General features: G+C 46.0%; 5 protein-coding genes, 1 non-coding gene and 1 pseudogene across 8 annotated transcripts; 5 read left to right on the top strand and 2 right to left on the bottom strand.

Moving 5' to 3' along the window:
- Positions 1–6,899: 6,899 nt before the first annotated feature.
- TRNAT-CGU (transfer RNA threonine (anticodon CGU)) lies at positions 6,900–6,971 on the bottom strand. The gene has a single exon. It is a non-coding gene; the product is annotated as a tRNA-Thr (tRNA).
- Positions 6,972–8,883: 1,912 nt separating this feature from the next.
- LOC149363014 (techylectin-5A-like) lies at positions 8,884–25,616 on the top strand. 2 transcript variants are annotated; one of them, XM_089573332.1, is made up of 6 exons: positions 8,884–9,075; positions 11,028–11,170; positions 13,206–13,348; positions 14,653–14,758; positions 16,671–16,838; positions 25,169–25,616. In XM_089573332.1, exons 2-6 carry the CDS (start codon positions 11,029–11,031, stop codon positions 25,477–25,479), a joined length of 870 nt encoding a protein of 289 aa, XP_089429458.1. In that variant the 5' UTR covers positions 8,884–9,075; position 11,028; the 3' UTR covers positions 25,480–25,616. The 2 variants fall into 2 exon arrangements, with proteins under 2 accessions (XP_089429458.1, XP_089429457.1); XM_089573331.1 differs by having other exon boundaries at positions 10,997–11,170.
- Positions 25,617–28,950: 3,334 nt separating this feature from the next.
- On the top strand, positions 28,951–39,810 carry LOC149363013 (techylectin-5A-like). The gene is made up of 6 exons (XM_089573334.1): positions 28,951–29,195; positions 31,699–31,869; positions 32,456–32,598; positions 34,264–34,369; positions 36,347–36,514; positions 39,477–39,810. The coding sequence occupies exons 2-6, from the start codon at positions 31,716–31,718 to the stop codon at positions 39,755–39,757; spliced, it is 852 nt and encodes a 283-aa protein (XP_089429460.1). The 5' UTR covers positions 28,951–29,195; positions 31,699–31,715; the 3' UTR covers positions 39,758–39,810.
- A 7,350-nt stretch (positions 39,811–47,160) lies between these two features.
- LOC149363012 (techylectin-5A-like) lies at positions 47,161–59,672 on the top strand. The gene is made up of 6 exons (XM_089573329.1): positions 47,161–47,280; positions 49,780–49,960; positions 51,871–52,013; positions 52,361–52,466; positions 54,797–54,964; positions 57,801–59,672. Exons 2-6 carry the CDS (start codon positions 49,819–49,821, stop codon positions 58,112–58,114), a joined length of 873 nt encoding a protein of 290 aa, XP_089429455.1. The 5' UTR covers positions 47,161–47,280; positions 49,780–49,818; the 3' UTR covers positions 58,115–59,672.
- Positions 59,673–61,556: 1,884 nt separating this feature from the next.
- Positions 61,557–74,003, top strand: LOC149363011 (techylectin-5A-like). Of its 2 annotated transcripts, none has more exons than XM_089569855.1 (6): positions 61,557–61,744; positions 67,384–67,563; positions 69,699–69,841; positions 70,196–70,301; positions 71,325–71,492; positions 72,579–74,003. In XM_089569855.1, the coding sequence occupies exons 2-6, from the start codon at positions 67,422–67,424 to the stop codon at positions 72,848–72,850; spliced, it is 831 nt and encodes a 276-aa protein (XP_089425981.1). In that variant the 5' UTR covers positions 61,557–61,744; positions 67,384–67,421; the 3' UTR covers positions 72,851–74,003. The 2 variants fall into 2 exon arrangements, with proteins under 2 accessions (XP_089425981.1, XP_089425980.1); XM_089569854.1 differs by lacking the exon at positions 61,557–61,744 and adding an exon at positions 65,157–65,306.
- Positions 74,004–81,097: 7,094 nt separating this feature from the next.
- Positions 81,098–94,332, top strand: LOC149363010 (techylectin-5A-like). The gene is made up of 6 exons (XM_089569853.1): positions 81,098–81,472; positions 81,706–81,856; positions 86,312–86,454; positions 88,032–88,137; positions 92,054–92,221; positions 93,246–94,332. The coding sequence occupies exons 2-6, from the start codon at positions 81,715–81,717 to the stop codon at positions 93,557–93,559; spliced, it is 873 nt and encodes a 290-aa protein (XP_089425979.1). The 5' UTR covers positions 81,098–81,472; positions 81,706–81,714; the 3' UTR covers positions 93,560–94,332.
- A 12,329-nt stretch (positions 94,333–106,661) lies between these two features.
- LOC149363009 (ubiquitin-conjugating enzyme E2 Z pseudogene) lies at positions 106,662–107,471 on the bottom strand (annotated as a pseudogene).
- Between the last annotated feature and the right edge of the window lie 10,443 nt (positions 107,472–117,914).

Below are 117,914 nucleotides of genomic sequence, written 5' to 3'. Positions count from 1 at the left end.
TACCGCCTTTGTGATGAACCAGAAACAATTGAGCATTGTTTCATCAGTTGCAAAGATGCAGTACTCTTCTGGGATATCCTGCAACGCACATTTAAAAAAAAGAATTCATCTGACTCCACATTCTGTTCGCTATCTCACTGCGCTGCCATTTGTTGATGAACCCCTGGACATGTTCTTTCTGATTGGACTGCACAGCCTCTGGAAAACCCGCATGATGGACAGACACTGTGAACCTGCTGTGTCTACAAAGGATCACTTCAGTCGAATGGTTGTTCATCTAAGAGACGTGTATGCCCAGACTGAGTACGAACCGGAGTGGAACTCACTATTAGTGATGTGCTCTGCATTGCCCCTTTGCTAGTGCATGGTCTTTTGAATATGTATTGTTTACCACTGTTTTCATAATGGCTTGTATATAGTTCATGTACATAGAACATTACATCACTGTAATAAATACCATGTTGAAGAAAAAAATAGCCTTCGTGGCGAAGTGGTAGCGTCTCCACTTCAGCTGCCAAATGCCCTGGTTCGATTCCCAGCCTCGACACATTTTTTTAACGTAGCGACGCCGAAACGCGGACACACTTGCTAACATTCCTTGGTCACGACAATATCAGGCATTAAAGGCTTTGGCCTTAATAGCCATCTGTGAACTGGTATGCGCAAGTGCGAGCGTCGAGGGAGGGTGCGAGCATGAGAATGTGACCGGAAAGGCCTTGCCAACTTTCGCCCGTGATTGTGGGTTCTCTGCTGCGTGTACAAGTGTATTACTTGGTTCAGCTGTTCACTACAACATAATGTTTATGGAAACACATAGGAGGGTGTTTCGGAGCCCCTTTGACTGCTACAGGACGAGAAAACATGTTACTGCACCTGGTCACAGCGTTTACTAGCTGTGTGTGTGCCGTTTCCGCTTCTAGAAGACAGTTTATGCCTGCCTTGAGGCGAGAATAAAATACGGGCGTAATCACTGCACAGTCAGAATACTGTGCCTGCTGAAATCCAAGTCGACGAAGGTTTTAGTGAAGTTGGCAGCTGCGTTTGATTGGTTCTGAGAATTAAGTTCCCCGATACGACGCCAAAGACGGATGGCTTGTGCTTCATTGCGTCTATGCTGAAGTTGCCAGTAAAGACATTTTGCAAAGTGCAAAGAAATCGGGGCGGCGGGCATAGCGGATCGGCTGTTCGAGACATCTGGAGGTTTCTTTTCTGTCTGCGTTCCCCACACGATGACACCGAAAGCAGATAAAAGCGTGTGGCACAGCTTTTTTCTGGGCCACGCGCAGATTAGAGAACACCTTACTAATCTCTGATTTCTTATTGCATTGCTGTGGTAGCCAAAAGAAAGAACTGCACCGCAACATTACCTATCTGAGCCGGCAGAAAGGAATGGTGGGGTTAATAATTAACAGAAATAAAAGAAATGTTGTGTTCAGAAGTTCATCAGGTTTCTGTTCGCAGGCCCCCTGGCCAAATAATAGAACCATTGGAAGCCTGCTTCAGTGTAGATACCTTGTAATAATAATACAGCTATCGATTACCGTACAGCGTTCCCTGCCAATTCATATAAAATGTCATATATGCCCATATCACGGGATCCTTGATTCGAACGAAGCCTTCATTCCGGAGAGCACGGATTTCGTATGGGCTTTTCGTGCAAAACCTAACTAGTTACACTCTTACATGATGTGCGCAGATACTTTCATCATAGTTCACAGAATAGCGTCCTATGTTTAGGTACTGACGAAGCCACGGATAGTATACCCAAGAAAGCTTACTGATTAATTCTTGATTAAGTCTGCACCTGGATATTTGAATGTGGATTGAATATTCTTTAAGTTATCGGTGCAAGCACCCAGTTTGCTTCTGTTACCAACGAGAACTCTAAACCTCTTCTAGTCCCGTCAGGCGTCCCTAGGGATGCAGATCTGTATCTGGTTAGTATTGCCCCCGCGGGCCAATAGACGATATGTGAAAAGCGCAGCGCCATCTCTCGGCGCTCCGAGAACTAAGTCCTCCATGTTGGTACGGTACAGAAAACTAAACCGCTGCACAGCGTTGGGTTAAAACGGCTGCGCTTCGTTTGAAAAGTAAAATGCGGATGCAGTGTTGCGCTACCCTCTCCACTGCGAAAAGACACTACGACGCGTGCCAGAACTACGTGCGTTCCAGCTTTTCGCTTTTCTATTTTTTTACCCCGTCCCAACGTTTTAGTAACACAAAACGCCATGCGAGGTATCATGTGCCAGCACGCGGATCAGTGCGTAGCTTTCGCTTTCTGCGCTGATTTTTGACAAATCTCTCGAGGTGATTTGCGTTTAAATTAAGATAAGGACCACAGCCTTTGTTGTCTCTGATCAAAATTAGAAGCCGATTTCGTGCATTAATCAACTCTCCGGTCGGGCGTGAATATATATAGACGCATACTTGAACAACCTAATAGAGAAGGTAATTTTTTTGAACGGGCCAATCGCTCGTGCCGTGGCGAAATAAGTTCACTCGAAGAACCATATGCCGATTACTGCTTAGTTTGCTACGTGTTCAGTTAAGTTTTTCTCGTGTTCAATTAGTTTTAGAAGGGCGAGCAAACTCTCTGAACCATACGCATATGTTATGCGCGTTAAGGAGTCTTTGTGAAGCAGTACACCCTACGTATAAAAACTGAGGTGCGAATGCTTTATTTCTTGAATATTCCTATACCTTCGATATCTGAGGCGACGAAAATCTAAAAAAAAAGAAGCGAATAATATAGCTACTTTATTATGAAGGAGGGACGCATTTCTAAGCTAGAAAGTACGTGCAACAGTGTTCTGAAAATGCTTCAGGCCATCAGATTTTATTATCGTTGTGGCAAGCCCCAACAGCTTGCTTCGCAACAAAGCCATTTGTCCAAGTTTGGGAGTAAGCTAATTAAGTTTCAGAAGCAACCGAACATGCTAATTTCGCCCCTGCACACACAGCTTGACCACCGTATCGAGTCCGTGCATGCACCTACAGCCGTAGCATCTTTCTCTAATCAAGCCGCCGCGGTGGCTCAGTGCTTATCTGAAAAAAAAAGCTGCGTCTTTGCTTACAATATTTTGAATTATATGTGCATGCTACTTTCCTCTTGTTAATGTCGACTGACTGCGTCTTAAGCAGGACTCGGTTTCAACGAATTGTGGCGAAAATCAACCGACGCCGGGCTCTGAAACGGTGACGTTGAAAACCGCGGATGTGCATAGCACATTACAGTAAAGGAATCGAATTACGCAGCTGGTCGAGGGTCTTGTGTGATTATACTGCAGTGCACGAAGCTCCTGGCGCCGGCGCGAACGAAACTTCGCACTGTCACAGAAGTTTGTCAACACACGTGCTCACTCACCGCAAAATAACCGCTCGCTACCCTACCAGATGAATTCGCTTCCACATGGGAATAAAATAGCCATGATAATGCGTGATGCTTGAACTGGTGCTTTAATGCGAGCATTAAAACGACAACAGCACACGGTCACGGTTCGACTTTCCAACCCACTTTCGAGTGCCGATTATTGCAATCATCAGCGCCAGACTTCAAGCGAAGCTAAGAACGCGGTAGGAGTAAGCTGGCGCTTATTGAAAGCACCTACATTTGGTCAAAGATCAGCTGTGAAAACAACGCAGCAGCTGAAGCTTGCCTGTTGAAATTCCACTCGCAAGAAGAAAGTACGCATAGCAAACGATGCACCAGCTCGACGAGCTCGACCGCGCCAAGATGGAAACCGGAAGTTGTGGGCGCGGTGTTGCCAGACCGCCAAGCAATTTCGTATATCGTCTATTGTCTCCTCAAAAGATCTTAATGAATGCCGCAACCGGAAGATACTAAAGCATCATTTCACCTTTGCCGCAATCCTCTGACCTTAATCTTCGTAATAACTGTAGTTTTCGTAAAAATAGTTCAGTGATTAGTATTTCGGCGCAATACGTTTTAGAAATATTTCTATACGTTTTAGAATTTGCATGCTATTGCGAGCACATTATCAGTGAACAGAACGCAATGATTCACAAAACGTCGTCTACATCATGCTTCAGAATATGTCAGATTATTAACCTACAAGTCATTCGACGGGCCCAAACAAGAACTGTAGAATACTCATCAATTTCACCTTGGGAATGCTCAAATCTGTTCAAAATCGCGCCGCTCGGCTCATCCATGTGTGTGATTCCTATGAAATTAGCACTCCCTCCTCAAAAATAGCATTCCATTTGCCTCCCTTACCACTCCGTCGTCCCATTGACAGGCTTTGCTTATTTCATGAAGCCCGGGGGGGGGGGGGGGGGGGGCTAAAGGGGGTTTCTTCTCTCTTCCTTCTTTAATCCCCTCATTTCCTTTCCCAGTGCAGGGTAGCCAACTGGAAACCTTTTTGGTTAACATCCCTGCCTTTCCCCTTCTCTGTATCCATCTATCTATCCTTATTAGTGCACTGCACGGGCTCGGGCTGGCCCGAAAGCCCGGGCCGGGACATGATCTGTTTTGACGGGCCTGCGCCGGGCCTGAAGTTGCGGGCCCGGGCCAGGCTCGGGCTTAAAGCTGCGGAACCGAGTCGGGCTTGGGTCTTTACAGAAACTGCTGGTGTCCGACTATTCATTCACTATTGCACAGTGAAGTACGCAACTGCGGCATTGGAGCAGCGACACAGGTGAGCTATGGGTTATAGTACGCCTTGAGAAAAACAGCGCTTGCAGACAAAGGACCAGAACGAAAAGGACACACACTTTATTCATTGACTTCTTTATTTCCTTATTTCCATGCCGCGGTGGCTTAGTGGTCTAGGCGCTTGATTATTGAGCCGGGCAACCAGGATTTGCTGCTACCCTCAGCGACCGCATTTCTATCTAGGTGGCAAGCATGACAGCCATGTACTTTGTAGTATTACTGCTCGTTGAAGAAACCCAGGTGGTCGAAATGATCCGGAGCCCTCTGCTTCGGTGTCTCTCGCAGCCTGACTCCCCATGGGCCCTTAAGCCCCAAAAACATAGCTTTTATTTTACAGCTATATTTTTTCGCATGAGTGAAAATTCACAAACTACAGCGCGTTTGGTTTTCTTTTTGATCAGCTGACCGGAACGTCTCGTGCATGAAATAGCCACAAACGCTCGCGAGAGTTTGTAAATCTCATCTTATAACCACATCTATCCCTCCTCGCTTCTTCAGCCTGGTTGTCATGACAAGTGTTTTGCCCTGTAAGTTGTCACGTGGTTCGCGCGTTATCTTTTGCTCCACCATTAAGAGTAAAATTCAACCGGTCTTAATTGGCCATTGATCGTTCCTCATTCTAAAAGATATCTATACACTATCAGAAATGCATTCGGGAAGAACATATTAGTTTAGCGCACTTATAGTCTTCAAAACACACACCGTGAAATACTCAAGGCTTTTAGCTTTCCGTTTCTGCTGAAAGGCGACCAGTTCAGCTATGAGTTCAACCTGTGATATCGTATTCACTGAAAAAATGTCATCCCACTGCTTGCTAGGCAGCTTTAATGTTTATACTTCCGGGTGGCAAATATAACTGATAAAAATCATGGGGGAATGCAAAGTAGTCTATTACGCGCGTATGCAGCCCTTTTTATTCGGCTCTCTGAACGTCCGAGTTTGTCTTTGCGCACCTACACACGATCACTGTCCAAAAGACGGGCCTGGCGAACACTACTCTTAATCACTTCCTTCTGGATTAAAAAGAACCAACTTTCCGGAAGCCAAACTGTGGTTTCAGAACCTTTGTCGGCCAGTTTTTTATCGGTGAAGTAGCAGTCTACTTGCTCAGAGTGAGCAGTATACCTCAAGCATTACTGTGAAACGAGCCGGGCCGGGTCCGGGCTGGGCTTCACTCCGGGATTCACGGGCCGGGCTCGCTAGGGCGATAATTTAGCGGGCCTGGGCCGGGCCCGGGCTTGAAGCCGCGGGCCTAGAACGGGCTCGGGCTTCAGGTCTCGGGCCCGGGCCGGGCTTGGGCCTCAGATTGAGGCCCGTGCAGTGCTCTAATCCTTGTCCATAGCTCTCTGCGCTCTGTACGTTTGTTTTCGCCCCGCCCCCCTCCCCCGATCACTTATTAAGCAGCTCACATACTATCCAACGCTGTACTTTCTTTTGTCATCGTAGAGCCGCAAACTAGAACGGCTTTCACAGTGACATTACTCAGATCACCTGCTTATCCTAGGTCCGTTCAAAGTTTAAAAGATTATCTACTATTGTAATCACGTTCCACATTGTCTCCCCCGTCTACCTAGCGCTCATTTTTGGTGCATTTAAAAGGGTACAGCCAAGAAATTTGAAACTCAAACAGACGAGATAGTTTGTTCCATAGGCGTAAGGAGATCCCTTACATAACATTTAAGTCGCAGGCGTTGTGTGGAATTTAATTTAATGGGATTCTGAATGTTGTCCATGGATACTGAAAAAATTGCGCAGAAAAAACTCCAAAAACATGTAATGTTGTCCATGGAGCAGCCCAGCTTCTCCACTCTCATAATGTGGCGTCAATGTGAACCTGCCTTAATTACTTTGACGTCACAGAACCCAGTGTTTCTTTAGAGAAAGACCCAGCACTTGCCGGTGGTGCCGACGTAATCAGGATTGTGGCATTTTAGGTTGGCCTGTCGATCGTGAGGTGACGGCGCACTTCAGCGCTTGCACCGACCGCGACCACAACTTTCAGTACTAAATATTTTGTAATAAATCATTAACGATGCGCACAGGTGCTTTGAGCCCACTTTCCTGATTTGTATGACAGAAGCCAACAGCCACCGAAATCAAGGGGCACAGGGGATTTTTTTCTTTCAATTTATTTATTTTGAGGTGTTGATCAACTTATAGTATTACTGAATATGTTATCGCTTCAAGCTAATTGATTAGAAAAGCAGAAGAAAAAACAACCACATGCCGCCGGTGGGATTCGAACCCACGACCTCCGAATTACGCGTCCGGTGCTCTACCTCTGAGCTACGGCGACGGCTGTCAAATCTTCTGCTTTCAGGGGTATTTATGTTTACAAAATAACCTAACCTTGAGAGTGTTCATCAGCGCCACCCACGTTCATAAGCGGCGGATGTACAACGTCCTGAGTTACCGCAAGTGTGACGTAGAACGTCATCGAACGGAGAGGGTGGAAGCTGCGTGAGAACCCTCTTATGCTTCCTATGGCGTCATGGCTGCCAGAACCGAGGCCCTCGCTAAGCAATTAAGCAAAGAAGGGAAAGGGATGAGGGGCTCGTTATAAATATGACAGAAGCCAACAGCCACAGAAACCAAGGGGCACAGGGGATTTTTTTCTTGAAATTTATTTATTTATTTTGTGCTGTTGATCAATTTAGAATATTACTGAATATGTTATCGCTTAAAGCTAATTGATTAGAAAAGCAGAAGAAAAAATAACCACATGCCGCCGGTGGGAGCCGGTTCTGGCCTCGGTTCTGGCAGCCTTGACGCCATAGGAAGCAAAAGAGGGTTCTCACGCAGCTTCCACCCTCTCCGTTCGATGACGTTCCACGTCACACTTGCGGTAACTCAGGACGTTCTACGTCCACCGGTTATGAACGTGGGTGGCGCTGATGAACACTGTCAAGGTTAGGTTATTTTGCAAACATAAATACCCCCGAAAGCAGAAGATTTGACAGCCGTCGCCGTAGCTCAGAGGTAGAGCACCGGACGCGTAATTCGGAGGTCGTGGGTTGGGATCCCACCGGCGGCATGTGGTTGGTTTTTCTTCTGCTTTTCTAATCAATTAGCTCTAAGCGATAACATATTCAGTAATACTCTAAATTGATCAACACCACAAAATAAATAAATTTAAAGAAAAAAATCTCCTGTGCCCCTTGGTTTCTGTGGCTGTTGGCTTCTGTCATATTTATAACGAGCCCCTCATCCCCTTCCCTTATTTGCTTAATTTCCTGATTTGTAGGCTCGTAGGCGTCTTTCACGGCAAGAAACTGGTAAGTACATTTAAGATTCTCCTTAAAACGAAATTTGACCGCAGCGCGGTCGATGTCTCACTATTTTAGGCTGATAGTTTTGCTTTGCTCGGTCGTCGGCATGTCTGGCGACGATGTTAGTTCGATATTGGTATTAGCTGATGTAGACGACGACGTGAATGCACAGCGCGGGAGTGTGTTGCAGCTGAACACGAGGCGTGATCGGCTGCGGCGATAGCCTTGGGCTCTCAGACTCTCTAGGTTTTTTTTTTTTTTTTGCTGGGGCGTCGACACGTCTGGCGACGATATTAGTTCGATAGCAGTACTAGGTATTGAAGACGACGATACAAAATGCGCAGCGCGCGATAATGTGTATATTAGTCAGATAGCAGTATTACTTGCAGAAGACAGCGATGTGCAATGCACAGAGCGAGATTGTGTTGCGGCTAAACACAAAGCGTGATCGGCTTCGGTGATAGCCTAGTGTTCTCTTGCAGTGGCCTGTGCAGCTGACCTTACCGCGGCGCCGTGGCTTTGAAGAGCAGTAGTGGCAATATTTATTTTTATTTATTTATTTATACTTTGGCTCGGTTACACCGACGGTGGTGACACTGCTCAATCCACGTACGGCCGCTTAAGAGCTGCACTCTAAATAAACGAACACCCCCCCCCCCCCCCCCAAAAAAAAGGAAAAAAATTGTGTCCGTGCACCTTAAGGCGATAAAAATAAATGAAGGAGAAATGCCACAACAACAAAAGAATGAAGAAAGAAAGGAAGAGAGTGAAAAGACAGGAATGAAAGGCACGCGAATTCGACGCCACCTTGCGAAGGAAACAATGCGCATTTTATTGTTGCTCAATGTAGGGGGACCTTGTCGCATGACAGTGCAACCTCTACCTCCTTCTCCCGTTTCACCGGTCGGGCGCATCATTGAATCACGAGTAACTGATATAGCGGCAGACGGACACTCAGCGTTTAACGTGCTTGCAGCACGGACACTAAAAACTTGGGCTCCTGCTCGGAGAGTTGGGCTAACAGATAGCGAGCGTAGATAACTCTCGAGTGTGCATTTCATCTTCCACTCGGATCACCGCTTCACAGGTGCGACCAACTCTCCTCGTGGGACGCTCACCGAGGGAGACGAAGTAAGTTGACCGTCTACCCATGCAGTTCATCTTTGAATCAGGAGGGTTCTTTTAGCGAAGCAATGAAGGCTTTTACTTACAAATGCGTGCCTGTGTATATTTGTTCCTTCAAGGTTCGACCGCGTACAGTGCATAGGATAAAAGTTCCTGATTTGACGTCGCGCAGGTGGGGCCGCAAAGGGCGAGAGTGCGAGTCCGACGTGTCTGTAAAGAATTTCATGCTACGATGGGCTCTAATAAGACTTGAACATAAATAACAGAGTAGAGGGATGTTTGAATGCGAATTTCATAGAAAAGAGCTACACGAACAGGATAATAATAAAAAAAAACTGATTGCATGCTCAGGCATCAATGCCTGACAAGGCGACAAAAGAGTCCAGTTGACAATGGAGTGCTCTGTAGATTGAATGTGTTGAGCGGTGGCAACATACGAAGAAATGCCGGATTAGTGTATATTTAAACAGAAAATTGTTTATCCGCGCATTTTCTTCATTTATCGTAAGATTACACTTTAACCATCAATATACCCGCTGTTCTACCTTCGGCAGGCTTGAATTTTTTTTTGCTAATAATTGCTTTCTTGCCGTCAAAAATTTCCCCTTTAGTTTTCCATGGCAGTCTTAATTACTCGATGCAAGCGATAGACAAGATTTAAAGGAAGTTTTTGCGATGCATTGGAAGAATGGACCGATAACTTTAATATTCACTTGAGTACCTTACAAAATTCCGCAGTTGATTCACCATTGAAGCTGATGTCCAAAAATCCTGGACTTAGGACTAGACGAAACAGTGACACGGGGCTAGGCGCAGTCGTTGTCTCTTTTTGCCTTTGCCGCTGCTCAGCGCATCGAAATTATGCAACAGTTGTCTGTTCGTTCACTTCTAATACATTGTGTACATTGCCGCGTTATCTTTAATAGGGATCTAGCAGTTTGCCCAAACACCTATTCTTTTGCTTAAGGGGATAAGAAACGTACTTTAGGTGTAGTTAAAAGGTCTCAAATGGAGAATTTTTCATTGGTCAGTTACAAGAAAGGCCACGCCAAACTGAAAGACTCGCTTCTTGTGCCTAGACTTTCCTTTCTACCTGCCTTCTCTCTTCGTCTCACTCTGGCGTGGTTTTGGTTAAAAATGGTTTGGTTAAATTTTTTCTGAAGTAAGCAGACTATTTAATTCAATGAAACGCATACATGAATTCACAAATAAAACAGATCATAACCAATATCCCAATGTATACTTCTCACTATCAAAATAAATATAAGGTAGCCAAAATCTGGAGCTGCTTTTATTCGTACTATTTTTGAAAAGTTCAAGTCAGCTAACGCTGGAAAGCCTTATGTTTGAATTAATGCCACCATAGTCGCTTTATCTGGACGGCTGTTCTTTAGTGGGTTCTAGTTTTGTAAATTCTTGCGTCGAACGACGATGGGAAGATACTGACACGCGGAGACTTACACGTGTATTTCATAGACCAGCTTAAGCAGTCTGGTGCATGACATGGTGTGGATTTTCCTTAGGACTAAATATGATAGCCAGCGGTAGGATATTTTAAAATAAATGTATATAAATTGGTTTTTAACGCAGTCGCCCCCACAATAGCAGCTACGATGCCCGTCACGCCGTGGTGCTGCAAGGGCCGAAGGGCTCGTACTCCGTGCTTTCGCACTCTTTGCAGCGATGTCGGTCGCACTATATCCTACTGATCGGCTTGAGGGCTGTAGTTTCAGGCAGCTATGGTATATTGGTTCTGTGTAACGAACAGGCTGCTAACATATCGCTCATAGCATAAAAATTGGGATGGCACAATAACTAAGCTTTATGACCGGAAGCTGAACTTCCGAGACCTTTGTTAACGAACTAACCATCAGGGGAATGATTCGGAGAGGCGCACTGGGGCAACTTGTGGTGGTGATATTTCCAGCCATGAAACCCGAACACCCATCGTCTCACAGCATGACACGCTGGATCGTATTCCTCTACGCACTGGTCTCCACTGCAACCACAGCCCTGCAGTCTTCTGCGTTGAAACGACCTTCAATCGAGGAGGCCGTGGTGCGTCTGCGAGAGTTCTCCCAGTTGCTGGAAGATATCAAGGGTGAGCTTTCTTTTCTTTGGTTAAGAGTCGGAATTAAAGCCGTCGTATTATACAGACGACATGTCATAAATCCTTCGTTTGTGTAACGAAGCCATGGCGCGACTAAAGGCGGTTATTTGCGCCCAAAACATCAATTCGTTTAAAACACCTGTTTCGCATGGATAACGTTGGAAAGAAAATCTACAAGCATGCTGTGAGGACGACAAAACTGACAGAAATCATGGAGAAAATATCAACGGAGACTACTCGTTAATGTTGACTATTTACGCTCGCGATATTTCAATGAAAATATCAAATCGAGAATTATTTGCTTTTGGGAAGTGTGCCGAGTTTTTTACAAGTGCCCACAAATTTTTTCAACCCAACATTGCCTTGTTCTGGTGAATTTCTCATCTGCAGGACGACATCGAGTATTTTTTACTCGTGAAGCTTGCGAAATTCATTCCAGCAATTCGTGAAGACGTTGTCAGCAAAAAATAAATATTGACATATATTACTTGTTTCTGAATAAGTCCACGCCGCGTTTCGTTCAGTTCCAACTGAAGTAACATAATTTATACAGCGCACTTAAACTTTCAGTCAGTGAAAAAAAGTACCCTTTCGTGTTCAGTTCATTGAAATAATTTGTGCTTTTTTTCTTCAGCGCCAGTAGGACATCACGTCTGGCGTAACTAGCGTGAGGAACTAACTGACATTGGTTAGTAGATATTTGGTAACTTTCCACATTACTCTCAATGAATAACTATAATACCCGTGTCTTCACAACGTTAATCCAATCAGTTTAAGTAAATTATGTTAAATAATAGTTTGTTAACCACTTAAAAATCGACGTAGGCTCGAATCTATGTGAATGAAAAGGGTTGTCATTGCTAATATAATAATTCTTTAATTTTGATTAATGAGGCCTTCCAGGCGTAAGATAAACATGAAAGTCACGGATGAGTAGAAAAGCATGCAAGTTGCAGGGCCATGCCTGCAGGTATATAAGCGAAAGCTGCAAGATGGCTAAATCAATCAAGGTATTTCGAGTACTGCTAAAGTTTTACTCAATCCTTTATTTGCGGCAAGCATTTTAAAAGATTCAGACCAGTGAAACAAGTTATAGACGATGCACTGAAGCGGTAAGGTGAGATGAAAAGTAGAGTAGATAAATCATAAAGACAATTTTTTTCATTTAGTGACGACACGGTGGAAGTAAAACCTGTCGTTTGTCCAATACGAACACCGGCCCATTGAATGGTGTCTACTACTTCAGTGCAGTGTCGCCTTGGCAGTTTTCGAGAAATAGGCTTTGTTCAGGTTCTTGCGTGTTGTTTATAACATTGCCACTTTTGCTTCTCATCCGAGTTAACTTGCGTTTTCACCAAAGAAAGGCTCCTCTGCACTGATACAGGCTTTCACCGAACATAAGGCTTGAGAATGTTTATTAAACACCTGTTAACTATTTCAGACAGCGATTAGAAAGCGCAAAACTGGTAATATGGTTTGGCGGATAAGCAAGCCCAGGGAACGTGGGCAAACGTTTCTATGTCATACGGCGCTACCCCATGCCAAGAGGCGCTGAGAACTCAAAATCGCCGCCTCGGCAAATTGGAATGCGCGGTATACCCCACTCAATTTCTTTGCTCGACCCGAATAATTGGTGTGAGCACTAGAAGCATTTCATAAAGCACATTTTCCTGCTAGTGGGAAGAGTCGCCAATGATAATCACCACGCTAGAGCATAAAGTTTTGGAACTGTCTAGTTGTCGAAAAATTACTAGTTTAAAATATCTCCACCGCTCTCCGCACTGTTCGCTACTGGCGGAAAGCAGATGGCGCTAGTTTGTCACTTGCAGGAAAGCTGCGCATGGAAGACGATTTTTTTTGCAGCTCAGCAACTTTGGCCAGGGATTAACAGAGGATTATGGGACGACGAGTTGTCTTTAATGTCTTTCCCACACCGCAGAAAAAGGCCTGTGAGCTGTGAGAAACCAAGTTGAAAACGAATGGAACAGATTTCAGGCTACTTCTTATTAATTTATACTTCTTTCAGACAGCATTCAGCCTCAGCACTGCGCGGATCTTCTGCATGCTGGTCAGCACAGGAGTGGCGTCTACAGCGTGTTCCACAAGGCTGCAGAACCATGGGGACAGAGCGTATATTGCGATATGGAGACCGACGGCGGGGGCTGGACGGTAGGGTCCACCTATTAACGGTGCTTTTACCTCTATTACTTTGTCGATGTGGGCCTCCCAGACCTGAATTTGCATGACCCGACCGTATCCACGCAGCGCTCGACATTGTATCTACGAATGAGAGCTGGGTGACCGAAATGAATTGAGCGAGGTGCATGCGCAGACAGCACAGCAGTCTCGTGATCCAGCACAATGCAGCAACGCAAAGTTAGGAGGGAGCGATCCGCGATGCAGCCTGCCAACGGAAACCTTCACGTTCTTGTTTTCTTGTTGCCTCTGAACGAATGGTAGATAACGGTGAAGGATTTTTACCGATTCCTTTCCTCTTTCTCTCATCGGACACGCCAAAATATGTATTTTTTATTGCTTTGTCTCATCGTCAGTGATATTGTGTAGTAGCACGCAGTAAACCAAGGGTCAGAGGCTCGCCTATCTTTTAGCCTTTCTCTCAAGTGAGAGCGGACACCAGACGCCCGGTAATAAAGGGCGCCACCAGCATCAGGTGGTTGCCCCCGCTTTCTCGATTTTGCTTTGGTGCAGTAGTGCTACTAGGCACACTTTACGGATTTCCGGCGTACGTATATATGCCCTTGAAGCCTGCTTTGTGGCAGACAGCTCACCTTCCCACCTGGTAGTGGTCAACCTTCCAGCTGTGCACACCTGTCAAGCCTACACCTGGGTGAAGACCTCAAGAGAAATGCCTTTAGGTCATGGGCTCTTGGGGTAAAGACCTTTAGGTCAAGGGCCTTTGGCCAAAGGACTTCATGGTAAATGCCTTCTGGTTAAAAAGGATGCTTTCGCATTCAGAGCACGTAAGAATCTTAAACGCCCACCGTAACTAGCGCAACTGCACAACATTCTGCGCTTAGCCATATCGTCTGCTAATTTCTTTGTCTAGGCTTCAGAAGCGTCACGTGATGCTCCCTTTTGGATTTTTCTTTACCTCCATGACAAGCAGGAGCAAGGATGACATTCGAGGTATAACTAGGTCAATGTGGCTGCGCGGGGGACGCCATTAATCCGTGTGATCCCTGGTGCACAGATAGCGTGGCCTCCCTTTAAGCGGTATTCACTGCAGAGCGCATTGAGAAATCATGTTTGTGACGTCCATGACAGCTGGAATTCCTTTCCCTGCTCTGCTGTGAGAATGTGGCCTAAAAAAGCGCGCTGTCGGCGGTACATGTTCGTGATTGCAGCGCCGCACCCCAAGAGGCCGGCCTGTAGGCCCTTCGGAATTCTTATGAACTAAGTGGTGAACTATGCGTTGGTACGCTTCAGCCTGGTTAATTTTTGTTCGCCCACAGGTCATCCAGAGGCGAGGCCAGTTTGGGAATAGCGTGTTCCACTTTTATCGAAACTGGACTGAGTACGCTAATGGGTTCGGCGATCCGTCAAAGGAGTACTGGATTGGTAAGCTCTTCTCCAATTAGTTAAATGGACAAAACCAGTGAATGCGTTTTTCAGTTTCTTGTAAGACCGAAGTTGAGAAGCGTTTCAACTTTTTAAATTCAGACAAAAGGGTCAAATTGGTTGGCGCAAAACCCTCGTTCACAAGCTGGCTTTTCGCTACTTGTTTGAAAAGGAAGGGGGGGGATGTCTCTTTATCTTTATAAGAGAGAAGTTGTTGAAAGCATAGAGTAGAGTAGCCAAGACAGCTTTCCAATGAATGCAAAAATTCGCACTGACTCTAGGTCACCATGGTCGCATCCCTCAGCAGCACTAATCAAAAGCTTATCGAAAATGAATACTCGCTCTTTCCCCTTTTGTGTTCACAGTAGGAGTGCGAATGCAAGGAGCAGGTCGAAGCAGGTATAATGGTGCAAGAGAATGCACCATTGTACTGTTTCGACAAATACACTCGATTTAAAAAGCTCGCGGTAATCGGTGGGGGTTTCAGGTTCACGCAAGTTAAGGGGCATCACCCTGTCACCTTTTCTGAAAAGAATAGGGCGACCGACTCTTCTTCTCTCGTGCTAACCCCTTCTGTTGGCAAAGCAAGAAGTGCAAACGCGGTGTGTGAACTAGGGTTCTTGGTTTCTGAAAATTTCCTACAATTTAGCTTCCTGCAATTCTGCAGGATTGGCGCATGCGCAGGACTCGACTTGAAAATGTTCCTTTGAGCAGTGTGAGAAGCTATCATTTGGCGATATTGAAAGGAAAGACCCGTGTGCTGTGCGATGTCAGTGCACGTTAAAGAACCCTAGGTGGTCGAAATTTCCGGAGCCCTTCACTACGGCGTCTCTCATAGCCTGAGTTGCTTTGGGACGTTAAACCCCAATAAACCAAACCAAACCATATTGAAAGGAAAGATACAAAAGTGTTAACGATATAACTGATGACAATATACGACAGGCTTACCAGTCACTCTCGTAAGCATCAATTTCAGGGATGGGCTATAGGAGATCGGGTGTTCAGCTTAGTGCTAAAGTTATTACGGAAGCAGGTGATCACTGTGCTCATTTAAGTCGCGAAACCAGTTAGTGTTCTGACTGTATAAATGTAAACCTAGTGTAACCGGTTCTCTTCCCCTTATAGCGCTACAATAATGCGAAGGCTACCCTAAAGACGCTCATACACTTCACGACTGCATATCCGAAACACCTTCACCCAGTCCCAGTCCGAAATACCAGCATGAAACCGCTTTGTCTACTGGCTGAACTTTCTGGTTCCTGTCAAAGCTTAATAACGTGCCATCTCATGGGGCGAGCTGAACCGATCCACCAAACCCACTTTTACTTGCATAACAGGAATATCTGATTAACCACGTAAGGGTACCCTATGCCCATAATTTTAACTTTAATATCTCAAGGAACTAGCCATGTGGAGTGAACTGCACACGCTTTGATTCTTCATAGCTGTCATGTAGTAGCTTAAGCAGCATAAGTGGATGTGGAGCTCGCCTGCAACACAGTGTCATTGGGCCAAGAAAGCGTCACGCGCGCCACCCTCTAAATTAATTCGATTCGGAGACTTATTTTTGCTGCGTGGACCCCCATTCTGACCGCTGAGCAACAGTACCGGCTCTCAGTGATGCGCGTCATTTCTGGAACAGTCGCCCATGTACTGAAAGTAGCTTGGACGTAACCGTAGTTGCCTTGCAGCAGCGCTCTAAAAGGGACGGGCAAAAATTTCCTTCCTTGTGCTAATCAGCCAGATTGTGCTTGATAGCGAACTCTAAATAACCATCTTGATTTTGATAATAGATAATTCTATAGAGTGGTGCTTTTTAATTTGAGGATTTGGTGTACAAAACTGTTTGACAACCACTAAAATGCGATATTTGCGAGTGGTAACGCGTGTAAAACCTTTGTGTGTCTCGCAGGGAACCGCGCTCTGCACGCGCTGACGTCGGGCGATGAACAGATGACTCTTCGAGTGGTGTTGAGCAACTCCACTGGAGACAGCGTGTCGGTCGACTACGAGAGTGTACGCGTGGGAAACGAAGACACACTCTTCAAGATTCAAGTGGGAAAACATTTGAGACCGGAAGGTGCGGTCGTCTCAAAATACTATACGATACAAAATACCGCGGGGTACCATGTGTTCCACAAGTAATGAATTACCGTCGGGTACTTAGAACTTACTTCGCTACGCCTGCAAGCTCGTATTTTACTCCTCAATGGTGATTGGCGTATTCAAATGTTTTTAGCAAAACGCCAGGCCGCAAAGTCAGCGGCATATCTAAGGCGTAGAAGAAATAAAAAGCCTGGTCTCCAACAGAAAAGTAACAAGTGTTCGGTGCCTTCAGGTGCGAACACTAAATTCTTTAATCTTCACAGAGTTGCAGGCAATCCTTTTCGTTGACATCACTGATGTAAGCAAACTCTTATTACGGCGAGCGATTATTACAAGGAAATAAATATTTTTCATGTAAAGCCCAATATAGCAGAGATTAGCGTAAAAGAAAAAAAGTTTAGAACATTTGCCATGGCCTAGATAAATTAATTGTACTGAGGTAAAACAAAACCTAAGAAGAGTTGAGAACGAAGTACACCAATACAACAGAGCAGCAAAATGTGTTGATAGAAAAAAATGGCTCTGCTCAGCCTCTGTTACGCATAATAGTGATAAGCAGTATAAAAATCTGTTTGTCAATAACTAATCTGTGCATAATAAAATTCTGAGGTTACAAAAATGGCCTCAAAATGAACTTCTAGCTCGAAACGCACGACAGGAATTCTCTTCTGAAAATTTTAGCAGTAATAGTAAAAAAATGATAGGCACTCTGTTTTTGTGCTGAGTAGTTATCCTGGTGCATTTCCCCTCTTCTATGTCTTAAAGGCAAAAGGTCATTTAGTCGATGCATTTGATCGGTGAAGAACTCAGTATCCCGCACACAGCTGCCGTATTGATCACCCTCTAGAGATGCACATTAAGTTTCAAAGAATGAGAAGAATTCCGTAGGAGGTGCTTTTTTCAAAAGTGATAATTGTATGTGTTCATAAAATGATAATAAGTATTACAGGATTTGCTTTGGCGCTAAATATATCACAAAGATTGCACTTTGAGCTGTGGAACCACAGGTACGTGTGTTTTGCGTAATACTTTGGGCACACACTGCCTGTTTCCTCCTTTACTGACGCCTTCGCACCGCCATACACTATAGGGAAATATCGGAAATTGAAGAATATAGTTTATCAGCACTGCATCAATTTAACGGCTGCGTTTTTGGTGCAGAAAAAGTCGTGCGGTACACTGAGCCTTCCTTACCGTGGCAGCTAAATTTACAATGAGGCAAAATGCAAAAGCTACCCATGGCAGCTAAATTTATAGTGAGGCAAAATGCGAAAGGGCGTCTCTCATAGCCTTAGTCGCTTTGGGACGTTAAACCCCATAAACCAACCAACCAGAATGCAAAAGCTACCTTGTTCTGGGTGTCTTGCGCACGGAAAAGTAGAAGAGCGCTCGAAAGAGCCCACAGTGAGCTGAACTTTGTGTCAAAAACGCAAAACAACAGCTCCGGTGGCTACCATGAATTTTACAATTTTATCCCAGTTTTAACGTCTTAGCTTTTGATTGAAGAGAGAGAGAGATAACTTTTATTTTTCAGCTCAAGTCCGAGCCTTCTTAGTTGCCCGTTTGGTGGGCGCTATTTATCGGCGGTGGCAGAGTAGGGCCACGTGTCCCTTGGATGCGTCGGATGTGGGCGGCGAGGAGCGGCCAGAGGGTGGGCTGCAGAGAGGTTGGTGGAGCGGTCCATCGGGCCCACGTGAGGTGAAAGGGGGGAGGCAAGGTATGCGAGGAAGGTATGGTGGGAGAGTTAGTTGCGCGGGGGCATAACCAATATGTATGAATGTTGGAGGGATGCTCTCCGCACACGAGACAGGCGGGTTTGCCAGGTTTATGAAGGATATAGTGGGAATACAGTTCGCAGGGAAGGGAGTTAGTCTGTGCCTGTCGAATTAGAGAGGCGTCAGCACGGCAAAGGAAATGGGAGGGTGACGGAAGGGTTCGTCGCATGTGCCGCAAATTACGAAGGTGTTTGCGGCGGTCCTGTCGGTGTGTAGCGCGGTCTGCCTTGGGATTATAATGGGCTGGCCAGACAGTCGGAGGGCCCGGTGGTATTTTTTCACGGGCCAGAGCATGAGCAAGCTCATTCTCCGGTATACCTTGATGACCAGGAATCCATTCAAGGCGGACATGGAGCGTAGGGTGGGCTGTTAGGTATTGCAGCAAAGTGTCTAGGATATGGGGAGGTAGTTTTTGAGATTCGAATGAGCGTATGGCAGCCTGAGAGTCTGCACGTATGGTGATGGTGGAGGACAGGTGGTCGTGAAGCGTAATCGCCTCTGCTATGGCCAGAGTTTCTGCGTCGGTTGAGGAGGGCACTCCTGTGTGGAGATGTGTGGAGGTGCTTCGAGGGCCGACTACTGCAGTAACTACTTGGTGCTCGAGGATATGGGCATCGGTATAGTAAGTGTCGTGGCCCAGTACGGGTAAATGGTTCGCCAGTGCTTCACGCCGCCCGGGATTTATCGTTGGCGACATGTGGCGTGGAATGGGTTTTACAGTAAGACGCGGGAGGCTTTTCCACGGGGGAGCAGATGGTTGAAGCGGGGGTAGTTGGGAAATGGTGTGTCCGAAAAGGCTGAGGAGGTCTCTGCCTTGCTCGGAGGTAGAGAGACGGTGTATCTGGGCTCGGTGGTGTGCTGCTGCGCGTTCTTCGAGGGAGTTGAAAATGGCGGCGTCTGCGATCAGAGCATTTGCGGCGTAGATGGGAACTCCCATGGCTAGTCGAGTGAAGCGACGCAGAGAGGCTTCCAGTTTGCTTACTTGAGAGGATGTGAGGCGTTGATAGGGGTAGGCGTACATGACCCTCGAATAAACGAGTGCTTCTATAACTCGACGGAGTTCGTGTTCTCTGAGTCCATGCTTTTGACGAGATATGCGGGACAGCATGTGGCGAATTTGGTTCAGTTGTTGCAGGAGTTGGCTAAGCCACACGTTGCACTTGCCATCTTGTTGAAAAGTGAAGCCAAGGATCTTGATGTGTCTCCGTCGGGGAATAGGGGTTTGCGCGAGAGAGAGTTGAATGAGTTCGCGGTAGGAAGAAGCGGTTTTTTGAGGAGCGTTAGAAACCACGATGTATTCCGACTTTTCGGCGGAACAACTCATACCTATGCGGCGTGCATGCTCCTGAACGACGTCGAGGCCTTGCTGCAAAGTGGATTCTAGTTCCCCGGCGTTTCCTGTGGTAGACCAGAGAGAGATATCATCCGCATATATAGCGTGGCGTAGGCCAGGAATTTCAGCGAGTTTTCGGGGCAGTTCTTTCATTGCCAAGTTGAAAAGCATAGGTGAAAGAATGGATCCCTGTGGTGTACCTGCGGTGAGGGGAAAGGGGGCGGAAGGTGTGCCGTCGGGGCCAATGATTCGGAGGGTCCTGTCTGTAAGAAAGTCTTTGATGTAGTTGAACATGCGGACCCCAGGGCGAGTGTCTGCCAGGTTGGTGAGAATTGCGGAGTGGGCGACATTATCAAAAGCCTTTTTGATATCCACGCCGGTCAAAACTGGAAGCTGTGCGCTGCTTGGGAAGGCGTACAAATCCTCATAGATTTGCCGTCCAATGTCTTGTGTGCATACGTGGGCGCGGAATCCGACCATAGTGGGAGCAAGACAGCGATTGGTATGCAGGTGCCATTCGAGGCGGGTAAGGGCCATCTTCTCCATCAGCTTCCCTAGGCAAGAAGTCATGGATATAGGTCGGAGGTTAGTGATGAGCGCAGAGGATTTTCCTGGTTTCGGAATCATAATTACGTGTGCCTCTTTCCATGCAGCGGGAATTTTCCCGGAGCGCCAAACAGTATTAATAATCTGAATAAGTTCGTCTAGTTTTGAATCGGGGAGATTACGGAGTATACCATAGGTAACTTTATCTGGGCCGGGTGCTGTGTTTCGCTTAAGGGAGCGTAGAGCAGCCTGAAGTTCGGCGAATGTAAAGTCGGAATTCATTCCTTGTTCGTCTGCTTCTTCTTCGGTGTAAGGGTATGACGGGGAGCTGGCAGGAGAAGTAGAGGATGGGTAAAGTTGATTTCGGATTTGCTCAACCAGCTCTTCTTGTGAGACGGAGAGGGCCAACTGTAGCTTTTGAAGTGTGTTACGAGGTTTACCCTGTCCAAGTAGGGTGCGCATAATGTGCCAGACTTTTGGAGTGTGGAGTCTCTCGACCATGTCATCACAGAGCTGAAGCCAGTTGTTCGTGGCTAGTTGGTCAGCGTATTCTTGGGCTGCTTGCGTTAGTTCAGCAACTTTTCTTTTCAATGCGTGGCTAGATCTACAGTTGCGCCAAGCTTTTATGGCCCGGCGACGTTGTTTCCATAGCCCAAGTAGGTGTGTGTCAATGTATGGATAGTCGGGAGATCGGTGGATATGTTTGGTGTGTTGGGAGACGGTCTCCATAATGGCGCTACACCATTTTTCGGGGTCCTCGAGTGAGACTGATAAGGAGTCGAGGGCCGGCCGAGCCTTTGGCCAGTCTACGAGCATAGTGGGAGTTAGATGTGTTTTGGGTGGTCTGGAGGGTCGCTGGGACGTGAGCGTTATCTGAAGAATACAGTGATCACTCCCCATCGTGTCACCCGTATTACTCCAAGAAGCGCGGAGATCGCTGCGAATCCATGCGAGGTCGGGGTTTGTGTCGGATTGTGCTCCACATCCTAGACGTGTAGGCATGAACGTGTCATTCAGGAGGGTGAGGTGATGAATACTGGCGAAGCGGTCGAGTTTTCGTCCGGAGGCTGAAGTACGGTCGTATCCCCATGCAGGGTGTGGGCAGTTGAAGTCACCAAGAAGGACGAAAGTAGTAGGGACATTAGAGGCAGGAAGGGCCGTATGCAAAGGTGGGATGCTGGTTTTGGAGTCGGAGGGAGTCCAGTAGCAGTTTAAAATCGTGATACGGTGACCCTGATAGGTGGAGTGTGTCAGGACATGCTCTTTCGTCCCGGAGTTGAGGTGGGATGTATCTTCCTGAATGGTGGGTATCGTGCGCCGTATGTATGTAACCGTCAAAGTCGGCGGAGGAGGGGGCGTTTGATGTCCTTTTCTCTTCATGACTATACTTGGCTGAGTAAAATGGTCGTAACCTGGCAGAGAAAAGGCACCGTGCGTTTCCTGCAGTGCGATGACGTCTGGGTTAACGCCAGTAATCTGCATGTGTTGCAAGAGGGCATTTTTCTTGCGACGAAAACCGCGGCAGTTCCACTGCCAAATAATTAGAGGGTTTTGGGGTGGGGATGTGTGTCGCATGATATCACTCATCATGCCGGTCTTCCTCCATTGTGTCGAGGTTAGGCACTAGAGGGGCGCTTGCGCACTTTCGAGGGGGAGCATTGGAGTCTGCGTCGAGAGAGGGTGGGGCAGAGGACGCGAGGGAGAGGAGATGGTGCTCTAGTTGCTCGACGCGAGCCGTCAGTTGTTGTAAGGCCAATAGGACGGGAGCAAGGGATTGCTGTATGAGAGCAATAGCGTTGTCGGTAGGGAGGGGTGAAAGTGGAGTAGGTGTGGAGGGGCGTGAGTAAAACCGGTTTTGGAAGGACGGGGGAGGGGGTGCGATGGATGTGGGAGATGGACCGCTCACCTGGTGACTTGGTGGAGTCTGTGACTGCATCACGGAAGCTTGCGGTTTAGTAGAGGAGGTGGAGGTGCTGGTTGCCGTACCAGAAGTGGTGGACGGTGGCCGCTTGGCAGAGGGCTTGGTTCGAGATTGACTTCTTTGCGCGGTCTCGTGCCCCGGGCTGTTGCTGCTGCTGCTGCAGGAGAGCTGAAGGGCCTCGTAGCGGTTCGAGGTAGGCAGGGGCGGCCAGATGGTCGCGTCGGCTTTAGGGGGTGGAGGGGCGGCGCGGGCGCGATGGCGTCGTTGGGCGCGGTGCCACTTTAGGACTGCAGCGTCGGCGTCTTTCCTTGCGGGGCATTCAGGATGAGACGGTGTGTGGTCGCCCTTGCAGTTCCACCAGTGTGGTTCACATTCGTGTGGGATAGTCGTTGGGTCTTGGTCAGGAGGAAACGGTTGGCTGCAAATCGAGCACCGAACAAGGCTAGGCTTGTTAGGACAGACGTCGGCACGGTGTCCTATGGCGTGACAATGCGTGCATTGTTTGCTGTGCGGCTTTTGCGGGTAGACGCGGTACACTCCGCTGTAGAAGACGGCATAGCGTGGTAGACGGGGCCCTTCGACGGTGAGCAGAAGTGTGTTCGTACGTCCGAGACGGCGGGCGCTTAGGAGTCGGGTGCCGTCAACACGAAGGTTAGCGGCAAAGTCGTCTTCGGTAAAGTCCATGGTGATGCCGTGTATAACACCACGGGCGTTAAGGGGGTCGTTAGCTACGTACGAGGTGACTTCGTACTGTATGTTGTTCAGTGAAACTCGCTTGAGTTGGAGCAGCTTGTCTGCAGCGGCTGGGCGGTGGGTATCGATGGCCAGGATGTTTTGCGAGGTGCGGAGTTTGATGTAGGTATTGGCACGTTCAGTCTTGGTTAGGCGGGCGGAATCCATGACGGACCGACAGAGCACAGGGAATAAAGTGTTGCCGAGGTTGAGGTGGTTCGCAAATTTCATGACGATCGTGGCTGCGGTGGCTTGCCGGGGCGCCGCGGGAGCACAGTGCTTGTGATTCAGCGCCTGGGCTGCTGACTGGCTAGGCGAGCTCCCCGCCGTTCCGGCTGCGAGCATGCTGGCGAGCGCGGGGGGCGTTGCCCCGGCGGTGCAGATGTAGGCTTGGCTTAGCGCGCCCGGCGTGGGCGGCCAGCCAGATGCTGATGTGCCAAAAAACGGCGCAGAACGCTTGGAATTTTGGTTACCAGGCGTACAGGCGATGAAGTAGCGCTCCTGTAGAACGGTTGGTGGCGATCCGAGGTCAGGAACCTGGACGTAGACGTGATTTTGCTGGAGCTCGGTGTGCGCACAGCCGATCACGGTGGCGCTGGTGGCGCCCTCCTTTTGATTGAAAGCGCGAATGGTTGGGCGAGTGGACTTTGCATGATGACTACGTTGTGACAGCGCTGTGTTCTGTCCGTTTCTTCTCTTCCCTCGGCTCCTTTCCTAGGTCGTGCGCAGTTGCGCTGGCTCACTTCCATCATAGCTATTGACTCCGCCAACTGCTATATTAAAGCTTTCGAACTCAGCTTTGCAGCTAGACATCCTTGAATGCACATGGCGGCCATATATACTGATTTTCTTCAAAATAGAAGTTTCCTAATGGTGAATATTTTCAGCGCTACAATAAAAAAAAATTACACCAGCATAACCCCTACACTAGTCACGTGAGAGCAAACTGTCGTATAGACGAGACCACAATTCACTGCTCAGAATAGAAGCGCAGAATGCATTATTGAAAACTGTGTGTATAAATGATGAAATGCGGCAGTATATTCTACGCATCGCCGGACGAATTCTCGTCTGCTCGCAGTCCAGACTGGCGAACTGCTCCTGGAGACAGCAACATGCTCTTGACAGTCGCGTCGTAACTGAACTGTAACGTTGGAGGTTCATCTTGAAATGCTAGAAGCGCTACGAGGAACACCGTAACAGACATCTAGGGACATCGTACAGCCTCGTGGCATTTTTTTTTTATTTTGCCCGCATTGAAATACGGCCGTTGCGGCCGAGATCCAACCCGTGGCTTTGAAATCAGGCGGCGTTCGCCAAAGCCGCTAAGCCACCGCTGCAGGTTCGTGTCGTGGCTGCGGTCGTGGTTTCGTGCTGTCACAAGAACTCTACGGTTGTCAACTTAACAATACACGTTACGTTTATCGAATCATGTCATGAGAAGAGGAGAAGGAAAGAACTTTTACTGTCCAACAGAAATAGCACCCCCCTCCCTCCCCCATTGGCACTAGGCCAGGAAGGAAGGAGGCACCGCTGTAGGTGCTGGTCGGGATGTATTGTGTCCAGGAGACCTTGTAACTGCTTGTATCTGCTTTGTAATAAGGGAGTAATTACTTATTGACGTCCACCTGAGCACAGCCATACGGCTACAAATGAAAGCTGCTTTATCAGACACATTTTTTGTGCCTCGGCTAAAAAATTTGGACGTCTCTTGGCAGCGTTTGTATCAAGGAAACTTGATGAACGTGTGACACGTTGACAAGCTAAAGTACAAGCATGGTTTAAGTCGACAACAAATTCATTTTTTTTCTTTGTTTGTTTCTTTTTCTTTTTTGTATGATGTCTGAGATGCATTTGCACTATTTGTTCTTGTGATGCCAAGTGTGCGTAACTATGGGCCCAAACTAGCCATGGCTGTGGGCCTAAGAACTTTGATGTATTATTTATGTGTTTTGTTGAATAAATGACTGAATGACTTACTGACTGACATTTTGCAGGCTGGGACGCCATGGGAAACGCAAACGGGCAGAAATTTTCGACCTTCGACCGCGATAACGACGCAGCATACGACCACTGCGCGGTATTGTACCGCGGCGCCTGGTGGTACGCCCAGTGCCACGATGCCAACCTGAATGGCCTGAACCTGAACGGCCCCCACGACAGCTACGCCGACGGCATCGAGTGGAGCATGCGAAATAACACGGCCTCCCTGTACCACTACTCCTACCCTGCGGTTCACATGATGATCCGGCCCGCAGGGTTCCACGTCTACCGTCAAAGTGGACTGCCCACTCCACCGGTTCCGTAATAGATGGTACCTTGCCTACATAGAACCTCCGTAAACAGGCCCTGCGGTACGGCAATGTCCGGAGATTCTGGCTATAATTTGCTAGATGTATTTTTCCAGCCTGCCCATTATGGAAATAAAGGTAACCATTACAAAGCTTTTATAGAAAACAGTCATTGAAAAATGTAAAACAATTAGTTAGCGGCTGATGCACCGATTTTGATGCAATATGGCTCCAATACAACATGTTGCGACCATTGGGAAAGTGTGTTTTTCTCTCTCAGAAGGGCAGACAGCGTGGCAGTCTTTAATGCTCGGCGGCTGTTCAGTCCGACGAGATGACAAGAGGAGACCAGTTACCACCGTAAAAAGAAATGTTACGCAGTACCCAACGGAGACGGAAAAGTAACAATGATTATATTTGGTCTAATGTGTGTAATTAATACGTTAGCAAATCCACGCGCCCTTTGCGTACTATTCAAACTTCTCTAACGATGGAGAATTTCGCGCAAGACGGCCCTCGTCGCCGAAGACATCGACCTGCCTCCACGCTCTTCTGTTCTTGCGCACCTGTCTTCTGACTCTCTCTGTAATGAACTGCCCTCTTCACGCTAGCCCATGCTTTTCTCGAATGCAAGTGTCTTTCCCTGTCTTACGCCGTATTAACTATTACTGCTGGCCTCCCCGTACTGTGGGTCTGTAACCCGTTTTCCTGCCCTCGGCCTTGTGCCGTGACGGATTTGTCGGCAGTTTCCAACCTATCGCGTCTATTCTAACCCGTGAGGAGACTGCCGAAGCATCGCACATCTTTCTGGGTGCACTCAGCCCACCATCTTCTACACCCACTCCTTCCTCCACAGAAATGTTTCCCCGTACCATCTGCGCAGGTATTCCTCCGCCGCAGCTCATGCAGCTTCTCCACTTGCTCCACCAGTTCCGCGCCTCCTTCCACTGTCATCAAAGCTCATTGGGACAAACATCTACTGTCACACGTCGCATCGACACAGGTGCCCACGCTCCACTGCAGCGCCTCTATCGTGTGTTGGCGACCAAGCGCCAAGTTATTTAAGACCAAGTGGACAAAATGCTCAAGAAATGCCTCCACCAGCCTTCAAGCAGTCCTTGGGCTTTACCAGTTGTGCTCGTCAGAAAGAAAGACGGCTCCATCCGTTTCTGTGTAGACTACCACCCCCTTAACATGATTACGTTGTTTTGCTTGAGCATGCATTCCGCTGGCCTCTGAAAACCAACGCCGTGCGCCCGCCAATACGCAAAGCAAGCCCGGACTCGCCGACATGTCGCGGTTTGCAACATCCTGGCTCGCCAGCGCAGACCCTTCCTCCTCCTCCTCCTCTCTAGCGTCGGCTCGAGACTCATACGACACTTCGCCGGCAGCCTGTAAAGGGCTGCCGGCGAAGGCACTTGCATTGTAGAAAAGCATGGGCTAGCGTGAAGAGGGCAGTTAATTACAGAGAGAGTCAGAAGAGAGGTGCGCAAGAACAGAAGAGCATGGAGGCAGGTCGATGTCTTCGGCGACGAGGGCTTTAACACATGTCGATGAAGGAGAAGCGTATGGCAGGGACTAGGGCAGAGCAGAGAACTCGACTTAGCGCGAGCGCATTCGGTTACAGCGGCATAGCGGAACATGAAATCTCAGCCTAAAATAACAGCATGGGAACAAAACGGCAGGACGACGAAATCGATCGTATAAAGGACGCCATGAATCACGACTCGAGCGGTGCAAGTAGCTGACGGCTTCATGTTGTGAGCACCGGTCGTGCGCAACGAGAGACGAGCAATTGCTATCTTTCTTCGAGCGGCGACAAAGTTTTTCGTCTCTTACTGAAATTGTGGCACCAGTGCAGACGAAAGCCATGACAGAAACTTTTTTTTTATATAGCCGAGCTCCTGTCGACCATTCGTCCAATACGAACGGTGGCCTGTGATGTGCCCTGATTGGAGGGTTAACGGCTGGCTACCGCAACGATCACCGGCGGCTATAAAAACAGAGCCGCGCTGAGTCGGAGCAGCAGACGGGTAGCAGACGAGCCATCACGCCAGAGAGACGCTCTCTGCAGTGCATCGCTCTACTCCTGTTTGCTAGCCTGTTGTGGTCTCGGACATTGTGCCTATTATGTAAAAGCCCTTGCACGTACTCTACATAAGCGCCCGTTGATTCACCGTCGCCTCGACCGTTTCTTCAATGAGCTCAGCGCAACAGAAGCAGCAGGCTTAGATGCTCCAGTCCCAACAGTGGCGACCAGGTTCGGTGGGCCCCAATCCTAACAACGTGGAAGTACGTCCATCCCCTGAGACGCATCAATGACGCTCTAGACTCCTTGTAAGGGGCACAAATATTTTCTTCTTTAGATTTACGTTCCGGGTACTGGCAGGTACCCATGGAAGAGGCCGATCACCCCACAACCATCTTTGTAACTCCTGCTGCCCTATATTGATTTATTGTGATGCCTTTCGGCTTTGTAATGCTCCTGGCACCTTTGCGAAGGTGATGGATGCCATTCTGCGTTGACTAAAGTGGAAACCCTGCCTCTGTTATCTCGACAACATCGTAATATTTTCGCTTGACTTTGACACTCAACTCTACCACCTGAAGCAAGTTTTGACCTGGCTCTCTCGCGCCGGTCTGCAGCTCAACTTAAATAAAATCGCCTTTATTACCATCTCCGCCTGACTGCGATCAATTGAGATATATCTGGTCGAGTATTGCATCACAAATAAAGAGATAAAGCAGCGCGCCGACCGCTTTGAAGAATGAACGAACAAACACTACAAAAATTCGCGGCAATATTGCGGTGTGTGTTTCTCCTGTATGTCAGACTTCTTTGTGCTGCTTTTCCCCTGTTGAACACAATGTTTTTACACCAATTATTTCAATCAGTCATTCTTGGTAGGTTGCTTTTGCTTGGTATGAGAAAAGCAAAAATAAAATAATTGTGAGCACGCCACCGATGGGCAGCAATTGTTCAAACAACTATCATTCAGTATGTTGGGCGAACCACTAAACAAGACTACATGCTCGGTCACTTCAGCGAAGCCTACAGCGGGAGCACTAAGGGAGCCCCTTTCAAGTTGTTTGACAAACAACCGGCGGAAAAATGGCGGCGGCGGGGAAGGGTCAAAGTGAAAGGTCAGTAAACTTCCGTCTTCTCCATATCCCCTCCTGTCCACTTTGCGTCGTAGGTTGTTCTCAACAGTTTACCCGAGAAGGCGAACAGCTCGTTGAGATATCCGTCAAACCTTGGCGTGTCCATGCTGCCAGATAAAAGGTGGGAGACAGCGTTCAAAAAGAAAACGGCGAAAAAGAGAGCCAGTAAGCAGGAGAGTATATTGAGAGCTCTCCAGCTCCCTGCCGACATGAGCAGCCCTGCTCATGAGTGGACCTGGCCATCTTAGGCTGCCGCTCGCGAATATAGAAACCTCACGCGACGGCACGTTGCCGCATTTGTTTGCAACGTTGTCGTTCCTGTCTAGCTCCACTGGCGGAGGGACACTCAAAGTGTCACGCGTCGCAACAGAGATAGTATGAGCTTTGGGTCTTGTCCAGGTAACTGTCGAGTAGGAGTATTTCTGCTGCCACCACAAAGGCTTCACTGACTACAGTCCAGCTTACATAGGCTAAAGGGTGCATCACACCTTTCACTGGGTCCGCTACTTAGCTGGGGACACGGGCCTTCTCGCGGGAAGTAACGAAGTACAACTGATACAAGTGAGTTCAAGTAAGTTTGCTTGTCTCCCCTTGCCTTAATTATTTCTATCAGGTAGGACATTCCTCTCAAAGCAACGTGACCGTTTTAGCTTAAAAACAGCAGTATATGATTTTTACTGCAATGTTCAGCCGGCAAATGAGTGGTGGTGGTGAAAACTTTTATTTTATGAAAAAGAGTTTGGGAGCCACAGAGTGGCCCCGCTACATGGTCGGCGTCCCTAGTCCGGGACACCACACGACGAGGCCCCGTCTCTCGCCCGTTTCACCAGAGCCCTTTGGGACTCAAGCGAGGAGCAGTTTGAAATGGTGTGCCTGTGAGGCTGGTCTGGGACGCTGCGCCAGTAGCGCTGTAGTGCCCTACAGTACGGAAGAAACGCGGTGTTCAGTTATTTCAAGTTATCAGTGGCTCGAAAAAGGCCTAAATTATATGTTATGGACGAGCAGCTTGCAGCTTGCTGTTGTGGCATAATCCGCTCGCTTCCACAGGTGACAACAACAAGTAGGCAAAGAAAAAAATTCTTCTTCACGCTTTGATGCGCTCGCAAAACGTGTAGCCTATTTGGTGAAGAAGTTTTTGAACTTAACCGAAACCTTTTGGGTATGGAGAGTAGCTAAGAATACCTACATTATTAAATACGAATGCCCGAATGCGAGTCAGTAAAATTTCACTGATTAAACTTAAGCTATATGCGGCATGAAAACGTTTGAATGCGCTTGTTGCAATTTCAAAACAAGGCTCTGATTAGCATGTATTTTTGAGCCGCATTCAAGACTATTTTGTACTGGCTTCTTTAAAAATTCGGTACTCTCTTTTTGTCTTTCATGACCTTTCCTACGCTGCTAAACCCGCGAATGACATTACTGGGAATATTGAAACATCATCAGGTCAATACTGTTGGACTGTTATGACTATCAAGAAGTCGGGATTGTATAGAAGCAGAATGAGTGTAATCATTAAAGCCATTGGTGCGATTACGTCCAGTGCAGAAGAAAGGTCTCTCCTTGCGGACTTCAGTTAGACGTGCCCCGCTCCAGCTTCAAACAACCTACTCCCTCGAGATTAGTGGCCTCTCACCAGAAACTGAAAACATTGCCTTCCAAAACAAAAAAAATGATTCCCAGGCTTAGCTTGGTTAAGCCAAGAATGCGTTGCATATTGCGCGGTCTTTTTGCGCGAGGGATTGCTTGGCGGCACTCGATTTTCTCAGCAGCTTTTCCTCCGTGACGTATGGATGGATGGATGGATGGATAGGAGCGCCCCCTTTGAAACGGGGCGGTGGCAACCACCACCATGCTCAGCCGTTTTCTTTTTAAAAAGTGGTTTGGTGACGTCACGTCACCACGTGATGTGACGTCACCAAACCACGTGAGGTGACGTCACGTGGTTTGGTGGCTGCCCGGCCGCACCCAAGGGCTGAACTGAGTGATTGCAATATGCTACGCATAAAAATCAGCCGGCTTCGTTTTTAAGCAGGTAACACCGGACCGTCTCTTGTCAGTTTTGAAGATGGCCTGCTCAGCAATGTTGGCTTTTTCAATTAGAAAAGCTTCGTTTGGTGCAGGGACTCCAGAACCGGGGGGCCAGGGGAGGGCGGCCGCCCCCCCACTTCTTTCCAGGGGGGGGGGGGGGGCAATGCGCCCCCCTGGATCTTTCCCGATAGCTGATGCGGTTCGCCCGATCGGCGGTGTTCGCCGCTTAGGTCTAAGCACATAGAGGTACCAAACGGAGACTTATACCGTTTGTTACATGGGGTTCGCCGGCTACCGTTCCTGCGGCATATCATTATGGCGGAGGGCAAAAACAAAATAATACGCCGGAATCACGACTCACAAAGAATATTAATAAATCCACTCTACTGCCGGAATAATGTCTCCGTGCACCAAATTTAATTTATCAATAAAAATCTTCAGTTTTATTCTTTCATTCGCACAAGTTGTTCCACGAGACTGCCCAATATAAAATAATTTGAGAATATTTAATTTGGCAGTGTTGCTAGATCGAATACATACTCAAATTCATAAACCTTGTACAGCCTGAAATTCAATGATTAGGCGCCATTAAGGGCAAACCTACACGACTGCATTTTTGCACCTTCTGAATTTTAAATGCGTTCCTCGAACGATATCGGGTAGAAATTGTTCAGCGGAGGCGGAAACTTCTGAATGGCGGGCCTACCAAGTTCTAAGTGGCGTTATAAGTTTACATTCGGTTTTACATTGGGCACGGAGAGATTGCTTCGTGTAACTTTTGAATGCAAAGGCTGTGAGGGCTTATCGTGGGCGCAGTGCGCAATAAAATGTAAGCCACATGCCAGCTAAGGCCTGATGCCGCCGGAAATTCTGGACGCGAGGCTCCTTCTCGATAAGAGAGAGAGAGAAGGATTCTTAATGAACAAAACGGAAAGTTAACCAATCGAACAAAATTACTGACATCCTACTCTGCATTGGGAATGTGACACAAGGTGGAGAAGCCAGTACGAGAAGCCCCGAACTTGGAGCACTTTTACTTGCAGCCCTGTCGCACCAACCAATGTCGGTTACCATGGAAAGCTGTCTTCTCTTCATATTCGTGGTGGCTGCTGCCTCAACCTTCTCCGTGCAGTCGGCGGCTGTTAAAATGCCGCCAACTGAAGACGCGGTGGAACGTGTTTGGAAGTTGGCGCAGTTACTTAGCGACATTAAAAGTGAGTGCTTTTGCTATTACAAAGAGTTCTAATTACAGAGTAGAGGGTGCAAAAGTATTAAGAATCTTAAAATTCAAAGCGTCAGCATGACACTTGGCGACCAGAAACTGTTATATAGTAGGAATCCGCTTAATATTTCTTTTACAGACTAATACCGTTGGGCAAACATCTAGAACAATATGAAGACGACAACCAAGCGAGCAGAAGTGGTGGAAAACCCTAGATGCCAATTCATCTGAGGTCGTGCCAACGACACCTAACCGACATTAACAAATGCGCGGTGGTTATTTGTTTGAATAATTGGCATGACTTGTTACAACGAGCTAAGGAACAGAATTTCTTCATGATTGCATTGATGACGGACTTTGACATCTTGTCGCCTTGGGCGAATACTTCGTCGCCAACAAATGAAGTGATAACGCCTTATAAATTCAATATTAAAACGTTTGGTTAGATTACAGTTTCAATATTACGGCACGGAACCTAAAATTTATACGCGTCAAAAGGAAGCTTGCGAACTATTAGGAAAACTAAGTTAAAAGTGGTTTGACTGCAGTTCAGGGGATTTCTTTGTAATCATTTTCAGACAGCATTCAGCCTCGGCACTGCACTGATCTGCTGCATGCTGGTCAGCATAGCAGTGGCGTCTACACCGTCTTCCACAAGGCTGCGGGCGTGTCAGGACAAAGTGTATACTGCGATATGGACACTGACGGCGGAGGGTGGACGGTGAGGTCCTTCTATTAACGATGGTTTAAGCAGCGTTAGTTCGCAAATTCCGCCTTCCTAAGGTGAAACTTGCATGGTGTGAGCGTAACCAAGGGCGCTTCGCACAGTTGCTGCGAAGGAGTTTATGACGCGGAGAGGGTGAAGAGAAGAAATGGGGAAGGTAAAAGGAATTATTGACTGGTTCCAATTACTCGGCAACTTCAATGAAAAGAGGCGTGGGGTTTCGTTCCCCGAGAACAACAACCACCCGCGACTACTAAAGCTCCACTTCCGGGCTTTGAAAAGAGCTGCCGGAGAGAATTACTGCAACTGCTCTTCTGTGCCTGAAGGAAGGACAGCTTCCGAGCAACTTCTCTTTCTTTGTCGCGCCATTTCTCGTTTACCCCTCTCCGGTTAAACAGTCGTGAGGCACTCTAGACGCTCTATCCGTCGTTATTACACAGCTGTTTTTGGCCGGTTCGGCGATCGAGTGTTTTTCTCCTGAGCTACACTGTTGGTAGAACCTCTTCTCTCCTTTGCCTTCGTCAATGCACAGCGGCTATTGGAGCCGCACAGCGGTACTTGTTCGCAGCTCCTGTGCAGGAATGCGAGGGAACGAGAGGGCGAAGAGAGAAAAGCTGCGCATGATGATGTTCATGTGAGCAGCAGCAGCGGTCACAAGCAGCAGTTAAGTGTGAGGAGTGTCAAGGCAAAATGATGGAGTGAAAGTTTTGTATCACTGGTCTAATACCTTGCCAAGGCAGCGCTGTTTCACATAGCGGCTGCGAAGACGGTAAGAAAGGAGAAGAGAACAAACACAACGCCGTGCGCAAGGTCATGAATTGAGCAAGCAGCAACAGAGGCGGCAATAGGGGCGAAAGGTGACTTGCGCGATTGATGGCTGCGTTAAGGCGCAGGTGGGGCGGGGAGAGTGGGAGGTAGGCGAATGTCTCGAGGGGAGTAAAGAAATACGTGCGTCCAACTGTACCGCCAGTAGTACACCCCCGCTCCCCCCTCTGCATTTTATGTGCGTGCTGTAATCAGTACAGAATGGTAGTCAAATACGTACTGCTGTGCAAGTGAAAGCATGTGTGCAGTAAAGGCAAAGCATGTACTGAATGAAGATGATAAAAACCATCGAGACAGGCGACGCTGTCAAAAAGAAGCTTTCACGGCTGCCGAATGTTGTCAAGGTGAATTGTTCACTTATTCTGGCCGGTTATTTCAACTCGCGCGCATACTGGCGCGAGAAAGAATCTTTGAAAGAACATTTCGCTCGTGTATGACGCATATTACGTAAACGTATGGACCGTCGTCGACATGGCATTGGGTAAGGACCTTGATAAGTTAGCATACGTGGGGGTGGTCCCGTACCTCATTTCGCGGAAGAGAAGTTGAGTTTAGCTATTCACATGTCTGCACGTACGCCCGCAGCAATAAGTTCACAGAAATTTACTTCGCCAAATGATTATTATCCAGGGCACCTAGTGTGATTTAAAGGTTTCCTGCGTGATTCACGTACTGAGATTTATGATGTGTTTATTCTTACTGTCCTTCCACGTTATCTCCGAAGTGAGCATTGCCAACCACGCAATTTAAATTGTCACTTGTAATAACGACATTGCCAAAGCGGATACACGAAGAACTAATCTGTGTAGTGTTCAGAACGCTTTTTTCCCCTCTTAGGTCATCCAAAGGCGAGGGCAGTTCGGGAACAGCGTTTTTCATTTCTACCGGAACTGGACCGAGTACGCCAGTGGATTCGGCGATCCCTCACAGGAGTACTGGATTGGTAAGCTTTTTAGCTATCGTCTTAAGGGGAAGCTGAAGCGTTTTTCTTTAAGAGTCAGACGAGATTCAATGATTGTAATGAATGAAGGTTGCAGGTAATGAATGCGAAAGTTTTCGCACGAGCTTAAAGAACGGTGACGTAATCACCGATTAAGCAGCGATGATCTGCAGGTTTCTCGTCGAAGCTGTTTTTTCTGCTTGGAAGGTCTGAGATGACGTCATATTAAGGTAGACTTCACGTGCACTCAGCCACAATTTTCCGTGCCTCGCCGAATGCAGCCAGGCAACGTCCCGCCGCCTTTGCCTTCTGTAATCTCTGATTATCTCTTCTGAGCAAGCGTCTTTGCCTTAGACATGGAGCGCACATTCGGCAAGACGTCATCACGCCGCCTGCGGCTCTGAACTTTGTGGAAAAGGCTCACTGTCATAGCGGCTTAACTGGCGGTAAAGTCACGATTTCAATGCAAGCACAAAGAAATGACTTCACGCGCTTTCCCTGCAACTTCGACACATTTTTTCTCCCTAAACTCCCTGAATTTCGAAACCTCTTCATTTGCATTGTAGCAAATTATAGAAAAGCTGGACTGCATTTTTAATCACTTCCAAGGTAGGAATCGGGGACCGTTTCTAGTGTTGTACAAGGTGGTCAACGTGGCTAGTACGTGACTGTTGCTGTTTTAGCAGACACAATGAATTTTACAGGGAAGCTAGAGCGGCGCCATGGAATACGTAGCTTTCCTTCAGAAATAATGTACAGCATTTATTACAAAAAATCCGCTCGACAGACGGCTACAGCACGTGTTTTGCTGCATAGCTGCTTAGCTTTCATTGTAGCCGTATGGCTGCGCTTGATTGGATGACAGTGTGTAATTACTCTCTTATTATATCGCACAAATGCAGGCATAAGGGACATCGCTCTGCCAAAGCCATAGTGATCGTGCGTCTGCGTTGGGATTAGAAGTAGCAACTTATTAATAAAGGGAAGGTGGTGTCCTTTATTTTCAGAATTTACACAGGAAACATAAATGTTGTAAATCTTCTTCGCCCAATATGTGTGTCCTTTTACCCAAAAACCAAACAATAAAATGCCAGCGCACCCTTCATATTTCTTTTCATTCACAACTTACAGTTGTCATCCCATAGTCTTGACAATAACAATTAGCTCGGGCTTGCAGAACCGCCCTTATCGATGCGATAACCTTCAACCAGCACCATTACGGCCTAATACATGTGTCTATGTGTGACTGACGTGTGGTTAAAAAACGGGGCGCATTTTTATACACCCTCAAGGCTGTGGCAGGGAAGTTTCTAACAGTGTTTGAAATAGAGTCAAAACAACTTGCCAAATTTCTCATCCATCTTTTGTTAAGAATATTAGAGCTATTCTGGGTCGCTGATTAACACAGGTCGCGAAGACTCGAAGCGTTTTCTCTGCCAGCTTTTCAAGCTGTTCGGACAGTGAATCCGCCGTAGACATGGCCTTCGCATCTATAGTGGCTACTCTTGTAGGTTAGGAAGCTTCATATCTCATGCAGAGAGCGTTTTCAAGTAACTTAGTAGCGTTTTATACATACACGAGTAGATTACGCTAATGAAATAGCGTTGGACACCTCATGTGCGCCGAAAGCTCCTTTACTTAACATGTCATGAAACGCGCCTGTTATGGGTGGAATTATGAACCATTAATAGCTTCGCAACGATGTGCCCTACATACTCCCCAGACACGTGTATGCGATTCAATTAGTGGTGCTTAGGCCGGTAGGAAACTACCAAATAAGTAGGGTAAATTAGGTTTCAGCGTGGATGAAGGTTGGCGCAGACTCTTCCTCATACCCCCTTCCCCCTTTCCTTTACCTCTTTCTAGCAAAGAACCACATTTTCAGCCGAATGATGCGACGATCATGCACTTGATAACCTTCAGAAGGCAGTCACTGCGGGTTCTGACATGTATATGTAACACTCTTACCTTACTGCCCAGGTAATCGCGCTCTGCACGCATTGACCGCGGGTGACGAACAGATGACACTCCGAGTGGTGCTCAGCAACAGCACGGAAGACAGCGTGTCGGTCGACTACGAGACTCTCTGGGTGGGAGACGAAGAGACCCTCTTCAAGCTTCATGTGGGAAAACACCTGGGACCCGAAGGTGCAGTCCGCTTACTACAGAATTTCTCTTCCCTTTGTTGAACACACATTTTGTAAAGTTCTATATGTAGATAAAAAAGCGCACGTTTACAAGCATTTGAGCAGGACGCAGCAGTCAAATACGTTGCAGATGTAATTGCACCAGTTCTAGCGAATATTTTTAATATGTGTTTAACTACGTCTATATTCCCAGTAAAGTTGCAGGTTGCCAAAGTAGTAGTGCTCTTTAAAAAGGGGAATCGAAACGAATTGGGCAATTATCGGCCTGTATCTATATTGCCGATTTTTTCGAAGGCTTTCGAGAAAATAATTCATTGCAGGGTTTTGAATTTCATCGAAACCTCCAGTGTATTAACACCTTACCAATTTGGTTTCCGGAAGAATATGTCAACTGAATTAGCCTTGCTTCACCAAAAAGAATATATTTTTACACAATTTGAGAACAAGAAAATCGTGGTTGGCTTATTTGTTGACTTCTCCAAGGCTTTTGACTTGGTCAATCATGAAGTTTTATTGAATAAATTGGATATTTATGGTGTACGTGGATGTGCGTTACATTTACTACGGTCATATTTGTCCCACCGGCAACAAGTAGTCCAAATTAATAACTCTCGATCACAAGTCCTACCACTGGCTTGTGGTGTCCCACAAGGCAGCATATTGGGGCCTTTGCTCTTTAACCTTTATATAAATGACATTGTTAATATTAACCAGGATGCCAAATTTATCATATACGCAGACAATATCAGCATATTTTTCTCTGGTAATAATATTGATCAACTTATCTCTAGTTGCAATGACACAATAGTTCAACTACAACAATGGTCATCCTATAATTCTATGACAATTAACGCAAATAAAACAAAAGCTGTTATCTTTCGGGCAAAGAATAAGCCACTCTTTCCTCATGCCGACATTATTTTTAACTCTCGTCCTGTTGACATTGTTGACCATTTCAAAAGCCTTGGTGTGACATTTACTGCTCACATGTCCTGGGAAACTCATGTGAACTTACTAGTGACGAATTTAGCTCGGATAACTGGAGTAATTGGTCGTCTCAGATACATTCTTTCTACAAAACTTAAACTATTGGTTTATAATTCACTCTTTTATTCACATGTTAACTATTTCCAACTTGTTTGGGGTACAACTACATTCTCTAATCTACAAAAAATTTATGTCATGCAGAAGCGATACCTACGTCATGTGTACAACGCTGGTTATCATGCAACAACTGCAGGTTTTTTTCATAGAGCGCATGTCATTACGGCTCATAAACTATATCTCTACCGTCTGAGTACTAGATTTAAATATGAAGTAAGATATAACATACATAACCTTGGTACTCTGGCATATTTAGAAAAGAATGAACAATATTATGCTACAAGACATGGAGAATGTTGGAAAATCGTTGCACCCCGTTTGAACTCTGGCATGGAACGCCTATGTTATTCTTTACCATCACTGTTAAACCATTATCTGTCTACTAACTTTGATTTATTTATTTGCTCCACTGCTAAGCTTCGCTCTATGTTTACTGAGGATGAATAACTGATTTTACTTATCCTGGGATTTCATTTTTCGGACCACTCTGTTTTGCTTCTGTTCTGCACTGATCAAGTGTTTTCATTTTCTTTTGTTTGACTGTGTGAATTTATTGCTGTTGACCAAACGCTGCTCATTAAGTGGGGCGACGGACTCGTCAAGCCGCCTATTGACGGCTTTTTTCCGTCGTCCGCCATCTGTGTACTGCACATGGTGGAAATAGTCTTCTTCTTCTTCTTCTTCTTCTTCTTCTTCAGTTTTGAATCGTTTGGCTCATGGTAAAGTGAAAATAAACGTTTTTAACAGGATGCTAGACAGAAAAGGGAATGATTTGTATTTTCACCAGACGCCATGCTATATTACTGTTCTGCATCTCAATGATAGGCTTCAGGGCTCTCTGGGCAATGTACTGAACTGTAAGCGTATTTTAATGCGCTACACTGAGGTTACGACGCTTTTCTGTGAAGTCCCAACTGCTCCATGGCTGTGAAGGCAAGACTCACCCCCCTATTATGCTAACCGATTCTTTTAGATCTGTTCTTTAAGCTTGTGGCTATCTGGTAACAAACTTGTCTTGTGTTCCGGCGCATAAATGCGTATTTCTGTTGACAACGCTACCTGCGGACCGAAGGAGGCTTGAAATGAGGCATATCTTTTTTTTTTTTTATTCGTGAAATCTGCCTTGAGGCATAAGTTGAGAAAAGGGGGAGTGGAATGTAGGTTACAGAAAGTTAAAAGAAGGAGTGTAGACCAGTTTCGGCGAGGTACTCGCATAGGCTGCTGGTGAAGTGATTGTCCATAGTCCACTTCACATAGTCCCCGTCGCGGTTCCACCACAGGCCGACCTCCCTGAGGAGCCGTTTTCTAATAGGGGCCGTCGCTGGGCAAGTCCACAACAGGTGCCGCACATCACAAATGTCCGGTGCAGCGCCGCAGTGAGGGCACCTGTCAGTTGCTGGCAGATATTTATCACCCCACCGATAACGGACAGATGGGGTCAGGGCCGCCCCTGCCCGAATCCGGCGCACTGATACCTCCTCCTGCCGAGTTAGACTACGGGGGAGAGGGTGCGAACACGGAGGAATTAGAGCGCGTGTTCGCTGGCGCAGAGCTTGTGAATCGGAGACATGGGACAGGAACGGATCTGGGGGAAGAGGGGAAGGTGGCGGGTCGTCTGATGTGTCAATGCGAGTCATATCATCTGCTTGAATGTTATGTGGATCGTGAGCATGACCGCGAATCCAGTGTATGCGTACAGGACATGGGTATTTTGCGCAGAGTAGGTGAATTGATTGTGTAATCTGGAATGTGCGTCGAACAGCCTTAAGCTGTTTAAGGGCGGCGAGGGAGTCTGTATAAATATGAACTGCATTGAATTAGCCGGCTGATTAACTGAAGACCAACACTTTCCTCTTCAGGCTGGGATGGAATGAGGAGCACCAACGGTCAGAAGTTTTCCACTTTCGACCGCGACAACGACGCGGTGTCGGATGACTGTGCCGAAAGATTTCGCGGCGGCTGGTGGTACGCCCAGTGCCACACAGCCAACCTGAATGGTCTGAACTTGAACGGCCCGCACGACAGCTACGCCGACGGCATCGAGTGGAGTGTGCGAGACGGCGCGACCAACTATTATCACTACTCCTACCCTGCGGTGCGCATGATGATTCGACCCGCAGGTTCACCGAAGGACCTGTGAAGTAGCATGCTGGTTACACGGGATTTGTAATTAATAAACACATTTGGTGCGTAGATTACGTGTGAATTATTAGTGCACCGCAGTAATGTTAGAAACATGGGCCGATAGTTTAGTACAGAGGGCAAAGCACTTGCCTTGAACGAGCAAGCGGCTTGACATGGACAGCGAAACCACCTTCCAAGTAAATGGTTAAGAGTAAGGCTCTGACAAAACTATCTAATTCCATGAGTGGAGCTGCGCATGCTGACTTCCAGGCAGTTTCGAACAAGGTGTCATTTTGTTGCAAGGTGGCAAGCCTAGCAAAAGGACGACATGATGACAGATGATAATATGTTTTAATGGCTTTGGGCCTAGCGCGAGCGCTCCGTCCCGCGTCACTGCCCTCTTCTTCGTCTTCGTAACATGACCCGGGTCCTCCGAGCGATCGCCCCGTTCGATTGCTTAAATTCTCAGGGATGAGGTGGTGATAAGCAAGATCACAAAGGCTAGAAGAAGGTGAAAGGCTTGCTACCAAGATGAACGAGATGATCTGGTGAACGGTTGTCCCTGGAGCTTCAGGTCCGGCGGTCGGTCACCCACAGCCGAAGGTCAGGGTTTAAGGACTCGCCGGACAGCTTGGGCGGGGGGGGGGGGACGTCTTGATTCGGGTCGTCGTAGGGTCATACTGCGCCTGGTCCTGGTCGTCGTGTCTTGTGGTCGGGGCTGGGGACGGGGCGGGGGGAAAGCGGCCGGTCGGTTCTGGTCAGGTCGGGCTCGGGATGAGCCGGCGGCGAAGTCTAGGTCCCCTCGGCCAACGAAGAAGGCGAGCAGAAGCTGGCGATGCTCCAGGGACCAGGATGACGATGAGGAACCCGCACCTCACACCGAATGTTACGAGGTGGGAAGCCTAGGAAAAGGACGACATGATGACAGATGATATGATTTAATGGCTGTGGGCCTAGCGCGAGCGTCCGTCCGCGCCACTGCCCTCTTCTTCGTCTTCGTAACAATATTTGTCCTATATGAAGCAACTAGTTACAGTGGACTTGAACCGTGATTATTGTGCGAATTTTTTAGTTTTGCATTGAGTGCGTCCTAAAAATCAGCTTTCTGAACTTCAAAACTGACAACCGTATTGTGCACAAGTAGGAGGCAAAGGCGTGTGTCTATAGAGTGTCAAACCAACCAGCCTGAGAATCAACGGGTACGGGTTGGGTAGTGACGACGTACAGCAGAGAAGATTACACTCAACCGATAGCTGAGTCTTTCGTGCGACATTAAAAACTCATTCCGGGCACGCACACAGTGATTCTTTTGGCCATCTGCTGCCATGGAAGCAACGCTGAATCACTTTTGAGGAAATCGACCCGTAATTCTGGGAACGTGCAACCCACATCTACTCAGGCAGGGTCACCGCCAAATTCATCCGCCAGACACAGGGATGTGCACACACGTGCCCCAGCATCAAAGATTAATAGCTTTCAGTAATGAAACCAGCCTGTGCCTTTTCTTTCATTTTCTGGAAAAAAGGGAGAATTTGATCAGTTAAGAGGAATCCTTTTAACACAAATTCTGTTTTCGTGGTTCTCGAAGGATTGTCTGCGTGCCCCAGAAATTGTGAACGAAGGGAAACTCATTGACAAAGAAGCTTGCGGTCATTAGGAACGGAACCCACTCCTGACGAACCAATCGGCGTAGGAAACTGGCGTGTTAAGAACTAAGCCACCAGAGTTTCTTTTTTGCTCATGAAATTTTCGGCTCCAAATGATGTATGCGAAAAAACTGTTTACCAGGAAAGCAGGAAGGAAAACGAAACCAGCGTAGCTATAAAAAAAAAAAAAAACGTTAAACCAAACATTTACTCATGGACCAAAACGGAGTCAAGGCTGAGCGGGCGATCAAAAGGGGGTCTTGAAGTAGAAATGCTATAGCGCAAATAAAGACACGGACAAGAGAGACGAAACACACACACAAGCGCTAACTGTCAACTGGATTTATTCGTCGAAAGCCACACCTTTTATAGGCCAAAAGATCGTGACGGAAAAGATGACAAAAAACAAAAAACAAGGGTTGTGTCATAGCCATCAAATCGCGAGCGCATGCACGGGTAGGCAAGGGCATCACACTTCCGTTTATCTTCCCATCGAATCAACAGGTAGCTGCATTAAAAAAGTCAGTCTCAGCCTGGAACAGAGATAAAGAAGGTTCGCTGATGCACTGGCTGCCAATTTTCCGTATGTAGTAGGCTTCTAGGCTTATCCGTGCTGTCCTGTCTTTACTTTTACCAAGAACCTTTGTCTCCTCAAACTGGGCCACACATGCTCCACAATTACTTACATGTGCAACAAGTTGCTTGTATTTATCATTTTTCTTTTCTAAATTTAGGGCGAGTTCCCCTAGACGGTCGTTGACCCAACGTCCAGTTTGGCCTACATAAAACTTTCCACAAGACAAGGGAATGGAATAAACCACTCCAGGCCAAACTTGACGTTGTATCAACGACCGTCTAGGGGTACACGCCCTAAATATACAAAACAAAAACGATAAATACAAGCATCTTGTTGCACATGTAAGTAATTGTGGAGCATGTGTGGCCTGGTTTGAGGTGACAAAGGTTCTTGGTAAAAGTAAAGACAAGACAGCACGGATAAGCCTAGAAGCCTACCACATACAGAAACTTGGCAGCGAGTGCATCAGCGAACCTTCTTTATCTCTGTTCCAGGCTGAGATTGACTTTTTTAATGCCGCTACCGGTTGATGGAAGATAAACGCAAGTGTGTTGCCCTTGCCCACCCGCGCATGCGCTCACGATTTAATGACTCTGACACAACCCTTGTTTTTGTTTTTTGTCATCTTTTCTGTCACGATCCTTCGGCCTATAAAAGGTGTGGCTTTCGACGAATAAATCGAGTTCACAGTAAGCGCTTGTGTGCGTGTTTCGTCGTGTCTTTGTTTGCGCTATAACATTTCTACTTCAAGATGAACTACCAACTCTCCCAACAGGCAGTTTTAACAAAAGGGGGTCTTGTCCTGAGTCCAGTCAACTGGGTTATAGACACCTCTGAGTTGTGCAATCACCTAAAGTTTCATATGACGTTCCATATTACAGGATTTCCGCAGACATGAGAGATAAAAAAAGATCATTTTTAGCGCTACGTCCATGCAGTGCACTACATTAACGCCCAGTATTCGAATTCGCATTGACGCTCTTTTTTAAACGTCTCTAGTGAACACCCATAAAAGCACCGTAGATGTGAACGTTCTTTTTGATAGTGTCTTTTCAATAGTGTTCTTTTCGATAGCTACGTTCTTTTTGATAGTGGCAGGTTCCTCGTAAAGACAATTTACAAACTAGTGAAGAACGTCCTGTCTTCTAAAGTCCAGTTTTAACAGAGAAAATCGCAGCGTGCAGCTTATTGAAGACTTCGTGAATGACTAGAGGGGAATTATGCCCCCACTTCAAACCACATTATGTCCAGGCAGTCTAAAGTATTTCAACCGGCACATGGGCTCACCGAAGAGCATGAAAATCAATTCTTCACAGAATCTCTTCCATGACGCCACGAACGTGAAGTGAACATTCAGCGACAAGTGTAGACACATTGTTGCCCAACCACTAAAAAAAAAACAACAAAGAAATAACAACATGCAACCTGTCGGGCGAAAAGAGCAAAGGTGCGAGGAGAGCACCAGCCTCACTCGTAGTTTCACTCGTAGAGCAGTCAGCGAGTTGTGCATGTTTTTTTTCCGACGGAGGCTTCCCGCACAATGATGTGTCATTATAAGTCGAGGGGCCTCCATCAAGAATGTGAGGCTTCCATAGCATTCGGAATGTTCCCATTTGTCCAAAAATCAAGACGGCAACAGGGTTCTTAAGTATGGCTGTAACGGGTTCAGATACTCCGAATACACAGTGAAACGTCCTCCGCCAACTGTTCTGGTGTCGTCCAGGTTTCCTTAAGTGATGTTAAGACAATTAGAAGATTTCATTGGTAACTTCGGCAATGTGGAATAGGTTACGCACACATCACCTCTGTAGAAATTGGGATTCTGCGTTCTTTCCCATTCCTTGAAACGTAGGGTACTGTTCGAGATTTTAAGGTGTGAAGGCGTTCTATGTTCACGACGTCCATGGCCGTTAGTTGCATAGTACTCTTGATAAAAATGGAACTAGTCAGTACTCCAAGCTCACCCTGAAATTAGAGAAAACACACATTTGAAAGATTGATCACACTCTCGAGGATTGGAAGTACGAGGTAAAGTAAGGAACTCCAAGTATTTTGACCGGAGGTATTTAAAAGTCTGGTGACTTACCGGAATTATAAAACAGCTGAACAGGGCGACTTCGCATGATAGCGTTAGGCTGCTATTTGACACCAATAGACAACCGACGTTTCTCGCCCCCCAGGATATAAGAAAATCTCGAGTTTCTACTTGCTGCTCTAAGAGGCCTAAAATTGGCGCCCTATGTCCTTTGGCAGTGCCACCGCTCTTAGAAAATCTCCACATCAGAAGAGACAGATTGCCCCTTTTGGTTCGTAGATATGGCATAGTATAGTTACCGTCGAGCAGATGACTATAATAAAGGAAGGAAGGCGAAAAATCATAAAACAATCCACCCTGCGCAGGAAAGCTTGCCTGAGATCCCTGACAATTTCTTTAGTAAAGAAATTATGGTCTCGTCTTTACTCGTACACTCCATAAAGAGCAAAGGCATTTTCAGGGCTGCTCCAGGACTTATTGAAAGATCGGTGACGACAAGGTGGAGGTAGTTTTTAGGCGTATAGCTTCGACTGTGAAACAGACGCCCACGGGTAAGAAAAAAGCAGAATTCACGCCGTCACCTGTCTCGTTTTACTAAGGCCTGCGTTGCAGTTTAACAACATCAGCTCTTCGAACAACTCACCGAACAGTCTCAAAAGCTCTAAGCACATATTCGGCAAAACGTGCTGCTGCCAAAGGCAAAGAAAAACCGGTATAAGAGCCATAACAAGCAAAATGAAAAAAAAAAAAACTGACAACAAAGAGCGAAGAAATAATGGATATGCGCGCTATCCAGATAAGCCTATATTTTCTCGGTGTCTTCAGCTCGCAGTGCACAACGCAAGTGAAGGAAACAAAACACAGGCAACAAATGATATTAGAAAGAAGGGAGAGGATTGGAGAAGGAGCGAGAGAGAGAAGGACGCATGAGGAAAGTATACAGCAACATATAAGCCGACGACCATATTTCTACAATACTCGAGTCTGCAAAGTTCTCTGATCTCGATGGTTGGTTTGCAGCAATCGCTTGGAACCGCATTGTGTATCACCAGTTTTAGATCAATAGCCCATACGCGCTATGCATATGCACATTACAGACAGTGTCTTGATCGTCAGAATACATGGGAAAAAGAAGGCGAATCTTGCTTTTACTTCTCGCATTAGGGTCTACAGTGTGTACATTTTTTTTCCAACGTGGATTTTTTTGGATGGCAGCATTTGTTACTGTGCAAACGCATGCAGCTCTCCAAGTGACTCCGGTGTGCTGAACGCCTTTCAATCTCTCATTCACAGGCATGAAGGACGCTAAAGTCAGCGAAGCCAATTAAAGCATTGGAGAATGTTTTTTTTTATTTGTGTTCTTCATGAATGGGGACTTAGTATTGTAAACATTTTTACCTGAAAGATACTTCCTTAAGCAGTACATAGAAGAAAAGACAACCATATGCCGCCAGTGGGATCCGAACCCATGGCTAACGTATGTCGTGCACGGTGCTCCACGAATTGAGGGGTGCTGGCGGCTGTCCAGCCTTCTATTTTCGAATATATTCGTGTTTCGTGTAACCTAACCTTGATAATATTCACTAGAACCATCCTCGCTCATAGCAGCGCACGTAGAACTTCCTGGAACAACGCTAGTGCTACTTGAAACGTGGCTGAACGGAGACAGAAGAGTTGGGTTGTCACTATTTCCGTAACAGCCGCGCAAGCACGACTACATTTAAAAAAAAAGCACTAAACAGAAGCCTGTCCCTCTTGTTTCTTTTCTGTTTCCCTGGTCATCCTTCCCCTCTCGCGCGGGGTTAAGCGTTGAATTACGAGGATGTTAGTACAAAGGGTTGAATCGACAGTGAATTCAGAGCTTGCACGCTTTGTATCACCCACCGGTGACACAATGGGTAAATGTTTTCCCGTGCTTAGTGCTCGGCTTCTTTGCGGTAAAATACTTGGGAAATTGTCCTTTAACACCATGTTTAGTAAAAGAATAAACATTGTGTCATGTAGTGCGCCAAGACATGGACGAGAAAGGGACACAGGACGAGAGCATAATTTGTATTCGTCCACTATATGCCGGCATCCAGAAATACTTTGTGTTATAATTTATAAACTTTGTCATTCTCTGGATGAACTTTCTCTCTGCTGCATGCAAAATGCAGTGTAGACGAAGCGCGCAGTACTGAAGCGAGAAGCAGGAAAAGTGGCATCTCGATCCTATAAATTAATATTTTGCATAAAGTACTCCATGAGGTCATGGATAAACACATTAGAAGGAGGAAAACGTCCCACAAAATACAGGCACCGCAAAACGCTGCCCTTTTCTGCTGCTAGAGGACTGTCGTGATTCCTTCTGGAAAGCAGAGTTTCAAGAGGCGTTAAACGCTTAGGAAGAACGATAGCCGTCACGTGGGGACAGCCATTAGGCTGACGACCCCGAAGAAGGTCGCCGTGGCACGCAACGGCCAAGGTGACGGCTTAGCAAGTCCCCTCCTCTCTCTCCCCTCCCCCTCTCGCTTTGCGTTCGTCCTCGTGTATCATATCCGTCGCGCTTTAACGACCCGGATTTTCCGGACAGTTCGCTCGCGAAAAGAAGTGCCCATCGAGATATGCGCGAAAACACGGCTTGTCCATGTAGTCGGGGAGAACCAACGAGATAGTCCGGTTTAAGGTTGCAGAGGGTGAGAAAACCGAGGAAGCAAGAGAGCGCATTCAGCGTCTGCCGTATCCGCCTATCTACAGCGGTTTCTTCACAGTGGGGTGTCAAGTCTGAAAGGCGTCACACAGCTTTGACAAACGGGAAACACAGAAAGATAAAAGGCGGTGAAGCTAGAACGGAACAGAAAACGATCATGAAAGAAAAGAGAAAAGAAGAATAGAGAAAGGTGCTTGCGCTTAGGGGACAGTGTCGCCCGACGAACACGTGCGCGATTTATTGTTGCCTAATGCCTCGTAACCTTGTCGTATTAAAATGCAACGTCCACCTCCAAGTCTAGTTTCACCGGCTTCGCACGAAACTGAGTCCTGGGTAAGGTAAGTGTTCAACAGGAAGGAAGACAGACGAGATTTCACATGCCTCATGCAGAGATAGTGAAAGAGAGTGTTTTCCTTCAGAGAATGGCGAAATGTGAGTGCTTCCCCTGATACCTCAGCGCTTTCTCTGACAGGAAGCGAACGTATAAACGCTCGGAGGATGCTCCCGGCTTCCATTTCGGACCCTGCTACGCGGTTGAGAGCACGTCCCGTCGTGTTAAAGAGCAAAGTCCACCGTTCCCAAGTCAGTTGAGGTAAGTTGACTGTCGTATGATCCCAGTCGACTTTCTAGTGCATAAGTTTGCAATTATCTAAGCAATCTGCCAGCTTCCACCGAGAACTGCTCGGCGTACAAGCATTTCGTTCAGCAAACTACGGTTGAAGAGTGTGCTCTAGAGACGCCCTCTCCACTGCGCTGAACTGGTGACTGTGTAGTGCCTGGAAATGCGAGTACAACGCGATCATCAATTATTCTCTGCTGCCTGCGGCATTGATAATGCACAAGCCTAGAGCTGTTTGTTGTGCAGATATCAACTTTTTATTGTTACCATCATATAACTAGGCGATGTGGATGCCTTACTCGGTCAGCTTTTGAATTGCTGCGCATATTTTTGAATGGAATAAAATGTTTTAGAGCCAGTAAGATGGGATAAAGGTATTTCACAGAATAAATTTCGTCAAGAGCCCTAGTCAGAATTCCTTGGCGATGTTACAGTGTTCATGAAAGAGAATCCAAAGCAGCATACTTGTTTGCACGTGACCGAGACCAAGGATTGAAATTTGTTATCAGTCTTTTCTTCGGAACTCTGGATATTTGCAGTTAGCGTTGTAATTACAGAAATGATACTGCGACAGAGTTTTCTGAACTGAAAGTCAGCCATTCCAGTTCTGAATAGCGAAAACTGTGAGCAGGATAAAACGAAAATCTGGCTCAAATAGAATGGACTGTTGTTGAATTTCTCCTGTCTGATTTTTTCCGAACCTCAAAGAGTACAGGTGGGCCAACTCTCGTACATTGAATGCAAGCGGCGCTGCCGGCGGACACAGAAAATACTAAGGACACAGCCATTGTGTTGTCTTTTACGATGTGAATTGAAATAAGGCTATTAATACTTGAGAAATGGGCTCGAGAAATTAGTCAAGCCACGTTATAACCAGTATAAGCGCGTACTTCCCTGCTTCAATAGTTTTCATTCCTGGGAAACCAATATGGACATGCCGTTCCGGCGGTTGATGGCGAGGCAGAGTTTATTCGCTTGTCCTAAGCACACTGTTCTTTCACTTTAGCCGAGGTGATGGTTTTGGTGTGAACTCCGTCAGCTTTGTATTGATAAACTGACATACCTCTGTCAAAACATGCGAACATCATTTTTTTTTAAATAATCGATTTGGTAAAGCTCTTTGCTTCGGCTGAAATTTTTGAGCAAGTATAGTATTCTCAAAACGTATTACAACTGAAGGCATGATTTTTTATCGTTGCTCATGGAGGCCAGTATTCTTGCGTTTTACTACCTTTGAGTTTTCGAGTTACGCGCTGTGAACGGCAGTATATTAATATTGCCTTCTTGACACCTATATCCTACCCTGTTATCTTAACTCAAGGTTTCAAATTCTGACAAAAAATGGGATAAAATTATTTTTTTTTATAATTGCTCTGTTCGCTTGTATGCCTCCCTTTTCACGCTGTCCTGAAGATCCATTGCTGAAACAGACCAGCAAGAACTCTAAAAAAATTGTTTGGTGACCCGCGACGGTTGTGCAATGCGGGGAAAGGCACGATAAATGGCGCTTTTTTTCATTAAGGTTTTCTGCCTAGATGTTCACTCTCCAGATGTTCACTTTGTTCACTTTGTTGACTTTCCAGATGTTCCAGATGTTCACTTTGTGCAGTACATTTCTTCACGACTTGTTTATCAATTCTAACCCCGTTTGGTTGTGGCGTTTGTTGCATCTTTAGGACTGTAGAGCAGGTCAAGACATTCGGTTTTTTTCAAGTTTTTGAATTTTTATTTTCTTGTATTAACTTTTCTTATCACTTTAGATAGTTCAACGGACACTGCATATTAAAAATTAGAAACAAAAGGGCACGTTCCGCAAAAAAAAAAAGAATTTTCAGAATGCCTCGCCCTGTAGCACGCCAGTGGGTAGTCAATAAATGTTGAACCAACCCTCTGCCCCATTCCCCAAGTCTTCAGTCTTTTGACAAGGTTCAGGCGAAAAGAAGATATATTAAAAACAGTTTTCTAGAGATATAACAGCGCCATTTTGTAAGAATGATAATTTTTTTTTAATGTGCTAAAAAATTTTGTGATGCATCAATATACAAAAAAACGGTATCTGAAAACCGTGTCTCCCCTTGAGCAGTGCGATATATTCGATGTATGCGATGCAAGTAGCAAATTTTCTTACTTGCCTGGTCTTATGTCATGCGTGGTTCTTTCATTTTCTTTTTCCTTTTTTGCAATCTGTATCTGACTATAGCTGCTTTTACAGCTGAAGAGGTGATAAAACCTTTCATATCTGTTAGTACAAGATAGCTGGCATCCCAAAATGTGACATATGACGTGATTGTCTGATTATGTAAATATGACTTGATGACAAATAAATCAGTTGATAGTAGCATTTTTTTGTGTCTTGTCCTCCCCTGAGGTTGTCGTTTTTTTCGCTGTCTTCCTACCAAATACAGTCCCAAATAATTGAGGAAATAGCTTTGAAAGGCTGTTCACTACAACGTGAACCGTTATTTCTTACAGTCTTCAAAAGACACCCACCGGGGTCGTACAACGCTCACCATGGAACACTGGCTGGTCATCCTGTACTCCGTGGTTGCCGCCACAGCCATTGCTGTACAGTCAGCTGCTGTGACAAGACCGTCCATCGAACAAGCGCAAGAGCGTGTGCGGGAGCTGGCACAGTTACTCGGGGATATTAAGAGTGAGCATTGTTTGCCCTTACTGATCATGCGATTTAAAACATCATTATACTGATACCTGCGTTACATCTTTTCTGGGACTTTTCTGAAATTCATAATGCAAGACACCAGTCGCACGGCAAGAAATACTTTCCACAAAACATTCACGTTGTCCGAATGCGCTTTCTTCGTAGCAGTACAAAAATGGATGTAAATGAGTAATTACTCCCTTATTACAAATCTACTCCACCTTGGGGGATTCCCCTAAACATTTGACCAACACAGTTCCCACTTTGAGGAGTTGTTGATCAATTCGCTCTCGCGCTACCATAAGCTTGCCGTCCCGGTTAGCTCAATCGGTAGAGCAACTGCTCCGGTGTAGCGGTGGTCCCGGGTTCGAAGCCCGGACCAGGATGAATTTTTCTTTAACTACGACGGCTGTATAGCTTTCCTTTGTAGCCGTATGCAGCGCTCGGGTGGATATCAATGAGTAATTACTCCCTTATTACAAACCTACTCCACCTTGGGGGATCCCCCTAAATATTTGACCTACAAGAGAACATCAAGTCCCCATTTCACCAGTAATGAGAACTTGCATGCATGTCATAACGACAGAGGAGAGGAAAGACCCGTCAGCAAGAAATGGTGGTAATCGCATGAAGACAACTGCGTGATTCTATGTGATCATGCTTTCGCTTTCTGAACGCCGCTGTCAAACTGGGAGTTATTGCTTACGTACGAAGCGTACGAAACAGGTAAAAAGCTTCCAAGGAGACAGATTTTCATCATCATCACCTTTATGTGCAGAATGTAGCACTTTCTTGGGTATAACAAGTAGGTGGAAGCTGATAAATATTATTGCAACATCTTCGGATGCATTTGATCGAACCAATGTGCTTATATGTCGCCGGTTTAAAAAACATGCGAGTGAAATTAGAATAACTTGAAAAGGAACAGAGCAAAAAAAAAAAGAGACACAGAGAAAGGAACGTACACAACGTTACGTATTTTACTCGTAAAAAATATGTAAGCTTAAGTTCATTTCTAGAAACATTTCCCGCCTTGCATATGTCAGCCCTTATGTACCCATATTTATCCCAGAAATAAGCGATAAACGAACGTACACAGCGTTACGCATTTTACTCGTAAAAAATATGTGAGCTTAAGTTCATTTCTAGAAACATATCCCGCCTTGCATATGTCAGCCCTTATCTAACAATATTTATCCCAGAAATAAGCGATAAACACAAAATGCATTCTTGCCAATTTTTTCTTTCATTGGTAATGGAAAAAGTATTTAATATTAGAAACATGCCTATTTTAAACGAATTTATGTTGATTACGTTGAGCAGAATAAGATCAGAATGATAATATTTATGACGTACACATAAATCTGAGGGACAAAAAAAGGTGATAAATAGCAATTATTCCGAGTTGATTTTACTCATGAGGCAGGATTCGAACCCACAATTTTGAGTATCTATAGCAATGCGCTAAAGCCACTCGGCCTCAGAAAGTGTTCCAAAGGTTTCAGAAAATGAAAGCCAGGAGAAAGCGATGCGAATAAGAAAGCCAACTACAGATGAAGTTATGACACCCTCTTTTACAATAAAGTAGTAAGGTAGTAAAAAGGAAATTGCAGGCATCGCATCCCACTATCCGCTTTCGCCGAAGCAGTCCCTACAAATGAAATGAAGACCGAATGATTTACACCAATAACAATTTCACTCCACAGAAAGTGACGGGAAAGTGGGTGAAAAGTAGTAGCCGCATTTACAGGAGAGAAGATTTGCCGCTCAGTGACCCCTGAATGGACGGGGAGGGGTTATTGTTAACATTAATTCCATCCAAGTGTTTTAACGTTTTTACAAAACGTTAAGTGTAATTTTCAAGATATCACTTTAACTGCTTCTTTTCTTGCAATCTCTTTCAGACAGCATTCAGCCTCGGCACTGTACTGACCTGCTACATGCCGGCCAACACAAGAGTGGCGTGTACACCGTGTTTCATAAAGCTGCGGGTCCGTCGGGACAGAGCGTGTACTGCGATATGGACACAGACGGCGGCGGTTGGACGGTGAGGCTTCTTTCTTAAACTCTGGTTTTTAGCCCGTATTTCCACCCGTCAAACCTATATCCACTTCTGTACACCCCACTAAACGTAATACAATGCAGCCTACTGGCGGTTTTTCTAAGTGAAATTTCTGGGCGCTTGACAAGATGTAAGAAAGTCGTTTTATAGGTGGCCTGGGCTTCATTATTTACAAAAATTTGTCAGAATGTTCCCAAAAAGTACCATAGTGCCCCGATGCTTGAGTAGGGAAGCTTTGCCTTCATGGCCGCCGAGCTGCTTCAGGAGCTCTGTGGAATGCGTTGTGCATGTTGTACTTCTCAACCAGGCTGATTTGTTTTATTTGCTTCCAGGTCTTCCAAAAGCGAGGGCAGTTCGGAAACAGCGTGTACCACTTCTACCGGAACTGGACCGAATACGCAAATGGTTTTGGTGACCCATCTGGGGAGTACTGGATTGGTAAGCTTGTGAAGAATTCACTAATCGAACTGCGATACAAGGAGGCAGTAACACATGGGCGAATCGATCAAAGGAGTAAAAAGAACAAATTTTTCAATCGAAAGAAACTCCCAAGCCTTACTTGCACCATTATCCCGGCTTCTTTTGCGCAGACAGTGAATTTGGCTAGGGCGCTGGCGGCATGCTGAAAATTGACTCCAAAAATATTATATATAATTGAGCAGAAGAACCCTGCAGGACATAAAAACCGTGGAAATATCTGCATTCACAGAAGTAAGCGTCCCGCCATTAGGATGAACCGGAATTTACTGTTAGGTCGCAAGCTCTTGAAGCCCATCTATAGGAGTTCACTTTTCTATATTAAAGGAAGCAGATGTGTCACTTTGAACAAGTGAAGGTAGCGCTATCACATCTTTCGATGGCTCCGCCGTTGTATTGAAATACAGAGCTTCATTTCGAATTGCTGTATATGTCAACAGATAAAGTTACGAGCTGTGCACGAGGTAAGCATACCTAATAGTGCGTCAAAAAAAAGGAATAAAAAATTGGTGCAAGCCTATGATGTCTTATATCTGTAGTGTAGGCCCTTATATCGCTTTGTAAATGTTAGTGCACATTATAATAAAAGAAAAAGAAAAGCACACCTCCAATTGGTACATGTAAAATCAGTGTCAGTACAGCTACCATGAATGTGCTGAGTTGCGATCTTTGCACTCGGTTTGAGTTCGAGGTAAACTGTTAATTTGATACTTAGTAGAGCAGAACGTTCGGCCCGTTGGTGTAGCGACATATTCATGAAAACTTTGCGCAGAATAACACAAGACGGGAGGGAGAGACACGCACACCCACACGCGCTCGTGTGTGTATGCGTGTCCCTCCCTCCCGTCTTGTGTTATTCTGTGCAAAGTTTTCATGAATATGTTAATTTGAAAGTTAAATATCCTGCGCATTCGACCTTGAGCTTTATTTTTTTGTCTGTTAGGTCAGCTGGATTTGTGGTGCCTTTGTTCACCATAGCGATAATAAGTTGTATTTGCACTAAAATAAGAGGGGATGAAACCTCTAAGCCGGCTTCATAGGCGCAATCGCGTAAAAAAGATAAAGTACGCGAGGTTTAATGGCCCAAAGCATATACGGGCTATGAGAGAATTATTTGAAGTAGGCTCTTGTTAAATTATGACACGTATGTGTTTCCCTTACATGCTCACAAAAAGAAATGTTTTTCTTCCATTGACTTCCACGAGCAGGCTAATTATACGCTAAGGACTGGGCACGCTGAGCACAATGTTTCAAAATACAAAGCGCGAAAATTAAACTGACCTTTTGTTTTCGATAATGAACATTTTTATTTCCCTTTTGGACAAATAGAGAAGAACAAACAAAACAAGACGGCAGAATTCTAGATAGCTCTGCAAGAGAGAACACCTTGATGCATTCGCAATCCAGCACATCCGACTTTTTGTGCGTAGCAGTCAACCACTTAGGGAAACATTTTCCCTTGCAAAAATCAAAACTGACGGTCCCCAACTTCCAATGCTCTCTTGTCAGCTTGCCGGTAAAAAAAAAAGAAAGGAAGGTAAAGCGCTCATACCAATCGGCCCAGCCCATTCGAAGCTGACAAAGCGTAGCATTCCTGCAGTGTGCTTTGTGCTTATTCTTAAGAGGTCATGTCATCACATATGCAAGAGGGGTGATGGGTACTCGACTTAAAGCAGGGGGTTACCGAGGCAGGTTGTTCGAATTGAGAATTGGTTTTTGAGGAAAGGAAGGTGGGTGTGATAGAAGGGAGGAAGAGCTGCTGTTGTGGGCTAGAGAATAATTTCGAGCACCTGGGATCTTTAACATGCACGGACATCGCACATCACACGGAAGCCTTAGCGTTACGCCTTCATCAAAACGCGACTGCCGGAGCCGGGTTCTAGCCCGCGGAACTCCGGCTCAGTAGCCGAGCAGTTTGCTGGTGTCAGTTCATAAACTGCGTACAAATGTTCATTGAAGAAAATAAATGCCAGTTCAAAGTTTTCTGTCTCTTTTTCTGTGCTGTTATATTCACAGCGTCCAGTCCCTTGATCTGGAGTAGCGCACTCTACGAACAAAAAAAGTGGCTAACTTTTTTTCACAATCGCTTTCGAAGTTCGGCTCTGCATAGAGGAGAGTTGAACCCTAACCGTCAGATGTTTGCTGCGCCGAGCCCTAGCACGACGGAATCCATTGAAGGTCGGAAGTTTCGACCAGACGAACTGACTGCTGTATAAACCACTGTTCACTGCTCTCCGTTCGCAATCCGTAATTACCGTATTCGGTCTGACTAGTGTGTGTACCCTTCTCAGGCAACCATGCTCTCCACGCGCTGACATCGGGCGACGAAGAGATGAATTTTCGAGTGGTGCTCAGCAACAGCACCGCGGACAGCGTGTCGGTCGACTACGAGAGCATCCGGGTGGACAACGAGGATGCTTTTTTCAAGCTCCATGTTGGAAAGCTTTTGGGACCGGAAGGTACAGTTATGCTACCATACGACTTCTGTGAGAGTGGTTAAGAGAACTAGCGGTAAGAGAAGGCGCCAGCTTGAACCACTTTCCCTGTGGCAATGCTAACTTGGTTTTTGCCCCATTTCATTTACTTATTTAAGATATTTATTTTATTTATTTATTTTATTTATTACATACTGTTGGCCTCTCTTTGAGGCCGTAACAGGATTGGGTGCACATATGCATGAAAAAGTACACAATAAAAGACTGCAGAGAAGGAACTTTTCACTCTCATAGAAAGAAACATGGTAAATGACACATGGTGACAATGTTAACCGTTTTGAAAGTGGTTTGCTACCTTCGACACGAATGCTTCAGGAGTGAGCTGGCTTACAATTTCAGAAGGCAACATATTCCATTCACGGATTACATGCGGGAAGTATGAAAATTTGAATGCATCACTGTGGTATCTATATTCAGATAGATGCTTTTCATGTTTTGTTCTTGTGACACGTGTATTGGGCGTAAGCAGGTATCTAGTTTTATCAAGTTTTGTGTCGTTATTCAAGAGGAGGAACAAGAACTTAAGCCGCGACAGTCTAGCTCGTGTGTGAATTGTAGATAGGCCGGCTTTTTGTAAAAGCAGTGAGGGAGAGTCATGGCGACTGTATTTGTTATAAATGAAGCGGACAGCTTTTCGCTGAACACTTTCTAATCTATCAATATATTGTTTAGTGTAGGGCAACCAGGCAATAATACTGTATTCTATAACTGAGCGGACAAGTGAAATGTAGGCTAACAGTTTTGTTTCAGGTGAAGCAAGTCGAAGGGAACGTCTTACGGTATAAAGCGCGGAATGTGCCTTTGTGGCAATGTGTGTCACGTGCTTGTTCCAACGTAGATCGGAGCTAATAATCACACCAAGATACTTGAATTGCTCTACTTTTGTAAGGGACTTCTGTTCAATTCCATAAGTGAAGTTTAATGGTTGTTTCTTTCTTGTGACGGTCATGCAGACGGTTTTCTCCAGGTTGAGGGCCATCTGCCAGTTGTCGCACCATTCCGATATGTACAGCAGGGATTTGTTAAGCAGTATTTGGTCGGCAGAGCTATTGATTTCTTTGTACATCACACAATCATCCGCAAACATACGTACTGTTGCATCAATATTCTTGCACAGATCATTAATAAAGAGAAGGAAAAGAATTGGGGCGAGCACTGACCCTTGTGGTACGCCAGATAATACTGCTGCTAAATCCGACTGGCTGTTTTCAAAACAGACAAACTGATGTCGATCAGTTAAGTAGGCTTTTATCCAATTAGTTATTGAGCCGTTTCAAAGAAAGTGAACTAGCTTGTGGTGAAGTTTAGAATGAGATACCCGGTCGAATGCTTTTGAGAAATCAAGGAATACCATATCTATTTGCCCCCCTTTGTCTATTGTCATAGCTAGGTCGTGGACAGTTTCTACTAATTGCGTTGTCGTGGACAAACCTTTTCGGAAGCCATGTTGATAGGGAATAAGTAAATTGTGGTTTTCTACAAACGTTGTAATGTGCTTCAAAATTAAATGTTCTAAGATTTTACAAGCCGTACATGTAAGGGAAATAGGGCGATAGTTGGAAGCATTTGCTGGGTCTCCTGATTTATGTACCGGAATTACCTTAGCTATTTTCCACATTTCTGGGAGTTCTGCATTTTCTATTGATTTCTTGTATAAAATAAGCAAATACTTGGAACTCTATTCAGCGTAACGTTTCAGAAATGCGTTCGGTATATTGTCTGGGCCTGCCGATTTTTTCGTGTCAAGACTGAGAAGTAGGGCAAATATTCCTTCTTCAGTTAGTGTTATTTCCTCTAGTGTATTGCTGCTGTCGTTAATATGGGATTCTATCGTATGGGTGGTGCCATCATCCAGCGTAAACACAGATTTAAAGTAATTGTTAAAGGAAGTGGCTGTGATTGGTGCAACATTCGGATCAGGTATACTCTTTCTAGTCCTTGAGTTCAAGTACCGCCAGAATTTATGAGGAGCCGTCTTAATAAAGTTAGAAAGAGTGACGTTCATATACTTCTGCTTGGCCGCTTTCACAGCTTGTTTGAGTGCTCGTGAACGGATGCCGATTTTCGTAGCGTAACTTGACAAGTACAGTCTGCGTTTCAGCTTTCTTAGGCGTGCAATTTTGCGCTTCAGATGTATGATCCCTCTGGTTATCCATGGATATCTGGATATCCGCAGGGTCTTGAAAGATTGGTTATGAGAAAACAAAAGGGATCGAAGAATAAGTACAGTAATAACGCAGCAAAAAGATAGAACTACAAAAAAGAACACAACAGCAGCAGCACCTTAATACAAAAATAATTTTTTTATTGTACAACGTCACCTGAGCACGTTTGCATTCGTTGTGATGTCTGAAAGCGGCGGTTTAAAGAGGAAGGCTATTCCACTTTAGTGATTTCCTAGCCACGCATGTCTGTGAAAACAATGAGTTTTGCGCAAATGGACGCCAACTTTTTCCCCATTATGTAGTGAGGACGAGGCGAACTGAGGCACCAAAATGAGTTCACAGAAAAGGTGACCACGGTAGAATACATATAGTGAATAATAGGCAAGGAAAGTAGTTTGAAGCGATATGCGAGGTTTGGCAGGTCTAGGCTGGCTTTCATGTTACATATACACACTGTTCAGCCATAATTACGAAGTACGAAGCCAGCAATCCGCGTATACAAAACTCTCTTAGAATGAAACAATAAACAGAAAATAAATAGTTTTTCATTATCGTTAATGAAATGAGCGTGACAATAAGAACTTGCAGAAGCCTAACACATCTTTTTATCTTATGTTCAATTGTGTCTGTTGCAGGATGGGACTCCATGGTCCACGCTAACGGCTTCAATTTTTCAACTTTCGATCGTGACAACGATTCAGGGAGTGCTAACTGCGCGGTCATGTACCGGGGCGGATGGTGGTATAGCCAGTGCCACGCAGCTAACCTGAACGGCCTGAACCTGAATGGACCACACGACAGCTACGCAGATGGCATTGATTGGAGTGTGCGGGGTAGCAACACGGTCCGCCTGTACCATTACTCTTACCCGGAGGTTCGCATGATGATCCGGCCCGCAGGGTCACTACTGGACCGCCGAAGCAAAATACAGGCTCCATCACCTGTGTAACTACCAAGAAACTTTGCGGTGTTGAAAGCGTGTAAATATTTTTGTTTCGCGTAATTGATTGGTAATATCTTAATAATTTACTGAATGCATTAACGTGAATCATCCTTCGTTCATATCTGTAGATTTCTGGGCAGTGGTGTTTTTTTTTTGCTTTTTCAATGAACCCATAATTGAGAAGGGAATGCAGTGATCACGTGAAACATGGCCTTAAGCCAGTATGACAGCTGTACGACATGCCGCTTTTCTGATGTGAGTGCTTTTCTTTTTCATAGTATAGGACAGAAAGTAGGTATTATGGTAACCGCACTGACTCGATATGTGTCTTTCAAGCATGTAAGTTAGTACACGCTAATAATGCGGTGTCAACGCAATGAAAACAAACTTCACACAGCCCACGACTTGCACGCTCAGGAAACTGTCCAGAGCTTAATAGCTTCGCAGACATTAATTCGTTGACAAACGCACACATGCCTCGTGTGTCATCTGGTGATTCAGTGTGGTGATCAAACATAAAATACTTAAACTGTCTTCCACTAATTCAGAGAGATACACTTGCCCATAGTAGAAGCTAGTGGTTGAGCCATCCTTTTGCGTACAATTTAAAAGGCCGCTTTGAGGCGTGATTACGTAAAGCTTCTGGACATTGAGTGACAGCTTTGCTTGATTCTTCTGTGCGCCGTGGTTGACACCACTCCTTGTAGGCTTGGAGCCTACTGCCTACACACTGCGCTAGCAATCTGCATGCATTAAAAAATAAGAGCACACTATACACTGAAAACAGTGAATGGTGGATATTGCAATAAACTCTGTAGCTTGCCTTTCCTCCAGTGTCCACGAACACGATCTGATGCGTAAGGATGCCGTTTGTTTATTATCCGATGCTTGCCGATAATCAGGACGTTTGCTGTTAATTGTTGATTCTGGAAATGATCAAAGAGATACTTTAAACCATGAGCAAGAGCAGGGTGTGTCGGGAAGCAGCTTTAATGCCCGCGCATTTTACTCTAGTCGCATAACTCCGATTTTCTGCGCACATCACACAAATATGGTACTTTCACACATAGGGAGGCGCTAGGCTTGCAGAGGGAGCCCAGCTCGAAAGCCCAACTGTATTAAAAAGTGCATAGCCTTACTGCAGCCTTTTCATGTATGGTTCTGGTAACACGCAGAAACACTGTTGCAGCCTTTTTCGACGAGATCGATTCCTAATACCGTTTGCTTGAACTTCTGGCAAATTTGTGCTGTATGCCACCAACAATGGCGGAGTCCTTCACCCATCTCATAATGTAAATGCAAGCAAAAATTGCGATGCAAAATGGTGCTATCTTTAACTTGCAGGCGCGAAGTGAAATTAATAGCTTTGTGTCTTTAATGAGGGGCCATAATTTGCTCTAATACATTGCACCTGAATCATTGACGCACGTTTACATCGTTTGTAAGGTTCGGTTGCGTGCGTCTAGTTGTAATCGCAATGTTTTTTCTTTGTCTTTCGGATGTGTGTGTATGAGTGTATTTATACTGTGGATGAAGAAAATAAAAGCAGATGTGCACCCTCGTATGCTTTCTTTTTCCTTCTAAGTTATTTTTCCTTCTACCTTGTCTGTTGTAATCGAATAAAGAGCACAGTGACGTTACGTTTTCATTACAACGTAGCCAGGCAGTGCGGTTTGTGTATGGCAGCGATAATTATAATGCTGTCTCAGTAGCATTAGCCGCTCCCTTATTTTTTGTCAACTTAACTTCAATACGTCTAGAAAGCACATAACTGCATTTCGACATTCTTGACACACATTTCGAAATTGCACTCTGGCAACTTCTCCGAAATGTCTTGTTGCCTATCAGAAAGTTCAAGACTGAACTTCACTTGAAGCACATATAACGTATTGACCTTACTACCTCAAAAACACTCACCAGTACAAGCCTTGCCGTTTACGCACGTTTATTTTACACGTGCCTATCAGAGTTCGCTACTTAACGCAAGGTGCAGTAGTATTCGTTTTTTCGTTGCGGTTATGAGACATCATAAATGAACGATGTGAGACTGATTAGATGTCATAACTGATAAAAGTGCTCTGAACTTCTTTAGACTTTAACTCTTGCCTTGTAGTTGCTGAAATAAACTTAGTTGGTTTCACTATTTTTTTGCATCTTGGAATATAAATCTTTCATTATACGAATAACAAGCGAACTGCCGCATGCACTAAGTTCTTCTGCGCCCTTTGTTGTTTTCTCCTCATGTAAACAGCGAACGTTCACCAACTTGTCATTAAATCTTTTTAATGGGGCTAGCGAAGATTTTGCCAGAATCGATGACCCTTCTGAAAACCACGTGTCTAAGAAAAAGGATTGCGCGACTAAAAAGACACCCAAGTTAATAGAAGCTAGAAAAGCTAGAATGTTGCCAGCGACGTAGGTGAGACCGATGCGTTGTTCACATTTCCCACCACATAGCATTTCGGTAGACCATTAGTTTTCGCAACAGTTGTTAACTCTCGCGTGCTTTTCTTCCTTCACAAATATTTGCTCACGAAGGTGTTTCACATTGTGTCATACCGCTGTGGCAAACTGTTGTCCTACTAGAAGCAACGGAACGGCTATTCTGGCTGGTAGCTGCAGTAATGAATAGAAGGAAAAAGAAAAACCGCGTGAACTGAAGAAATGATCGCTTTTTTATATCCGCGGGGAAAGCCCCCTGGGGGCAGCAATCGCTGCTTTCGTCATGCTATCACTCTTTCTTTCTTCCTGGTTGCGCATCACGCCCAGAAAAATTTACGCCGCATTCACGAAATAGCTGCGCCCTTAAGACAAAGTGAGTCATTAAACCTACGCCGCCGAGAGGCCTAGATAGAAAGACTCAGTGTTGCAAAGGTCGAATTCACACGTTTATTCCTCTAATCTTCGTGCGCGACCCGAGTGATCTTTTGCTGATGAGGATTTTTCCAGGAACCTCGACTCAGAGCGCGAAGGAGGCCATAAAAAGCATCTGAGGAAGACTGCGTGGTACATGCGCGCCAAGAAGACACCGAGAGGCAGCCTATCCTGCACAAAGAAAATAAATAAAAAATAAGAAAAAATGCTAAGAAATAACGGGTGCGTTGCGCCGCCCTCAGGGGTTTTGTATTGTCGGTCTCCCTGTGGCGGGGAATAAAAAAAGACGGATAACGAAACAGAACAAGGCAGGAAAAGGAAAGAAAGGAGGAAAAAAGGAAGGAGGAAAGAAATGAAACGAGAAAGAAAGGAATACAAGAGGAACACATTAGGCAGGGTCGGTCAACGAGTGCGCGGAGTAATTACCCGTACTCCATGGTAGACTTGCGGCATCAGGATGCAACCTCTGAGTGTGTATCCAGTTTCATCCAATGTCCAAAACAAGATAAGCGGCTCCAGGCGGCGATAGGTCACTGCATTCTTCGGGAAGCAATCAAAAATGGCTGAGGCCTGTTTTCTTTCACAGCAGTATTCTTCACGGCCGACGAAAGGTCTTAGCTGACAGCTCGCTTTTTTCGGCCACGTGAGCGTGCGAATGTGGGTTCAAGGGCGCGTTGTCTTCTGCTGAAGGCTTTGCTACGAAGCGGCAAATACATGCGAGCGTTGGGAGGCTGCCGGCTGTACGTCTTCCACGAGACTCAAGTAAGTTGACTTATCCTTGCTAGGTCTTGCAATCTGTGTTTAAGACGAACAGAAATGACATGGTTATTGCTATCGTTTTCTCTTGCAATAATTGAAAAATCAGTCAGTGAACCTACCCACAACGCCTCTACGCTATCGGAGCCGTGCTAAAATATGGGATGCGGTCGCTTTGCTTTAGACAGCAAAGTGGCATCCTCATGGAGTGCCATGTTTAACACTTCCATGCCACACATGAGAACTTGTTATTCGCACCCCTTCGTTTTCAAAAATACCAATTTATAACACATATGTATGAACGACATTAAATGAAATGAACGAAGGAAGAAACTATATTTTGACTTTGGATGTATTCCGTTCGTATCTGTCAATTTGCGCTTTGTGGTTGTTACACTTACTCGACTAATAGTAGTAGTTTGCCTATAAGCAGTTATCATTCTTAGAACCCCAGGTGGTCGAAATTTCCGCAGCCCTTCACTACGGCGTCTCTCGTAGCCTTAGTCGCTTTGGGACGTTAAACCCCACAAACCAAACCAAACCAAACCATTCTTACAGTCAGAATCTAAAACTTTTTATATTTTGAAGCTTCACTTGAGTACAGAACAGACGACATGCTTAATAAAAGAATAGATGCAGTTTGTCGAGAAGAATGGCGACTAAAAGGAGTACAATAGAATGGGCGTGACGCGCTCCTCCAATAGACTAAATGCGGCCGCTATGAAACCACAATTCTAAAATTGTGCAATACGAGCGTTGCCTTGAGATGTCGTCTAAGAAACAAATTTCGAACGCCTAAAGGCGCACACAGGCACACAGGATGAGCTCGTAACGTCAACCTCATATCCTCCATGTGTTTATCTGCGCGCATTTTATTGCTAACTGAAGCGATGAAGCAACTGGACTCGCAACAAATACTCCTAAGCAACAACTTTTTAGGAAAGTCACTGTGAAAACAGCGGCGGCGCGCCAGTGAGCAGAGCGGGCCCACTCGATTGCCGCTTTTGCGGTGGCGCTGCAGTCGCTTTGAGAAAGAACGTTGACTCACAGTGGCGGAAAAGAACTAGAAAACTAACCAGTAAGTATTCCGGTCATGAGGACGGAGAAAGAAAGAGCATTAAACGACAGGTTAAAAACGCGGAAGTTAAAAATTGGATGAATTCAATGGAAAAGAAACATAGTGTAGAACTATATCGATTCTGGAAAAGGCAGATCAGGAAAGAATTTTTCTATGATAACTCAAGAGGCAGTGCCCTACTTTTTGAAGCTAGATCAGGGTGTCTTAGAACGCGCAGCTACAAAAAGAAATTTAACGAAGAAGATGACACATGTGCAGTGTGTGGTAGATCTGTGGAAACAATTGAACACCTCATAATCAAATGTGATGGTATCCATCCGGATGTCGATGCAGGCACAGTCACTCTTTCTGAGGCCCTAGGGTTTAAAGATAACAATGGTCATGTAAATAAATCTGCAGTGGAAGTCAGCAAAAAGCGATTGGAGGATTGGTGGTTGAAAAGCAGAGATGTGGCATAAGGTTAGAATAGTAGGAAACCGTAGGCAAAGTTGATGGAGAATCTTAATGAGAATTGCCAACACAGTAAACAAAAAAAATAATAAATAAAGAAAAGCTGAGCATGGTGGCAATTGCCACCACCCCGTTTCAAAGGGGGCGCTCCTATCCATCCATCCATCCATCGGGGCGTAACGAATGACGGCTCCTGTGCGTACAAAAACGTATTTAAGAAAGAAAAGCGTAGTTTTCGCCTTCATATTCTTTTTATCACTGAAACACGACAGTTTACTAGCATTTATAGCCACAATCTCACTCTAGCATGTTAAAGAACCCAGGTGGTCGAAATTATCCGTAACTCTCCACTACGACGCACCTCATAGCCTGTGTCGCCAGGGAAGGAAGGGAAAACTTTATTTACACTAATGGTTTTTCCTGCGGTTTGGGGGAATCTTCAGAGACGTCTTGGTTCTACCCCCAGGAGCCTTCTCTGTCGAAGTCGTCCGCCTGTAATCAGTGGTCGGTTGCCCTCAGCCCAGGGCTCCGCTGGCCACTGCCGCCCGTTGAGCTCGCTGTACCAGACCTTGTTGGTCTTCGCAGCGGTCGTTGGACAGCAGAGTCTCCCACTGCTCCGCACTCGGGTTTTGTATTTTGGGGACCACGCGTATGTTTTGGCAGGCCGATGTGATGTGGTATAGAGTAGGTTTTTCGTCGCACCAGGGACATTTGTCCGTGTATATCGTAGGGTGCATTTTGTTTAGTATATGTAGGTTTGGGAAAGAGCCTGTTTGTAATTGTCTCCAAGTGACAGCTTCCTCTCGGCTGAGAGATTTGTGCGGTGGGGGATATCGCATTCTTCTGCCTCTATTGTATTGTAGTATGGCCGAGTATTCCCTGGGTGCTGGCGCGAGTTCCGCGGTCTCGTCGGATGCTCGGAAAGTAATGTATCCTCGAGCTATCCTGTCGGCCTCTTGGTTCCCTGCCACCCCCGTGTGCCCCGGTACCCACACAATTTTGTGTGGGATCTTGTCGTTTTGTTCTTTCTGGCTTTTAATTCTGTCGCTCGCTGCGAGGAGTATACGGAGCGCGTGACGACCTATCCTGCCATTCATGTAATTTCGGCAGGCTGTTTGAGAGTCCGTGAGTATTGTTAGTTACCGCCCGGTTCTATAGCCCTCCGCCACCGCTAGAGCAACGGCTACTTCTTCGGACTCTGCAGCTGTGCAGCCTCGGAGAGACGCGCTGGTCATTTCGCGTAAAGACGAATCGACCACCGCCGCTACTGCGATTTTGGTATCTCCTCCTCTCCAAGACGCGTCTGTTACACGGTCGTGGCTTGAGGAGCGTATGGGAAAACCCGTGATGCCAAGATAAAACCAAACCAATTTTATGAACCCAAACAACAAAGGGCCAAGGGGAACGTCGTGTTTCTGCGACTTTGCAGTGTGAAACTACTTAAAAAAGGGCTTTAAGTTTTGGCCAAGATCTGTATCGAAAATCTCAGCCCCGAGCATCCTGCGCTAGCGTACGCAAACTTTACAACACGTTAAAGAACCCCAGGTGGTCGAAATTCCCGGAGCCCTCCACTACGGCGTCTCTCATAGCCTTAGTCGGTTTGGGACGTTAAACCCCATAAACCAAACCAAACCAAACACTACAGCACGTCGTCGAAATCCAACGCGCGGCTCGAAGAAGCCGTGCGCACAGCGCAGAGAATGCGAAGAGCCGGTACAGTGCACTAGAATAGGGAGTATACTGTAGCGCCGGCGAGCGTCGACAATTTCAAACTCGCCATGAGCAGCCAATGGGCGTTATGGCAGCGAAAAGAAAACCATGAAAACTAACGCAGTACTGTCGCCGCCTGAGAGGTGGCGCTCGCGTCTCTTTGCGATCAAAGCGGCGACGGGATGGGCCCGCGTCCCCGGCGCCAGCTTCGACACTGACTGTATTCAAAAACATTTCAAGCTACTTGTGACGGCAGCTGCGCATGGCAATGTGAGGGATACGGGCCTCTGTGTTAACACCGAAGATTTCAGAGAGAAGGTGGACGAAGCTGTAAGTGTTCACGTTTCCAATACAAGGATTTCACCCAATGTTTTGCTATGTTGCCGCTGCTGTGGGGAATGGGAGTAAATATCGTGAGTAAATATTGCTGCGTAACAACTGCGTTTTAGATTACAGGCGTGGTGCCGCAGGAAATCATGACTTAAAACCAAGAACTGCAAATTGCTGCTTGTTGATTGACCAAACCCCCTTTGATGTATTAATGCCGCTTCACACGTTGAGTCGAAATTTTTGCAATTGTACTCAAAACTATTAAATTCCCAGTAAAAGGCGTCAGGTGCAGCAATGTGGACGTAATGAAGAATAGTGAAATGCGAATAATATTTCGATGTCCCTTGTAACCTAGTTTTAGTAGAGCAGAAGTTTTAACCTTTTGACAATGTAAGCACAGAATTGTGCACAAAACAAACTCGCAGCTTTTCCTGGGAGTAGGCTGCATTTAACATCGAACTTCTTAATTTCAGGTGCATTTCTTACTCTTGTTCTTACAATTAGGCTGTTTTTAAAAGCGTATAGCGATCCGGTAAATAATATTTCGCGAAAATGTGAGCGGGGTAGCACGTCGCCCGCTATTTTTGTGCACACATATTTCGGCACTAGAAGTGACTTCATTTTTTAGCAATTTCAAGGGTTATCTGCACCTTCGTAACATAAATTATTGCCACAATCCTTCGGGTGTTTACTTAATAAGTTAACTTATACTTGTACAACTATTTGCAGATGTCTTAGAATGTGAGCCGCTAGTATTTTGAGCTCAAAAACTAACAACATTTTTTGTAAGGCCTGAATTTACTATTAAGGAAGAAAATTTTTCATTTCGATGGAAACAGAAAACGGCGTGTCAAAGGGACAATATTCCTGTACAGAGTGTTTATATTGGCCTCAAGGCAGAACATTCGTAAAGAAAATTGAAATTTTATGAAATGTTTTAACTGCATTTATTTATGCATTCACAGTGCCGAAATTTACTATACCTAGGACTTATAGGGCTGATATGTAAGCTTGCTATTTTTAAACGATGCCCACTAAATGCGCTAGAAAACTTAGAGGCAGAGACTCCTTTTGAATTCCCGAAATGTTGATATACTCTGCACTTTTCGCAAGGCTGCCGCCTCTGAATTTAAACCTGAGGTGATGTGTTGAGAATTGCAGGCGCCTTCGCTTCCGCACGTAGATGCGCACTCAGCTTTGGGCCATTAAAGGCAAGGCAGGTAATAATACAATTCTCTTATTAAGGCAAAAGCCTTTAATGCCTCATCGTTGTCAGAAAGTTGTCAGCAGAGGTGTCACGCTTTTCGGTTGATCGAAATGGATATGGCGTCAGAGTGCGCGGATTCGAAGTAATAAGGTCACCCACGGATGCCTGACGCCCCCTTTTGGAGCACACAACTAATAAAATAGTTGTCGTCCGCTCCGACAGGTGGCGTGAGGCGTCCGTAGGTGACCACATTACATACCTCATTACTTCGAACAGCGCCATGGATGCAACCGAAGTCATCGAAGCAGAGAGATGGTTGGTTGGTTGAAAACATCTTTATTTATTCAGTATTTTCAGAACATGTGGGTGGGCCGCCTAGTCCGGTAGTCCATTGGCTGCTGCTGCTGCGGTGGCCCTCCCCACCAGCCAGTGCTGACGGTCAGGATCATCGCTGAGCAGAATAGCCTCCCACTGCTCCTCCGAGGGGTTGGGAATGGGGTCAAGTAAGGGATTAAATTGGCATGCCCACACCATATGGTAGAGGTTAGCTACATCTCCACAGTGTGGGCACTGCGGAGAGTATAGTGTAGGGTACCACAGGTGTAATTTAGCTGGTGTTGGGTATGTGTTGGTTTGTAGTCTCCTAAGGGTGTTCGAAGCAGAGAGAGAGTCGTGCTAAAGAAGCAGTCAAAGTCGGCAATCAGAGTGTGTAGTTGTAATTTTTACTCAAAGTGTGTAGTCAAACAAAGCACTAGTACAGCACGAACAGTCTTGCAGTCAATGCCAAACAGTGCGCCAGGAAGGGCTTTCGCCTTGCAGCACTTTAGAGAGCCAAAATGCCCACTGAATTTTTTCTTTTGCTTTTCGTAGTAATCGGACGTCTCCGTCAGCGTTGGAGAGGACTTGCCATGGCACGCTGCAGCCTTTTTCTCTACTTTGTCGCCAGCACCACAACTGCCGCAGTGCTGTCGGCTGTAGTAGCAAGGCCGTCCTTCCAAGAAGCAGTGGAACGCATTCGGGAGTTAACTCGATTAATTGGTGACATAAAAGGTGAGTCTATTTTCTGCTAACATTATCAGACGCACTCTTATCTGCAACCAACAGTGACATGAAATTTTAGGAAACAGTTTTGCGGACTAACAAGAAGGACACAGGATGCCTCACTAAGGCTGCTAATTTCTCTAACTTGGAGGTGATAAAAACGCTGGTCCCAGAGGCTGGGTAAGAAGTGCACTTACAGTAGGAGGAGCCGAAAGCTCTGCTTAACCTGAAAACGTTCTCTATCAGTTCAGTGCCCCGCCTTAGTTGAAGCACGTAAAAAGAGCAGATATGCTCGCAGGTGCTTCAGCTGCCCAGCTGAACAGTGGGCCCATAGGCGAAAAAGTAGTGGGCAGAACAAAGGAAACGAGGTAGGCGCGATGAATTATATATAAAAAAAAGATGATGTAATAAATTGATACAGGGAACACATATGTAAGGGCGACAATTAGCTCCAGGATTTTGCAGCTTGTGTTGACAAATGCTGTTAAATGCAGCGAAATTCACCCGTGAGCTCAAAAGCTCTGAATTCGTTTCGGTTGGCCACACTAAGCCGGAAGACATAACTCTTTACCAAGAAATGTACCGTCGGCCCGGTTCATTCTAATCAATGATGTTTGGTGCTCATGGCACAGTGAAGTGCGGCGTCGCCTTTCGTTCGAAAAAAGAAGCCTCCATATCGTCTAATTTATTTTTCTTCCTCAAAAACTTAATGCCATAGATCAAGTAGCTACCGCGCTCAACACGGCGTGTCACTCATAATGTGTGAATAGAGCTCGCTTTATGACGAAGTACGTAAAGGACTGCGCCGTATATTTGCACGTTTAGTAATCAATGGAAAGAGTATAGATTTCCCGCTATGTTTTAGTCGTTTCAGTGCTTATGATTGATATGCCATTAATTAAATTACAGTAAGGCGGCTATATAGTTTAATAACTTTTATCGGTAATTTGTAATCTAAAGCGTTACATTTCTGGTTGTGTAATTTAACTATGCAACCAATTACTTCGGAACAGTAATTTCTAGCACTGTTAATTGATTCCTTTCGAACTTTCCTTTAATAAAATGGACAGCTGTTCTTTGTGTAGGCAAAACTTTCGCATCCCATATATTCCGGGTAGAGTGCCTCGAAAGCAGGAAGGACGCGCGGGAAACCTAGGCTAGAGTCGTTTGCCCGGTTGTTGCCCAAGTGCATGTGGTGCGTTCATTCGCAAGCGGCAAAAATATGACGCCGGAGTGGCAAGCGGCGCCTTTTGAATTTCACGGCGGGTCAGGAGCCCACTCACAGACGCTCCCAAGGTTACGTCAGCCAAGAACAGAGCGGTGTCCGTTTACGCTCCTAGCATGGATTGCAGGAACAAAGGCAGAACGCACATAACCCGAACAGCTCTGAGCGCTAGCTGCCGGCATCTGTTCCTAGTCCCGCCGAACCAATGTATAACCAGCTTTAGGGGGTTCAAGCGGTGCGGACAGCTCTGAGCAGCGAAGCGTTGGGTTCACCTCTCGTTTTTGCCATGAGCACAGAGTATAAGCAGCAAATGTTTGCTTACACGGTTGTTTGCTTTTATTTGCTGGCGCTTTCTTATCTCTCTGATAGCTCGAGCTATGGAGGGAAAAAAAGGGCCGAGGGGGGAATTGGCTGAGCCGAGGCGGAGTTGACAAGAAAGCCAATGACGCTTCATGATTTGTTTGGATAAAGCATTTGTTGTTTATTTCCCTTAATTACTTTTCAGAGAGACCTAGCGAAGCTCCGGGATGATTTGAACGCCGTGATGCCTAGTACAGCGAACTAAACATTTTTGATTCAGCTCTTACTTAGTATTAAAATGTTTTCATCATCCAAAGGTTGCATGGAGAAATAGGGAATAGAATTGATTAAACAGAAAAGGGGGTATGAGCGTCGGAAGTAACTGGTCGAGCTGCTGCACAACTGCTCTGTTTAGAATCGCAGTGTACACGAATCCGTAAGTGCAAGCTGATTGCTGAGAAGATCTGAAGTAATGCTGTGACACCCTGCGCGCCTTGTTCACCAGGGCTTGGAAAGTGTCGGACAGCTTGAAAGAAACTCGGGCTTGAGAGTTAAAAGCCTTTCGGCGAGATGTGAGCAGCCAGTTGGCATACTGCTGAAACGGTGGTCCCATTTTCAGATAGCAGCCTGCCCCGGAGCTGTAATGATCTGCTGAATGCTGGTCAACAAAACAGTGGGGTCTACACTGTGTTCCACAAGGCGGCAGGCCCATCGGGACAGAGCGTGTATTGCGACATGGAGACGGACGGCGGCGGCTGGACGGTGAGAGCATTTTTCTAAACAAGTATCTGTTGCGCGTATTTCACCGAAGACGCAGGCGCCGCCAGTGTTGTGCTTAGAAGATAAAGCGGCTCAGTTTTGGCCAATATTTGGCAAAAAAATGATGAGACTTCTTCGCTCCTGGCACCTGGATTTTGCTAAGTCGTCTTCTCTGACGGTGCAGGCTAGTAACATTGAATACCGCAGGCGGTTTCTACGCGAAATCGGTGTTAAGTTCTTCCACGGCGGCCTTTTTTTGTTCTTTCCATGATGTATTTTTGTTCTTTTGTCTCTTTATTCTATGGGTTTAGTTACGACAATCTGAGCACAAACGTTATGTGTCTTCTTTTTTTACAGGTGATTCAAAAGAGGGGGCAGTTTGGGAACAGCGCGTACTACTTCTACCAAAACTGGACAGAATACGCTAATGGATTCGGTAATCCTGCTGGGGAGTACTGGATTGGTAAGACAGAGACGAAGTCATTAATAACAAAATTGAGTTGTGGTATAAAGCCATTAATCACTAGTAAATTACGTTAGGTATACTGCAAAAGGCGTTAAATGTGGGCAGGTTTTTTTATGACCCACGATAACAGAAAGTGGTCATGTGTGCAATAGAAAAGCTATGTAGCACAAAAAAGAGCTGTTCGGAAATAAAGGACAATGCACGATGTAAAGCATAATGCGCTGGCATCTGCAACAGTGTTGAAGGGGTGCTCAAAATAAAAAAAAGAACGTTTTTGACAACTTAAAAGGCCTGAAAAGATCAATTGGGAAATCGAAGTACATAGTAAAGTTGTATTAGCGCATAAAGCAAGGCAAAGAAGACCTATAGAATATAGACCGGAGAAAAGATTTCTTTGTTGACAAAAAGTTTTATAATTGTAAGCTTTGAATACACGACACAAATCATTGAACATTATGAGAGTTATCTGTTCATAACTTGGCTATTTTTAACCGGAGCCAGATAACCAAGAAGAGAGTTCTGCTCGTTAATACCTCATTATTGAATGGTTTAGCGCAGCTAGTGAAATAGTCGTGTCTCTCACGCGTAAAATTGCCGTTTCCAGCCCAATGATAAAGTTTTGAAGAAGAGACAGGGCGCCCAAATATTTGCGCTTTCGAGAAGCTTGCAGACAAAACAACCTGTCCAATGCACGTAACTTGTCGAAATAGCCAAGCTCTTTTGGGTCACAACGCCGAGGGTAACCGGGCTTTAGAAATTCTAAAAACAGATATGAATATTAATAGCGGTGGGCTACATGCCTATAAACAATTAAGAACCCTAACAGTGTTAGTTAAAACGTAAACTACGAAATCTTAGTTAACAAGCCTGCTAGTTTGCACATCTTCGCTGTATTCTAATGTACTGCACCTCTAAAATGCTATGCCGAAGAAGCGCTCTTCTAAATCCAAACAACTCTTTTTAGAAATGGTGTAAAGTAATAGGTGATACACCCTGTATATTCCATTTTGACCTTTGCAGGTAACCACGCACTGCACGCACTCACGTCAGCTGGCGAAGACATGACTCTTAGGGTAATGCTTACCAATAGTACGGAAGACAGCGTATCGATTGACTACGATGGCCTGGAGGTAGGAGACGAGGGGAGCCTCTTCAAGATTAACGTTGGAGAATATCTTGGACCGGAAGGTGAGCGCCTTTGAACAAATTATTTTATCATGGTTGCGAGCAAACGCCGTGATAAGAGAGTAATTATATTAAATTTTGATTAATTCACCATTTGCAACAAGTCTGAGCACCGCAGCTTCCCGGAGAATGCAAGGACGGATCTCAAGGCTTCAGCGCCAATAAAAGCAAAGGAAAATAGAAGAAAAAAAGGCTACAATAAACCAGACTCAAGGCGTCGGAAGTCGCCGAAATAAGGATGAAAATTATGTTCACTGCCTACGACAAAATCCATACGTAGAAACCGGAATAATTGATGGGGTTACATCTACCGTATGTCTGCATGGCGTCCTCCATTCGTGAGGGAGCTGGCTGTGCAGGGACTCCAGAAATCCTCGCCATGGAGACAACAGTGAAAGAATACCAAAGTTTATTTTAGAACACGATATCTCGTTTTCACTTTGGATTCAAAACCTGCCTAAGGAAGAAAATAAGTGTTCCTACCGCAGCGGTAGCCTACTGGCTGAGCATCCGTCTCGGATGTGGGAGGAGCGATGTTTGATCCCCAGTGTCCCCGTTACCCACCAGTGATGGTACCTGCTTTTTCTGGCCCGGTGCTTGGCTTATTCAGGGTGAAATGCAATGGGAAATGAGTCTTTGATCCAACCTTGAGCGATCGAGAAAACCTTGTGCCATGGAGCTCTTTGGCGGCAGATGCCCTTGCGCCATAAAAATTCACTACCAACATCATCAAAATGAGCGATTCTTTGTAATATGCCTGCGTCAAACTCCACATACATTATAGTATCCATTCCTATATATCACGGGATTCATACAGAAAGGTACCCCTTAAGCGGCCTGCAGTCGAAGTACGATATGCCTACATGGAAATGAAAAGGGAGTAAGCAGTCCTCATGCGCAATCCCTTTCATAAGGTGCTTTCATAAGAGAATATTGGTGCTGTTAGGCTAATCATTCACAGTAAATGCCTTATCAGTTCGGACGTTATTGGACAAAAAGAACATTCATTGTCTCGGGTAGTAAGAAGCCTACATTGTACACTGACCATCAACAGACGTTGACTGAAGTATTTCTTAATTTTTCGTTCAGGCTGGGACGCCTTGGTGCACAACAACGACCAGAACTTCTCCACATTTGACCGCGATAATGATATCGCGCCTGCAAACTGCGCGGAAACCTACCGAGGTGGCTGGTGGTACAGGAAGTGCCACGCTTCCAACCTGAATGGCCTGAACCTGAATGGAGTACATGACAGCTACGGTGACGGAATTGAGTGGAGCGTGCGGGGCAGCCCAAATCGCCTCTACCATTACTCGTACCCAGAAGTCAGAATGATGATTCGGCCATCGTGTTCTTGCTAGACGTTTGATGCGGATTGCTCGTTTTACTTTTGCCTACCTTGGTAAGTGTGAGCTACGTGAGTAACATACATGTCTAACTACACTTCTTCGTCTACCTTTCCTTAATCACTCTGCTTTAAATTCTGCCCTAATTACAAGTATCTTGGCGCGTGCATTACTGCCAGCTTAACGCGCAAAACGCACGTTGAACTTATAACAGTGCTAACTGCATACTTTATTTCTTTCGCCATTACTTTTTGCTTGCTCCTGTGTTCTTAAGAATACTTCTATTCAGTCTCTTGTGTGCCCAGAACCAGAGTGCGCCTCTTTTGTTCATGATGATCACACCAAATCACTTATGCAAGGCTTCGAATCAATAAACATCCGTCTTCTCGCCTCATTATTTCCAATGATTCTTGTTTACCCAGTGTAACAATTACAAGGAAAATAATTAATGCTCCTGGCCGCTTCTTTTTCCGTCGCATTTCACATTTGCTATTTTCGCAAAGTTTACCTCCCCAATGAAAAACAATCATTGCTTTACTCCTACTTAGTTGTTATCTCGCATTGACCACCGCTTCGAAGTTGGTGTGCCATATGACTGCAAAATACTTTTTTATTATTTTTAATCTTCTATCCAAAAAACTACCAGAGATCGGAACCACCTCCTCGCCTTCGTCCTTTTCATCATCGCCACCGATGCCTTCAAGTCTGCTGTTCCTGATCATCTTCATTAATTTGCCCAGTAGACAGGCATACTTTGTATTTCATCGACTCCTCTCTCTGTAACACCGATCGGCACTCAGAATAAATAAATGTAGTGAAAGAAGTCTCGACAGTCTAGCCTCACATAAGCTGGGAGATTTTAGCAGCATGCAGTGACGAGAAAGGCGCAATCAGGTTCGAGCAACGCGAAATCAGAAAAGTTACACAAGGAATTATGCATAAACACGGGATGTGCTTTTGCCCCAACCAAAGCACGTGCATTAAAAGGCAAAATGGACAGTGATGCTTGCAAAGTAATGTGCGAAAACCGACGTTAGACTTCGTTCATACGACCATCCTTCAGGTATCGTCAGCATCCTACATACCAAAAAAAAAAATAAGGGCCAGATCAGCAAGCGAAACATGTATCTAACATCTAACATGTATTTGTTCTGCTTGGATCTGTAAGATGATCTGCAGTATGAAATAAATAAAAAAATAAAAGAATAAAAATAAATAAAAACTTATAACCTTCTAACCAGCGGCAATTGTTACCTTACCGCTGTCAGACAGCGCTGCATGAACGATGAACAAGTGAAAGGCAATGAAAAAAAAATGTGCTTCAACAAAACTGGAGGAGTGGTGTGCTCATTTAAGGGTATGAAGCGACAGCAGTTCGTTATGCCCACGCAGACACGAGCCCTGTTTCCTCTCCACATTCGCAATCAACATGCGAAAGACCACACGATATTAATATAAGGCCCCGCTTTAACCAAGCCGTACGAACGTGTGTGCGTGACGTAGCGGTAGCGTGTCTGACTCGCAACTCGAGTGCCCGATGGTCAGGGGCATAGAGTTAATATACTGATTGTCTGTGTTTTCTGTTGCACAGCTGGAGTGGCTTACGCCATATATGGAGCCTCTTGTAATCGACAGGTCTTAAATTTTCCGTGACACCGACGGCCACGCCGACACCGGCATTTCTGCGACATGGGGCATTTACGTTTTCATGCTAATGTCCCACACGTTCCACCCTCACCGGGGCGGCGAAATCTGCGAAAGCCGTGACATGCCTCATCTATCGCTCCATAACAATGCAAACCCTCCCATGCCCACTTGGCCAGAGAAAAAGCATTCTTGAGTGGAACCGCTCTCCGGCCTGCTTTGAGTTGAGTGCGTTAAACTTCGGCGTCATGCCAAGCAGTATTGTGGTGCCATCTGTTGATAACTGTTGGAACGAGGTGTCTGAAAACTCTTTTTCTTTTCATATAGTGCAAGCACACTCGGAGAAAACTGTTTTCAATGAAGAGGTGAACGCAATAGTATTCGACTGTGACTTCTTACTGCGGTAATGACTTCAATGTTGGCCCTAAAAAGTTTGTGATTTGTTGAAAATCTTTCTTGAAGACAAACATTGTTGCGTCTAATGAAAAAATTTGCCGATGATTAAGTTACTTGCTAAGGCGAAATTTGAGCGCAGCTCCTCAGCTGTTACAGCTTTTCGATAGACTGAGGGGAAGAATTCGAGCAAGACAGATAACTACAATTGCAGACAATTCAGACAACTTGTTATTATTCACACATATTCCTTCTTCAAGAAACACTCTACTAACAGGTCTTGATTGTCGTGAAGGAAGCTTTGTGGACGGAGAAATAGATGGATATATACTCAACTTACTGCACTAATGCCTGGTTCTCAAAGACGAGGCCTGCGCTAGTATTTCGTGATGTTGTTACAGCTGTTGGAGCCGTCACGAGCTAGAGGAACGGGATGTTTCCCCGCATAAGTGGTAAGAAATCCCCGCATGTGTTTGTCTCATCTTCTTCCGTCCCGTCCGTCAGCGCTGTTTTGCCGTACCATTCAACATGAACCAACCAGCCCGACTCAGCCCTCTCCTTGAAGAAATTCCCACTTGTCTTTATATCTACATTAAAGCCCCACCCACCGGGCCCTGCCAGCCTGAAAGGTGACAGCGTTTCTGGCACAACGTTATCAATGCCAAAGCATGCAGCGCACATCTGTCACTACCGCCACGTAACTTAAAGCACGATGGAGATGTCCACTGTTTCAAGAGGGCAGATATGCGCCTTCCCTCTGGTTCAGGTGTCCGCCGAGATGTGTGAGACAGATACTGCGCATTTCCTTTCTTCAAAAAGTAATTTACAAACCCACGCTCTACTGGTTTCGCAGCTGTGGGAGACAGATACTGCGCATTTCTTTTCCCCCCAAAAATACCGAAGACACTTTCGAAAATCTAAAGTGTGCTTGGCGAAAGCCTTGCGCTCAACCCACTGCCGCTTCCACGAACCGTTTGGCGCGGAATCACTGGGGCACTTCCGAGCCATGCGTCTTACTCACTCGACTGCAACGAGATGTCTGGCGAAGGAGCGGTGGTGTAGCTGCCACCACCGACGCGCTCGTTCTACCGCTACTGTATGACGTCATGGCTGCTATGCACAGCTGCGCCCTCCACTGACGCGCCGGTTGCTAAGGAGGAGATGAGATTGTGCTTTTACTTTCTCTTTTCCGACCTCCCGCTCCATTGCTTTCGCAGCTTAAAAGGTGTCCCCTGCTGATTACAACAGACAACGGCGACGCCGTGAAACGCAGGAACGGGCGCCTAAGAGCTGCGCTCTAAAGCAGGACCGGAAAAACAAAGCGAACATTTATTCGCTCGAGGAGTTTTTTACTGTTCGAGGGGAGCATTGTTAAAGATAATGTCTGTTTTTACAACTTAGAGCAGGGCTGCTCAGACAGAATTTATTTTCGTTTCCATAGATTGAAACGGGTGCTGCAGAAGACCAGTGAATTGTGCAAAATGCAGCAATTCTTGTTACTTTAAATATGCAAGGAGGAGAAAAACTCAGGAGGGAGGGTGACATCACGCGGCCAGTCTTCACAAGTCAAGTTCTCACGAATTCGCTCCGACCCCTCCTTTGTCGCTTTCCGAGTCAGTCCCTAATGTTTTGGCGGTGGTATGTTTCAGTGCGCGCGTCTGCGCGGCCATTGGTCTGGGCGCTTACAGCAAGGAGGTTGATCTAGAATCTGCTGCGCTGTTACGCGCATGCGCGCGCAGCGATGATAGATATAACCTCAAACTATAACGTGGTGTGATTACGAATCGGACCCACTCTCTCCTTTTTAATTTTTATGACTACGGTTCAAGGCTATCGCTGCCTCCTGAGTTTTTTTTCCTAGCAGAACAAATTGCTGCTAGTACATTGCATCAATATTTACTTTTTAGGTTGCACTAACCTTGCTAGTGTCCTCCTGTGGCAATGTCAAGACAACATACGTAACAAAAATATTTCTGCAATATTTTTCGCAGTGTTCATGTTTTACAAATGTACAACATTGCTACAATATTTGCCACATTGTTCTGTAAGATGAATGTCACATTTTCTAAAAATTTAGCAACCCTGCACAAGCGTGCAGCCCCGCCAGTTGGTAACCTTCTCAACGCTTTTCAGAGACCGACAGCGAGAGAGAGCTACACCTGAACTCCGGTAAAGAGTTCAAGCTACTTATATGCTCACCTCCGAATGTATAGCATGGAGTCGAGTTTATATAGGCGTCCCTGAAGGGTATAGCATGGGTGATATGGGTGAACAAGTTATAAGCAAAGCTTTGTGTGGAAATATTAGGGCTGTGCGTGCAGTGTATGGCAGAAGAAATGTAAGACGTTTAGTTGCAAAGTACTGCTAGTTTAAAAACGTGTTTGCTGCAATAACACTCGCAGTAGTTCTGGACCCCTGTGCTTGAAATATGTTTGCAATGTTGTTTTATTGTTATGATTGAAATATTACAGTATCGTTCACAACGCACTATTAAAACAATGTTTATTTGGAACTTTAAACATCAGAAGCATTTAGAATTCAAATGAAGAATGTGGTCTACGTATGTATGGCTTGATATTGCTTCGCGATGTTCCAACCATGGCAGATGGTATGTTATCTTAACCAACTTCTGAGCGTGTGGATGCAGCATTAGCAGATAGTGTGTTATCTTGACCAATTGATAGGCACGTTGTTGGAACGCTGGAGTGTGATGCACAACATTATAACGCATTGACGGCGTTGCCGTAACGTTCTGGCGATATTTTCTGTTAAAAGGGTTTTCCTCCGTGTAGTTTGGTTTGGTTTATGGGGTTTAACGTCCCAAAGCGACTGAGGCTATGAGAGACGCCGTAGTGAAGGGCTCCGGAAATTTCGACCACCTGGGGTTCTTTAACGTGCACTGATATCGCACAGTACACGGGCCTCTAGAATTTCTCCTCCAAAGAAATTCTAGCCGCCGCGGCCGGGATCGAACCCGCGTCTTTTGGGTCAGCAGCCGAGCACCATAACCGCTGAGCCACCGCGGCGGCTCCTCCGTGTAGTATATATGTTAGGCAAAAAAAGTGAACGTTGCCAACAATCGTGGGAAAACATTTCTTTCTCAACGGCCTCATACGCTGTATGAAAGGTGTAAAAGCGCCGTAATGTCTTTCCATACAGATGTTCATCTTCAGTATGGCACCTTCATGAGACTGCCTTAAGAAACAATAGGTGCTTGACGCAGAAAAGAAGCAAAAATAATAGAAAAATCACGGTTTCAGCCAAGATAAGCAAAACAACTTTGCACGGACGGTCAGTAACAAGTGAAACATGAGGGGAATGAGTGGTTGATTAAGTGTGGCGTTTCGCATGGGTCTATATGCACCCAGTTCAGCCAGAAAAAAAAAATCGCACGTTTGGAAAAACATCAAGTGCTGCTAGTCCATCACATACTGAAAGAAAAAAGGGGCATCCTCAGACATGCTATGCTTAGCGGTAAGTATCTTAAAAACGGAATGTATCTTTTTGCTTAGTAATGAACTTGAGTAGGCCGGAAAATTACGTCAATTTTAAACACAAAAGCGACGTCCCCCCCCCTCTCCCTCCCCCACAATTCTAGTTATTGAGCCTGGTCGCGGGAATTCTTAAATGGCAAGATCTGGTTCTTTGTTTTTCTATGAACTGCTACTGCGAAGAGAAGTATCGAAAAAAATACGGGTGCATTATGGTGAGAGGTGTTGAAATACGTTCGTGAGCGTCGTAAGGATCACATACTATCTAATTGGGCTGCGTGAAGCTGTAGAGTGCAGGAATTCCTAAACCGCAAGTGCAGCTGATGCTCTTGTTGACGCTCGCACTTTTCATAAACAGTCAGATGACGAATACATTGAAATGTGATAAGCCGAGCATCATGGCAAGCAGCATTATGGCGCTAGGGTTGAACAATATTCAGCCGATTGGTCGGGATACGCTTTTAATTTTTGTGTTTTTTCTGTGGTTCTTCAAGTAATTCGGCGTTAGACGCACGAAAATGACGGAACGCTACGATCTTTCATCTGATGTCATTTGCTGATTTATCATCGATGACTCATCTTTCCATGCTGAAAGCACATGGTAGTGCTGCCTAAGATTAATCTTTCGGTATTGCATACCTTCTGATATCCGTCTATACTCCCCAGTGCTGCCACTTCAAAACAGGAAATAGTTTTATCTAGAGTACACGCTCCTCTAAAGAGACGTACAACACCCAAAATTTTCACCCTGCACGACAGTTCTGCTGTTACTTAAAAAATAAGCCATGAATGCCTCCTCCGTCTGTCTATCTTGACCTTACCAGTGAGGCCCGCTTTGGGATAGAGATGTAAGTGCGTGAAAAAAACCTTCAACAAATGGAGAAAAAACCACTAGTTCCATTTTTTTCTCGTATAGCAGAATAAAAATAACGCCAAAATATTCTAACGGAGGTTTATGCACTGCGCCACTTCACTATTGGAAGTAGAATGCGGTAAAATGAGCTGTTTGGGTGTTGGCTAGGCCTCTGGAGCCGTGGACACATATGGTGACAAGATCTTTCCAGCAAATAACCGCTCACGTCAGTCGCATATCGGCTACTCTGAATACCCCCATCGTCAGCTTCGTGTGACACAAACTGGCCGCAGTTCGGTAATGTGCCCGCGTGCAAAAACGTACGTACGTGTACTCGAAGCTTAGCCTGGGAAAAGGTGCGCAAGGAAGCGTTTTCCTACCCAGCAGTGACGAGTCAGACTTGTGAATTAGTGGCGAGATTTTGCGCCAGCATTTTTAAAGCAAATTATGACTACTCCTCTCTTTACTGATTTATAGTGGGTGGAGCGAATAGCTGAGAGTGAATTTTGGGTGATAGTTTCGTAACTTTAGCAAACATGGTTGTCAGCGAAAAACAGATGTCAAGAAGCGGATTTATTCGTCGCTTGGCAGTTCTTTAGCTAGTATTAGTAATGAAGAAATTCATCCTGGGGCTTCTTGGGCATTCACTGCACAATGTAGCATAGCTGCGTTCCATTCCTAATTAGTGCCGTATAACTCGAACAAATCGAGATCAACTAAGTCGAGAGATAACAGACGCACAAAAAGGTATCACATTGGAGTAACCGCGTCATCCTACCGTGAATTTCAATATCAGGAAAAGATCATGCTTTCCTTACAATCACTTAGCAGTCCTTCTTGCGCATTGTTGCTGCCGTTTTCATTTCAGTGCTTGAGGATGTCCATGAAGAGCTTGCGGGTTTCAATAAATTAATAAGTTGGAAATAGTGCTCATGTTTTTTGTCTCTCTGTTTCCGTGACGACTCCATTTCTTCCGAAAAAGACGCTTGTGCACCAACTAGTGCGACCCGGCGCACCTCTTTACTCTGTAGCCGTGTTGCTCAGTTTGCGCGGAAGCTAATGAGTATGTGTTTATTAGATATCCATTGGGCCAAAACGTAATAGTGGTTTATGGTTTATGGGGGTTAACGTCCCAAAGCGACTCACGTTATGAGGGACGCCGTTTTGAAGGGCTCCACCCGGGGTCATTTAACAAACGTGCACTGAGATCGCACAGTATACAGGCCTCTAGAATTTCGCCTCCATCAAAATCACCGCTGCTGGGATCGAACCCGCGTTTGTGGGGTCAGCAGCCGAGCGCCATAATCACTGAGCCACCGCGGCGGGAAAACGCCATAGCGCTGAACGACAACGGAACCAGGCTCAAATATGAAGTGGCACTCCGCCAAATGTATTTTTTTCCTCAGAGGGCGGCTGAGTGTGTATGTGTGTTGTGGAGGGGGAGGCAGTTGGTCAATCGGGCACCTCAGGCGTGTACGAGTCTGTAATCTTGCGCTTTTTGACAAGTCTGGGGAAACACAAGATGACTGGAAAGGATACGTTGCTGACTAATCTACATTAGTGCAACTGAACAGAACGAAGAATTCGTTAGCTGAGACCAGCGCACACAGAGTAAGAAATGCAATACATGCCCAGAGCAATGCGTGCAAAATCCAGCGTGCCAGCTTGGACTAGCGCCTCTGCCTGCTGTGAACTTGACACTCTGATAAAGAAGCCTCATAGCTAAAATAAAAAGCAAGGAAATGGAGCTGAAAGAAAAAACCCAAACTGGCAGGATCAAGAAAGAAGGCATGAATAAAAGACGCAGACAGCCTAGCTTCGATGACGAATGGCGACTCCAGAAGGCGTTCGCTCCGCACTGGTGTGCGGACAGGGCACGATTTATTGCGGAAGACGACGTCTGACCCCGGGATGAGGTGGCCTTGCGGCGTCGAAGTGCAACGACGCCCGTCCATCAGCGTCTGGTTTCGCGGCATTACGGGTCAGCCACGTGGCGAGGGAGGCAGAAAGGAATGTTTGTCTGCGCAGGCGACGCAGGCACTGGAACTAGAGAAGACGTTTCTCTTCTTGGGATTTTACATCAGCAAAAAGCACGCGCGTTCAGTGGCGACACGATTGCCTGCATGGAAGGAACCCGCGTGCGAGCTTAAATGTGAGCATTGCGACCGTCTTTCCCTGCTTCAGCCGTAGACATCTTCGACTGCCGCTGCGTGGCTCAGAGCCGCTCTCCGTAGTCCGACAGTGTTTACAGCAACGGTGAGTTGTAGAGCTCGGATATTCGTTCGGTGCGTTCCCGGCACGTACTCTTTCTACTTCCTAAGCTCTCAGCTTGCTGTTTTGCTTCAGTTCTCAATATTAGCAATTAAATTTTGCCGTTTATTCTTTCACCTGTGTGTTTGATTCCACTGTAACTCTATAAAATTTCATTGAGTTGCAGCCACCTAATTATCAAATAACTTTGCTTTTTTGCATGACCGAAACCTTTGCAGTCCTTCACTATGGCACACAGCCTCGTCTTTCTGTACGTGGCTGCGGCGGCTGCTGCCAGTGTGGTGCCGACGGCGGCACTTGCGAAGCCATCCATTGAACAAGCCGAAGAACGCGTTCGAGAGTTGACGCAGCTACTAGGCGATATCAGGAGTAAGTGCTGTTCTTTTAGTGTGATAGCAGTTTTGAGCACTCCCTGTATTTAGCCGTAACATGTTCCTCTGTTTCTTTGTCTGTCTGTTCATCTGAAGACTTTTTGGCAGGCTTGTCACCTGTGCACCGGGTTGTGGGCAACCTGCCATATATATACCATGTATTTGAGGGAAGCCGGCCACCAATTTGAAAAAAAAAAGTATTTTTTGAGGAAACGAGATGCTTTTTGCGGCGCAGTAATACCAGTGTTGCCGGACGTCACAAACCAGGTGAATCACGTGACCTAGTAAGTGATTAACTGAATTCTGCGAGTTGAAATTTTAGCTATTACCGATAGGCCGCTAACTGCAATTCGAGATGGGAAGCCAGCCTTTAGTAATAGGCATATCAGTTTTAGCACTTTAGAAACGTGATTACCCCCCCCCCCCCCCCCCTCTCCTTGAGGTTGATCTACTAGTATGGGCCAGTTTTCGCGCCGTTAGAAAACCGCGCTCTTGCGGGAGGGCGGAGAGCGACGTCATTGAAATGCTACACCACGTGACTCTCGTACAACGTGTCACTCTCTGCCCGGTCTGCGCTGGAGCATATATATAGGGTGTCCCAGCTAACGTGGACCAAGATTTATAAAAAAACTAAGCGTTCGACAGAACTGAAATCGCGTGGATGTTGTTGACGTTTATCTAAAGTTACAGTACCATTTTTTCGCTCCTCCTATTTGATTAATTACTCGAGATATATTTAAAAAGCTATATTTAAAAAGTTAATTTAATTATCTCGACTAATTCTTCAAATAGGAGAAGCGAAAAAATGGTACTGTAACTTTAGATAAACCTCAACAACATCCACGTGATCTCAGTTCTGAACAAAGCTTAGTTTTTTTATAAACCTTGGCCCAAGTTAGCTGGGACACCCTGTATATATAATACAGAGAAGGGAAGGTGATGAGGGGCTCGTTATACATTTAAGAGAAGCGAAGAGCCACGGAAACCAAGGAAGATAATTGATTAGAAAAGCAGAGAAAAAACAACCACATGCCGCCGGTGGGAACCGAACCCACGACCTTAAATGTATAACGAGCCCCTCATTCCCCTTGCCTTGTCTGTTAACTGCTTAACGAGGGCCTCGGATCTGGCAGCTTTAATGGCATAGGAAGCATAAGAGGGTTCTCACACACCTTCCACCCTCGCCGTTGGATGACGTTCCACGTCACACCAGCGGTAACTCAGGACGTACTACGCCCGCCGCTTATCAACGTAGGTGGCACTGATGGACACTCTCAAGGTTAGGTGATTTGTAAACATAAATACCCCCGAAAGCAGAAGATCTGACAGCCGTCGCCATAGCTCGGTTGGTTGAGCACTAGACGCGTAATTTGGAGGTCGTGGGTTCGGTTCCCACCGGCGGCATGGGGTTGTTTTCTCTTCTGCTTTTCTAATCAATTATCTTTAAGCGATAGCATATTCAATAATATTCTCCATTGATCAACAACCCAAAATAAATAAATAAAGTAAATCCCTGTGTTTTTTGGTTTCTGTGGCTGTTGGCTTCTCATATATATATACGAGGTCTGTTAGAAAAGTATCCGACCTTTGGCCGAAGAAAAAAAACTGGCATAACTGGAGCGTTAGAAACCTAATAACCTTCAAAGTAGTCTCCTTGGGGCTCCATATACATCTCCCAGCGGTGCTGCCATTGTTGTTAGTATTCCGAAAAGGGCCTTTTCGGAATGGAATTTAGCTCTGCTGTCGTTGCAGCCATAATGTCCTTTCTTTTCTGAAATTGCGCTCCTTTCAATAGCCTCTTGATTTTAGGAAACAGCCAGAAGTCGTAGGGAGACATATCAGGAGAGTAAGGAGCCTGTTGAACTACAGGAGTCTGGTTTTTCGCCAGAAAAGTCTGAATCAAATGCGAGGAATGTGCAGGAGCAATGCCGCGAGGGACGCGCCAATTTCTTGTTGACCTCAATTCCGGTCTCTTGCGCCGCACAGCACCGCGTAGGCGATGGAGGACATCCCTGTAGTACTCTTTAGTCATTCTTTGATCCTGTGGGGTGCGTACTCGTGGTGTGCCACACAAAGTTAGTCAAAAAAGCAGTCAGAAAAACTTTGACATTGCTGCGCACTTGGCGGGCCTTCTTTGGGCTTGGTGACGTGGAATGCGTCCTCAGTGACGACTGGGATTTGGTTTCCTGGTCGTACCCGTACGCCCAAGACTCGCCACTAGTGATTACGGCGTCGGTGAAGTCAGGGTAACTGTTTGTGGAATCCAGCATCTCCTGTGAGACTTCAACACGAAGTTGCTTTTTCTCCACCGTCAGCAGCTTCGGCACGAATTTCGCCGCAACTCTCTCCATGGCCAAATCTTCGGTGATAATGGAATGTGCAGAAAAATTGCTGATATCCACCTCTTCCGCAATTTCTCGGATAGTCACAAAACAGTCCCGCATCACCACAGCGTTCACTTCGGCAATTACCTGGCCATTTCGGCATGTTGATGGCCGACCGGAGCGTGGCTCTCTCTCCACAGATGTGCGGCCGTCTTTAAACCAGTTGCACCACTGCTTAATCTTTGTGCTGCTCATAGCATCATCACCGAAAGCCGTCTGAACATTTCGAATGGTTTCCACTTGGCTATCGCCAAGTTTCTGGCAAAATTTGAGGTAGTAGCGCTGCTCCTCTCGCTCCGCCATTTTCCTTGCAACAAAAAACCGACGAGAGCACTGCTCACTGCCTCACTCAAACGCTGCTTCCCAGCGACTGACGCTATCGGCAGGCGGGAAAAAATTCCTGCATGCGCACGAGGGTTCATGGTCGGCTGCTGTAAGGGCGCTTATTTCATATCCATCAGGTGTTCGCAAAAACAAAATAAAGTCGGATACTTTTCTAACAGACCTCGTATATACAGGGTGTCCCAGCTAACTTGGACCAAAGTTTATAAAAAAAACTAAGCATTCTTCAGAACTGAAATCGCATGGATATTGTTAAGGTTGATCTAAAGTTACAGTATCATTTTTCGCTCCTCCTATTTGAATAATTAGTGGAGATAAAGAAATTAACTTTTTACATATAGCTTGAAACATTCAGGCATCAATAGGAAAGTTGTGGAGCTCCACAAATATTGTCCAACCCAGGCACTTCCACGAGATAGACTTAGCGTGGACGTTTTTATTCGGGAAAAAAGAAAGCCCGCGGAGTTTAAATAATAGTACGTGACAGCGCGCTCTGTGCGCCCGGATGCGCCGCGATTACAGCGCTCTCATCCGTGCTTTGTAAGAAACATCACCCGCTTCGGGCCTTTCGTGCTGCCCAAGACAGGGCTTCGGGATGTGCTTGGTTCCAAGATAAGCGCCAGAGGGTACGGGCGGCAATGCAAAGAAAGCGTAGCTCCCGTTTCGGCGGCGATAACTGCGCTCTCACGTCAGCAGAATGCATGTGGAGGAACGATGACAATCTCCTGAGTTTGAATTTGGGAGCCAGATACCAACAAGCAAAGACGCATGTAACAAGCCTGATAACGCCGTGTGAATTACGCTGAAAAACGGGAGCCGCGCTTTCTTTCAACTGCCACCCGAACCCACTGGCGCTTATCTTGGAACCAAGCACAACGCGAAGCCCTGTCTTGGGCAGCCCGAAAGGCGCGAAGCGAAGGAAGTTCTTTACAAAGCACGGATGAGAGAGCTGTAATCGCGGTGCATCCGGGCTCACGGAGCGCGCGGTCACGTGATATTTTTTAAATTCCGCGGGCTTTTGTTTTTCCCGAATAAAGACGGCCACGCTAAGTCAATCTCGTTGGAAGTGCCTTGGTTGGACAATATTTGTGGAGCTCCACAACTTTCGCATTGACGCCTGAACGTTTCAAGCTATATTTAAAAAGTTAGTTTATTTCGACTAATTATTCAAATAGGAGGAGCTAAAAAATGGCAATGTAACTTTAGATAAACCTTAACAACATTCATGCGACTTCAGTTCTGAATAACGCTTAGTTTTTTTATAAATCTTGGTCCAAGTTAGCTGGGACACCCATATAGACCGCCGTCATCGGGCTTTGGCAGCGGCCCGACAGCGGACGAGCGCCACTTGCAAAAAAGGTGCCGCAGTTATTGCGGTGTTTAGAAGGGCCGCTGTGGGTTCGACAGGGGTGGAAGTAGGTCGGACGGGCGGCTTCGAACCTGTCGACCGAGCTCATAAGCACACCCGCTTGGGCGGCCGGGCCGCTCTTCATACGCATGCGCTTTGCGCAGCGCGCAACAACGTCAGCGCTTTGCTTCGAAAACGGCGTGCGGTAAAAAGAGCAAAGCCACCGCCTGCGATGCAGAACCTAGCTGCTAACAACCAAGAGGTGACCGTAACAGGGCTTTCTACCACTCCAAAGCTCTCGGCCACCAATGCTAATGAGCTCTCGCTGATTGATGCGCTAAGATGCTAAGCATAACACAATATTTTTTTTCCTTTCCAGGTGCCATTCAGCCTCGGCACTGCAGCGATCTCTTGCACGGTGGTCAACGACAGAGTGGAGTGTACACCGTGTTCCACAAGGCTGCAGGTCCTTCAGGACAGAGAGTCTACTGCGACATGGACACGGACGGCGGTGGCTGGACGGTGAGGCCGCTGTTCACACGCTGCGGGATGTTTGCTTTCCTTTGGGCACAGAAACCCGAAGAACGTTTTATGCTAGCCAAAGATTTTTCTATGGCTCTAATTGCAGTCGAAGGCCCGTCTTCATCCTATTTTAATTCTGTGCCCTGACGATTGGAATCGGGAATACCAACATAGTTTATGACACTTTTGTTTTTGTCCCATGATGGTCCTGCGCAGCGCTCGAGAATGCAGAATTTGTCGACGAATATATTACAGAGACGTTCAAGGGCTGAGTGCCGCAGCAGGTACCACGTAGGTCCACGGCGCACAACATAATTGTGCCGGCTCATGAATATGAATATATGATGCTGGAGAGTTTATTTATTTGGGAGATACTGCAGTCACGGAAGACCAAGCAGGTGGGGGCATAGAGATACAAAGTTTACACAGCAGTGCTTTCAGAAGCATACTTTAAACGTGAGTTTGGTTAGAGTATCATGGCTAGTGCGAGCTCCTCGTTGTTAAATAGTCGCCGCCTTGTGCCGTATGCGCACCTACAAGGGTAATACAACCCTGTCTGTTCGAAAGAAGATTGGGAGTTCAGCATGCATTTTAATTTACTTGTAGAAGGAAGCAAGAATAAAAAATTCGCTGCGGCTTAGCTTGGTTAAGCCCGGTAATTGCGAAAGCAATATCCGTACCTACGGCATGGTACAGCTGGCGGTGTAGCAGGTGGTGGTGCTTGTGGTTAGACTGGGGGTGGCGCATCGGTTATACAATCCAGTGTAATCCAATTCAATACAATCAAATCAAATCCAAACGAATCCAATCCCATCCAATCAAATCCAAACCAATCCAATCCAATGCAATCCACTCCACTCCAATGCAATGCAGTCCAATGCAATGCAATCCAATCCAATCAAATCCAATGCAATGTAATATAATCCAAATCAATCTAATCCAATGCAATCTAATCCAATCCAATCCACTGCAATCCAATCCACTCCAATCCAATCCAATCCAATGCAATTCAATCCACTCCAATCCAATCCAATGTAATGTAATCCAAACCAATCCAATTAAATCCAATGCAATCCAATGCAATCCAATGCGATCCAATCCACTCCAATCCAATGCAATCCGCTGCAATCCAATCCACTGCAATACAATCCAAACCAATGCAATCCAATGTGATGTAATCTAATCTAATCTGATCTAATTTAATCTAATACAATCCAAAACAATCTAATACAGTCCAGTCCAGTCCAATCCAATCTAATCTAATCCAATCTAATCGAATGTAATGCAATCAAGGTAAAATGAAGGTCAATGGTGGTCACCACCGCGGCACGATGGTGGCCACAGGCCACGGCACGATGGTGGTCACCAGCCGCGGCACGATGGTGGTCACCGGCCGCGGCACGCAAAGGCGTGAAAGTGCAAGTAGTATTGCTTTCGCAATAAAGCTTCAAAATAGCCGATTTGGGCTGCTGCAAGCAGTGTGCGAATAAATTTGCAGGCTAAACTATTTTTTGTGCTCTACTGAGAACCGACCGCCGAGGCGTGATTTTTTACTCCTTTGCTGGTTTCAATCGCAGGTTGTGCAACGTCGAGGGCAGTTCGGAAACAGTGTGTACCACTTCTACCGGAACTGGACCGAATATGCCAAGGGTTTCGGTGACCCTGAAAATGAATACTGGATCGGTAAGGTGTCTAGTTAAGAAAGGAGCGTCAACAGTTCTTGAACAAGATTTTCACTGTCCTTACTGTTGAGTGCTTGGTACCTTCCCGCGCGCACTCCGGAATTACTAATGCGAGCTGCGCTTAAAAGGTAGCGGTAACAAACACTGGCACTGCAACACAAATATGCGAGTAATGCGCCGACTGTGCATGCATGGCACAGTCGTCCAGACACCTGCCTAGATTCGTCGAACGGCGCGCGGAGAAGTGCACTAACGGGAGTGCCTAAGACTTTAAACCTGTCTTTATTGTGAATGTACATTGTCATAGAACGTGTTTAACTTCTCATGTCTTTAAAATCAGTAGCATTTCGCACACGCTGATCGAATTAAAGTTCACGACAAGCTTTAAAACGGTTAGTATCTTTGTCGCTCAAAAGGGGCCGTAATAGCCTTTCAGTGGCGCGAAAATAAAAATGTCCATGTCCTCTCTAACTTCAGTCATCCCGAGGAAACCACTTAAATGTCGAGAAAGCTCACTAAATGGTGTGTGGTAGGAGTGTCATGTCCAAAATTAGTGTCAGGTTACAACAGATGGAGGGGTTGCGTGGTTCGATATAATCAGTGACGCAACAGCTACCAGTCAGATGACCGTTTGAAGGAGGGCTCGCTTCGGCTTTTTTAGTTCGTGCTGGATGTCGCTGCAGTAAAAGCCTTTCATTAGTACGCGTCTAGTAGACACAAAGGGTGTAGTTCCGCTTCCTTATGGAACGCCAACTCACCAGCGGCAAAACCATCAGGAAACCCGAAAGTGTTAGCGCGTTCTTAAGCAACAAGAGAGGAAACCGGGATGAACAGAAAATAGTGGGCGTCCCAAACGAAGTTCGGTGTATGGCCCTTAGCAGCGCCCAGAGCGATGCGTGTCAAAGCGAAGATGCCGCTGGTGCTCTGCGAAGGAGGAGGAAGCACGCGTAGGTTATGAGCTCCAAACCTGTCGTGTTGCACTGTAAATCTAAGGTTCTTTTTTTTTACTGCTCACAAGCGAACCCAATGCATGCGAGCTCCCAAGAGTTGGATTGTCTAAAGAACCTCAAGCTGTTTTTGCTGAAAGTATATACTTTTTGTGTTCCTCTGGAAGTGGTGTTGGGTTACTTTTATCCTACACTTGGAAAGCGGCCAGAGTATAAAGGGGACTGTTTTCCACCTTTTTTTCGTCTTGCTAATTAAAGTAATATGTACATTTCTGCAGTAAATTTATTCTTAGCCATTCCTCAGGGCTTCAGGATACTATCGTTAATAGCTTCGTTTGGTTTATGGTTTATGGGGTATTAACGTCCCAAAGCAACTCAGGCTATGAGGGACGCTGTAGCGTAGAGCTCCGGAAATTTTGACCACCTGGGGTTTTTTAACGTGCAGTGACATCGCACAGTACACTTAACCTCTAAAATTTCGTCTCCATCGAAATTTGACCACAGCGACTTTGATCGAACACGCGTCTTTCGGGCCAGCAGCCGAGTGCCATAACCACTGAGCCACCGCGGAGGCTTGTTAACAGCTTCGCATAGGAAATGTGGTCGCTTTAGAAAGGGTTAATGAAATGAATTCTAGATCAGACTGGGATTGCTGAAAACGAGCTGACACAGCAGCTGGTCCGGACACTTTTTATCAGCGTCCAAAATTCTCTGGCCATGCGCACCCTCGAAAATGGTGTTTTTGTTTTTAAACAAAGCAGAATGCCCAGTTCTTGCATCTCAAATCCGATCACTTAAAACGATGTTTTACTTTATAGTCAAGGCATGAGGCCTACTACCAACATCTCCAACTAGAACTCTTTACACTGCGCCCTCGCCATGTGCCCATTCCCAACTTGTGGGTTCCCTACGCTAGATAAAACCAGCCGTATGTGGCCCTCCCCAACGTGCAGGTTCCCAACGCTAGATAAAACCAGCCGTATGTGGCCCTCCCCAACGTGCAGGTTCCCATCGCAAGATAAAACCAGCCGTATGTGGCCCTCCCCAACTTATGGGTTCCCTACGCTAGATAAAACCAGCCGTATGTGGCCCTCCCCAACGTGCAGGTTTCCAACGCTAGATAAACCCAGCCGGATCTGGCCCTCCCCAACTTGTGGGTTCCCTACGCTAGATAAAACCAGCCAAATGTGGCCTTCCCCAACGTGCAGGTTCCCAACGCTAGATAAAAGAAGCCGTATGTGGGCCTCCCCAACGTGCAGGTTCCCAACGCAAGATAAAACCAGCCGTATAACTACTCCTGTTTGAAAATTTCTCTTTCAAATCCGATTCCGAAGCTCTTAGTTCCTGCACGGGGACATGGAGCTCTCTCACGTCTGATGTCAATTTGTGCTCTAATTTCCATTCACTCCTTGCCCCACTCGTCCAGCGTTTGCTTGGGTTCTGTCGACGGAAATATCAGTAGTCCCAGATCCCGAGGATTTTCCGTTATTTCCTGCGAATTTATGCTTAAGTAAAAGTATTTCCTCCACCTCCCAACATCTACTTCTGTAGAATCGCGAAGGATATGGTTACAAAAAAAAAAACTCTTAAGGCACCTCACTCAATAACAATCCTCTCCAGGCCACCCGTTCCCCCTAAAACGGCAAGAAATCATAAGTAAATTTAGTTTGGCACCGATATGCTATAAGACTAGAGAGCTTCTGACGGAACTAGACAAACTTTAAATGCCTTGACATAAAACTCAACGACGGCATTAATTTCGCTTTAGCGCTGTTTCGTAGACAACTTCAGCTGATGTAGCGACGCTGACATGATGTCAGTTTAGCCCTTTTCCGCTAGTCCGCATTCCAGGGTCACGTTTGCCTCTATTACTAGAGCGATTAGTGTTCACTTTGAAGTGTGCAGCCCTGAGTGCTGTTCGGAAATATCTTGTCACTTGTTCTAAAGTGTTAATTTTTTTTCGCGTTTACTTTATTAGCCAAAACTGCCGACCTCTGTGAGCCTGTATGAGCTGTGCCGTTTATCTCTCGTGTCTTAATTGATGCCTCGCAGTGAGCATACGTAGCTTATTCGGATACCGCTAGCAAAGCGCACATTTTGTACTGAAACTAAAAGAAAAAGGTAAGGATAATTGCTTTGGAACCTGTTCTCGTTTGTATGTTGGCTCCGCGTCGTTCAGCCATCTGCTAAGGGGCACAGGTCTTGTCAAGCCCTTTTTAGGCATTTGTTGGCCCTCCTTCAATATCAATCCTGTGCAGTGGACGTTTGGTGCCGAAAATAAACTTGACTTTGACTTTGGTCACAGCACACGAAACAGCGCCCCACTTGTTGGATCAAATATCATAACCTACGGATATTTTGGCTTGCGCCACTTTTCCCTTTTCAAGCGCGGTGCGGCGAATTGACGATGTAAAGTCTTCACGCTGTATTATAACGTTGGACGTGAAAACTTTCTAAGAAGCCAGCGCTCTCAGATTGAACGTTCTGTGTCTCAGAGAAGAAGCTCTGTGGAGAAAGAAAAAGGTTCGTAATCTGCGCCTTCCTGCTAGCGCCCAACGATTCCACTTATCTCATGTTCTGACAAATTATGCTGGAAAAATAGCATGACATTTCTTGGGACACAAAAATTTTACTCCTGTACTTCATGTTTTGTTTGAAGCTTTGATTTGCTCTTTCACTGAGCTCCTACTAGCTTCACTAAATGTACAAAATCCAATTTGTTGCTCTTAGGCTGTACACTGATTTCACAAATTTTGTTGGTACTAGCGGAATTCTAGGGTTCGCTTTGGAGTGAGAGGTCGTTTTGTGGAGGTAATAAATTTTTCTTTGATTAGTGCATAATTTTGCAGTTAAAGGGTAATCGGAAGGCGTTTTCGTGAGTTTTTTTTTCTACCAATGGTCATGCTGTAATGGTCATGCTGTAGCCCGTGAAACATTTGATGTGGTTTTTCTTACTCTGAACTCACCCAGGAAACGAGGCCCTGCACGCGCTGACGTCGGACGGCGATGAGATGACCCTTCGGGTGGTATTGAGCAACAGCACAGAAGACAGCCAGTCGGTCGACTACGAAAGCGTCCGGATTGAAAACGAGGAAAACCTCTTCAGGTTGCAACTGGGAAAGCTGTTGGGACCAGACGGTGCGTCCTGAGTAGAAAGTGGTGCGCGAATAATGTAGAAGACGCCTAATGATATGGAGTAGTGCTGCGTGGTATGCTCAAAATATTTATTTTTGTCTTTACTTCATTCTATTAATTTTTTCTTAATACTGCTAACTTAGGCATCCGAGGATGCAGTAGGGCAGCGGATAAAACTCCTAATTAGGCTATATGGCTATTAAATCCAAACGTGTAAATTAGGGAAAAAAAAACAGGCTGTAGAGACGCGACAGTCGTGTCGAATCTATACCGTTTATTTTTTTTTTTTGCCTAAGTAATATGTCTGGATGCACCTCACTGACATTGACCAACAAAAGAATTAAGTCAAGTACCAGATAGTTTAGAAATATACAAAACAGGGAAAAAAACTGTTCATGAAATCGCCCAGACAGCAGTGAAAACAGCATTATGCTCTGTAAAACCAAATGGCAAACATTTTTTTAAGGTCAAAATTTAAATGATTCTTGTAATTTGTTTACGTTGTCCACATTCACTATCTCGATGTGAAGATCATCCCACTCGACTATAGTTAGCGGCCAAATCAATATTTACAAATGTCTTCATCGCACTGACGAGGGAGCAGACTAAAAGAATTTCTGCGTCCAGCTGTGCTACCGGCTTAGAACGTACAATATTCACATCTACTGAATGCACATTTTCTTTAAACGGAATGCGCACGCGACAGAGCTCACTTCTCTTAGATATTCGCTGAGATCCTGGTAAACCTGGTCTCGACGTACTCTCTGTAAGTTATCTAATGCCTCACTAATTAAATGCTATCCCGGGTGCTTTGTCTTGTACTCTTTCGAACCTATTTTGAACTACAGAAAATCTTGCAGCAGTAATTCAAATATGCGCAGATAACTAGAAAAAGAGACTTGTAGCCCTTCACGAATGAAGCCTTTTTTGCCATGTCAGCTTAGCAGTTATTTTCACAGAAATGTAATCCTGCCAAAGGGTCGCTTGCATTTTATCACTTACTCTACATTCTACGCTTCTGTTTCAGGCTGGGACGCTCTTAACAACGGAAATGGTCGAAACTTTTCCACCTTCGACAGGGACAACGACCTGGGTAGCAGTGAACATTGTGCTGTTCGTTACCGCGGTGGTTGGTGGTATAACCACTGTCATCTGGCCAATCTGAACGGCCTCAACCTGAACGGACCGCACGTCAGCTTCGCAGACGGAATCGAGTGGAGTGTGCGAGGATACCCCGTCCGTCTCTATCACTACTCCTACCCGAGCGTAAAGATGATGATACGGCCTGTGGGGTCAGTACTAGACCGTAGAAGCAGGCTGATCGCTCTACCTCCTGTGTAACATAACATCACTGCGATTAAATTAAAAATGCACAAATAAATTGCTCGTTTTTTGATAGAACTAGTCCTGCGAATGATTTCTTGGTTTTTGGAACGTAAAGCATTTTCGTAGTATTCGCTTGTAGGCCACTTCAGATTGTTTCTTTTTAAAGTGTGAGCATCACTTGGATGCCTATAATATTACACGATTCAAGAATTCCTTACTGGCCTTTCCTTTTTGAGCCCCGCCGCTGTGGCTCAGTGGTTATGGTGCTCGGCTGCTGACCCGGAAAACGCGGGTTCGATCCCGGCCGCGGCAGCTGAATTTCTTGAAGGCGAAATTCTAGAGGCCCGTGTGCTGTGCGATGTCAGTGCACGTTAAAGAACCCCAGGTGGTCGAAATTTCCGGAGCCCTTCACTACGGCGTCTCTCATAGCCTCAGTCGCTTTGGGACGTTAAATCCTAATAAACCTAAACCAAACCCTTCCTTTTTGAAGTTCTCCAGGAGGCATATGACACTCTTAAGTGCATGTCAGTAAGGGATATTACGTACCAACTTGGAAAAACTTGAGAGACAAACGGATGCATTAAAGTGCTAAAATCGGCCCTGTCGCTGCATGCAATGTTCAGAATGTTTTCTTGAGTAAACCATTATCTTTGGTGCTTGTGGCAAATGGGAGCTGGTGTGCTGCAGCTTTGTTTCCTTCTCAGCTCTCAGCCAAAGTTGGTAGGTATGTAGTGCAACGTTTTTCTTTTATTTTCTACGTCTGCCGTGATCTGCTTCGTATTTTGTGCACGATGAATCGTAATTGAAAACTCACTCCCTGCTTAAATTGGTAATATTCTTGAATCTTCCGACGCTAAATAACGGGGCTACGAACGAGAGTAGAAGGGTGTATCGAGTTCGTTGTTCTCAAACTACTGTGAGCTAACCAACGCAAAGTCTATACGTCGACGGCTTTTGAGTTTCGGTAATGACATGCTAATAAGCATTTTCTTGAATCCATAACAGACAAACCAGGCGGGAGCGATGTAGGATATAAAGTGCAGCGAGTAGTAAAGCTGAATTATATTATAAATCTTGGTAATTACAGATTAGGTATGAAATTTGATACGCTACCGGCTTTGGCGGTGGGCCCAAATTAAAAAAAAAACGAAATGAGGGCGTTTAGTTCTCGCGTGGTGTTTCGGTCGTTAATCGCGACTGTCCAGTTCGGCTTCAGTGCGCAAGCGTGCCGCCTAAGGAGAGCTGCTCACGCGGCCTCTGCAGCTTCTACAAATGATGTGCTGTACCCGTCGCCTTAATAAAATGGTGGCGGCTCCGAGCTTCCGTTTGTGGACGAATACGACCTTCTGACTTCCTTTATATCTTACGATTCCCTACGTTGGGGTGGTGTCGACCTCTACAACAAATAGACCACCCTCATTCCCAATATCGAAATAAATGCGTAGTTTGCTAACTCAACATTATTAACCAGTAATTCACATGTGAGCCCGCCGCGGTGGCTCAGTGGTTACGGCGCTCGGCTGCTGACCCGAAAGGTGCGGGTTCGATCCCGGCTGCGACGGCCGAATTTCGATGAATGCGAAATTCTAGAGGCCCGTGTACTGTGCGATGTCAGTGCGCGTTAAAGAACCCCAGGTGGTCGAAATTTCCGGAGCCCTTCACTACGCGTCCCTTATAGCCTGAGTTGCTTTAGGACATAAAACCCCAATAAACCAAACCAAACATCTGTTCTCTACTTGGATAGTCTAACTGCCGTGAAAAACCACGCAAAGAAGTAACGGTATTCTGTGCACGACAATGCAAACTGAATTGTGGGCAACCTTTTATGGGACATTGAATACGTGCTTAGCGCTTTTAGAGACGTAAACACGCAGGGACTGAAAAGATAAACCAGGAACAAAGCCCAGGAAGTAGAGGGTCTTGCAGCTAGCATTGACAGAATCCCTTGAAAGCCTCTGGAAATTAAAGCCCCTATTTTGACGGTTGGCATGTACATCTTCGAGACAACCAAACAAAGCACGCACTCACGTCAGGAGGCAAAGGAATGACTGTTAGGGTAGCGTAATCAGTGACATCGGAGACAGTGTGTCGATTGCCTGCAGCGCCTGGAGGTCAGGGGCGTAGGGATACTGTACAATATTCAAGATGTGTAATATCTTGTGCGCCTCTTAACAGTTTCTTTCTATTTTTTTTTCCAGGAGGAGGAGGGGGGGGGGGGGGAGTGGACTGAGGCGATTCCGAAATGCCATGATATGAGGAAAACTGCATTCCGCTTCGATCATTTCATTGTTCCCATTCCTAACTAGTATAAAACAGTCGCGCACTGGGACCCCTATAGGATGGATCGCTAGGCTTGGGGGCTGTCGAGGACGGAGGGGCCCTGGTGTTGGCTGACTCGTTCAGCCCCGCAGGTCCTGGCTTCGAAGGACGGTGTCCAGTTTCGTTATGGAGGAAACTGTACAGAAGGTTTATTTTGCATATTTACAGTCGAGATGGGAGTGCTGTGGTCACAAAACAACACCCTGTTAAATAGGCTTCGTATTCCCGAGTCAAAGTTCGAAGAACGATGTCCAGTCAGTTGGGCAGTTGTCGTCGCTGGTGGTACCACCCCCGTCAGGGGGCGGTGCTGGGCCCTCACTCTCTCGCCGCTCGGTTGATGGGAAGGGGTAGAGACAGAGTCATAAAAACACTGATGTGTCACTTTGACCATTGCGGTAAGTCTCCTGTTCGTTGGCTCCATGGGAAAGGAACTTCCCGCGGTCTCCCAGCAGGTGAATGAACGTGCTCGTACTCCCCCGCCGGATGTCCGAAACTGTCGAGGACACAGCCGTGTTTCAACTGGCAGCAACAGCTTGACCTTTCGCCGCACCACTCTGTTCGGCGACCCGAGGGCAGACTCGGCCACTTGACGGCTCGCCGTCGCCGCTGCTTCCGCCACTGCTGCCGCCGTCCCCGCATCTTTGCTTCGCGGTGACTAACATCTGGTAGTAATTCCTCCCAGGCCCGTGTTCTCCGGTCTTAACAGAGCCAATAGCAGTAAAAATAATTAATGGAACAAAAGAAAAACACTGCAGAAAATAAGCCCTAACGACTTCGCAATCATTGCAATAAAGACGGAACATGAAAATTTAATTCAGTGTCTTATTTATTTATTTATTATTCCTCAAAGGTCCCTTTCAGGACATTACATGAGGGGTGGGGACAACACGGCAAAAAAAATATTATACATTAAAAGAAAATGGACAAAGAATTACGTTGATGAGTACGCTTCCTCGATAGTGGTCTTGAAGAGTCGATGATTCATGATGGTGGCCACTTCAGCAGAGAGGTCATTCCAGTCACGGGCGGTTTTTAAGAAAAATGATTGCTGGAATGTGGTGGTATGTGCACGCTCAGGGTAAATAGCGTTCGGGTGGTTATGTCGGGAAATGCGATGCACGCGTGGAATTAATCGGTTGGCCTCGGGAAAGTTGTGGAAGAACTTGTGAAGTAAGCAGAGACGTGCTGCGTTCCGACGGGTGACTAGCGTAGGCAATTCCAATCGTGATTTCAGACCTGAGATGCTGGTAGGATAGGAGTAGTCAGATGAGGTGAACCTCGCGGCATGATTCTGAACTGACTCAATGGTATTAATTAGGTTAGTCTGATGGGGATCCCAGACTGAATTAGTATATTCAAGTTTAGGTCTGCCGAAAGTCTTGTAAGCGAGCGATTTGAGAGAACTTGGTGCTAGAGCAAGGTTGCGCCGAAGATGCCCAAAGACACTGTTTGCGGAGTTAGTTATGTTGACATGGAGAGTCGAAGTTAGATCACGAGAGATATGGACGCCTAAGTATTTGTAATGATTGACCGAAGAAATTGGGCAGTGATTAATAGTGTACACTGGCGCGATGAAGTTGGGGCGACGGTGAAAAGAAATCAGTGAGGTCTTTGAAATATTAAGAGACATACTTGGACAAAATCTTGTCCTAGTTGCGCTCGCGTCAACCTGCCAGACCTCCAGCACAGAAAGGACCTCTGCACGCTCCCGATCAAGCTATTTTGCCCAACGAAGTGCGGAAAGTTCTATCGCTCACACCGAAGTTAGCCGTGGAGATAAAGAAATCACCCCAGGAGTGGTTAACCTGCGTTCGGCAGGTATCCCGGCTGGCTGAAGAAGATCAGGTAAAGCGGACCATAGCTGAGGGTGTGGACGTCCTGCACCTATGAAAGCAGGCCCAGTCGAAGATTTTTATGGGAAAGATTGCCATTTACTTAGTAGAACTTTCCATTTCTCTTCTGCCACGAGGAAGGTGGTTTTGTCGTTATTTCAAAGTCCAGTTCAATGACAAAGCAAGCGCAGCTATTTCCACGCTTATCAAATGTTGCGCTAACCAATCCTTCTCTGGACGGGAGCAAAAAATTTATGCACGAGGTTCAATCTAGATGGGGTGGAGAAAGCTACTGAAAAAAGGGAGCGAAACCATCTTGAGGATTTATTCAATGCGAAAACGCACAACCCGGACGTCCTATTAAAAGTAATGACTGCAGAAAAAGACAATTGGCTGAACTCAATCGCCTTGTTTCTCCTGGACAAACTAAACCTACTGACTATTAAGGATCCGTACCTTATAAAGAACTCGTGCGAAGTAGCGGCCTTCCTAAAGACACAACCCGACAAATGCCTTCAGGCCTTCTCGATTAACATTAAAGACCTCTACTATCCATTACCCCCCCCCGCTGATTTGCTTTAGTGCACCGAAGATGGCATGGACGACATAGCAGTAGTAGATTTTCAAAACACCGCAGAAGTGTCTGTGCAGGATTTTTTAGAGCTGGTATCTTTCTACCTCTAGTCCACGTTTATTAGCTGGGAAGGCAAACGGTACCTGCAGAAAAAGGGGATTTGCATAGGATTTCGTCCTGCGCCAGTGTCAAGCAGCTTGTACTTGGCAAATGTTAACAGAATCTCGAATGATCGCACATTTAATTTCAGAGTAGAAAAAGTATTCAGATATGTTGATGCTTTTGTTATAGTTCTTGTTATAGATTGTGCCTTGGAAGACCTGGAACACATAAACTAGAAAATTTGTTTCTTTGATCTTCAGTTAGTCTGTGAACAGGACCACACGTGCTGAAGCCATGCTCCTCGTACTAACAAATCCCTGCTTTCATACCATTCAGCACACTCGAAGTTTATAAAGAGAGGTATTTTCACCACCTTTGTCAAAAAAGGCGCTGGAGAAGTCCTGTGTGCACCTGATGGAATCTAGTCTCCAGAATCAAGAAAAACGGCTACAAGAAGCGGATTATCCCCAGAATGTATTGATGTCGGTAGCCAAAGGGATAATTCAGAACAAGGCGACCCAGAAAAATGTAAGAAAGTAGCAGTGGTACCGTACATGCGCAGGATATCGCATAATTTAAAGAAAATAGGTCACCTAGCAGGTGTTCGAGACCCTAATAAGCTTGCCAAACTACGTAAATGGCGAATCCTTTCCCTGTAAAGAAGCAAACCTGCACAAAGGAGCACACGAAGAAATTTGTTGAGTGCTCAGAATAGGTTGTTTACTCTCTGCCACTCTCATGTGGTAAAGTTTATGTAGCTGAGACCGAAAGATGTCTCAATGACGGGCTACGTGAACCCAACAGAAACCTACAAAAGCCTGAAGGTAATCTGTCTAAACATTGTGTAGAGTGCGAACCGGGTGTGTGCACTGCAGACTTTAATGCATGTCATTAACAGAAACAGCAAACAGCTTACAACAGAGATCGTGAAGGCAAGAAATGTAAAAGGACTAGAAAGTAAATGTGTGAGCATGCCTTCTGTATTTCTATCAAAGAAAGAGTTCATTTTTCTCGATGATGTGAAGAATAGTGAATGCCTGGCGCCAGTCAACTGCAGTGTGATAGCCTTGCGGGTTATCTTCTGATGCATGCACGTTGTATAAAAAAGATGTACATGAATTGAATGAACATTCACTTGAAAATTAGCGCATGTGGTGTCTCCTTCGTGTTGGCCGTGTTTCCTAGCACTACAGACTTCCTAATGCACGGTGTGTTTGCGGCGGTTGGGGACAGCTCGTGCCCTGCTTCCACCCTAATAGTGTCTCAGACGCAGTGGACGACGCCCAGCGGCGCTAGTGTCAGAGAAAGACACGTGCTCGAGCGTTCGTGTTAAGCGTGGTGACTATGGTACGTTTCAGATGGCACTGCTTCAAACACACACTGCACTTCCTGGCATCATGGCAGTTAATCCGAATAAATACTGAGCGCGTGATTATTCCTTTCATTAAAACAATTCTCTGTCTGCAAGGGTTCGAAAATAATGTTCTAGTTAGAGACATTGCATCCCTCTAAAAACTTATAGCCCTATAGAGTGCTGATGCACGCAGTATACAGATATAAAATTAGTCCTTCAGCAAAAGCGTTACTGGTGTTAATGGGGGGATAGTTTTTTTCAGAACCTCTGTACAATTTTGTCTTTAGGTTCGTTCTTGCTATAAAATTCCAATCTCTTGCACTGTAAAAAATAACAAACATTTTCAACTGCTGCGATAACTATCGGTACATTGTTCCCGATATCAATGCCGCCTACGTGCCAGAAATTTGTTCATGGCTGCCAGAATCCGAGCACCGGCAGCACACATCTGTAAAAGCCGCCGAGCAGTGGAGACCCAGCTACAATGCACTGCTTACCCAAGATAGTTGGAACCTTTCACGCGCCGGTTGACCAAGACTTCTGCTTCTATAACAGATACGTGAATGAGCCTAGAAACCACGTGACATACTCTACTCTGACGCACTCAGAACTTGAAACTGGTAATTTTGCTACATTACGCGCATGTTTGAGCACACCGACTGCATGCATCGGGATTAAGAAACACGTAATCTCAACGTGCGAACGCTTCGCGCCTTAAATAATGCAAATTTTTTTTTGTAATTACAACACGGAGTTAATAAAGCCAGTAACTAACTGACAAAGCTAATCGCGTCTCGAAAACTGCTGAGCAGCAGGGCTCGAACGAAGTTTTCGGCGGATTTCTTCCGTTAGCGCGTCAGCCGTCGTTTGCTACGGCATGAACGGCTACGGCATAGCTACGGCGTAGACTGCGCCCCCGTCGAGGTCGCGCCGAGCAGTAGAGTGGAACAGAGGAGGAGGGAAGTAGTTAGTGCTACTTTCTTTAGAGGGTTCATTTAACAGTAGCTTTTGCTGGGCTAGTTGGTGTGACATTGTGTTCAGGAAAGTAAAAACAGCGCTAAATTTTACACAAACCACACAGAAACACGGACAGGACGGGCGCTGAGGGCTTTTATGTCAAGCAGCATTGTAGCGTCATCTGTTGGTGAATATTGCAACCAAGGGTCGGAAAACGTGTTTCATCTTCTTTCGTTACCTTTTGTTCGGCGGAGGAGCGCGGAGGAAGAAGCATCAAAAAGACTCAACACTGTTAGCGTTTATGTTGATTTAATATGTGATTTTCTCAGTAACAAGTCACTTCTTTACGCTGAAAGGGCTTTTTAGTGTTCGCGAAGGGTAATCGGTCAGTCTTGCGGAGCTCCTTGTTGCCGTTCGTATTTCTCATTAGCGCATTATGAACGCATGCATCGTTTGCTCTGATTGAAGTGCTTTTGCAAAGAGAAGAAAAACTCTCTTTCTCCATGGCGAGAGTTGAGCCGCACCCCACACCGGAACCCACGAGCGCCTCCCCACTCCGCATTCCTAGCACCCAGCGACGAGGCGTCTAATCTTCAGAAAGAAGATGAACGTGGGACTGGTCACGACACAGGACGACGGGGTTGCAGAGCTCCCCATAACGACGTTAAAGAGGGGAACAACTAGTCTATTCGTACAGAATGTAAATGGGTTCATTCTTTTCTTGCCAACTTATGAATTAAACTTTGAAAACATCATCGTCCACAAATTGCCTCTCTGGCCTCGCGCTCACCACAGGTTTTTTTATGTAGGCCCCTTCATTTTCGATTTTTAGTTTCTCGGTACTTCCTGGAACTTCGGCAACATTTTTCCAGCTGAAATCTGAGTGAAAATCGGGTTGTTCGATTAGCAATTCAATAATTTAGGTTTTTTCGGATAATTTTTTGCACAAAAAGTTGATTACTATTATCGCTCGTATTTTCGGGCTACAGGTACATGGCCTGCTATTTTTCCTTTGCTCATTATTTTCGTGTACATTATGAAAAATGAATTTCTGCTAGAAAACTGTTTATCAATTCATGTCTTCATTTTTCTTACGCGTCTCTCATAGCCAGAGTCGCTTTGGGAGGTTAAACACCATAAACCAACCAACCATTTTTCTCATATATTGAAATTATGTTTTTGCGCAGACTGCCATATCTCAACTGCAGCTCTTTAATGTCCAGCGTCTATTTGCTTGCTTTGTGCAAACAATAGGACAACTTCCCGGTGACCATATTAAACGCACAATAGCCTGGCAGCTGGCAGGCGTTATTTTGGGTAACGTTTGTCACTCTGATGCGAAGAAGAATCCTGGGGTAGTAATGCATACGCTGTCCATTTCAAAACTGCCGTTTCGCGCCCGTCTGGTCCTCTGTCATTGGTGACTCAGATATACCCGCGGCTTTCAAGCATCTATGGAAATAAGCGACCGGGCCTCACAATTGGCTGGCATTGACTGCGATATGCGGCCACTGGTCAGGTGCTTCGCGGAGGTCGGTCAACAGCAGGCAACTATACCTGCCCACAGGATGCCATCAGCTTTGATACGCAGCCAGCAGTGTGGTCCACTATCCTTGGTTAGCGTACCTTAGAACTCAAATCCACGGTGTTTTCCTTTATGCCAGGCAATAATTTAAGAGTGGTTTCCAGCTGCACTGCATGCACTGACGCTTGAAACAGGTGTCAAGTGGTGTTATAAAAGAAGGAGTACACCAGCTGCACAAGAAAGCGAACACAAGCATCGTTTTTTTTTCTGTTTCACAGAGCACGAATACATGGGGCATCTTTTTGCACAGCAGATATTTCAAATAATTCCACGCCATCCATTTTTTTCGGTTAACCTTCTTACTTTCCCTCCTCCTCCTCCTCCATGCCTTCCTAAAGCTGTTTTCTGTGTCCAATGTGCAATCGTTTTATGAGTGCAATAAGCGCTCACTGGATAGCGAGCACATTGGTTTGTTGTCCTTGTATTACCTTTTTTTCACGGTGTTAATGAAACTATAGACGCATCTACCAATGTGCCGACTCAAGCTCAATCCTGCGATTGCCCCCTGTACCTGATGTTCGGTGTTAACGCGACGTTGTTGTTGTTGTTGTAGCCTTTGACAAAATGGCACATACCCACACTGGGGGATCGGCCAAGAATCGGGAGGTAAAGGTTCGTATTCACCTGTACATAGTAAAGACAAAAGAAAAGCACACGGGAGAAGAACACCGGAGGTTAACGCGATATCATGAAGACTACCGTTTTGCAGAAAATCCGTCGTCGTCGTTGGTGTCGGCATTTTCAGCCAAAAAGCAGGTGGCGCTCCAGTGACCTGGTGACGTCATTACAACCTGCACACCGGACTGTGAGAGAACTGCCCAGCGTGGCAGTCGATCGTCTCTGAAATTAATGATTCATCTCTAGATGTTGCTGGGGAAGAGGTACCTGGGTCTCACAAGCCCCACCAGTGGCTGTGTTTGAAACAGCCACCTTCCGGGGAAGTGGCGCATAGCTTAACTGCTGCACCAGCGCCCCAGGAGTGGTACGAAAACTGTCAGCGAATTATGAATATAAACCAGAGATTGACCAATTCCGCATATATTGGCATTAACCCATCAATGCTATCTCGTCATATCCTTAAGGCAGTAAGAATAACGTTTGAGCTAGTTAGTGCAGCATATTAGGAAAAAACAGCGCAAAAAATAACGGACGTATAGTGTCTGCGCTGTCTGTGGTGTGGCGTCCCTTCGCTCTACATCCGTCGTCTTCCCGCTGTTTTCTTATTTAAGGCATAGCTGAAGCGTCCCTTCAAGCTTTTCTTTTCTTTGCTATCATCACGAATAAATTCGAGTCTCTCTACTAGCGCATTTAATATCGTATTGGGTATACTAAGCAGTAAGTACTCTTAGGTGAAAACTTTGCTAACAGCTCTGGGTACGTTAATAAAAAACTGGAGGAGACCCTTAAGCTCTGCCTTAATATATGATGCGATAAAATTAATGGCTCCATTGAGCGGCATGGTGTCCTCTGCCTTTGCCTCGGCTCTACATACTCATGTATCCATAATTGGTCATTCTCTAATCTACGTTCATAGGTCTCTGGGAGTCTTCACATCATTCCTGGTGCCGTGGCACAGCAGTTAAACGAAGCGCCTCTGCCCCGGCAGGTGTATGTTTCAAACACAGCCACCGATGTAGCTTGCGAGACCAAGGTTGCTCTCCCAAGAAAGCTCTCGCGACAAGTCATTACTTTACCTTAGCAGTTCCATGGTGAGCAAGTTTGCTCGCAGTCCGGATCGCAGATTCCTACTTGCCACGGTAGGGGGATTGTGGCAAGACGTCGCATGGCAATTGGCAATTGGCAAGACGTCGCCTATTTTTCGTTCTTAACGCTCACGCCGGATTTTCAGCACAAGGTGAACATCAGCGCTATGACGTTAAAATACTGCGCAACTTATCTGAGGCATTTAACTCTCCGATTCAAGTCTTCTAGGGGCAGACACGTCAGCATTCTGCATGCGCTCTTTTGCTTGGTACCTAGGCAGCTCCAGCAAATTAGGTGGGCAAGGATGGCAGACCTTTTCAGCTGAATCGTTGGAAAAGCACACCAGAAAATCAAAAATTATTAGCTTGAAATTAAAAAGAGCCATGGTTCGCAGAAATTACATAAAAATAAAATTATGAGTAAAGAGAGCCTCTGCGAAGGTTGAAGGTGTCTAACCTTTCTACCTTCATGGAAATTAAAAATTAAAGTGCACAAAAACCAAATATCTGCTCCTAGGTATTGGCAAGTGAAATCTGCGACGGCGCATCTATTTAATGTCTTAAAAAAATTTGCGGCATTTAAGAAATCTGTTCAGAACAACACACGGTGAAGACGATCGGCATGTGTTTCAACATTTGTCATGGCAATGTAAAGAAGGGCCAGAGGAAGCGTAGTCGCGCATGAAGGAACCCTGTTTACTGGCGGGCTTTATTGAGAATGCCTGAGGGAGTGAGACAGCGTGATGGCCTCACGCCGGAACGTGTCCGATAGCAGTGATGAGCACACTCAAGAAAAAGGGGCTAGGCAGCGCACGGACGTTTGACTTGTATTACCTATAATGCTCAAGTTGTCACGTTAGGGGTCCACGTACACGATAGAGACTGGATGCCTTCTGTCCCCGCCGCTTTCTGAGCATTCGTTTTGAAGGGTTACCTCTTCGGTGTTTACATGCGCAAACTAACACCACAAATAGACGGGACAACATGATCGGCCAATCAAAAATTTTTTCGGACTACGTTGGCAAAAATAGACTTGGCATTAAAACGCTCTAGCCATGCACGAGGCAGAATGTCGTCGAAAACATTTTTGTTTTAGTGCGAGCAGGATGCACACAATCACATCTTGACTTATTTTGCAGCCCCTTTTCTGCAAACAGAGCTTCATATTCTCTGCTGTGAACTAAAAAGCACTGGACTCTCAAACTTATTCTACCACTGGTTGCTACCAAAATGCTAACGGCTCCAAACGCGGCACACAGGAAAGCACTGCCTACACCGCCGGTCGTCGGCACCGGCTGGCGCGGTGCCTTTGATCCCACTTTCGTTGATTAGAAAATCCCGGAGGTCGTTTCATGCAGTAATGAGTGAACACGGCGCTGCTCTCCATTCATCCCTGGGAGATACCTGCAGGACAGGAGCACCTCATTTCCTTTACTGTAAAGTGTGTGAAAAAGTTAATGAGCAATACAGTGCTCTTTCGCACTGTATTCGCATATTACGCGCCAAAAAATCCTCAGCTTCGGCCTGAGTGCCAACGGCTACTGTAAGGCATACTAGAATTAAATGGTCACCGTCGAAAACGTGATCATTTTCCACAAAACGGCGCAAATTTCGCCACAAACAGGATCAGCAATACATTCTCATGCGGCCACCTACGCGTGGACCTTTAAAAGCATGCCACCTTGCTCAATGTAGAGAGAATTCCAAGCGCTCGCCGAAGCTGAGTTTACTCGCGAATATTTCGGTGCATGTAAGCTCGCACGCGGTGGTAAAGCAGGTCACAAGGCGTTTGCAGTTGGGTTCCGAAAAAGCTCTAGATAAGCTCATATAAAGTCAGTGTATTAGAAATCAGTCTGCGTTGAGGGGCTTGCATCTCTGTTGGAAATTAGCCGCTATGAGGTGCTGGAATGAATGACCTTGAAAGAATGATATCCTACTCAAAAGCATGGCATATTCGAAGCAACGTTCAAAGCGTGTGACCCCTGTCGCAACACCTTCCCAGCGCTCACCAGTAGGATCGGGCAAACATAGTGTCTAATGTACCCGTTCGAGTCAATTCGAACCCAAGTAGGTCTTCAAGAGTACGTTCTTTGGCGGTACTTTTTCATACGTCTGAGACTGCGTGGATTATTCGTATAAGCAACTGAGCCTGCGTAAACTATTTCAGAATTGATTTCACATAAGCCTAGAGGATTCTGGGTGCATGCGAGTCCGAGTTGAAGGCACTTCTTGATCAGGGTGGATATAAAAGAAACGTTTCATTTGGACCAAAGATATCGTTTAAATGTGCAAAGATTGGAACTGTAAAGCCTTGAGGCAAAACATTTGAACTATGGTATGTTGTCATTGCACGGCGGTTTCTTTATTAGCCTGGAAGACAAAACACACAAAGGTTTTCTCATATGGAGGCTGAGAATTTGAAATCAAATAACATTTTCTCGCCAAAGTGCGAAGTTAAACTCAGACTTAAGTGCCTCGCTCAATAATTCAGTGTGAACATCACAGATTTGACACGATTACCCAGCTCCGAAAGTGCACGCAATAAATTGAAAACGAAAGGGACTAAGAGTTACTAAAAATAAGGAAGACAGGAATTTGTGTTTATTGCTTCTGAAGTGTATATTCCAGGAGCAATGAGTTTTAAGAATTTTTCAGGTCCACTTGTGGTACCGAGCCGATATCACGAGGCCTTCAAAGAGATTCTTGGCCAGAACTACTTTCCAGTTTGTTCTTCACTTTCTCGTTCAGTTGCTTCAAGTCTCTGAGCAGCGTCTGGTACTGGAACCTGCCCTTTTCAACAACGAGGTCCAACATCGCTCTGCCAGTTAGGTGAAGATTTTTCTTGGCAATGTCTTCATACGTGTCGTATGACTCGGAGAAAGTCTTGAGAATCAGCTCCCTGAACGCCTCTGGGAACTGGGGACTCTCCTGGAGAGCGGCTTCCACCATTCCGCACACTGCCACCCTGATGGTCTCGTGCTGTACGAAATCGTTGTACCGCCTGGCGTCACCCGGCTTCCTCTCTCCCGCGACAAAAAGGGGCTCGTTATGGTAAGGGTTCTCGCACAGCAGCGACCGGATTGAGGAAAGCACGCCTTCAATTCCTCGAGACGGGCTCAGAGGTGGTCCGGGCCTTGTCCCGAGTATGCTGAGGCAAACCTTACCGCAAGCGTAGAGGTTCGGGTTGAAGCCCACACGGCCAGAGTCTGTGGTCATGATTCGGACGCGCGGTGGGCTCAGAGGGTAGTCGGACGGGTACTTGATCAGGAAGTGGAAGAACCCCCCTTCGTACGGTGTGCCAGCGGGACCCACAATGAGGGCGTGCACCTTGGTGGCGTCGTCTTCATCGGGCGCGATGAACAGACCCGGAGGAGGCTTGGCGCAGAAGTTCTCGATGTCCCTCTTTACACGGAACAGGCACTGAGGCGACGAGTGCTCATGCTGGTACTTCAGAGGGTCCCAGAAGGTCTGGGGCTTGGGTTGGAAGATTGACGGCAGCATCGTGTGGGTTTCCGGATGAGAGGCGGGATAAATTTTGAAAGCGCTTGACCGGCCACCCAGACACAGCCACTGCGTTGTTACTGTGGCCCTCTTCGTTGTCTCCAAGCGCTGCGTGTGCTTCTTCTTTCTCGCTTCTAGTGCCCGCGACGAAGAGGCGAACTTGCGAGTCTGCGGATGCTAACAACAAAAAATAGCGAATGTAATTCGGGGGTCTGCTGTTTAAATTTAAGACTTTGTTGGGCTCCTTGAAGGGTGACGATCCTAACCCTCGCCTATGGCTTTTTATGTCACAAGACAAGCTTTGAAACACCTCCCACCTGGAAAGCATCTAGCTCGGTGTTTCGGAAAAACGCACCATATACCTAGCGAAGGGAGGGGATTGGGGTATCTGTTGTTGAAGCAGCAGACGTTATCACTTCGGCGGACGCGATGGCTGCGACGGGAGTTTTTACATGCAGTCTTTTCTTTCGCAACTCTTTCTTTTAGTATCCGTCTGTGAGGACGTGACACTAACAGCTGGCAAATTGGATCCTGTCGACAGGCGTGTGCACTTTCTGGCTCCGTATCCCTTCGGTCTTCAAAGCACCAGCCCATACCTAACTCTACTCGGAGTTACGTTTTGGAGGTCCCCTTAGAGAAGCAACTAACAGCAAGGAGCACACCACGGGAACAGCGCAGCGGTTGTCGCGGTCATGATGGACACCTGGGTCGACATAAGAACCTCGATTCCTTGACGTATTCCAAACGCTAAATGACTGGCAGAAGCAACAGATGCGACTATGGTGAAAACAGTCTTGTGCTACAGTCACACAAAATTCAACCGGTGGTGTGAAAAATGGTAGTATTGCCTACAATTCTTCATCAGACCAAAATCACATGAACTTGAGAGAAAAGTTGCTGTTGTGATATAGTATTTAAAATTTTTTCAAGTATATTTGAATATTAATTTTTGCTCATTACTGAAGAGCCCGAATTTTTGGTTGCTGCTTCTGTGTGCAGGTGCTCCTTTACTGCGCCGGCGTCCAAGTTGGTTTTATTCCATGAGCGATTGCTCCAGAACATGTGCATGTAAACGATTACCAGCAGTGTATCCACGTACGCGAAAAACAAAACTTAGCAAAGCGCATTACGTCACGCAGCCGGCACCGCAAGACAAGCTTTACTTAAGGTATTCGGTTTCGCCTTTTCCTCATGCGTCCCGGCACACCATGGTTGCCCCCCCCCGGTATGATTGAAACGTGGCCTTGGCGAATAAAATGAGCCGCCAGCTCCCACATGGAGGCCAACGTTGTACATTTTATTTTTTTATTACTTAGCTTTACACCTGTCACGTGCTAATACCTCCTGAATTCTTCCTTCATAAACAGCTCCGCATGCAGCCGGAAACAATGACTGTATCGAGCGCATGTCGGAACAGACGCGCGCCAGTCTTCACGGCTGCTGAAACTGCGTTGTGTTGAGCAGCGGCGCGGCACATCTCCTTCCGGTTCTTCAGCTAGATGGGGACCGCCACATCGAAGGATCAGTCCCTCGACGAGGAGGAGGAGGAAGAAGAAGAGGAGAGGCAGGGAGGTTAACTGTAAGGATAATTGGTTTGCTACTCTACACGGGGTGATGGGGTTGAGGGGATAAAAAAATGCAAGAGAAAGGAGAGAAGCATAAATCTGAAGTCACTAAGAGAAGTCAGCGTTCGTTAAAGTCACAGCAGTGCCTTTGAGGCCTTCACCGCCGACGATCACCACGACCAGTGGCCGAGAATCTTAATTTCCGTTAGTGAACATGGATTTAGACGCTAGAGCGCACGGCTGAGAGACTGCCTTTCGGCGCTGTAGGCAGGGCAGTCACAAAGAATGTGGGATAATATAGTCTGGTCATACCCGCAGATGGCACATGCAGTGCTATCAGCCATACCGATTAGGAAAGGGTAATGGTTGGAGAGAGCTACACCAAGCCATAGGCGACACAGCAAAGTTTCTTCACGTCATAGTATGCCGGATAGAAGCCAGAGCTTCAGATCTGGGTCCAAGAATTTTAAACCTGAATTGGTAAATTGGCCGCCACTCCACGCGGCAAGCGGGATGTCTCGCGCAAGTGCGCGAAGCCTGTCCGCTGCATCTGATCTCGAAATGGGGATCGACACGAAATCGTCGTCGTGGTGAGCAGTTCGCGCAACCTCATCTGCGCGATGATTGCCTGCTATGCCGCTGTGCCCCGGTGGCCATTGGTGACCTTTACAGACGGCAATGTAGTGCCCTTTATTGATGGCACAGTCCCTCGAGGAGTCGCAGACAGAATACGGAGCTCTGAGCCGCCCATGACACAATGTGTACACTGTTTAGGCCTTTCCTGTATTCAATAAAGTCTGTCTCTCTCTCTCTCTCTCTCACAGTTTCTGTTTAGGCCCCCAAAATTTTAGGCAAATTAATGAGGAGGGATTCCGTGCATGCCGAACCATGGCGAGGCAGGTAAGTCAAAGGAGGAACAGCACAGAGAGCCAGGTATTGCACTTCCGTGGTTGTTGTTGTCCTCGAGATAATGGCGCGTACCCATTGCGGGGGATTGGCCAGGACACAGGCGGCAACTGAAAGGTGCACAAAATGTTAAACAAGAAAATAATGATGGGGAACAATAAAATAATAATGATAATAATAGCAATTAGGAAATAAATGAAAGAAACTCAGATGTGTAATTGAAATAAGCTAAACAAATACTGTGAGATCGGTGACTGAAATAGAGAACGGGGCTAATATTCCATTAAATAAAACTTGGGTTGGGCCTAGTTGGTACATGATGTTGTGAAGGTGTAGGTTACGCAATCAAAGGACGAACCACGAAGAAAGACCAGAGGCACACACAAGCGCACTAACAACTGTTTATTTCTTCCCGGGAACGCTTACTTATACACCTGGCCACGCATGCTCAAATGCAATCTTTAACCACAATAGTCATGCCATGGGCTGTTAACGCAGACGCGAACGCAAAAAGATAATTTCGGCTACGTACAGAGCCACGGACGTGTCACTGATAGTCTACAGCGTTTTCCTTTATGTGGAAAACTTCCAAAGCCAGCCGCGCTTGTTCATTCTTGCTTTTTCCCAGTATCACGGTCTCGTCAAGTCGCGGTGCGCAATTGCGGCAAGAACTAAGATGGGACACAAGGTGTGCCCCTTTGTCTGTGTTGTTCCTAACTTTATTCGCATGCTCCCTGAGTCGCTCGTTTATGCACCGCCCTGTCTGCCCGATGTAGGTCTTACCACATGAAAGAGGAAAGGAGTATACCACCCCAGTGGCGCAAGGGATGTAGGTAGTCCCGTGCCTGATTAGGCATCCACTCCTTCTATCACCGCACGTGCGGGCGCACAGCTTCGCCAGTTTATTCGGCGCAGAAAACGCCAGAGGGACACCATGCCTGCCTGCAACTCTCTTGAGGTGATGAGACACCTTATGCAGATATGGCACCACCACAGGCCTGAACGCTTCGCGTTCACTCGGCCCTCTCATACTTGGCGTACCGGTCTTCATCTTTCGTATCAGGGCCTCGGCAACCGCCGTCAAGAGCGACTCAGGGAGCATGCGAATAAAGTTAGGAACAACACAGACAAAGGGGCACACCTTGTGTCCCATCTTAGTTCCTGCCGCAATTGCGTACCGCGACTTGACGAGACCGTGATACTGGGAAAAAGCAAAAATGAACAAGCGCGGCTGGCTTTGGAAGCTTTCCACATAAAGGAAAACGCTGTAGACTGTATCAGTGACACGTCCGTGGCTCTGTACGGAGCTGAAATTAACTTTTTGCGTTCGCGTCTGCGTTAACAGCCCTTGGCATGACTATTGTGGTTAAAGATTGCATTTGAGCATGCGTGGCCAGGTGTATAAGTAAGCGTTCCCAGGAAGAAATAAACAGTTGTTAGTGCGCTTGTGTGTGTCTGTGGTCTTTCTTCGTGGTTCGTCCTTTGATTGCGCAACCTACACCTTCACAACATAAATATTCCATGTTTCGGAAAGCTTTCGTTCCAGAGAAATATTCCTTTTTAAGATTATCCGCTCTGGCACAGTCTTCCCAAGGTCGCCAGCAGGAAAAATCTCTTGCGCTAAAGGAGTTATTAAGCCCTCCAAAAACTACGTAGCTAGCAGGCTGCACAGCATCCATGCCCCAACCGAAACCTAGTGAAGTGAGAGGTCGGATGAGGAGTTTTCCTGCGTTTTATGGCTGAGGTTTGAAACATATGAGGTGTTGACCTACACAGGACGTTTTTTACACAGCGGCCCTGTCGCCTGTGGATGTTCAGCATCGCCGCAGTCTTTCCTGGGTGAAGTTGTAAACCTTGAGTGTCTGTAAATATAAAGTTTGCGACAGCTCCCTGAGGAAGTTGCTACATCTTAGGTACTGGAAAGATCTAGAAAAAAGGAACACGCAATCCTCATCCTAGTACTATGGTTAGCGAGCGGCGAAGGATTTTTAGCACAACGCGTCGAGCGGGAAAGAATTGCAAGACACATGCTAATAAAAAAAAAACGCGCCAGTAGGCCGCTCACAAGTCTAATACCGTATTTAGTGGAGAAAGTCAAGAAGCTGCATACGTTGTTTTACCTGGTCATCTTAAAGATTATGAATTCCTGACAATATGCGAGAAGATAGAAATTATTGCGATGTAAAGGAGTGCTGGCACTGTGTCCTAAAAGAACTTTAAGGTGACGTCAGAATTTTTTAGATAAGCAGTTCAAGCTGTCAAATCCCAGGTAGAGGCTTGATTGAAGAAAGCTGATTTTTGATTATACTGCTGAAAATCATAATGTGCGGTCTGCTACCTCAAGTTGTACAACTATGCGTTAGGTTGGTTTATTGGGGTTTAACGTCCCAAAGCAACTCAGGCTATGAGGGACGCCGCAGTGAAGGACTCTGGAAATTTCGACTACCTGGGTTTCGTTAACGTGCACCGACATCGCACAGTACATGGGCATGCGTTAGAACTGCTGCTGGAAACAAAACTACGCGTTTACTTTTATAACGAGACAAACAGCAACCTAAGTCGCTTAAGCTTTATCTGCTCTTCCAACCACTGAGTGCGATAACAAAGGGTTCGTTTGGCCATGGTGATTTATTAAAAGAATTCTTCTAAATAATTCGTATATTAACAGTTCCCAATAGTCCCCAAAGCCACTGCATATTTATAATGCCAGCATTTTTACATTAATATATCAGTCTGATAGGCAGTTTATTTATTCAGTAATGCAGTATCACAAGTCAAAAGTCAGGTCACAATCAGTTTTGCATAACATTAGTATTTTGAGGCCTATATACAGGCCACAAAAAAAAGTTCTACGTGTACTTAGTTTTATGCTCTTTTTTTATTCAGTTCTCAACTTTTTCACTGAGAACAAGAAAGGATGTGCTTGAAGAAGAAATACGCGGCGCAAACGAGGCAGGCAGATAGGATACTCCGACAATACACTAACTTCAAACGAGCTGAAGCAGCAAATTTGGTGGTCGGTTCCATCTATCAGCAGCAATTAATGACCTCCAAAATAACCGCCTGGCTTTAAGGACGGATGTACTCCCGGATGTTACTGCTGCGAAACGGGCTATACCCCCTTTCTGTACGTGCACGCACGTCCTTGTATGCTGGAAGAAGCGCTACACACGTGGGAAATGCCCATTGTCAACAAGAACTGCTCGTGCCTACGTTTGGATGACAGGCCAAAGCGCAACTATATCGGGCTATGCATGACGTCCGCCCTTCTAGACGACAGTCTGCCATGTCTAGGGGGAATATAACGACATGCTTTATTACTTCGGATGCTGGCTGTTATCCAAGGCGCGCCACCGGAATGCTCACCTTATTCTGCTCGTGTTGTCGTTCGTGTACCGCACTTGTCTCTTTTTGTTGAGCGCCCCCTCGGCAGGCGCGGCCGAGTGGGCAAGGTCAAACACTCCATAAAGGGCAGAGGGAATGGCGGTTTGGCTGCTTGCTTCACGATGCTTGTTGAGCGAACTTGGTACTACATACACTGCTGGAAAGTTGCGATCTGGGTCAGTTGACACATGGCCGTGAATGAATGAACCAGTCAAAAGACGCCTCGTCTCTCCTCTGTCCTTCGTCTTTCGACTGATTAATTAATTCAAGATTACGCTAGTGTCCTCTGCTGTGGCTGGTTTCGATTTCATTCTTTTATTCGAATATTTCAGTCCTGTGTTTGCATTCTTCAACACCGCGGAAGCCCTGTCTGCTACCATTTATTTCACTGTATTAGTAATGCTGTAGGGAAGACACGAACCATCGGTTTCGTTTTACTGCGTTTAGCTTTACGGCGTCTCAAACCCATTGAGGCTAAGGGGGACGCCGTAGGGATGGGCTCCGGGGGATTTCCAACACCGGGATTTTTTCATGTGCCCTGACATCGCCCAGTAGACGCGTCTCGAGTATTTTGTCTCCATCGAAATGGCAACATCACGGCCCGGATCGAAAAAAACGTAACTTGAAGGAATAAGATATTCGATATAATATAACCGCTACTTCTCTATCATGATGGCAGCTGCGGTGGATGTCATAAAGTCAGTCATATGTGCGATTTAATTAAGGTATTGCTTAAAACAGTTAAGCTTTTAGCTGTAGATAATTGCGGCGGTATACGGGATATCCTTTATATTAAATATCAGTTATAAAATGTGGAAAAATGAAGTTTTTCGCGGTGTTACGGTGCTGGGAATTTCGGCTCTTTGGGCGCATGCAAGAAGCACTCTGGCGTGGTTACGCGTGCTTCTACGCCACAGAGCGCCTCTATATTACGAATTTGCAAATTTCACTCTTCTTACCTCCGGATCACATGTCATCTCGAATAGACAATGCCTGCAGGTTCGGTATCCCGTACCGCATAACTAGCGCAGTATTCCTGTCGTTTTTATCATGTACAGCTCCACTGAGGAATAATCTTCAGGCAATGACGGCAGCCAACAAATAGAGCCAACTGTTCAAGAACGCCTTAAATAATATTTTATTTGTAGACACATCTATACCCGTTTTAATTTAAAAAGCCTGACTCCGTTTTTGGTGCTTTCGTGCATTTTATACATCGGTATGTTGGTTTTAAGGGATAAAATATAAATGCATGCTGAGGCACGGTAAGCATGGCGTTCGGCTGCTGAGCGCAAATCGCGGAGGCGTATCGCTGGCGACCAAGTACAAAACACGCGCTTGTGTTTCGCGATGTCAGTAGACGTAATTTATGGCTGGCACGTTACCTAACGGACACCACGATGGTGGACTGCGCATAGCTTGATAATGCACATCAGAACAGGTGCCGATAAGTGGTTTAGATAAGCGCGCTGCATTTCACTGCAGTCCTGATCCAGAAAAAAATCGCCAGCTATGATATTGCTGCAAGCCATCCATAGAATCCCTGGTAGCTGAAAGGAATTCAGAGCCCCCGACTGGGGCGTCCATAAATTCCTTCTTCTGTTTCGGCACGCTGAATAGCACACAGGAGCATCCCAGATGACGCGTTAGGTATTGGAAAAAAAAATGATCTTGAAAAGCATGGTGCAACAAAGTGCGTGAAGACGACGACAGGACGAAAGACTACAAGGGCGAGCGCTCTCAACTGCAAATATATTCCTGAAAGTGCAGCTATTAACTAAAAATTGTGAAAAGAGTTAACAGAGAAAAAACTTAAAAGCAATATAGTTGTCAACAGAAAGATTCTTCAGCTAGCAGAAGTATCGGACTGTTAACCCAGCTCAGTTATTTAAGTGATAACCGAATGCAGGAGCTAAAAACACGAATTCTCTGTCAGTCAACGCCAGCGAAAGTTGATGAGATTTCCTGGCACATGAATATGTTGAAGGTTTTCACTAGTTCACGGACTAATTGTTCTTGGTGCCCAAAACAAATGGTCACTTTTTTGAAGAATGATGTGATTTTTTCTTTTTCAAGTGTTTAGCGTGTACATTGGGTTGCCCGTGAACTAAGTGGGCTGTGTAGCCTATTTCTTTTTTCTTTTAGTTCTGCTGGTTAGCGACTCTTTCTGGCGGCGATTGCTGCTTTGCTGCTCGTTCTCTTTGCTCTGCTTCTTTTACATCGTTTTCTATTAATACCTGCCCCGTCAGGAATCAATTTTCAGTTGAGAGTTAGCTCTCGTCCTTACGGTTCTTTGTCCGGTCGTCGTCTTCACACGCTTTTTTGGGTCATGCATATTAACTAACTTTCCGCTCTAATCACTGTCATGTTGAAAATCTGAACGGAAAAACGTGGCATGGGATCAGTGATATGGGCATTAATTCGCACTGAGCTGGGCACGACGAATGATATTGCCGTCAGCGGTGCTTTACAGCGTTATTACCGGACCCACTTTCCGGAACGGCGAGTGGCGTGGTATGCGGCGCGATTCGTCGACGCGGGACTTGCTCTTGTGCGTGACGGCCGTCCAGTCGTAAAGATAAAGCCCATGGCGAACGTGTGCAATGCGGCTGTCCGGACGCCTGGACGGTGTCTTGTGAAATCGCAGCTGCTCTTCTAAGGGCAGTCAGAGTGAGGGGCTAACGGCGTTGCTGCTTTTGAGGGCCGCTATTTTCTCAGTCGGACTGACCACGCTTCTTGCAAGTTGAAAGCGGTTCAAATAGCCTGGAAGTCAAGCTGGCAGGTGTTAATGAGCATGAAAATCTTTTAGCTCGTATTTCCGCTAAACTAAAAAAAAACATAGGAGGGAAATCGCGAGGAACCTGAAGGTGAACGTATCCAAAATATTGCGAAACATTCGGAACGAATGCTGCAGCGCAGAAAAGCGCTGGGTGTTCTAAATGGCCGCCTTTGTCATCAATCATCCGTTCTTTCCGCGTCGCGAATGTTGCTCGAGACCGCTGAAGAATGCTTAAGAGGTATGGCGCGTCGAACAACGAATGCAGCAAGATGCGCTGAGCGCGCTGCCAGCAGTAAAAATAAACAAGTAGTAGCTTAAGGCGGCTATGTGTAATACACTTACGTTACGAGCGGCGAAGAATGCCGAGTGCGCTCTTCAGCTAAGAGAACCGACTAATGGTGGAGGGCCCTCAATGAACGAAAGGAAAGAGTGTCCATGTGCCAGGGAGCTAAAAAAAGACAGGCGGCCGGCAAAGAGCGGGGACACGTCAGGCACCCAAGAGACCTGACCAGTGCGCAGTGGCGCGTATCAACTCCTATAGCCATGCTGGAAGGCGACACTCCCTGCTTGGGATTCATTTTATGGTACACCAGATCACGACACAGTCTACAATAGTTTAACCTAATGACTTTGGCAATGTTTATCAAGAAGACGCGCTTAGGGCGTAGAAGTTTATTCATGTATTATTCATGGGCGAGCCGAGGGCAGGCTCCTAAACATGCAGCCCTGGACAACGGTAGAAGAGTAGAGCTATAAATGAACATGATGATCACGACTAAAATCATGCTCATCAATGAACGCGACAAAATTCATCTTTGTCTGTGTTAAACTTTGTGCGCCCGATGGGGAGGGAGACAACACACATATACTAAATTGAAGTGCAATAATATCAGGAACAGAAAGTTGGGCTAGATCGGAACAGCGACCTTCTGGCAATCTGGCAGAACTTTTTTTTTTACTTCGCAAAAAATTGCTCCTTTCCGTAGGAAATCACAAACAAAATTCCAGCTTCCTCGTTCAGCTAAGATTTCTCTTCGTATTACTCAGAAAATCTACGGTCTTCCAGAGTAAAAGGCGCCATACTACGGCAGCGCGTACGCAGCCAATAACCAACTTTTTTTGTGCGAAACAAAAACCTGGTATCGAAAGGCCAGGCTCTGGCGACTGTGACGGGCCTTTTGCGAAGACGTTCTCGTCAGAATCTAGCTTTCTGCTGTTACCGACCATAGGAAACTCTATCTAATGAACCTTGTTTACACTTGAGCTATTTTAGTCCTCAGTGGGCATGGGATGCTCCTGTCAGAGCATGAGATACCCGACAGCGGCCTACAGGATTTGGCCGGTGGGGCAACTATACTGACACTCTGCAAAGCGCCGAGTGCTTTGTAGGATGAGGAAGGAACAGACGGCCTACAAATGGAGACAGGCCCCATAAGCACTACAAGTGGCTTTGCGGCAAAGGTGGCTCTCTCATTTCCCGTAGGTCAGAGGAATCTACGCGTCTTGCAAACATAGCATTCAAACTCGCTGCTCTGCAATAAAAGAGAACAGCTAGTCAATTAATTTCGATGAAGGTTACAAACCGCGCAAAACGACTAGGACAAGAGGTAAAAAGGTAGATTGCGATTGTGATGTACTCGTTTCTTTGCCTTTAGTCCTCACCCTTTTGCGCAGTTTTGTAACCTTCCTTTACAATAAAATTCAGGGTAGGCTCAGGCTTCAGCTCATCCCGCTGGTTAGGACTTTTTTCTTCTTGGTTACCGAGGAAGACTTTCGTTCACCTGGGATGTGTTCCGGTAAGAAAAGAAC

Source organism: Amblyomma mixtum, chromosome 2, assembly GCF_055824585.1.
Source record: "Amblyomma mixtum isolate Tamu chromosome 2, ASM5582458v1, whole genome shotgun sequence".
NCBI classification, from domain to species: Eukaryota; Metazoa; Arthropoda; class Arachnida; order Ixodida; family Ixodidae; genus Amblyomma; species Amblyomma mixtum.
This window is presented reverse-complemented; position numbering and strand designations above follow the sequence as displayed.

Coding starts and splice junctions, on each gene's coding strand:
- LOC149363013 (XM_089573334.1), top strand. CDS start 31,716: ATGTCGGTTACCATGGAAAGCTGTCTTCTCTTCATATTCGTGGTGGCT. Junction 31,870..32,455: donor GTTACTTAGCGACATTAAAA/GTGAGTGCTTTT, acceptor AATCATTTTCAG/ACAGCATTCAGCCTCGGCAC. Junction 36,515..39,476: donor AAAACACCTGGGACCCGAAG/GTGCAGTCCGCT, acceptor TTTCCTCTTCAG/GCTGGGATGGAATGAGGAGC.
- LOC149363011 (XM_089569855.1), top strand. CDS start 67,422: ATGGCACGCTGCAGCCTTTTTCTCTACTTTGTCGCCAGCACCACAACT. Junction 69,842..70,195: donor CGGACGGCGGCGGCTGGACG/GTGAGAGCATTT, acceptor CTTTTTTTACAG/GTGATTCAAAAGAGGGGGCA. Junction 70,302..71,324: donor TGCTGGGGAGTACTGGATTG/GTAAGACAGAGA, acceptor TGACCTTTGCAG/GTAACCACGCACTGCACGCA.
- LOC149363014 (XM_089573331.1), top strand. CDS start 10,999: ATGAAACCCGAACACCCATCGTCTCACAGCATGACACGCTGGATCGTA. Junction 11,171..13,205: donor GTTGCTGGAAGATATCAAGG/GTGAGCTTTCTT, acceptor TACTTCTTTCAG/ACAGCATTCAGCCTCAGCAC. Junction 14,759..16,670: donor GTCAAAGGAGTACTGGATTG/GTAAGCTCTTCT, acceptor TGTGTCTCGCAG/GGAACCGCGCTCTGCACGCG.
- LOC149363010 (XM_089569853.1), top strand. CDS start 81,715: ATGGCACACAGCCTCGTCTTTCTGTACGTGGCTGCGGCGGCTGCTGCC. Junction 88,138..92,053: donor TGAAAATGAATACTGGATCG/GTAAGGTGTCTA, acceptor GAACTCACCCAG/GAAACGAGGCCCTGCACGCG. Junction 92,222..93,245: donor AAAGCTGTTGGGACCAGACG/GTGCGTCCTGAG, acceptor CTTCTGTTTCAG/GCTGGGACGCTCTTAACAAC.
- LOC149363012 (XM_089573329.1), top strand. CDS start 49,819: ATGGAACACTGGCTGGTCATCCTGTACTCCGTGGTTGCCGCCACAGCC. Junction 52,014..52,360: donor CAGACGGCGGCGGTTGGACG/GTGAGGCTTCTT, acceptor ATTTGCTTCCAG/GTCTTCCAAAAGCGAGGGCA. Junction 54,965..57,800: donor AAAGCTTTTGGGACCGGAAG/GTACAGTTATGC, acceptor TGTCTGTTGCAG/GATGGGACTCCATGGTCCAC.